At 25.3% G+C, this 134205-nt stretch overlaps 15 protein-coding genes and 1 non-coding gene across 26 annotated transcripts; 11 read left to right on the forward strand and 5 right to left on the reverse strand.

Moving 5' to 3' along the window:
• The first annotated feature begins 25377 nt into the window (after window positions 1-25377).
• On the forward strand, window positions 25378-32341 carry LOC122856310 (fatty acid synthase-like). The gene is made up of 10 exons (XM_044158004.1): window positions 25378-25513; window positions 25591-25823; window positions 25916-26150; window positions 26233-26945; window positions 27009-27603; window positions 27700-28629; window positions 28698-28862; window positions 28915-29094; window positions 29185-31199; window positions 31277-32341. Exons 1-10 carry the CDS (start codon window positions 25378-25380, stop codon window positions 32339-32341), a joined length of 6267 nt encoding a protein of 2088 aa, XP_044013939.1.
• Window positions 32342-32777: 436 nt separating this feature from the next.
• On the forward strand, window positions 32778-34575 carry LOC122857412 (cytoplasmic phosphatidylinositol transfer protein 1). Its single transcript, XM_044159568.1, has 7 exons — window positions 32778-33039; window positions 33112-33260; window positions 33399-33487; window positions 33569-33576; window positions 33677-33748; window positions 33817-34071; window positions 34166-34575. The coding sequence occupies exons 1-7, from the start codon at window positions 32989-32991 to the stop codon at window positions 34418-34420; spliced, it is 879 nt and encodes a 292-aa protein (XP_044015503.1). The 5' UTR covers window positions 32778-32988; the 3' UTR covers window positions 34421-34575.
• Window positions 34576-35721: 1146 nt separating this feature from the next.
• On the forward strand, window positions 35722-36372 carry LOC122857415. The gene is made up of 2 exons (XM_044159571.1): window positions 35722-35946; window positions 36027-36372. The coding sequence occupies exons 1-2, from the start codon at window positions 35785-35787 to the stop codon at window positions 36357-36359; spliced, it is 495 nt and encodes a 164-aa protein (XP_044015506.1). The 5' UTR covers window positions 35722-35784; the 3' UTR covers window positions 36360-36372.
• Window positions 36373-41016: 4644 nt separating this feature from the next.
• On the forward strand, window positions 41017-43176 carry LOC122856311. Its single transcript, XM_044158005.1, has 4 exons — window positions 41017-41100; window positions 41195-41536; window positions 41655-41789; window positions 43171-43176. The coding sequence occupies exons 1-4, from the start codon at window positions 41026-41028 to the stop codon at window positions 43174-43176; spliced, it is 558 nt and encodes a 185-aa protein (XP_044013940.1). The 5' UTR covers window positions 41017-41025.
• Window positions 43177-43449: 273 nt separating this feature from the next.
• On the forward strand, window positions 43450-47396 carry LOC122857409 (septin-2). 3 transcript variants are annotated; one of them, XM_044159564.1, is made up of 8 exons: window positions 43450-43542; window positions 43659-43835; window positions 43948-44040; window positions 44125-44290; window positions 44372-44522; window positions 45511-45833; window positions 45950-46031; window positions 46115-47396. In XM_044159564.1, exons 1-8 carry the CDS (start codon window positions 43533-43535, stop codon window positions 46262-46264), a joined length of 1152 nt encoding a protein of 383 aa, XP_044015499.1. In that variant the 5' UTR covers window positions 43450-43532; the 3' UTR covers window positions 46265-47396. The 3 variants fall into 3 exon arrangements, with proteins under 3 accessions (XP_044015499.1, XP_044015498.1, XP_044015500.1); XM_044159563.1 differs by having other exon boundaries at window positions 45511-45845; window positions 46115-46701; XM_044159565.1 differs by having other exon boundaries at window positions 43466-43542; window positions 43655-43835.
• On the reverse strand, window positions 47291-55306 carry LOC122857402 (carboxypeptidase M). Of its 3 annotated transcripts, none has more exons than XM_044159555.1 (9): window positions 55012-55304; window positions 52354-52608; window positions 52138-52271; window positions 51780-51916; window positions 51507-51694; window positions 49914-50209; window positions 49636-49812; window positions 49385-49477; window positions 47291-47506 (listed from the first exon to the last, which is right to left on the reverse strand). In XM_044159555.1, the coding sequence occupies exons 2-9, from the start codon at window positions 52598-52600 to the stop codon at window positions 47291-47293; spliced, it is 1488 nt and encodes a 495-aa protein (XP_044015490.1). In that variant the 5' UTR covers window positions 52601-52608; window positions 55012-55304. The 3 variants fall into 3 exon arrangements, with proteins under 3 accessions (XP_044015490.1, XP_044015492.1, XP_044015493.1); XM_044159557.1 differs by having other exon boundaries at window positions 52354-52610; window positions 55015-55291; XM_044159558.1 differs by lacking the exon at window positions 47291-47506 and adding an exon at window positions 48604-48924 and having other exon boundaries at window positions 55012-55306.
• Window positions 55307-55878: 572 nt separating this feature from the next.
• On the reverse strand, window positions 55879-58983 carry LOC122857416 (AH receptor-interacting protein). Its single transcript, XM_044159572.1, has 6 exons — window positions 58871-58983; window positions 58624-58797; window positions 58370-58538; window positions 58051-58237; window positions 57827-57969; window positions 55879-57755 (listed from the first exon to the last, which is right to left on the reverse strand). The coding sequence occupies exons 1-6, from the start codon at window positions 58946-58948 to the stop codon at window positions 57550-57552; spliced, it is 957 nt and encodes a 318-aa protein (XP_044015507.1). The 5' UTR covers window positions 58949-58983; the 3' UTR covers window positions 55879-57549.
• Window positions 58800-62073, forward strand: LOC122857417 (probable serine hydrolase). 6 transcript variants are annotated; one of them, XM_044159577.1, is made up of 6 exons: window positions 58800-59096; window positions 59444-59570; window positions 59639-59683; window positions 59791-60029; window positions 60678-61025; window positions 61242-62073. In XM_044159577.1, exons 2-6 carry the CDS (start codon window positions 59519-59521, stop codon window positions 61494-61496), a joined length of 939 nt encoding a protein of 312 aa, XP_044015512.1. In that variant the 5' UTR covers window positions 58800-59096; window positions 59444-59518; the 3' UTR covers window positions 61497-62073. The 6 variants fall into 6 exon arrangements, with proteins under 6 accessions (XP_044015512.1, XP_044015511.1, XP_044015508.1 ...); XM_044159576.1 differs by having other exon boundaries at window positions 59075-59173; window positions 61242-62036; XM_044159573.1 differs by lacking the exon at window positions 59791-60029 and adding an exon at window positions 60235-60479 and having other exon boundaries at window positions 59075-59173; window positions 61242-61850.
• A 1311-nt stretch (window positions 62074-63384) lies between these two features.
• On the reverse strand, window positions 63385-64015 carry LOC122857423. The gene is made up of 3 exons (XM_044159585.1): window positions 63908-64015; window positions 63729-63846; window positions 63385-63658 (listed from the first exon to the last, which is right to left on the reverse strand). Exons 1-3 carry the CDS (start codon window positions 63985-63987, stop codon window positions 63542-63544), a joined length of 315 nt encoding a protein of 104 aa, XP_044015520.1. The 5' UTR covers window positions 63988-64015; the 3' UTR covers window positions 63385-63541.
• A 98-nt stretch (window positions 64016-64113) lies between these two features.
• Window positions 64114-68301, reverse strand: LOC122857420 (trafficking protein particle complex subunit 11). Of its 2 annotated transcripts, XM_044159582.1 has the most exons (6): window positions 68135-68301; window positions 65622-67927; window positions 65143-65557; window positions 64630-65055; window positions 64479-64555; window positions 64179-64305 (listed from the first exon to the last, which is right to left on the reverse strand). In XM_044159582.1, the coding sequence occupies exons 2-6, from the start codon at window positions 67917-67919 to the stop codon at window positions 64279-64281; spliced, it is 3243 nt and encodes a 1080-aa protein (XP_044015517.1). In that variant the 5' UTR covers window positions 67920-67927; window positions 68135-68301; the 3' UTR covers window positions 64179-64278. The 2 variants fall into 2 exon arrangements, with proteins under 2 accessions (XP_044015516.1, XP_044015517.1); XM_044159581.1 differs by having other exon boundaries at window positions 64114-64305; window positions 64630-65557; window positions 68135-68300.
• A 53-nt stretch (window positions 68302-68354) lies between these two features.
• LOC122857422 (general transcription factor IIH subunit 2) lies at window positions 68355-70229 on the forward strand. Its single transcript, XM_044159584.1, has 7 exons — window positions 68355-68547; window positions 68624-68825; window positions 68904-69032; window positions 69099-69275; window positions 69349-69608; window positions 69686-69935; window positions 70092-70229. The coding sequence occupies exons 1-7, from the start codon at window positions 68489-68491 to the stop codon at window positions 70227-70229; spliced, it is 1215 nt and encodes a 404-aa protein (XP_044015519.1). The 5' UTR covers window positions 68355-68488.
• A 379-nt stretch (window positions 70230-70608) lies between these two features.
• Window positions 70609-76021, forward strand: LOC122857421 (cationic amino acid transporter 3). The gene is made up of 9 exons (XM_044159583.1): window positions 70609-70755; window positions 72607-72841; window positions 73125-73253; window positions 73320-73580; window positions 73840-73974; window positions 74050-74304; window positions 74395-74790; window positions 75514-75789; window positions 75915-76021. Exons 2-9 carry the CDS (start codon window positions 72613-72615, stop codon window positions 76019-76021), a joined length of 1788 nt encoding a protein of 595 aa, XP_044015518.1. The 5' UTR covers window positions 70609-70755; window positions 72607-72612.
• LOC122857419 (tectonin beta-propeller repeat-containing protein) lies at window positions 75513-81469 on the reverse strand. The gene is made up of 3 exons (XM_044159580.1): window positions 81254-81469; window positions 76733-80889; window positions 75513-76649 (listed from the first exon to the last, which is right to left on the reverse strand). Exons 2-3 carry the CDS (start codon window positions 80861-80863, stop codon window positions 76587-76589), a joined length of 4194 nt encoding a protein of 1397 aa, XP_044015515.1. The 5' UTR covers window positions 80864-80889; window positions 81254-81469; the 3' UTR covers window positions 75513-76586.
• A 647-nt stretch (window positions 81470-82116) lies between these two features.
• On the forward strand, window positions 82117-82237 carry LOC122858513. The gene has a single exon (XR_006374301.1). It is a non-coding gene; the product is annotated as a U5 spliceosomal RNA (small nuclear RNA).
• A 1075-nt stretch (window positions 82238-83312) lies between these two features.
• On the forward strand, window positions 83313-83924 carry LOC122856313. The gene is made up of 3 exons (XM_044158006.1): window positions 83313-83411; window positions 83503-83888; window positions 83921-83924. The coding sequence occupies exons 1-3, from the start codon at window positions 83352-83354 to the stop codon at window positions 83922-83924; spliced, it is 450 nt and encodes a 149-aa protein (XP_044013941.1). The 5' UTR covers window positions 83313-83351.
• Window positions 83925-92766: 8842 nt separating this feature from the next.
• On the forward strand, window positions 92767-94079 carry LOC122856314 (antichymotrypsin-2-like). Its single transcript, XM_044158007.1, has 5 exons — window positions 92767-92953; window positions 93035-93252; window positions 93341-93367; window positions 93716-93854; window positions 93949-94079. The coding sequence occupies exons 1-5, from the start codon at window positions 92767-92769 to the stop codon at window positions 94077-94079; spliced, it is 702 nt and encodes a 233-aa protein (XP_044013942.1).
• Window positions 94080-134205: the final 40126 nt, after the last annotated feature.

Below are 134205 nucleotides of genomic sequence, written 5' to 3' on the forward strand. Positions count from 1 at the left end.
ATAATTAGTCATTTTTTTTTGGAAAAATTGAAAATTGAAAAAGTTAGAAAAAAATTAAATAAATTCTGGAGAGGTTAGAGAAAGGGTGGAGAGATTTGTCGGCCATTTCTCCAACCGTGTGAAAAAATAATTTTATGTTACAAGGGCAGTGGGAATAATGTGTGAATTTCCAAAGCGTAAGAGGGGTAGTGCGCTTTTTAGAAATTCACACATTATTACCACTGTCCCTAGTAACATAAAATATACTATTACCGCGGAAAAATTCTTCCGAAATCGACGACGAGAAGGAAATTTTTCCACTCATTTCTCCGCATGGGTCAATTTGGGAGAAATTCGGAGTAACCGTGGAGAAATTCGGAAAAATTCGGAGAAATATTTTCACCAGGGTGCTTTTCCTTGGTACTTTAATTTATTAAGAAATAAGATTGATGTGATAAATGAGTTAAAAAGTTAACGTATATAAGATACGCCTCATTTTAGTCTCGTTTCGACGTCGAATCGCAAGGCTAAAAACCGGTTACGCCGAGTTAGCGTAAGAAAATACTATAAAATTCATGTATTTTGTTATCAAATGAATAATAATAATTATTTTTTTATAATTCATAATAAAACTATAATAAATTCAAAAAAAAAATTAGCGTGTTGCGAGTACGCGCGGGGAAAGTGAAACTTCTTTCGGAGTAGTTGCATGTCACGCTGAATAATAATAATAATAATAATAATATTAATACTGACAATAATATTCAAATTTAAATATTATTAGTATTTATATTTCGAATATTATTATTATAAATTTTATTATTTATATCATCACATTAATGGAAGAAGGGCGTAAGTGCCATTTTTGGGAATTTTTTTTTTTTTTTAAAAAAAAGGCGTAAGTGCAAATTTATAAATTTTCGGGCTTTGCATCTAATTTTAAGGCTTAAAGAAAAAAAACAAGGGCGTATGTTCAGGGACTTACGCCCTTTTTCCATTCTCAAAATCATTTTTAATAAAAGATGAAGATTTGTAATTATTTTTATGTTTTTCTTATTAATAATAAATTATTTATAATTATCAGTAAACAATCAATCATTCAAAAAATCCTGCCATTAAATAAATTTCAAATAAAATTGAAAATACGCCCTTCATCTTTTATTAAAAATTATATTGATAACGGAAAAAAGGCGTAAATCCGTGGATATACGCCCTTTATTCTTCATCAAAGGTTGTTACGCTCATTTTCCTTTTTTTTAAGTATTAAAATTAGATGAAAAACCCGAAAATTTATAAATTTGCACTTACGCCCTTTTTCTTTTAAAATTGACGTTTTTGGCACTTACGCCCTTCATCCTTTAATGCGACGATATATAATTAATACCATCGATATTATTACTAATATTATATTGATATTATTGGAGTTATTATTATTTATAATAATATTATTCATATATAACCATAGTATAAATAAAATAATAATTTCAAAAATATTAAATAAATATAATAATAATAACAATAATATTATAGATTTATAATAATATCAGTGATATTAATAATATCAATAATAATATTGACAATAACATTCATATATAAATATTGTTAATTATTAGTATTTATATTCAAAATATTATTATTATACATGAGAAAATAATTATACCGTTGTATTCAGAATGAAAAGATCTATTTGTGTACAAAATTTCAGAACATTCTCATTATATTTAAAAAAAAAAGAGTAATTTCTGCATAACCTCCTTAATCTTCTTGCGACCAAGCGTAGAGCGTATAACAGAAAGTATATACGCGAGAGTATAACAGAGAGTATAACAGAGAGTATTCGCGAGCGCGTGACGCTAGCGGGGCTTCGAATTTTGTTGCTACTCTCCGTAAAGAAGTTTCACTTCAAAAATAATTATAATTTTAGGTGTTGTTAAATTTTTTTTTCTCTACCTTGTTCTAGTCTCGTTTTAGTCTCGTTTCGACATCGAATCGACGCTAAAAAGCGGTTACGCTGAGTCAGAATATAAAAATACTTCAAAATTCATCTATTTTGTTATTTAATTAATAATAATCATTAGTATCGTCTTTATTTATAATAAAACTATTATAAACGAGTCGGCCGTGTTCGGCTTCGCCGAACTTGGTTGTATATCTATTTTTGATTTTTCAAAAAATTAAAATCAAAAGAAATAGGTATGTAGAAAAAATTCAATTTCGACATTCTTATAAACCGGACATTAGGAACTAATGCATTTTTTTATTTCTTTTCTTCTCGAAAAAATATATTGTTTCATCAAAAAAAACCCAGGAGATGATGAAAAAATTAAATATCTACATCCTGGTGAACTGAAAAACAACATTACAAACTAAAGCAATATTTTTAATCTCTTCTTTTTGAAAAAATATATTTAATAATAAGAAAAACCCTGAAGATAATTGGAAAAATCATTTTGACCTCCTGATGATCGTAAAAAGTAACCTGGATGATATTTTAGTGGAGATAAACCCTCCTGAGCACAAACTAAATATCTATGTTAAATTTCATGTAAATCGGACCAATAGTTTGCGTAAAACTGCGTTTCCAAGGATCCGGCCATTATGTCTTTTTATTATATAGATTAATGAAATAATAACAGTTTTTCGGTTTTTTTGTCTTTTTTTTTTTTAGCCTTGTTTTAGTCTCGTTTAGACGTCGAATCGAGGCTAAAAAGCGGTTACGCCGAAACTGAATAGGAAAGCACTTTTAAATTCAATAATTTCGTTGTTTTATTAATAATAATTATTTGTTTTTCCATAATTTATAATAAATGTAATTGAAACAATAAAAAATCAACATTTCATATGTTTTTTCACACTTTTTTCTTTTTTACCACGTTTCAGCCTCGTTTTAGTCTCGTTTCGACGTCGAATAGCGTAACATTTCGACATCGAATAGAGCTCGATGCCGACGTCGATCTGAGCGTAAAGCCTCGATCCCCGAGACTAATTTCTACCTAGGTATATACATACGTAAGTTATTCGTTATAAATCATGATTTATATTACAATCATATATCATTAGTTTTGCTTTTGTTGTTGTTCAGTTGTTCTAGCTGTCATTGAAAAACCAAATTGAAAAAAATTGGTGTACTCCATCAAAATTTTTATTATATTCATTTATTGTATTTTTCAGCCTTTAACATCTCTTATTATAGAAGGAAGGTAAATGCATTATCCAACAATCTTGGAAGCTTGAGTGATCTGAAGATAATGTATCGGAAAAATATTAAACTTTATCATCCTGATATAGAAATCTTCAAGATCCTAAGCAACTGGAAGGACTCAGTTTTTTTTTTACTATTTATCAACAATTCGAAAGACTTTTCTTAATTGAGGTTCCGGATGCAATAACATGCTAAGCGCTCGGAGGCCTATAAAACGTAACGTTGTTCAGGTTAAATTTACGAAAATTTCAAAATTCAGTCAAGGTTCAGTCAGGTTTGGCTAAGGCTAACCGGGTCCGGCTTTCCTCACTATTTCCTGATCCGAATCGGATCCAGGTTGCCAGACTTTAATCGGACTGTATTTTTTTTTCAAAGTTATCTCCGGGTTCAGTCAGGTTTGGCTAAGGCTAACCGGATCCGGTTTTCCTTACTCTATCCTGATCGTATAAAATTCCCTATATCGTCAGAGTTCGTTCTTAAAAAAAATTCAGTTGTAAATAATTTTTTTTTTTTTTGCAGTTTTTTACGGGTTTCATAAAGATAAATAATTGCCATTGATTAGTAATAATAATTGATTTAATTAGTAATAATACGAAAATTTATGAATCAATACTACCAATACTAGCTAGATATAGCTTGCAGAGTCTCTGTACACTCTCTGATAGGGATACACATTAGAGAGTCTTTCTACACTCTCTGACCGAGATATGAAATCTTTACTCTCTGAATTCTCTCTATGGAGGCACTCACAGAAACTATTTTCAGAGAAATAGATTTCTCTCTTGTTCAGAGGCTTGAAAATTTTATCTCGGGTTAAAACAATTGTTTAAATTTTTGTTAGAAAAATTGTTTTGAACATTTGAGGGTCTGGATCGTAGAACCTGCTTACCCGAGTGGAAATTGAATCCGGCTTGGCCGGATCCTGATCCTAATCGGACCCAGTATGGCTAAGGTAATCCAGATCCAGGTTTCCTGACACTTTTCGGATCCGTTATGGCTAAGGCTAACCGGATCCGGTTTTCTTTACTCTATCCTGATCCGAATCGGATCCGGATTGCCGGAGTTTAATCGGACCTTATTTTTTTTTTTCAAAGTTATCTCCGAGTTCAGTCAGGTTAGGCTAAGGCTAACCGGATCCGGCTTTCCTTACTATTTCCTGATCCGAATCGAATCCGGATTGCCGGAGTACATACATCAATTCACTTAAAGAACATCTTCATTATATATGTTAAATCAAAGTATAAATAAGCATTTTTTTTTAATTTAAACTTAATTTATTTATTATTAATTTATATTCATTTTATATATTTTTTTGTTTGTTGTTCAGTACAATCGATACATACTTTTTGAGTTAAAATAAATGCAACATTCATTGTTAATTAATAATTGAAAAAAAAACTAATAAGGTACTCATACGTTATAAAAAAATAAAAAATAAAAAAAAATATTTTATATGCATATATTACAAGAATGTATATATTTAAAAATGTTGTATTGATAATAAAAAAAAAAAGTTTACTTTTGTTCACTTTATATTTATACAGCCGAGACTAGACGAGACTGATTTTTTCAGGCGAGACGATACCGAGACGAGACTGTTGTTTTGGTCATTTTTCGAGACCGAGACGAGACTCGATCAAATCTCGTCTCGTCTCGTCTCGTGTGCATCTCTAAAATATATATTTTTTTTTTTAATCAAAATTTTTTTAAAACAAAATTCGGATCCGATTTAAATGCAATTTCGGATACATAATTTGGTATCCGATTTAGCCACGGTGTCTTTATTGTAACCGGATCTGGTCTACCGGATCCCATCCGGAGCCTAGCTGGCGTTACATTTTCAGTCCAAATCGGATCTGGCCAGCCTGATCCGATTCGGATATGTACTCAGGTAAACCGGATCCGACCTGGATCCGAATCTGACTGAAATTTCCACTCAGGTAGCGCTTGGAGCTGAAGAAAACGCGACGTTGTTTCGATGAAAAATACGAAAAATAAAAAAACAATAAAAAAAAATGATGAAACAGTTGCTGAAGCAACTGTGCCTGCCCTGCGGGGGGAATTTTAATTTCTTTATTAAAATTCGTGATTACAAATTTATTTTATTCTCTATTGATGTTGATCGGTTAAATTTTTTGTAATTAATTATTGAAAATAATATTTAACATTGGCTCTTATGGAGATTTCAACCATTTTTTTCGGATAGAAAAAATGATGAAAAAGTCTTGAAAAAAATCACACATATACTAGAAACCGAGTTTTATTAATTGCGCGAAAAATTTTCATATGTTGATCGGTCAATTAATGAGAAATTAATTATAAACTTTACAAAGATTAGATTAGATTTACACTTTATTATTTTACAGTGTAGCCAAGTTTCACTTGAGACTGTGACGTCAGAAGCTCCCCGCAACACCCGCAATGAATTTGTGTATAACCTCCTTAATAACCGTCCTGTCATTGCATATATAAATTCTACTTCATTTATTGCTATTATGACTGCGGTGATATCTATATAATAACATTATCAGCATTGAAAAATTTTTTTTTTTTTTTTTTGCTAAAATAATTCTACCTGCACATGAATTATTTGGTAGATGATTTCTTGTATTTTTTCAATTCGAAATTAATCTTTATTATATTTTCATTTTTCTTGTCTTCGAATTCTATATTAGCCTCTGTTTATTATCTTTTGTTTATTAACTTTTCTCACTAATCCTTCAGTGATCATATTTATTTTGTTCAACTTGAATATTTAATAATTTATCATATGTTAATAATTTTCCTTTTCGTTTCATACATTTTATTGATAACGGTACCTCAATTAATCCATGATCTTCATTTGCAGCTTCTCCAAAAAAAAAAAATACATCTTATTTTGTCACTCTCATCACATATATCCATCGTAAATTTTTTACCAGTTCCTCGTTCGTTTTTCCATTTCTTTATTTCACTTTTATTTATAATTCGTGCTCGAATCGCATCACTGTATTGAATTATTAATTTAATTTTTTACGTAAACTATATCCATTTCTGATTTTTGACGTACCATATTGTGTTTAATTTTAAATCTGTTATTTTTTTAATTTTCTTATTTATCAATGTATTTTTTGTTGTGTTTTTATCACTCAGTTTTATTTTTTTTTCTTCATTTTTGGATTGTTCCCTTCTTGTTTTCTTTTACCCATTTCGATTTTATTGGCTTATGATTTCAAAGATTTCGTTGTATCTGTTCTTAAATTGGTTAAAAATGATAGATGTTTTTTTTTTTTTCGATTGATGATGTGATGTTGTTGCATTAATTTTGTTTTTATTTTTATGTCATTAATTTTTGGTTATTATATGTTGTTTTTAATTTGACTGAAATGGGATTTGATTATTCTCCACATTATTATATCTTAGGTTACATATATTGTATTATTTTCTTCTGTTTTTTTTTAAACTTGTCATTTCATTTTTATTTTTTTTTTTGTGATTTATTTGATAATTTCTCTTAGATTTCCATTCGCATATTAAGAGGGGGTAACATAATTGTAATCATATTTTTTTAAATATATTTAGTGGTTTTTTTCTTTCATATTTTTCCATATTTATCATATTCAGTGATTTTTTCATGATATTTTGCTATATTTTTCTATATTTTCCTTTATGTTTACTGATGTTTCCCCGATATTTTCCCATTTCATCGTGTTTAGATTAATTAAGGGACTTTCAAGGGATCTACTATGGTTGGAGGGGGGGGGGAGAACTTAATTGATATGTTCCTATATTTATCGTAATTTTTCTTATATTTACTTATATTTCTTATTTTGATATTGACATATTTTTTTCTACATTTTCCTTTATATTTACTGATACTTTCCCATATATATCGTATTTTTTCTTTATATTCAGTGATTTTTCTTTCATATTTACTGATAATTTCCATAATTATCGTATTTTTCTTTATATTCAGCAATTTTCTCTTTATATTTAGTATTTTTTCCTCTATATATTTACTGATATTTCCCCATATTTATCGTTTTTTCTTTATATTCCCTGATTTTTCTTTGATATTTTTCTATTTTTTTCTACATTTTTCTTTACATTTACTGATATTTTCCCATATTTATCGTATTTTTCAAATAAAACAATAGGAAATTAAAATTCCCTAATAAAATTCCCTAAAAAATACAGTCATCTATAAAATCAAAAAATACATCTTCCTTTTCAGATAAATTTTTTTTTATGACTAGCTCAAACCCGCGTGCTTCGCACGCGTTTTTTTGTGGGTTTTTTTTTTTACTAAAAATTATAGTCAGAAATAATAGTAAAAATAATGTTACAGAAATTTAATTCAATTCATTGATATTAAAATAAATTGTAAAAATTAAAAAAACAACATCTGATGATAGCTAAATGGAGGCAGGGCCGAATGAAGGGTCTCTGGTAGCCTGGGCTTACTGATCACTATTCACTGAATTTTCGAAAATTTTAGATTTCATGATTTTCAATATGTACATTTGGATAGGTTTAGACTTGAACGCGGTTTTTTCGGGAATTTTCAAAGATATATTTTTTATTATCAAATCAAGGGCCGATTATATAAAAATATTTACAGGAGGTGCTTCAGAAATGAATGAAAATAATGTACAATTTTTAAAATAATTTTTTACGCGATCGGTCAGGGGTATAGATTGGGGTAGAATTATATAAATATAAACTTGGTTTTACTGAGAATTGTTAAGGAAATAATTTTTTTTCAGTTAGATAGAGGGCCGACTATATAAAAATAATTACGCGAGATGATTAAGGGAGGAATAAAGATAATGTTGGATTTTTTTCATAATTTTCTACGCAACCCGAGTGGAAATTTCAGTCCGATTCAGATCCAGGTCAGATCCGGTTTACCTGATTACATATCCGAATCGGATCAGGCTGGCCGGATCCGATTCGGACTGAAAATGTAACGCCGGCTAGGCTCCGGATCGGATCCGGTTACAATAAGGACACCGTGGCTAAATCGGATACCAAATTATGTATCCGAAATTACATTTAAATCGGATCCGATTTTACATTCAAAGCGGATCCGATTTTGCATCCAAATCGGATCTGATTTTATACTTAAACTGGATCCGAATTTATATTTAAACCGGATCCGAATTTTGTTTTAAAAAAATTTTGATTTAAAAAAAAAAAATATATTTGCTTTAAAAAAAAAAAAACCAATAAAATTTTTAATTAGAGAAAAAATGATTTTATGAATAATATTGGCGATGCCTAATAGAATGCTCTAGCCCAGCCCGCGGATACGAAATCCATTGAAAGCCTTTTGATTTGTAAATTTTTTGTCTAATTTTTAATAATGTCAACAATTATTTTATTTATACGTTATTGAAAGGTGGAGGACAGGTTAATTTTTTTTCAAATTGACTCGGAACATGAAAAAGTTGCTAATTGATCAGAATTATTTTGTATTAATTTGTGCTATTAACATCGGAATTATTCACCTGAAGAATAACCACAAAAAAAAAAAAAAGTTACTCCAAAAAATGTTTATATAATATACAGATGCATGGTGCTTTAAGGGATTATCATCACCAATCAAAAACGCAGATAGAGCTTTGAAATTTTTTAAGTAGATTAATGAAATAATAATACATACGCTCAAATTTTTTGATAATTTTCTTGTAGCTAATTACTTAGTAATTAATTACTAAAGTAGGCTACTTTTTTGGAGGTTATACATAGGTTTTTATGGAGAGTCCGGTTTAGTTTTTAGAAACCTGGTTAGCCATTTTATGGAAAACGCAGATAGTTTTATCAAAAACTAAAGATAGATAGAGGAAACAATAAGGAAACTTTTGATATAAAAATTAATAGAGCTTTGAGACCTTTTAATTTTACAATAAATGAAATTAAATTTTTGTCTTTGTCTAAATACTTAAGTGGAAGTGAGAAACAAGATTTTCTCCTTCTTTTTTATCTCGTTCGCACTCATAGAAATATTATGTTTCTAAATGCCATCCGCAACCCGAGTGGAAATTTAGTTAAGGTTCTGATCAGAACCGGATCAGGAATCCTGTTCAGGAACGGATCAGAATGTAACGCTCTTTTTTAGGATTCTGATCAGAACCGGATCAGGAAACCTGGCCAGATTTTAGGGTTAGAGCCAGGATACCTGAACAGGAATGGATCAGGATTCCTGACTAGAATATAACCAGGAATCCTGTTCAGGAACGGATCAGAATGTAACGCTTTTTTTTAGGATTCTGATCAGAATCGGATCAGGAAACCTGACCAGGATACCTGATCAGGAATGGAACAGGATTCCTGATCTGAAACGGATCAAGTAATTTTAAAAAAAAAATTGTTTTTTATTAATTGATGTTTTGTAACTAATTTACTATAGCAATGTTATTGATGACACAGATTGAACGATAAGATTGTATATACCTAACATAACTTAAATTACCTAACCACTAGCGGGACGCGAACTCGGAACTTTCAGATTACAACTACGGACCTTAACACGCGCGGCCATGCCGTCTATCGATGATCTGATGTGATTTTTTGCTTTCATAAATTACATCAGCTAAAAAAAACTTAAATTAGAATTTGCGACGTTAATTTAACGTAAAAATAAAATATAACAATTTGTTAAATTGTCCCTTGTCATTTTGTTTTAGAATTAAAATTATAATAATAAATAAATATTTATTATAATAATAAATATTTTTCCTGATAATATCCTGGTCAGAATCTGTTCAGGAAACCTTATTCAGGTAACGTTCAGGTTTCCTGTTCCTTTCCTGAACAGGAAAACTGAATAAAAAAAATTAAATTATTTGATAAATTTTTCCTGATAGTATCCTGGTCAGAATCTGTTCAGGAAACCTTATTCAGGATACGTTCAGGTTTCCTGTTCCTTTCCTGAACAGGAAAACTGAATAAAAAAAATTAATTTATTTGATAAATTTTTCCTGATAGTATCCTGGTCAGAATCTGTTCAGGAAACCTTATTCAGGTAACGTTCAGGTTTCCTGATCCTTTCCTGAACAGGAAAACTGAATAAAAAAAATTAAATTATTTGATAAATTTTTCCTGATAGTATCCTGGTCAGAATCTGTTCAGGAAACCTTATTCAGGATACGTTCAGGTTTCCTGTTCCTTTCCTGAACAGGAAAACTGAATAAAAAAAATTAATTTATTTGATAAATTTTTCCTGATAGTATCCTGGTCAGAATCTGTTCAGGAAACCTTATTCAGGTAACGTTCAGGTTTCCTGTTCCTTTCCTGAACAGGAAAACTGAATAAAAAAAATTAAATTATTTGATAAATTTTTCCTGATAGTATCCTGGTCAGAATCTGTTCAGGAAACCTTATTCAGGATACGTTCAGGTTTCCTGTTCCTTTCCTGAACAGGAAAACTGAATAAAAAAAATTAATTTATTTGATAAATTTTTCCTGATAGTATCCTGGTCAGAATCTGTTCAGGAAACCTTATTCAGGTAACGTTCAGGTTTCCTGTTCCTTTCCTGAACAGGAAAACTGAATAAAAAAAATTAAATTATTTGATAAATTTTTCCTGATAGTATCCCGTCAGAATCTGTTCAGGAAACCTTATTCAGGATACGTTCAGGTTTCCTGTTCCTTTCCTGAACAGGAAAACTGAATAAAAAAAATTAATTTATTTGATAAATTTTTCCTGATAGTATCCTGGTCAGAATCTGTTCAGGAAACCTTATTCAGGTAACGTTCAGGTTTCCTGTTCCTTTCCTGAACAGGAAAACTGAATAAAAAAAATTAATTTATTTGATAAATTTTTCCTGATAGTATCCTGGTCAGAATCTGTTCAGGAAACCTTATTCAGGTAACGTTCAGGTTTCCTGTTCCTTTCCTGAACAGGAAAACTGAATAAAAAAAATTAATTTATTTGATAAATTTTTCCTGATAGTATCCTGGTCAGAATCTGTTCAGGAAACCCATTCAGGTAACGTTCAGGTTTCCTGTTCCTTTCCTGAACAGGAAAACTGAATAAAAAAATTAATTTATTTGATAAATTTTTCCCTGATAGTATCCTGGTCATAATCTGTTCAGGAAACCTTATTCATTGGATAAGGTTACCTGACTTAAGGAAATCGTAAGGTGTCCTGACCAGGTTCGGGTCAGGAATGAGTCAGGTTCCCTGAATAAGGAATCCTGATCCGTTTCTGATCAGGGTTTGAGGTCAAATAGGGCATCCTGAAAATTTTTCCACTCGGGTATTCTGATTGTTTAACAAAGTATTGTAAATTTAAATTCTCGAGTAAATTATTTTTTTTTTTAATATTATTAAAGTACGAATCCTGCTTTCATTGATTCAAATAAGCTCATGACCTTTTTTTCGAGAATAAAGAAAAAAATTATCTATCATTATTTATTATCCGAGGTGCCATGCAATAATTGTTAATATAATCAATTTTCGTCAAAGAATTTTTTTCTATTCTTTTCCATTAAAGGACAAATTCTGTTATTATCCTTTTATAAAAAGTTGATGAATAACGCTGCTTCCAGTCATTTCATTGGTCGTTATTTACATACTCACACACTCAAAAAAAAAAAAAAAGAAAATCACTTTAAATATTTATTTTTTTGTTTTATATTTTTGCTGTATTAATGAAATCGAAATTTGTACATAATAAACAATAACAAAGTTTTGTTAATTTGTTAACTAAAATTTTGAAGTAACCAATTTTTTTTTTCAAATCATTATTGAAGTATGAACCCTGCAATCTGCATTTATTGGTTTAGATTAAGCTCACGACTTTCTTTTCAAAAATGAAAAATAAAATTATTCAACAATATTTATTAATAAATATTAACAGCTGTTCGAGGTGACATGGGATCATTAATAAACAATTTTTTATATTTTTTTCCCACTCTGCTATTATAAGCCCACGTTTTTTTCTTTAAATATAAAAAAATAATTATTTGTAAAGGATTATTGTCATATAATTGTTTATGGCACCTCGAAAAAAAATTTTATCAAATGATTTGTTTATTTTCTTAAAAGAAAAGTCGTAGGTTAATTTGTATTAATAATTCTTCTTCTCAAAAAGAAAGCCGTGAGCTCATTTGAATCAATAAAAGCAGAATTCGTACTTTAAGATTATTCAAAAAAAAATAGTTTACTCCAGAATTTAAATTTACAATTTGTTATTGTTATTTAGGATCAAATTCTGATTTTAGTAGTACAAAATATTCAATGTAAAAGGCATGCATCTGTATAAGATCATTTTTAAGTAATTTTTTTTTTTTTTTTTTTGTTTTTCTCGAGTTAAAATTTACTAAGTCTTATACCGGTAACACAAATTATTTTGAATCCTTTTTTTTTTTGTATAAAAAATTTCATTAATTGTTTTTTGTCATATCATTGACAGTTGATCAACGAAAACGGCCGCTTGCGGCCGTCAACAACACTAGTTAATTCAAATTAACCGATGACTTTTCCTTTAAGAGTAAAAACAAATCATTCAATAACATTTATTTTTTGAGGCACCATGGAATTGTTAATAAACAATTACATGACACCTCAAAATAATAGAATAATCCTTCCAAATAATTCTTTTTTTATCTTTGGAGAGAAATAAACGTTGGCTGATAATAGCAGAATTCAGCGTAGTTCAGTGGAAAATAATATGAAAAATTGTTAATATAATAATCACCTCGAACAATTTTAACATTTATTTATAAATATTGTTGAATAATTTTTTTTTTCTTCTTGAAGAGGATGTCGTAAGTTTATATAAACCAGTGAATGCAGGTTTCGTAATTCAATAACGATTAAATAAAAAAATCTGTTTACTCCAAAATTTTAATTAGCAATACTTTGTTATTGTTAATTAAAATGTACAAATCTTGATTTCATTCTTACAGGTCCGCGTGCCCTATTTAAAAATGAATCTATCTTTTTTTTTTGTGTTTGAATGTAGTTCTTTTTTTTGAATTTTTCGTTATTTTTTTATTACGTAGGCGAAGCCTATAGTATTGAATTCATACACGTTTTTTTTAAAATGATCATATCTTGTAAAGTAATAAAGTTAGAAGAATCGTATTAGGACCAAATTATTTGTCTATGAAAATACTAAAACCGGGGACTTACTAAAAGTAATTTCAATTGTTAGTTAATTTGTTATTAACAAAAAACGATCACCGTATAATTTTCAAAGTCAAATAATAAGAAAACTATAAGAACAAATCATGGATGCGATTTTTTGCCAGGATATTAAGAATGACGGAATTTATAACAATCGAGTTGAAAATTGTTTTTAATGTCGTTGGAAGATTGTTAATAAACAAAAAAACAAAATTGCTGTTTTTTTATATTTTGCATAACTCTTCAAAATTTTAACTTACAAGCTTTGTTTATAGCTCAAATTAATTGTCTTTTCGATACCGAGAGCCACCCTCTCTTGATAAAATTTGCTCTGATCATTTGTTAATTAGATATCAGCAATTGTTTATAACAATCACTATCATCCTCTATGTTACAGTTGAAAAATAGTAACGAAGGAGTGATTTTAGCGATTTTTATCAAGACCGGGTGGCTCTCAGGAATTTAATATCGAATTTTTTGAGCTCAAAAAAATTTTTTTATGTTAATTTGTTCAAAAGTTATCCAAAATATAAACAATTACCGATTTTTATTTTAAACATTTTTTCTTCAAAAAAGAGTTTAAAGCGCATGCGTAAAACTTTCTTTGCTGTGGTTATAATTTGCTTGATCGATAAGATAGTTATTTAAATTATCATGTTATTGAAAAGAAAAAAAAAAAACTATACCATGAACAAATTTTTATAAATAAAAGCAATAAACAAAATGGTTCTAAAAAAGATTTGTTTAGTTAAAAAAAAAGTAAATTGAACGATTTATTTTTTTTATATTTGTATTGATTTTTTTTTGAACGAATCTAATAAAATCATTAATTACAAGTGGTATAACCTCAAATTTTTTCCATCTGTATTTTGATTTATGTACATAATTTGACAGGTGAAAAACAGCGCGAAAAAAACAAAAAATATTTAATCATGTAATTTAAAATTATGAATAAAAAAAAAACTAAAATGAATTTGGAATAATCAAGAGGAACCACACGGGCTTTCGCCGGAGTTTTGAAAATTTTCAATTTTCAATAGAACGAGTCCGTTACTAAAAATTTTTTTTTAAATATCACATTAACTATTCTTTTATTTATATCAATTCAATTAAATATTGGTAAATCATTTGAAGGTTATGGGCATTAATATTTTTTGACAGATATAAAATGTTGTTATAATCACATATGTCAACACACACATACATACACATACATATAGGGGCATTTCCACAACTCATTTCCTCATCTCAGATTCGAAAACAAATATTTTTTGAGTTAGTCATCGACTCAGATGCCTTCGATTTTTACCATTTTTACCGCCGACCTCCTTAGCAAAAACACCTCCTTTGTTATTTTTTGCCTTTGATTCTTTTTTTACTGTAAATAGTAGAGCACAAGATTAGCTCAATTTCCAAATTTCATCATGGGATAACGATGGGTTCATTATAAAAAATTTTTTTTCCATGTAAAAATTACTAAAGTCAGGCAAGATCATATCCCAAACAACAGGTTTTTTTTTTGGTTTCTTATAGGAAATTTCCTCACGATTACGGGAAAAATACGAAACAAATTCCCACGCATGCGCAAAGTGGTTAAAAATCAAGTTGAATTATCGAAAAAACGGCTATTTATCATTTATATATCGTACAGCCATGAAAATAACGATTAATTCTAAAATTCAATAATGGCGATCAGTAAAACTCGTTAAAGAGAAAAAAATGTCCTAATAAAAATTTCGATATCTCGAATAGTTTTCGACTTATCAATATTTTTTCAAAACATGCATACGATTGACTTAGCCGTTAGATGTTTTACTATAGCTGTAATTATAGCTAAACAATCAATATTTATTCGAGATGTTAAATTTTTATTAGGACATTTTTTTTTCTTTGACGAGTTGTATCGATCATCATTATTGAATTTTAGAATCAATCGTTATTTTTATAGCTGTACGATAAATAACCGATAAATAGCCGTATTATCGATAATTCAACTTGATTTTTAACCACTTTGCCCATGCGTGGGAATTTTTTTCGTATTTTTCCTGTAATCGTGAGGAAATTCTCTATAAGAAACAAAAAAAAAAAACCTGTTTTTTGGGATATGATCTTGCCTGATTTTAGTAATTTTCACATGGAAAAAAAAATTTTTTATGATGAACCCATCGTTATCCCATGATAACATTTGGAAATTGAGCTAATCTTGTGCTCTACTATCTGCAGTAAAAAAAATCAGAATTTTAAAAAATGGCGAAATCGTAGTTTACTCTTGTGAAGGAGGCGTTTTTTGATTCTGGCTCGGCGGTGAATGATGGTAAAAATAAAAAAAAAATCAGAGGTACATCTGAGTCGATGACTAACTCAAAAAAAATATTTGTTTTCGAATCTGAGAGGGTGAGGGAAAAAACCCTGTGAGTTGACATGGAATGCCCCATATGCAATTAGCGCCACTTATATCAATTTATACGACATGCTCGTGACCTTCTAATACCTCAATCAGATTCCAGTAAATTCAAAAATGAGGCGCTAAGTTTGAAAAATCATTTGGAAAAAAGGCGGTATGTAAATCCCAAAGTAGGACGACTCTTTGGGGTGCGTTCCGTAGGGGGACCGCGGTCCTTTTTGACCATAATCAGAGTGGATCCATAAAAATTAAAAATCTCCCTAGGAATCCCTAAAAAATAACCAGTCTCATGTATACTTTTTTTTACACCTTTCTATGTATGTATTATTAATGTTGTGGATGTGGTGCTTACTGAATTTTGTACTGAATAAAATTATTAAAACAATAAATTTGTTAATAACAGTTAACAAAATGAAAAGAAAAATTCCACTTCAAACACATTATCTATTGACTGATGTCGGTAGTAATTGTTGTTTTTGTTGAAAATGAACAGCAACATCAGCCAGTTTAAGATCTTGGAAGATAACAAAAATATAAGTGCTGTCCTAACCTTACATTTGAGTTATGATAGGTTTTGAAGCATTAACTTCGAAAAGAAATACAATTTAGAGGCTAAATAATTGAGATAACAACAATATACACCGACTATTTTAATTGACAATTTTTTTTTTGATGCCAAATTATTTTTTTCTTTATAATACGTTAATCATATTTTTCGGTGTTTACGTTTGCTTATGTTTGTTTACGTTTTCTAATACATAGCAGTGCTGACACTACAACGAAATTAAATTCACCATGATAAACCACGCCTATTTTTGGTAGACCGCGGTCCTCTACGGAACGCACCCCTGGGTGCAAAGGGGCACTTTGATAAGTGATAACCATCAGTGTTGGGTAGGTAAGATACCTTGGTATCTTACATGTGTAAGATACCATGTAAAATACCGTATCTTACATCATTGGTTTCATACATCGAGGTATCTTACATTGCGTTCCCAGCGCTTTCTACGATAAAAGTGGAACCTTCGTGCTACAATTTTTTTTTATTCGATAAATACATGTAATTCATTTATAAAATAAATAAAAATTTTAAAAACAAGCAGTAGCTAAGGAAAAGATGTAGCTAAGGAATTAATGTTGCTTAAAAAAGAATTTCTTTGGCAACTGTAGCTCCATCTTTTCCTTAGCTACTATTTTTCCTTGGGATTTTTATTTATTTAAAAAATTAGTTATTTAAAATTAAAGCAACATTAATTCCTTAAAACATAATTTTTTGGCAACATTAATTTCTTAGCTACATCTTTTTCTTAGCTACTGCTTTTCCTTGGACATTGTAATTTATTTAATAAATAAAATCACATGCATTTTATTTTTTAAATAAATAAAAATCCCAAGGAAAAATAGTAGCTAAGGAAAAGTTGGAGCTAAGGAATTACAGTTGCCCAAGAAATTCTTTTATAAGCAACATTAATTCCTTAGCTACATCTTTCCCTTAGCTACTGCTTTTTCTTGGACATTTCCATCTTTTAAAAATAAAATGACATGTATATTATTTATTTAATAAATAGAAAATGTCCGAGGAAAAGCAGTAGCTAAGAAAAGGATGGAGCTAAGAAATTAATGTTGCCAAAAAATCATGTTTCAAGCAACATTAATTCCTTAAAACTGGTTTTCCTTGATATTTTTATATATATATTTATTTATATAACAAATAAATTACATGTACCAATATATATCGAGCAATAAGAACTAATTGTCGAGTCGACAGTCAATAAGAATGTTCAAAATGGCGTCAGAGGTATCTTACAGTTTCTTACAGTATCTTACAGTATCTTACTGTAAGTGTATGAAACCTCAAAAATCGACCATTTACCCATCACTGATAACCATAGTTCAAAAAAATAATAAGCGCCCCCTAATGTCTAAAATTTTTATACTTTACTGGGTAACATAACAAAATAAATTTCAAAAAATAAATCCGACAAAATAAATCCGGACAAAACAAATTTGGAAAAAATAAATCGCGACAAAATAAATCGCGAAAAAATAAATCGCGACAAAATAAATTTAAAAAAAATAAATTTAGACAAAATAAATTTAAAAGAAGAAAATTGTTACATGAATGAGGAGGTGATTTTCAGGTCACAAGGGGGGGGGGCGAAGCCCTCCCAACTGCGAAAATATCTACTGATTTATAATTTTAAAAGACAATTTTGATGAATTCTTGATAGATTTTTTAATTTTATTTATTTTTGTATTCAATATTATTTAAATTTATTTTGTCTAGATTTATTTTTTTCCAATTTATTTTTTCGCGATTTATTTTGTCGCGATATATTTTTTCGCGATTTATTTTGTCGCGATTTATTTTTTCGTGATTTATTTTGGGCGGATTTATTATGTCGGATATATTATGTCAAATTTATTATGTCGTGTAATCACTTTACTGCCGCGTCTTTAGAAGTATGAGTGAGGGCGGCTCGTATTTACACACACTAATCTACTTCAGCAGATTTTCAATGCTTCGCCCGGTACTTTTTGATCCTAAATTTTCGGCTTAAATAATGAATAACTTTCAAAATCCGTGGTAAAAATCAATGATTTTTTTTTATTATCTTCGTAATTTAAAAAAGTATAAGCTGTAGTAAAATGAAGATTTTCTGTGAGAGCGTTTTTTTAATAGAAGAGAAAACGTGCTGATGCTTTCTATACGTCTGTAAAAAGTGTTAATTGTCGTCAACTTTGACCCTAATTATCTCGGTCAAATCGTGGTAGAAAATTACAAAAAAAATTTGATAAAATGGATCTTTATTTCACTTAAAAAATAAGCCTTCTTTGATCAAAATCTGTGAGAGGGAATTTTTTTTCAATATTTTGACATACTGCCTTAACAATATTTTTATCTTAGAAAATTCAACCTAAACTCAACTAAAATTCCGGATTTTGCGGGGATCGATCTCTGGGCTATTCTGTTCAAAGTCGGCAACTCTATCCCATTGACCACGGTGGCGTACATGGAATCGATGAAATCAAAAGTCCTTTACAAGCGTAGAAAGTTATTTAAAAATTACAATAGAAAAACTTGATATGATTAATACTATATATATGCAACAATGTATTTAATATTATCAAAAAATAAAATGACATTCTGAAATTAATTTTTTTTTTTTTTTTTTCCAAATACTTTTAAGTTGGATCCGTTCCAAATCAGGGAAACCGAATCCGGCTTACCTTAGCCAAGCCTGACCGAATCCGGAGGTTAACTTTGAAAAAAAAAACAAACTTCTATTGAAGTCCGTTAATCTGGATCCGATTCGGATCAGGAAAGAGTAAGGAAAGCCGGATCCGGTTAGCCTTAGCCAAACCTGACTGAACCCGGAGATAACTTTGAAAAAAAAAATAAAGTCTGATTAAACTCCGGCAATCCGGATTCGATTCGGATCAGGAAATAGTAAGGAAAGCCGGATCCGGTTAGCCTTAGCCTAACCTGACTGAACTCGGAGATAACTTTGAAAAAAAAAAATAAGGTCCGATTAAACTCCGGCAATCCGGATCCGATTCGGATCAGGATAGAGTAAGGAAAACCGGATCCGGTTAGCCTTAGCCATAACGGATCCGAAAAGTGTCAGGAAACCTGGATCCGGATTACCTTAGCCATACTGGGTCCGATTCGGATCAGGATCCGGCCAAGCCGGATTCAATTTCCACTCGGGTAAGCAGGTTCTACGATCCAGACCCTCAAATGTTCAAAACAATTTTTCTAACAAAAATTTAAACAATTGTTTTAACCCGAGATAAAATTTTCAAGCCTCTGAACAAGAGAGAAATCTATTTCTCTCTGAAAATAGTCTCTGTGAGTGCCTCCATAGAGAGAATTCAGAGAGTAAAAATTTCATCTCTCGGTCAGAGAGTGTAGAGAGACTCTCTAATGTGTATCCCTATCAGAGAGTGTACAGAGACTCTACAAGCTATATCTAGCTAGTATTGGTAGTATTGATTTATAAATTTTCGTATTATTACTAATTAAATCAATTATTATTACTAATCAATGGCAATTATTTATCTTTATGAAACCCGTAAAAAACTGCAAAAAAAAAAAAAAATATTTACAACTGAATTTTTTTTAAGAACGAACTCTGACGATATAGGGAATTTTATACGCGTACTGTAATTTAATTAATATTACGTTGTGATGTTTACTACCGATAATATTTAAGGAGGTTATACACAAATTCATTGCGGGTGTTGCGGGGAGCTTCTGACGTCACAGTCTCAAGTGAAACTTGGCTACACTGTAAAATAATAAAGTGTAAAGCGCCTGCGCCCCGTATACAATATATGGGATTGCGGGTATGTGTGTGTGTTTGAACATGCCATACGTTGCCACATCTAATTTTTGTAAAGTTTATAATTAATTTCTCATTAATTGACCGATCAACATATGAAAATTTTTCGCGCAATTAATAAAACTCGGTTTCTAATATATGTGTGATTTTTTTCAAGACTTTTTCATCATTTTTTCTATCCGAAAAAAATGGTTGAAATCTCCATAAGAGCCAATGTTAAATATTATTTTCAATAATTAATTACAAAAAATTTAACCGATCAACATAAGAAAATAATTATACCGTTGTATTCAGAATGAAAAGATCTACTTGTATACAAAATTTCAGAACATTCTCATTATATTTATATATATTTTTAAAAAAAGAGTAATTTGTGTATAACCTCCTTAAGCGCAAATTCTTGACCCGTCCTGGACTCGAACCCGGGACCTACTACTGATTACAACCTGAGACACTACCCACTCAACCACAGCAGATATATTTGTAAATATAGAGTGAATTTGTTTATTTGAATTTTGATCTCTCGTTCAGAAATAGATTTCGTCTCTGAAATAGAGATGCTGCTTTTTTTCAAAGTACCTATCTCTCGTTCAGAGACGATTCGTCTCTGGGATAGAGACGCTCTTTTTTTTAAAGTTAGGATCTCTCGCTCAGAGATGATTCGTCTCTGGAACAGAGATGCCGCTTTTTTTTCAAGTATCTATCTCTTGTTCAGAGATGATTCGTCTCTCACAATTGTCGTAGAGATAGTGAGAGATCCTTCAGATATTGCTAGAGAGTGATAGAGAGGATTTAAATACTGGCCAGAGACTTAAGCTACGGTCTCCAAGGAGCGTCTGAGCGTGGCGTTCGATTGTTCTTTCTTTCTCTTACACTACGTTAGCCTATGTACTCTCTTAATTTCGCACGGCGGTTGCGGCTCCAAACTGCTCTTAAACGCGCCTTGGAGACCGTAGCTTTAGATAGAGTTCAGAGGCGAAAAATTTCATCTCGGGATAACAAAAATTAAAACACTTATTTGAACAAAAATTTGAATATTTATTCAAACAATAAATTCAACATTTCTTTCAACAAAAATTTAAACACCCTCTTATTATAAAAAGGACACTTGACCGCATATTATTCGTAGTCTGATTGGTCAAAATTTTTTAGCATTTGTTTATAATTACTCTTTTATTGTTTTCTCTCTCACATTGACACATTGCTATTTACATGTTGTGTGGTTGCTACTGAAATATCGTAACCGGATTACTTATTAGACAATCAGTATTGCCCTATAAAATAACCCAGTTAGATATGTATTTTTATTAACCCTGTTTATCCTGCCCAGTGAAGGAACATTAGAAAGGTAGGGAAATAATAAATTACGTAATGTAGGGAGGAGTAAAAAGGAACCTGAAAAGTACGCGAGAATAGTACACAAATTAAACACAAATAATTTATAAGAACTTGAGTCAAACACAAAACATATAATGTTAAATAAAATGGTAAATTTATTATGAAAATACCACAAGTTTACCAATAGTATTGATGTTGAGTATAACATATTTAGATTTGGACCGATGTGGACCTTGAGATAATTGACGCACTTGTGTAACACTGAATTTACAATAAAAATTATAACGAAGTTCACTTTTACGTTTGTTTGGTTTAATAATTACATGAAACGCTTTACGATACTTTACAGGTCGTAGTTAAGACCAAATTCATGACCACGAAGTCGTTGATTGTTATATTTAAAATAATTAAATATTTTTAACAAGCAAATTCTTGCTTAAATCGGCCAACTATAATTTACTTTATTCAATATTTATTTGATTAAATAATTTAACACAAAAAGTATGCACTTGAATTTAATTTAAAAGAACAAGACAACTTAGACCATGCGGTCTGAATTTATTACAAGTTATATCAAATATGATTTTAATGAGTTTAAATTAATAATTTGCGTAACCAAATATTACGTAAATATAATTAAAGATATTTAAGCAAAATAAATCAATGAAATATTGGATAAATACAACTTACAGTTTTCGGCTGGTGACTCTTAAAATTATTTTAAGATTTTGTAAAACACTATTTAAAGCAGTTAAAGCAGTTAGAGCTGGGGGGCTATTCTCGAATTCATACGAGTCGACTCGTTCACACGGATCGAGGTCCGTTGACGGATCTTGCCTTGAGTAGAGATGTGAGATCCGTTCACGGACCTCGGTCCGTGTGAACGAGTCGACTCGTATGAATTCGAGAATAGCCCCCCTGGTAGTCACAGGATCAGAGATCCCAGTGAACTGATCGATATCCTAGGTCAATGGCACAAGCTGACCGTAGGGTAGGTCGGGGATATTCGGGGGTATTCGGGGATGCGTTTACTCCCTTAAATGTTACCCTTATAATTCATAAGATGGAGCTAGGGGTATCCAATTGGACCCTGAATATATAATTTTATAAAATACAATTTATCTAAAATAAAAAAAAGTTCGGCGCTTACCGCAGGACATTACACTACGTTTGTTTATTTTCAGAAATTAATTGATTCGGGTTATAAAAATGAAAAATAAAAAAAGTGATTGATAAAAATTCTAATTATGATGAATAAAATGGTTACAATAAAGATACACAACAATATATACAATCACGCGCTGGTGGCGCGGGGTTGCTCTTCTTTATTTAAAAAATAAATTCAACATTTATTCCATTGATTTGTTGAAATAGATGTTGAATTTATTGTTTATTATACAGTTTGATTTAAGTTATTAATGTATTAAACAATCTATTTCATGATAATTTCCATTTTTTTTTTATGAAAATACATTTAACTCTGCCAATGAAAAATAAAAAGATAAAAAAATTGGTATACCAACTTGAATAGCTTGTAAAACCTACACCTCAATGACCTCAAAAAAAAAAAAAAAGAAAGTAAGATACCAAGGTGATGTATCGTTTCCATACGATAATCCATGATTACTATTTTTATTAATATCTTTGTTTTCATCTTTGGAACATATATAAAAAAAAAAAACAACATTTATTGTTTCATTTTCATTTCATGATCATATATATATATATTGTTTTTTTTTTTTACGATAGTTAATGAAGCAATTTAAAATTTAAAGAAAATATAAACGTAATATATGTTAAAAAAAAATATCATAAAAACATTGTGAATAACTCAAATGTATATTATGTAAATAAAATAAAATAAAAAATTCTATTATCTTATATGTTTAGAAATAGCAAAATAATGAGACTCGATAACATTGACCGAGGGAGACAATAATTGTCAGGGTTATAACGAGTGTATTGAGCTCTTAGTTGTGTATGTAAAATTTTAAGTTCAAGTTAACAATGTTGTAGGAGTATGCATGAATAAACAGAAGGGCAAGGTGTAGAAGAAAATATATATTCATAATAAAAAAAAAAAAGGATTTATTATATCCAAAAATTAATTACATTAGAGTGAATTAATAAATTTTTTTTTATCTTTGTACACAAAATTTGTACAAATAATTATATTTTAACTATATGTGGAATTCCATGCCACTTTTTACTGATCAAATTAAAAATAAACGGTAAAATTTATTTAAAAATTTTAATCAATTTTAAATTAACATGATTTAAAATAAATTTTGTTTGTAATAATTATTTGATAATGAATTTTATGAAATTGATAATATATATCATTATTATAATTAATGAAAAAAAAAATAATTATTTTAATTAAAAAAAGTATAGAGGAAAGCAGGGCAAAATGGAACACCCAAAAAAATATTTTGACTCACATTTTTTTTCATTTTTTCGTCACTTTTCGATTTAAAAAGCCGGAAGAAAATAGATGCAATAAAAAAAAAAATTTTTAGAAAATTTTTTGAGCATTTTTTTTAAGAACAAAGAAAATTATTTTTTATATGTTTTTTTTTGTTCGTCGAGAAAAACGGTGATAAATTAATTTAAAAGCAATCGTTCGTAATTATAAATGATGAGAAATAAAAAAAGTTAATTTTTGTGATTAATATCACATTTTATTAAACAACGATAAATAAATTTATAATAATAATTGTTTTTTTTAATTTTTAAAAATTATTTATGTTTTTTTTATTAATAAGTGAGAAAAACTAATCGGAAAATATACTATAATTGTCACACATCGATTTATATTTTTTCCTTAAGTATTCCATTTTGCCCCGCTTTCCCCTACAATGAAATTTTCAATGCATAAATGAAAAATGAGAGAGCAATGTGGTAGAAGTACGCATGATAATAAACAGAAGGACAAGGTGTAGAAGAAAATATATATTCATATATGATGTTTTTAATATAAAAAAAAAAAAAAAAAAAAAAAAGGATTTATTATATCCAAAAATTAATCACATTAGAGTGAATTAATAAATTTTTTTTTATCTTTGTACACAAAATTTGTACAAATAATTATATTTTAACTATATGTGGAATTTCATGCCACTTTTTACTGATGAAATTAAAAATAAACGGTGAAATTTATTTAAAAATTTTAATCAATTTTAAATTAACATGATTTAAAATAAATTTTGTTTGTAATAATTATTTGATAATGAATTTTATGAAATTGATAATATATATCATTATTATAATTAATGAAAAAAAAAATAAATATTTTAATTAAAAAAGTATACAATAAAATTTTGAATGCATAAATGAAAAATGAGAGAGCAATCGTTACATAAATTTAAATAATACAAAAGTTTTATTTTTCTCAAATTTATGACGTCTTTAATTATTTTTTCTTTTACGTTCATCACGTAATTTTTTATCAAGTCAATAAAAATAGTTTTATTGTTTTTTAAAAATCATCACTTAATGAATTATAAATTTATTTTGAAAATACCTTTTTTATTGGATAAATAAAAAAAATCGATAAATAAAAATTAAAAAAAAATTACCACTGTAATTTGTCATTTAATTTTTTTCAAAATATTAAGATATATCCCTGAAATATATTTTTTCAAATATAATACATTAATTAATTAAGGTTATTCAAATGATAATTGATTCGAAAAAAAAAAAATCTTAAATAATATAAAATTCATTTAGGCTATAAATATGTATGGCAAAGAAATAAAAAAAAGTCGTTAAATAATTAAAATTTAATTGTTTTATTTTTATCAATATGAGTTTTGTGAAAAACAATTTTATGTGTTTTTTTAATTTTTTAACTAAAACAATGATTAGAATTTATGAATGTCTATGAGCTTTGAATGTTAGATAAATAGACAAGCCCGACTGTCTAGTATCACAAAAAAAAAATATAACCGTTTAATTGTCAGTGTTTGCACAATTACTCAACAAGCCAACAATGAATTCTAAAGAAAATATTGTCATCTCTGGAGTTGCTGGAAGATTTCCAGAGTCAGATAATGTCAAAGAACTTGAAAAAAATCTTTTCAATAAAATTGACATGGTGACTGAAGATACACGTCGTTTTAAAAATGGTAATTTATTAATTAAATATTGTGTTAATTAATTTTATAAAGAAAAAAAAAATAATTATTTGTAAATTTATATTTAGATATTCCTGGGCTACCAAAAAGAATGGGAAAAATAAATAACATCAATAAATTTGATGCATTATTTTTTGGTATAAATCCAAATCAGGCTAATGCAATGGATCCAATATGCAGAATGTTGATGGAACATGCATACGAAGCAATTATTGATGCTGGTATTAATCCATCTACAATAAAAGGCAGTAAAACTGGTGTTTTTATTGGAGCATGTTTTTCAGAAACTGAAAAAATATGTGTCTATGAGAAAAAATGGGTTTGTAATATTATTATAAGAATATAATTAAATAATAATTAAATAGTAATAATAATTTATTTTATAAATTACAGGCTAACAATGGATATGGAATAACTGGTTGTAGCAAGGCTATGTATGCAAATCGTTTATCATATTGGCTTGGACTAACTGGTCCAAGTTATACAATTGATTCAGCATGTAGTTCAAGTATTGTTGCTATTGAAAATGCATATAGATCAATTCAAAGTGGTCAGTGTGATGCAGCATTAGTTGGTGCTGCTAATTTATGTCTTCATCCAAATTTATCATTTCAATATGCTAATTTAGGTAAATTATTTATTTGGGTAAAATAATGATATACAAATAGAAATATTTATAGTAATAATTATATATTGATTTTATTTTTTAGGTGCTCTTAGTCCTGATGGTTATTGTAGAACTTATGATGCTGATGCAAATGGCTTTGTTCGAGCTGAAGCAGTTGGCATTATTTATTTACAAAAATTAAAAAATGCAAAACGTGTTTATGGCACTGTTGTTAATTGCAAAACAAATTGTGATGGATATAAAGAACAAGGTATAACATTACCTTCAAGTTTAATGCACAGTAATCTTATTCGTGAATTGTATGATGAATGTAAAGTATCACCAAATGATGTTGGATATATGGAAGCACATGGAACAGGCACTAAAATTGGTGATCCTGAAGAAATTATGGCTATTGATATTGGATTATGTAGTAATAGAAAAGAACCACTTATTGTTGGTTCAATAAAAACAAATCTAGGACATGCTGAAGCTGCAAGTGGAATTGTATCAATTGTTAAAATTATAATTGCCAATGAAACTGGTAAAATACCACCAAATTTACATTTTAATAAAGCAAAAAAAGGCTTAAAAGCTATTGAAGAAGGTCGTATTAGAATTATTACTGAACCAGAAAATTGGAATGGTGGTTATGCAGGTGTAAGTGGTCTAGGATTTGGTGGATCAAATGCTCATTGTCTTATTAAATCAAATAATAAAGAAAAAATTAATAATGCTTTACCAAATGATAATCTTCCAAGACTTGTTATGGTATCTGGAAGAACTGAATATGCTGTTAAATATATACTTGATGATGTAAGTTATATACCTTCATCGACTGAGATGCCATTAATATACTTACATTTTCGTTTGTTTTAGATTGAAAATCGTCCAATTGATGTTGAATTTATTAAACTTCTTCATGACATTCATGCTAATCGTATTGATGGTCATTTATACGGTGGCTATACTATCTTGAATACAATAAATTCAGTAGAAAAAACACTCCAGTCAAATTGTGAAAAAGTTATTAAAAGAAAAGTTGACATTTTACCACAAAAAAAACGTTCTGTTTGGTTTGTTTTCTCGGGCATGGGATCTCAATGGCCAACAATGGGAAAAGCATTCCTTTGTTTTCCAATATTTGCTGAAGCAATACGTAAATGTGATGCTATTTTAAAACCAATGAATATTGATATTTATGATATTATCAATAATCCAGATAAATCAAAATTTAATAATATATTAAATGCATTTATTGGAATTGGTGCTGTTCAACTTGGTTTAGTTGATTTACTTAAATCATTGGAAATTTTACCAGATAAAATTATTGGTCATTCAATGGGTGAGGTGGGTTGTGCATATGCAGATAATACAATAACAGCTGAACAAATGATTTTAGCAATTTATTATCGAGGTATTGCATCAATTAACAATAGGATAATTGAAGGTTCAATGGCTGTAATTGGATTAGGTAATTATTATTATTATTAATAATATTATAATTAATAATTTAAAAAGACAATTTTTACTTGCGTAATATTAATTTATTTTTGATGTTAATAATTAGGTCATCAAGATGCTAAAAAATATTGTTCAAATGATGTTGAAATTGCTTGTCATAATGGAGCCAAAAGTACAACAATATCAGGTCCAGCAATTTCAATTAATAAAATTGTTACTGAGCTAAATGATTTGAATATTTTTGCCAGAGAAGTTGAATGTGGTAAAATTGCTTATCATAGTAGTTATGTTACTGAAGCATCATTAAAATTATTACAATATCTTAAAAAAATTATTCCTGAGCCAAAACAAAGAAGTTCCAAATGGCTAAGTACTTGTTTTCATCAAAATGAATGGTCTACACCAACAGCACAACTAGCATCTGCTGAATATTTTACTAAAAATTTTACGAGTCCAGTTTTATTTGAAGAAACATGTGCTTTAATTCCTGATGATGCAATTACCATTGAAATATCTCCACATGGTATTCTTCAGACAGTTTTACGTACGTCTCTTCATTCGAGTGTAATTAACATGTCACTTGCTCAACGAGGTCAAGATAATATTCAAGTATTTCTTGATTGTATTGGAAAACTATATTGTGCTGGTATACAATCAAAAATATCAAATTTATATCCAAGTGTTTCTTTACCAGTATCAAGAGGTACACCAATGTTATCACCATTAATAAAATGGCAACACGCTGATGATCATTTTGTTGTTTCATTTGACAATGAAAAAAGTATCATGTCACAAGAACGAACAATTGAAGTTTCTTTGAAAGATCAAGAGTTTAAATATATGACTGGACATGTTGTTGATGGTATTAATTCCATGCCTACAACTTTTTATTTTGTTTTTATTTGGCAAACTTTGTGTATGATGCAAGGAAAATCATTTTTTGATACGTCTATTGTATTTAAAGATATTAAATTTTTAAAAACAATTATATTGCCTGAAAGTAGACCTATAAAAATTACAATTTTCATCGACAAAGGTGAGAGAGAATGGTGATTCTTTTTCAATAAATAATAGTGTATATAAGTATCTTTTTTTTTTTTTCAGATAGTGGAAAATTTAAAATTATTAAAGAAGAAGATGAAATAGTTGCTACTGGTAAAGTTTACTCTACCACCATTGTTTCATCAAACAATAAAATTGTTACTTTAAATGATAAAAAATTTGATACTTTAACAAGGGAAGAAATTAATAAAGAATTACGATTAAGGGGTTACAACTTGAGTGGCTTTTTAGGGACTTGAAAATTATTCGTTTGAAAACTTGTGTGGTACAATTGAATGGGTCAATAATTGGGATACATTTTTGGCAAACATGATACAAGTTAAACTATTAAGTCTTGAAACAAGAAATTTATTTGTTCCAATTTCAATTAAAAAGTTGACTATTGATACCAAGATGCATTTAGATCAAATAAATTCAATGCCAAATGATGACAAAAAAGGTAAATTATTATAAAATATTTATTTTTAATCAATACTCAATACGGTGAGGCATTATAGGTTTAAATAAAATAATAATTTTCATTTTACAGAATTTCAAGTATTTTATGATGATATCTTAGACATTATAGTGTCTGGAGGTATTGAAATTAAAGGTATCAAATTAAATTCAATTGCAAGAAAAAGAATAACATGTAAACCAATTATTCAAAGTTATAAGTTTGTTTGTCATCAAGATGACAAAGATGAGCTTAATCTTGAGGATGCAATTAGAATGTCAGTACAATTGTCAGTAGAAAATTATTCAACAATGAAATGTAAAATATTAGAACTCGTACAAACAAATGATGATATTGAAAATTTATTGACTCCAATTATTTGGAAAGCTATTAGCGAAATTCCAACAATTGAAGTTGAATTTGTGACTGTATCCAAGATGAATCTTTATGACAATAATAATACTTCTGCGATTCCAGTTACGGTTATTGAACCAAATCAATTTTCATTGAAAACAAATGCACTGATATCAGCTGGACAAAATATTTTATCATCAATGATAGATTTTACAGTTTCACAATTTATTTTATCAATTGAAGATAATAATTTTTTACTTACAATTGAAAAAACAATTAATTTACAAAAACCAGAGCTACTAAAAGAGTCTCTTGAAAAACATTGTCTCAAGATAATTATCAAAAAAACAATTGGAAATTTGACAATTTTATTATTGAGAAAATGCATAGAGAGTGAAAAAAATTATTCAATAATTCATGTTAATAATGATAATACATATTTATGGATTGAAAAATTACAAAATGCCCTAAAATTGAGTACTATAAGTTCAAGAATTTTATTAATTACTGATAAAAAGTTTGAAAATGGTTTATCGGGATTAATGAAATGTCTTCAAAGTGAATCAGGAACTCAAGCTGCTATACGTGGATTTATTTTACAAGATGATAATGCACCTGATTTTAATATTGATAATCCATTTTATCAAGAACAATTGAGTTTGGATTTATTCTTAAATGTATTACGCATTGATTCAAATTCAACTTTACCTGTATGGGGCACATATCGTTATTTTATGTTGCCTGATACACAAAAATCGTATGATCATTATGATCATGCATATGTTAGACAATTAATAAAAGGTGACATGAATAGCTTCGAATGGCATCAAGGACCAAAAACATTAAATTCATTAACATCACCATCAAGCATGATTAAAGTTATTTTTAGCTCAATTAATGAACGTGATGTGATGCTGGCAAATGGAAAACTTAAACCAGAATCAATTACAAGCTCAAGACTTGATGAAGATTATATATTTGGATGTGAATATAGTGGTATTGATTTAATGAAAAATAAACGTATAATGGGACTTGTTAAAACAAATGCATTAACAAATTTAATTGAAAGTAATAATTCAATATTAACTTGGAATATTCCTGATAATTGGTCATTACAAGATGCAGCAACAGTTCCATTTGCTTATGTGACATCATATCTTGCTTTATATATTTATGGTAAAATAAAAAAAGGTGATAAAGTATTAATTCATCAAGCAACTAATGTTATTAGTCAGGCAGCAATAACATTGGCTCTCAATGAAGGATGTGAAGTATTTGTAACTGTAAAATCATCAGAAATGAAAAACTTTATTATCAATAAATTTCCACAAATAAAAGAAGATCATATTGGAAATTTAATTGATATGAATTTTCAAAATACGATTATTGAAATAACCAAAGGACAAGGTGTAAATGTTGTTTTAAATTTTGTTTCTGATAATAATCATAAAAATATCTCAATCGAATGTTTAAAAGAAGGAGGTAAATTTTTGGAAATCAAAGACGTTGATAATGAAATAAATAATACTATTGAGTTTGATTTATTAAAAAGTATACACTTTCAAGTTATTTCATTGATTGATGTACTCAAAACAAATAATAATGATGATGAAATATTATTAAAATTGAGAGATTTATTACAAAATGGTGTTAATGAAGGAATTGTCAAACCATTGAGTAGTATATTATTTAACAGAGATCAATTGAAGTTCGCATTTAAACATTTGATGAATAATAATGAAGTTACTGAAAAGGTAATGAAAAAAAAAAAAAAAAACCAAACAAATCCTTATTTTACATTATATTTATTATCTTTTTTATTTTGTTTCAGGTTGTTATTCAAATTCAAGATGAAAATAATGATGAATCAAACAGCAAGCAACTGATATCTTTACCAGTAATTCCACGTTTTTACTGTAATCCAAATTACAGTTATATTATTTATGGTGGACTTGGTGGTTTTGGTCTTGAGCTTGCAGATTGGTTATTCATTCGTGGAGCAAAATATTTGATACTAACTTCACGAAGTGGTATCAAAAATGGATATCAACAAATGAAAATTAATTATTGGAAAAAAAATGGTGTAAAAGTTGAAATAATTTCAGGAAAGTTGGCTCACATTGAAGCAGATTGTGTTGATATTTTAACAATTTCTTTAAACATTGCACCAGTTGGTGGAATTTTTAATCTTGCTGTAGAACTTGATGACAAGCTTTTTTGTGATCACACAGCTGAAACTTTTGATTATTCTTTTAAATCAAAAGCTTGGAGTACTAAAAATTTTGATAAATTATCAAGAAAAATGTGTCAAAATCTTGAAAATTTTGTTGTTTTTTCCTCAATAACATCCAGTTATGGTCGTCAAGGAATGACAAGTTATGGAATGACAAATTCTATCATGGAAAAAATTTGTGAAAAACGAATTGCCGATGGATTACCAGCATTGTCAATACAATGGGGAGCTATTGATAATGTTGGTATACTTGGAAATATACAAAAAAATAATGATAACTTTATATTTGCTGGTACTTTGAGACAAAAAATTTCATCATGTATAGATGCACTTGATAAATTTTTAATGCAATCACAACCAGTTGTATTGAGTATGATAATTCCGGAAAAACGAAGCAAAAAATCAGATATTATATCAAATATAGTTGATGCTGTTATGAAAATAATTGGTCTTAAAGATCTAAAAATGATTAATAAACATGTGCCACTTAGTCAGCTTGGAATGGACTCAATTTTGGTATTTGAAATTCAAAAAACTCTTGAACAAGAGTTTAATATTATTCTTAATACCCGTGATATTTGGACTCTCAATTTTGAAAAATTGGAAAATATGCAAAAGCACCAAGATAATAATAAAAAAAACGACACTTTAATGAAAGATTAAAAAATTTCATTTCCATATTAATATTAAATAACTTTATGATAAACTTTTTTTATTTATATGGTATATGGGTACATATATATATATGTTTTTTGTCTTGTTAAAAAATTATTTAAATGTTCATATAATTTAAATGGCTATATATATTTTTAAGAAAATAATGGGATAAAAATATTTTAAAATAGTTACTTGTTTATGTGGGTTAATGGTTTTATGTATTAAAATTTATTATAATTGTTTTCAAATAAATAAATAAACGTAATAAACTTTTAGATATAAGTATGTTGTTGTAAATAACACCTTCAAACACTCAGTTGATAGAAGTGCGCATATGCAGCCGCGCATATAAATATGTTTAGGGAATTTTAAGGAATGTTGTTGGTTTACATGTTCATTGATTTACACCAACATATTTTGACAACTTCAGAGAGTGCATTAATTGTGTTTTTCTTTCCATAATTTATCTGTGTTTTTCTGTCTAAAATATATATTTTTTATGGCATCTTTCATTTGATAGATTTGTCCAACTTTTAAAATAATACTATATATTGTTAATTCGATCAATAATTAACTTATTATTAATTATTTTGTGATTATTTAAATATTTTATTTAACAGTAATTCAACTATAATCAATTTTTTTTTTCCATAATGGTTTTAACAAGAGAATATCGTATTCCAATGCCACTGACCGTTGAAGAGGTAATCAAATTGTTTATGTTTTTTTGTTAAACTAAAAATTTAAATAATCAATATTTTTTTTTTTTTTTCTAGTATCGAGTTGGTCAATTGTACATGATTGCACGACATAGTAATGAACAATCAGAAGCAAACGATGGTGTTGAAGTTGTTGAAAATAATGAGTGTGATGATCCAGTTTATGGCAAGGGTCAGTTTACTGAAAAAAGAATTCATTTATCAAGGTAAATATATAATTTTGCTTCATCTTTATGTTATATTATCATCATATATTTACATAATCAATTATAGTAATAATAATTATGAAATTAAATTAGTTCAATGTCGATTAAAAATTATTTTCTTGTTTTTTTTTTATTCAGCAAACTGCCATACTGGATTCAAGCAATTACACCAAGAGTATTTTACATTACTGAAAAAGCATGGAATTATTATCCATTCACAATAACTGGTAAATTAATTAATTATTAAAATTAATTAATAGTAATACTTTTAAAAATTCTAATAATTACTTTTATTTTTTTTTTTTTAGAATACACTGTGAGTACGAATTATCTAAAAATAAGTTGGTATTATTTAATTTAATTTTTTTTTTTCTTTTAAATCAACTTGGTTTAATGAAATAATAAATATTTTTTAGTGTTCATTTTTACCAAAAATACAAATATCAATTAAAACGAGATATGAGGATAATAATGGTTCAACAGAAAATGTAAGTTTTTTAAATTTTTTGCACAACAAAAGATCAATAGTAAATAAAACTTTTTTTTTTTGTTATAGTGTTTAGGTTTAAAACCAATTGAATTGATACAACGTGAAGTTGATTTTATTGATATTGCATATGATGAATTGTCAGCAAAACATTATAAAGAAGAAGAAGATCCAAAATTTTTTCAATCTAAAAAAACTGGTCGTGGACCACTTGTTGAAGGTTGGAAGACAACAACAAAACCAATTATGTGCTCTTATAAATTAGTTGATGCATCATTTGAAGTTTGGGGTATGCAAACAAGAGCTGAAGATTTTATTCATAAGGTATAAATATTTTTTAATTCATTGATAAGACACTTTGTTTATCTATCAACTTGTTTGATCTTAATTGTTTTTTTTTTTTTTTATTGTTTATCAGTGTATACGTGATATTTTACTGCTTGGACATCGACAAGCATTCACATGGATCGATGAATGGTACGACATGAGTATTGATGATGTACGTAAATATGAAAAAAAAATGCATGCTGAAACAAATGAAAAAATGTTATTGAAAAATGATAATGAATCAGTTCCATCATCACCAAAATTATCAACACCAACTGGTTCAATTCCATCATCACCTAAAAGTCCAAATGATTCAGTTAATAAATCATGGTTCACTTGGTCATAACTAGAATTATTTAATTAATTCCAGAATTAATAATTAACCTCATGTTAATGTCACATGGATTTGAAGATTTATATTTTTATCCACCATTACAAATAATAATAAATCTAAAATTTACAGTAAAAATTAAATTTAATTGTATTTTAAATACAAGTAATCCATATAATTAGCTGTTTTTTTTTTTTTTTTTTTTAAGTTTTAAAAATTACTTTATTATTACTTTTCTTTTTTTTAAAATTTTGTCCGTTTGTATTTTTTCGAATTTTTGAAAATAGAAAATATAGTTTTCATAGAAAAAAAAAAAAATTAAAAAAAAAAACACAGCTTTGTTGATCAACGTAGATAATTACTTGAAAAATAAAAATTTTAAAATCACAATAAATTTGTATTTATTTTATTGATAATTAATCATTTTTAAAAAATATCAATATCAAATATTTTTAATTTTTTTTATTGATATAATAGAGGTTTAATTAATTACATAATTATTTAAAAAATAAATAAAAACATGAAGAACTTTATGGAGTAACTTTTCAATTTACCAGTAATTTATTTTGTTATATTTATTGACAAATAAAAAAAATAATAACTCATAGTATTTAGCAAATAAAATATTTGGAAATTTGTTTGTAAAAATATGTGTCAATTTGAGCAGGTGATGAAAATCCTTGACGTCATATTATGATACTTCCGGCTGTATAAACTCGAAATAATATACTTTTTATATTTTATAGAAAAAACTAGCAAGCGGCTTAGTTAAAGATTGAAAAAAAAACTGTTGGATTCAATCTAAAAAAAAGTATAATAATAGTTTGAATGAAATAAAAAAAAACATGATGAAAAAACAATTGTTAATAATTGTTTGTGTTTTACAACAATTTGCTTTTGCCCAGGTTAGTAATTTTTTAGATTTAATTAATAGACAACTATTAGACAATAAAAAATTCCATTGATAAAGAATTTGATTAAGAATAATGTAAATAAAGTTGTTCGGATAGATCATCCTTAAATAAAATTTAATGTTATTATAATATAAATGAAATATTTTGTTATTAATTTTGGATAAATAAGTAATTTATTTTTTGATTACTCAGTACTTACTGAGTGAATATTTATGTTGTGAAATAATTTCTATCGTTTTGTAATATTTCTACGAAAAAATGTTTCTTATTTATTATTGTTTCTTTTTATAGGTATTTAATTTTTACTTGAACTTTGATGACTGTTACCGAGATGTAAAAACATGTAATAATAATTTTAAAAAATTAATAACAAGTATATATATGGAATTAAATCAAATGGAACATTATCAAAAATCTACAGTCAATAATAGTTACTTAAACGATGCCTTGATTGACATTGAAAATATGGGTGTTGCAATTAAAATTGAAGGTAGAAATGCAACAGAATGTGTAAAAACTGGACAAGAGATGTGTTACGAAGCACAAAAAAATTATGAAAGTACAATTGAATTATGTTACAGTGTTCAACGTGAATATTTAAATGCTAACTTGTTACTAAAATATCATGTAAGAATTGTTTTGTTTTTAATATTATTAATATAAAAAAATATTCGTCATTATTAATTGATTTATTTTTGTTTTATTAGAAGGGTGTAAATTTGGAAGAGTTATTAAATCAAGCTGCAAGTAAATGTTCAATCAATAATTTTAAAATTTTTAAAAGTGGTCAAAGTGCAACTTGTACATTCGGTGAATTATATTATATATCACCTGAAGTTAGAAAATATTTGAGAGATGTCAAAACTGTAATAAATAGTAAAAAAGAAATTATAAAACAAACGACAAATAATTTGAACATGTGTTACAAAAAAGCCTGGCTGATGTTCTTGAAATTTTTGGATAATTCAGCTAGAAATTTTACTGAAGAGTGCATTGCTCATCAAACTGGTGAGAGGCCTATGAAAATCAAACTTAATTGAATAAAAAAAAACATTTTTAAAAGTCCATTTGATATGAAAAATAGTATATACAAAAGAATAATAGAAAAAATAAAATTAATGATTGAAAAACATTTTTATCTGTGCTTATTTATTGATAAAGAATTATTGATTTTCACATTACACTTATCACACGTATATATTATAAATTTCAGTGTTGAATAAATCAATTACATTTTAAAATCTTAACTTTCTTTTCAAATTTCGAAAAAAGTATCTAATTGACATTTGTGAAATTAAATATCTCGTTTCTTCATTGATAAACAATTCAATAATAAAAATAATAAACGAAAAGGTCAATCCTGTTGCCAAAAATTTAAATGCAAAATCAAAATGCTGACGCTTGAGAGGCCTTGGATTGTCTGATGATGTGGAATTTTTTTTCTTCTGTGTATCACCATCTGTGGTGATGTGTGTTTAAGAAGCTGATGTTCACAATTTTGATTGAAAATTGTATTGATACGTTTTGCCAGATACCAATTTTTTCGCATCGGTAAAATTGCATAGATTTTCATAAATGGTACTTTAGTCAAATACAAATTTGGATACATCAAAGCCTGATTTTTCAAAATCAACATTCCATGAGCACAAACACTTGATGAATCATTGACAATATGCTTTACACAAGATTCGATACTTTTTACAGGAATAGACCGTTTAATTAATTCTTCATCCAACAAATTAATCACAGTTTTGGATCCATAAATTTTGTAATTTTTAAATTCCACAAGTAGATCATTCATGGTGTCTATGTTTTTTTCTGGATTTGGATTTAATTGAAAACCAAGAATTTTACCTTGAAAAACTGAGCACAAAATGAGCGCTAATAAAAGGATACCAAATAAATAAATTCTTGATGGTAAATCTGTTGGCTTTTTTAAGAAACTAGCATTTCCCCACATTCTAATAATTTCTAAAATTGCAAGATCAGTGTCCATACTCATTGATATTTTAAACATTATAATAGTCGTTATGGAAAAAAATGCCATTATTAACATTAATCTCCAGCCAAATAATTCGTAAATTTGATCAAACATGCTCTTTTTTCCTCGATCTTGACTTAAGAAAGTAAAACCACCTTGAAAAATGATGTCCGAAAATGCAATGTCTTCTGTGTAGAGCATTGGCTCTAACGCCAGCGATATGTCGATTGATCCATTCGATATCAACTTCCCTAAATAAGAAATTGCTGTTCTTTGATCATTAAGAGTCAAAGAATCGTCCATTTTTTCATATGATAATGTTACATTAAGTTGTTCAAACATAAAACGGATAATTTCTTCGTGTCCCTCAAACCTGTATTTGCCACTAAAACCTGCTACTATTCCTCGATATCCATCCAAATGAAGAGTCTTGTCGTAATCAAAAGTTGTACAAAGCAATGAGTCTAAAAAAAATGCGTACATTCAAAAATTGTGCCATAATTTAAAAAAAATAAATAAAAATATTAATAATAAGAGGTTTATCTTTTTTTTCTACATATTAACTCATCATTTCTAAATAATCTCTTTGGTGATTTTATGATTAGTTTTTTACTAAAATAATCAAGTCTAAAAAAAAGAAACAAATTAAAATTTAATACTGAAAAAAATATACTATTTTATAGAATTTTATATATAAATTATGTCAATCACATATTAGATTGAAAACAAATATTTTTTTGAGCTAGTCATACTCAGATGTACCTCTGATTTTTTTATTTTTAACATCGTTAACCGATTTCAGAATCGAAAAACATTCACCGAGTAAACTACGATTTCACATTTTTAAAATTCTGATTTTTGACTGTAAATAGTAGAGCACAAATTAATTTCTAAATTTCATCATGATAACGATGATCATTATAAAAATTTTTTTTTCCATTGAAAATTACTAAAATCAAGATATATCAAACAACACTTTTTTGTTTATAGAAAATTTTCACGATTGAAAAATGAAAAAATTCCTAATGCATCAAAGTGGTTAAAAATCGAGTTGAATTATCTATTTATCGGTTATTTATCGTACAGCCATGAAAATAACGATCAATTCTAAATTCAATAATGATCGTAAATCGTCAGAGAGAAAAAATGTCCTAATCAAAATTTCTTGATATCTCGAATAGTTTTCGACCTATCGATATTTTTCAAAACTTGCATACGACCATTTACGTTATATGTTTTACCATAGCTGTAATTATAGCTAAACTATCAATATTTATTCGAGATGTCAAATTTTTATTAGGACATTTTTTTTTCCTTGACGAGTTTTGTCGATCACCATTATTGAATTTTAGAATAAATCGTAATTTTAATAGCTGTACGATAAATAACCGATAAATACGTTTTTCGATAATTCAACGCGATTTAAACCACTTTGCGCATGCGTGGGAATTTTTTCGTATTTTCCCGTATCTGAGGAAATTTATAAGAAACAAAAAAAACTGTTGTTTATATGATCTTGCCTATTTAGTAATTTTACATGAAAAAATTTTTATAATGATCCCATCATTATCCCATGTTGAAATTTGAAATTAGCTAATTTTGTGCTCTACTATTTACAGTCAAAAATCAGAATTTTAAAATCGAAATTAGTTTACTTTTGTGAAATTTTGTTTCTGGCTCGGCGGTTAATGATGTTAAAAAATAAAAAATCAGAGGTACATCTGATCGATAGCTCAAAAAAATATTTGTTTTCGAATCTATGAAAACCAAGTTACGAGTTCCCATATATATATATACCAAGAGTAATAGTTACTTACTGTGATTGTAACGTTGACGGTAGAGTGTCCATGGGTCACCAGATTTCTTATTGATATGTTTGACTCTTTCCCAAGAAATGAGTGAACGACTTGTAAATGGATTAAATGTGTAAAACATCACTTGACCATTTGAGCCATCAGTACAAATAAATATTACCCGCAAAATATCCATCTTCCAAGCTATCTGCAAAACATCTCCAGCATCTTTGCACTTTTGACTTTTTGAGAGACCATTATCGATAATTATATAAAACCCATCATGATTCCACCATGGTGATTTCTTCAAACGTTTAATATTAGCTTCAAGATCAAGGTCAATTGTCACGATGAAAATTTGCAATTTGTAATTATTATCTGATTCGCCAACTACTGACTTGTCAAGTTCAATCACTGGCCCATAATCCATCAGCAACTGAATGTCAATATCCTTGGAATCACCAACCAAAACTATTCCATATTTTGCCTCATCAGAAAAACAGAAATTAATTGTATCAATGGTAGCATGAAAACGCACTTGTAAATCAATTGACTCTTGTACATTGTCAAAAATTAAATTTGCAGAAATCAATGATACAAAAGTTATGAATACAAATATCTGTATTTGTAATTTCAATGTCATGTTGACCAAGTGTTTTCTCTTTCAACTTCGACAGACGACTGACATTGTTCTCATAGCAATATGTCAATTTACGTCAGTAAAATTGCGAATGTATAATATATTTTTGTATACATTTGTGTACACAAATGTAACCAACCATTTTTTAGATTACATCAATAATAGGAAAATGCACTTTGTATTATGTCTTTTATGTAAGGAAATGCATTAGCATTGGACATAAATAATTTTTGACCCTTTCAATTCAAATAGAAAAAAAATTTTAACTTTCGACTGTCACGTTTTATTGACTTTCATCCTTATTAATATACAAACTAAATTACAATTAAATAATTAAGAATTTTTAAATTCTATTTTATTTTAAAATCTTTGTACTCCAATAATTTTATATTTTTTAAAATAAATAATAAACATGATGATTTATTACATGATAAAAATCTGCGGTATTAATATAAACTTAAAAAAAATATTATACTCATTAATTAAATATAAATTTTAGATTAAAAAAAAAAAATTCTTGGTATTAAAAAATAATAAATTTATTACATAATAAATGTATTTGTTTTTTAAATATTTTTTCAATTTTTAAATCATCAAAATTAACAATTAAGAAATATAATTTAAATTTTAATTTATGCGTGAATAATTTTTATCATTTTATTATTTACTTTTTTTTTTTACTACTCTCATTTTTTTTTTATTTTTCAATGAATATCTATTTGCCATGCAATGTACGCCTATATCTATTTGGTGATTTTCCATTCAGAAAAATTATTAATAAAAAAAAAAAAAAGAATCATCATCCGAAAATTTTAAGACACATCATTGTCAATATTTGTTTTTGCATTACACGTCTTTATCAAAGATTTCAAGTTTTGCGGTTTTTTAAACCAATCCGAAATACAAATATTTAAATAAAAAAAAAAACGATATAACAAAACTTTTTTTTTTTTTAATTTTTATATTATTGACATTAATTAACTGTCGGGTTATTTTTTTTTCCTTTTATCATTAATTTTATATTTTTATCTCATTATAATAATAATGATTATTATTTAGTTTATTTTCAAGAAACTTGAACGTTAGTCGTCTCTTAAACTTGGTTGAGACAAGTTGAAAAACAAAAATTAAAACAAAAGTTTAATAATTGAAATTTATTTTTTTTTGTTATAATCAACAAGATTTTTTTTTATATTCTTATCATTTTATAACTATCTTGAATAGAATAAAATAATTCTAAATATTTTTAAAAAGTTAATTAATAATTTTCCAAAGTGAAATATTTAAAAATCATGAAAAAAATAATAATACTTTACATTTTATTCAGAACAGTTGTTTCTCAATTATCTTCATCTGTCATTTCAAAGGTATAATATTATTATTTATTAAAAAATAAATTTATATTTATTTAATTAAATTTTCAATTTATTAATTCAATGAAATCACAATTATTTTTAATAGCCAGGCTTTGGTTTATGTCCAGGAATTCTTGAACAATTATATTTAAAAACTCTAGGTATAGTTGATATTATTGGAAAATATAATGACAATACAACCTTATTATTTAAAAATATACAAGATGAACAATTAAAATTATTATTATCTCATACCGATATGGGTAAAGAACTTATTGAAAAAATGATTAAAACAGCACGAACTAAAGAGAAAAAAAATTTTACAAATTGTCTTAAAAATGGAACACAAATTATTATCGATGCCTCGGAAAAAATTAAATATGAAATTGAAGAATGTTTTGATAATGCTGTTGTTAATTACGAACAATCTGTAGCTATTATTTCTGATGTAAGATTTTTTATTTACAATTTAAACTCTAAAAATGAAAAAAAAAATATTCAATTTAAATTATGTTTTTATTTTTATGTTAATAATAAATTAATTTTTTCATATTTTATTTTTTTAGATGGGAAAAAATGTAACTAATATGTTTAAAGAATTATCAATAATTGGAAAATGTCATAATTTAAATATACCAAATGTGTGTAGGGAATGGATTGGTCCCAGTGCTAAAAATACTGTTTCAGAATTTGAAAAAAATGTAAATAATTTAATTAATTCAAATGGATTATTAATTATTGAATTAAAAAAAAAAATGACTGATTGTTGTGGTAAATTAATTGATACAATAACATTATCAATTAATGATGCAAAAATTAAAACTGAAGCTTGTATTCAAAAACGTATTAATAAAGATTTAAAATTATTGGTAAAAGATAAAAAACGTCATGGATAAAAATATAAATAAATAATTTTTTATTCATAGGAGAATAGAAAAATGTACAAATATATACATGTATTATTTTTTTTTTTGACTGATTTTACATAAAATAATTGTCCAGTTTAAAAATTGAATAAAAAATATCATTTACTGTATCATTGTATTTTTTTTTTTAAATTTAAATAAATACCTATTAATAATATTTGGTTATAAATTTTAAATATTAATATAAATAATTTATTTTAAAAATTATTATTGTGAATTTTTATTGTGATTTATTATGAATTCATCTTTAAAAATTAGATTTTATAATTAGTAAAAAAATACCATCTTTTCAAATGATCTATAGAGATCATTTTACTCTTTTTTTTATTTGAATCTATTTATCTTTGTGTAAACGTTACACATGTAATCTTTTATACAAGAAAACTGCGTAATTTTCAACACGTGCCAGTAGAAAAAAATTAATCAAATTTTCATTTATTACGCTTGTTCTTCAGCATTCAATATTAACTATTATAAAACAAAGAATCGAAATCTTATTTCTTATAAACTGTTGGATAAACAGTAAAGAGATTATATTGTCAACAAAAGTCAATACTGTTAGTTGTGATAGATTTAAAACTCAAATAAAGATAACAGACACTATAAAATTTTTCTATATACGTAATAACCACATAGAATTAATTTTAAAAATTTCGAAAGATAAAAGACGCGGAAAAAATATGTATTTCAGGTGTTTAAAAAATAAAAAAAAACCATCATCGATGTCTATAGAAACTATTATTATTTCATTGAAATAGATTGTTAAATGCAATATTCATTTATTTATCATATGATACATACTATTGTTCATAATATTATTTAAGACAAATTCGAAATTGTCATGCATCATAAATAATTATACATCAACTATTATTTATTTATATTTAATCAATTTATTGTTATTCAAATTTTTTAATTCGTCTTATTTTTCAATTAAAAAAAATAAAATAAAAGCTACGTGATTGTTAGCACGTAAGCCTTCATTCATTATTATTATAGACATTTTTGTAGACGTTTTCTTCGTCATTAAAGAAACAATAATAAAAAATAAACCATCTCAATTTTGATAACTGGCTTATCACAAAAAAATAAAAAACAATTTAAATATAAAATCTCCAATTAAATTATTTTTTTGTTTTTTTTTTTTTGTATTTAGAAATAGAGCCATAAACAATATTATTTATATGAGCTATTTTTAAAATTTTTTATTATATTTAAAAATTATATTATTGTTGTTTTTTTTTTGTCATCAATATTTATTCTCACGTTCGATGGAACATCACTACACATATATAAAACCATGAATGAGGGGAATTCATACAAACGGGGGTGTGTTACAATCTAGACTTAAAATTTGTTAGCATATAGGGTGTTAGGGGGGGTGGGATTTATTGATCCATCGAGGGTGCGCGGGCGCAAATGTCTGACATTCGTTATGTACCCCTAGACATCTGCAGACGAAAGTGATCGACATTACAACCGGCTATTTGTTGTGTTTTTTTTTTTAATTTTTACACCATGTCTGGCGGTAAGTTTACATATTTATAATACAACTATTATCAACATAAATAATTGTTATAAAAACAATTGCAATATTTATCTACAGCACATATTTTAAATACCGTTCAAATTTGTTTCAGCAAGATAGGGACTATATTGGTTTTGCAACATTACCAGAACAAGTACACAGAAAATCAGTAAAAAGAGGCTTCGAATTTACATTAATGGTTTTAGGTGAAACTGGTCTTGGTAAATCAACATTAATTAATAGTTTATTTCTTGGTGATTTGTATAAAGATCGACGAATACCAGATGCTTTTGGTGAGAATAAAAATAATAGATTTTAGCAGTGGTGTATAATTTATTTTTTTATTTATATAAAATATATTGAATATAATTTTAATATTATTTTAAATTTATTTGTTAATTCAAGAACGTGTTGATAAAACAACAACAATTGAAAAGAAAACAATGGACATTGAGGAACAAGGTGTTAGGCTTAGATTGACAATTGTCGACACTCCAGGTATATTTTATTAATTAAATAGAACCAAAAAAAATTTATGATAATTTTAAAACTATTTTAACAGGTGAAATTATTGTTTTACAGGATTTGGTGATGCTGTTAATTGTGAAGATACGTGGAAGGCATGTTCAGCTTATATTGATGAACAATTTCGACAATATTTTACGGATGAAAGTGGATTAAATAGAAAAAATATACAAGATAATCGAGTGCATTGTTGTCTGTATTTTATTCCACCTTACGGTCATGGGTAAATTATATAATTTCTTATTTTAGTTGATTTATATTCTTAAATTTTAGTGTTACTATGACAAAATAAAAATTGTTTTAGATTGAGACAAATGGATTTAGAAGTTCTTAGACGCCTTCACAGAAAGGTTAATGTTGTTCCAGTTATTGCAAAGGCTGATACACTAACAACTCAAGAAGTTAAAAAATTAAAAGAACGAATATTAAATGATATTGATGAGCATGAAATTCAGGTAAATTTTATTGATAACTTAATTGATTTTTAATTGAAATTATATTGATAAACATTTTATTTTTTTTGTTTAAAAAAATAGAAAAAGGTAATTTAAAAGTTTCGTTTTAATTTCTTGGAAAGAAAAATATTAAAATGACTAATTCCATGAAAACAGGAATATTTATATTGAGAATAAAAATAGAACTTTATCAAGTTTGCAAAAAATAAAAGCATCAATAAATATATACTTCAATTAAATTATTTTTACATTTTTTTTTTGAATTTATAAAACTGGGAATATTATTTGTAAAAGGAAAATAGATATTCTCATTTTGAAATTGCTTACATTAATTTTAAATTCAAAAGACATTTTGGTGTAAATAATATTAATCGTACTTAATTTCTTTTGAAATAGAAAAATTTATCAGTTTAATCTTGAACGTTTTGAATTTGCCAGATTATCGCAAGAAATTATAATAAAATCTGACAAATATTATTTACATGATGGCCTCCAAGTTTGTAATCAATACAATGCCATTTATAATAGAAATATTTTTGTTTCAATTAAAAACAAACGTAAAGATAATTTAATTGAAATATAAATCAATTTCTAGTTTATTATTTCGACAGCCTTGACAGAACAAAAAGACTTTTTCCACCGAAATAAGAAGAGTATACAGATTTAAATTTATGATGAAAAAATTAATTGGCTAATATTAATTTAATCAGGTAGAGCTGACATCACTTTCTGGGTATTATGTGTTGATAAATTCATAAATTTCTTTACGTGGAAAACATTTGTGATAAAGTTTTCTTTTGTGCTTGATCTTTTTGCTTAATAGCAAGTAAAAATGTTTGTAATTCTTTTTCAATAGTTGATGATAATGACGAATCTAATTCAGCAGCTTTTCGTAAATCTTTAATTGCTTCTGTTTCATTCCAAGCACCAATATAAGCATTACCTCTTCGATAAAATGCTTTCACATTATCTATGTATTTATTTACAGATTTATCAATTTCCGGATTGTGATAGTGATGAAGATGAAGATTTTAAACAACAAGATAAAGAACTAAAAGCAACAGTACCATTCGCTGTTGTTGGAAGTTCGACAGTACTTGAAGTTGCTGGTAGAAAAGTACGTGGTCGTCAATATCCATGGGGTGTTGTTGAAGTTGAGAATCCAAAACACAGTGATTTTGTTAAATTGCGAACAATGCTTATATCAACCCATATGCAAGATCTCAAAGATGTTACACAAGATGTACATTATGAAAATTTTCGAGCACAGTGTATTTCACAAATATCACAACAAGCCATTCGAGAAAGGAGGTACTGCAGCATGTAAATAATTTCTCATAATTAAAAAAACAACATTATTAATTATTTTTCATAGAGCTTATAATCAAACTTGTTTATTTTTATATATGTTTTTTTTTTTTCTTTAGCAAACTAAAAAGAGACTCTGGGCCACATTTTGAAAACAGCATCTCTGATACTGATAGATTATTGCTCCAGAAAGATGAAGAGGTAACCAAATTATTTCAATTTAAATAAATACAAAACAATGTCGTACAATGCCATCATTATAATATTTTTTTTTTCATTTCAAGATTCGAAGAATGCAGGATATTTTAGCTCAAATGCAGGAAAAATTAAAAGCAACAGGACAAACTGGTCTTCGAGGGCGTGTTGGTAGTCTTGGAAACGATCTTGACTCAGTTGACATGGAGAAAAAACGCAACAGTATTATTGACGTTTAATTATATTCATTTTATCGAAAAAAAAAAAATTGTAAAGTTGTTTTTTAAATCGAAACAAGTAGATGATTTTTAAAGACATGATAGAAAAAACAAACAACAATAATATTATTTTTACAGTATTATTTTTTAAACAATATTTAATTATTATAATTCAACTTTTTTTTTTTTTTTTTATATCACATTGATAATAATAATATTTAAAAAAATTGTATTAATTAATTTATTTAAAACAGAGCATTAAGCACAATTTTTTTGTTTTTTTTTTTTTTTAATAATTCTAATGCATATAGAAAAAAAATCCAATGTGATGTAATACCTAGTATAATTTTTAATGTCAAATATAATCATTACAGTTAATTAATAAATTATAATAATAAATTTATAAATACTATCGATGAAAGACACCAAAGAAATAAATAAAAAAAAGAAGCAAAAAACTTTTTAAATGAAAAATTAAATTATTATCCTATAACAGGTGTACAATGTATATATTTTTTTTAATGCAGATTAACAAATTTCTTCAATTTATTAGTAAATAAATATTAAATATATTGAATAATTTAAAAATATCATAGTTTTTTTTTAAACGACTTACTAATGTTTTAAATAAATAAAAAAAAAGCTCAAATATATTTTTTTTAATTTTACATAATTTATTAAAAGCTATATATCACTGTTTAAATATTTTTTTTTTATTCAATTTATATACAGTCTCAATGAAATTAGAGTGTAATAATATTTTTTATTGATATTATTATTTTTGAAATGTATATATATTTCTGTATCGATTACTAAAATATTGTAAAATATGAGCTTTTTTTTTTTATCATTAATAGATATTTAATTTTAGTTGCAATTTTTTAATTTTTTTTTCATTTATTGTTTATTGTTATTTATTTATTCAAAGGTATATACTTTTTTTGTTGACCAGTGTCACGTTGTTGTAAAAATAGTAAATTGAATAATTTCATAAATACCAATGACACGTAATAATGAAAAAAAAATTATAATAAATGCAATAGATGATCAGCCAAATAAATTTGTTACAAATGAATTAAAACCACTGCTTATTGATGATAATATACCATTTGAATTATCACTTATTTGTCCATTATTTGTTGCACCATTTGGATGATAATGGATTGAATAATCACGATGTGGATATGGACGAACTCCTTGATTATTAATACCATGGCCATATTGTTGTTGTTGTTGGTTTTGTTCACCATTTTCACCCACTCTCTAATTATTAAAAAATCAATAAATTATTTAGTAATTAATATACAATAATTAGTGGATTAAAATAATTCATAATATTTAAATTATATTAGCTTGTTTGATAAATAAAAAATTAAGTACATTTTTTTTTTCTTTGCTGTGTTTAACAATGATGATATATCATGTAAATTTATCTGGTCTGACGTACATCGGTTATTATTTTTTTGAAATTTATTTATAAAGTAATATGACAAGATTATTTTTAATACTATTAATTTTTTTTTACATATCGATTTTATTATATCTTGACTGAAATATTTTTATTTTTATTCTATAAATAAAAAATACATACCGAGTTTTTTTTTTTTTTTTTGCTATTAATGTATATATACATTTTTTGATGCTTAATAAATTGATACTAATACTATACAGCTGTAGTAAATATTTTTTAATAATTTAATAAATGTAAAACAAAAAAAATACACAAAAAAAATTTGTCCAGCTCTAAATTAAATTCACCAACAAAAAATATATTTTCACTTTAAAAAAAAAAAACTAGTTATAATCCCGTTTAATAATAATAATAAAATAATAGTAATAATAGTAATTTAAATTAAAAAATAGAAGTATGACTATTATTTAAATATAAGCAAAAAAAAAAATAAAATAAAAGGTACCGTTAAAAAAGCTGGTTCCTGTGTAACGGTTATGGAAATTATAAAAGATTAAATTATTATCATTTTATCTTATTATTATATTTTTTTAAAATAATTGTTATAATTATTATTTTTTAAATAAATACTATTTATTTTATTTATTTATTTACAGTCCCAGTAGAAATACTTTATTCACAGGGAACAGAAATACAGATTCTTGTAACAATCATTATTTATAACAATAATTAGTGTTATTTAAATAATATATAGTAAAAAGGAAGTAAATTAAAAATATTTTACTCAATAATTAGCTGTTTAACCAGAGATGCATTATGATCTTGAAGATATTAATTTTAAAAACTGAAAAACTTAATGTTATTAAAAATATTAAAATAATTTAGACAATCACCACAGAAATTATAATAAACTATTAAAAAAAAAAAAAGAGGAAGAAAAAAAACCATGCAATAATATTGTGTACAAAAATTTAGTTTGTTAATTTTTTTTTCTTTTTATTTTTTATTCTTGGAGATAAATATAATGTCAATCAGAGAATTTAAATAACTCATATTATTTAGATTCTACTAGTTTTTTTGAATTATAAATAAACAAAAAAAAAAAAAGTGTTATTTTTTAGGATGAGGGAAACACAATGGAGTCGGTGTCGATGGAATCCTGTTTGGGATGTCCCAGTATGATTCCATGATGACCTGTGTTTATTGACACTTGTGTCCCAATGAGAGTATCACTCGGTCCACAATTATCACCACGATTTACTAATGATCTCTGAAACCACACATACTCATTCCCCTCAACATGCTATTTACAGTTTTTTTTTTTGATCCAGTATAAAATATTATCATTTTTCTACTGGCAATATTAAAAATTAATATTGTTATTAATAAAAATTATTAAAATATCATAGTCAGAATATTCCAAACACAAATTTCTCTGTCAAATAAAAATGAAATTCATGTTTATTAATATAAAAAACATTAAGTGTTTTAAAGAAAAATTGGATTCGAATTATTATACTCGTTTGGGATATTGTGACTAGGATATTATCATGAAAAAAAAATAAAAAACAAGTTAATTTTCCTCAATTCCATCCCTTAAATTATTGCCAAATTAAACAAATTATTTTTTGATTAGGTTTTTTAGATTTTGAAAAATTTACGTTTGTAAAAAATATTATAATTATTAAATTTTTAAACTATATATAATTATATTTTTTTTTCAATCTTACCTTTGTGCTGTGTAGTGTAACATTTAAAAGTGTTGGATGTTGTTTAATGACTGTAAAATCAATTTCACTTGGACTGTATCCTTCTGCAGAAACCTAGAAAAAATGAAAATAAAATTTTCATTTTATATAAACTATAATTCAAATGTACTGTAAATAAATTATATAGACTAATTTTTGTTAAATACTTTATTAAGCTGAGATGAAGAAAAAAAATTTAAAATACAAATTATATTTGATGGAAAAAAACTTACCTCAAGTTTGTAGTTACCAGGCAAAAGAATTCTCCAAAATTCACCATACTTTGTTGTTGAAAATTTTATATCACGACCCTTGACAATGACTGAAGCTCTCTCAATTGGATTTCCAAATTCATCAATGACAAATCCTTGAACACCTCTGTGTGCTTCAGCCAAATAATTAACAAGTGCCTAAAAATATTTTCAAATAATAATGAATTAATCAACAATATAAATAAAAGTATTTCAGGTTTTTAATTTTTTCAATTTTAATAACAATAGCAACAGCTTACAACACGATTTTCCTCCCAGAATTTTTCTAGCTCATTTGCTGGTGGATATTTACAACATGATATTTCAAATGTTATTTCCATACAGCCATTCCAAATATAATTAAAATCTTGCATACCACCAGTTAATGGATACCATTCAGCACCATTTGTTATACCATTTTTAAAACCAGGCTGTGTTCTTGAGCATGATTCACCACGATGCATTTTTGTATGACTTGTTGAATAAACCATTGATAAATGTTCAAATACATCATTATCAGGTGATATACTTGGTTGTGATCTGTAACTCTGAAACACTGAAAAAATATTTTTGATTAATTAAATATATGTAATAAATTATACATAAATGTAAATATGTAATAAATTATTCATGATGCAACTAAATTAATCCATGTTATGTTCATACTTGCGCACAATGGTGCAGACCGACAAATTCCTGATAGCATGAAAAATATCAAATAAAAAAAAAAAAGTGTTTTTTGTTATATCCAAAATTATAAATATATTTTTTAAAAAATAACAATAATAACTATTATTATAGTAGCTCAAAAAAAAAAAAATTAAATATAATTTATAAAAATAGTTGTAAACCAATTTTATAAAAAAGTCAAGTGTAAATCCTGGTTAAACAAATAAAAAAAAAAAATATATACATAAAATAAAAAGTGAATAGATTTGTAAAGGAGAAAAAAAAAGTGAAATCTAGACAAGAGCAACAAATTATCACATCCGTTTTGGTCAAGGCTCCTGGGGGAATTCCTAACAGATGAACAATGTTGTACATATTAAAAACAAATAAACAACAAACAAGAAATATAAAGCCAACGTGCATCTATTATTTCTAAATAATCTCGCTTTCTACTTATACTAATGACTAAAATTTTTATTTAACTTGATAAATAAACATAATTTGTAGTTAACAAAAAGGTAAGTACTTTAAGCAAGAGGGTAGACACTGATAAAGTCAATTAGTCACTTTCACATTAAAAATAATTTACATGCATTGTAAGAGATCATCAAGAGATGACTCTTAATTTTATAAATTCATTTGAAACACGTTTAAAATCAGTTGAAATAATAAAATTTAAAAATTAATAATACATTTTTTTTTAGTAATAATGATTATAATTATTAAATTTTTTTATAACAATTTCGATGTCTTCAGTTACAAATGATGGATTTGTACTTGAAGATAGTATTTATAAAAAAATAAAATTTCATTTTAAATTAAATAAATTTTTTTATATATTCATCAAAACACCTTATTGATTATTTAAAATAATTTATTCAAATTATTAAAAATTATTATTTCATTAGTATAAATTTTTTTATATAAAAATAAATATTAAAAAAAAAAAATTCATCTTATATTATTATTAAATAAATAAATATAATTAATAATTAGTTAATTTTATATTATTAAATAAATTTAATTATCAATAGATTTATATTTATTTAAAAATTTAGGAAATTCATTCGAATTATTTTGAATCACTTGTAAGTGACATAAATCATTTTCAATCTTGAAACATTACAATACTCAAAAACAAATGTCTTTTTTTTTAATATAAAAATTAATTATTTATGACTTACGTGTATTTGGAGTATTATCAAATGGATAACTTGCAACTAGCGCACCACCATGAAAAGAACCAGATAAAACAAACTGAATTTTCGATATCCATTGTTTAACAGCTTCAGTTTCTGGTTGAACTTTTTTATTATTTTGCTTAAAGTAATCCGGAAAATTTCTATTGAGATCATAACCACGGGAGTTATACCTGCAACAAAGTAAAAAAATAAAAGTTTAATATTATTATAGATAAATATTGATAATTTATAAATTTATAAGAAAAATATATTTACCGTCCCATACCACCTTCACAATTTCCCTCTTTTGAAATTTCAAAACCATCGGGATTCATTGATGGTAAAATATGAATTCTTGTATTATCTAACAGCCAAGTTATGTAATCATCTGTGCCATATTGAGTGACTAGTAACTGTCATGTAAGAAAAACAAAAAAAAAAAAAACAATAACAATTTAAAATAAAAAAAACAATCCAACAACAAAATTTAAAAAAATAATTAAAAAAAATTACTGAAAAAATCTTGTTAATAAATCAAACTTTGGATCCAATAAAAAATTGACGCATTTAGTTGATAAAAATTATTGATATTTCAAGGAAATAAAAAAAAAAATTGTTTTAAAAATTAACTTACGTGAATTAAATGAAGCATGAGTTCACGTCCAACAGCTTCATTACCATGAATATTAGCAACATATTTAATATCAGGTTTTCCAATCATGTGTTCATATGGCGACGATGAAACGACCATCACCCACAAATCACGTTCTTTAATTTGAAGAAAAAATAAATTATTTTATATAATTTTTCAATAATTTTGAGTACAAGTTAATAATAAATTGATAATTACTCTGAGCAGATTGTCCAATTGAATATAGAGCTGTTAAATTTGGATAACGTGATGATGTTTTACGAAGAAAGTTGTGCATTTCTGTATGATTATGATATCGAAAATCAACTTTATATGATTCATCATATATTGAATAACGAGAATTGTAATGTCTCGCTGTATCATCGTCATTAAATGATCCTGATGATACTGCTATGGCCTCAATTTTCATCACCAACATCAACAATGGCACAATTATACCCAACATTCTGATATCTATAGAAAAAAAATAATAAAACAAAGAAATGAATTTGAGTTTTTTATACATTAAAAAGAATTATTATACACTTTTTATTCATCATATTTGTGATAATAATTATCAATCAATTAAGAGAACATTTCATATAATTATTATCAAAACAATAAATTCATTTATATTCATCAAACACAAGTAATTGTTTATTTAAATTTCATTATTATATAAATTAATTTAATGAATTTTTAATTAAGTTTATGTATAAATTAAATATTAATTAATTGGAGCTCTAAAATATTTATAAATCAAGGTTGATAAGTTGAGTACCGCTGTCGTTAAACCGTTAGGCACAGAAACCTCAGATATATAATACCGTTTGTGGATCATTGGATCATCACTTTCAAATAATCATTCGAAACATTTAAAAATAAAAATTATTATAATTTTTTTTTCATTACATAACGTAAATAATAATATTATTTTGATTAATAATATAATCAATTTGACCTCAAAAATTAATTAAACAACAATATATTTATTTTTTTATAATTATTTTAAATTTTTAATAAGTAAAAAATAATAAATAAATATTATTTTACATGGTTATTCAGTGCAACTTTATGAAATTCAAACTTGTTTTACTACTTTTATGCTCACAAAGGAGTTTTGAAAATTTGAATTTTCGTCAGCTGTGATTTTTAAAATTTATTTTCTGTTAGAAATTGTAGAAAAAAGACAAAACAATTACTCTAAAAAAATTATTATAAATTTTATTTATGTAAAAATATAAATATTAAATTTTTCAGATGAAAAAAAATTATTGCAATACCTATTTAATATTTGTAATAATCAAATAATATTTCAATTTGAAATAAAGCAAATCAATTTTTTTTCGAAAATCATTATTTTTTTAAATAAATTTTACAAAAGTAGGTCATTTATGTTATTATTATTTTTTTTGTTTCAACAATAAAATATATATATTTATTTATTTTTATGATATTCAATGTGAAAAATTTACCAACAAATTGATACGATGTTTTTTCAAGATACCGTATGTTTTTTTTTTTTGTCGAAACTACCCTATAAAATTTTACCTCATGTTCCCTTGAGACTTTTTATATATCAACTAGGATAAATTGTCTTGTTCTTGAGAGATTGATGAAACCACAAAAAAACTCGACAAAACAAACTACATAAAAATTGAGAACAGAAATAAATAATTTTGTGAATAAAACTGACAAAGTAAAATTGAATAAATATAAATTTTATGTTGTTTTTATTCGTTACTTTTTAAGTAACCTAATTTCCTTTGTTTATATTTAATAAATAATTTTTTAAAATACCAAAACAACTGACAATAATTTAATCTCAATGAATGAGTTTGATTTTGTGAAAGTTGTCCTCAACTTTCAACGGTATTTTTATTTTGCTTTTTACACATATAGGTAGGTCATCTTCAACTTTTCACTAATATCTTTCTTGAAAGGAAAAATCATTACAGATTTTTTTTTTACCCATTTAAAATCAATTAAAAGAAATTTTAAAAAAAGAAAATATCTGTCAAGAATGATTTTCAAAAATTACATATTATAAATAAATATTTTTCTTTGTCATTTGACCTACAATTATTTTATTATATATTTTAAAAATAATAAACTTATATTGTTAGTAACAAATAATCAAAATAGTATTAGTATTATTTTTTATTAATAAATAATTAGGTCATGCATTTCGATTTTGTAATTAAATAATGTATAAAAAATTTTTACTGTCAATAAAAAATATAAATAAATAAATAATAATAATAGTATGAAACTAATTTATATTTTTTATAATTATTATTAAAAATGAATATTTTGTTATATAATAAAAAAAAAAAACTCATTTTCTAGCAGATTAAACAGTACCACATTCCCTCGTAATCTTGAGGCCAATAAGAAATATCCTGATATCAGTATTTCTCTCGGTAAACCTTGTCCTTGACTTTGTGCCAACGGAATTTCATAATAAATTTTCTTTTTTTAATTTTTAATAACTTTATAAATCTACATTTATTATCTTTTTTTAATAACAATTTATATATTTAATTAAATTATAATAAGTAAAAATTAATAAAAAAAATTGATTATATTAAAAACTACTTAATTGCAAGTTAAAAAAAATTTTCAATTTATTAAATATCTACTGAATTAAAAAACAAGTAGAAAAATAAATAATAATTAATTTATAAAACTTGAATTTAATCAAAAATAAAATTAAATAAAATTTATTTAAAAAGTACGAATTCCAGCTGTTTAAAAAATTCTTGTTTTTTGAGTTTTTCTTTTAAATTAATAAATCGAAAAAAGTATTTAAAAAATAAATAATAATTATAATAATTAAAAAATATATAATTAAAATTATATTGAATAAAAAATTACCTTTTTTTTTTTGAATATTTACTCAGGATTTCGCGACGCGCTTTTTTTTTTTTTACGTCAACGCGTCCGAGATTTAATTTTTTTAATTGGAAATATCTTACTTAGCACATTTAATTGATATGTTTTTTATTTTTTTATTTATATAAATAAAGTTTTTTATTAACTAACACAAATATTTAAAATTAAATAATTTATTTATATGATCGGATAAACATGCAAACTTGTGGAGAACACAACGCGATATGGACGGATGCAATTCGACGATGAGATTGAGACTGAAGAGAATTTTTTTGATAGTGCGCGCGTCGACACGAATATAATTTTTATATATATATATTTATATACGATATATTATAATATATAGTTAGCTGGACATAAGAGAGAGATGAACAAAAGCAGGAAAGTCCCGACACCTCCACAATCCTTTCCCACCTTTATACTCCTTCTTTTTAGTCCACCTTTTTTTATCCTAAAAATAGCGAAAAAAAAAATTTCTTAAATTATTGACTTATTTTTTATCTTATCGAATTTTATATCTATAAATCTATAAAGTTATTCATCCTTCAATTTATTTTATTTTTTTGCTATAAATTAAAAAAAAAAAATTTATATTTTTTTTTCTACAAATATTTCGATATTTTTAAGATAAATTTTCAATAAATAAAATAATAATAATAGCTTAATTTGATTAATTGATATTATTGAAAATTTTGGAGTAATTATTTATACTATATATAGTTTTTATAAAATTATTTTTTTATCGATAAAAATAGCAAAGAAATCTAGATATTTTAACGATCTAAATTTCACATTTAAGAAACTTAAAAAAAAATAAATAAATACAAAATAATAAAAATAATATATATTTTTTATTTCAATTTTACTTGAAGAGTTTTCTTCGTTATAAAAAATTTGTTTTTGGATGTTCTTTGATGTTTTTGTAAGAATAAAAATGGAAGTTATAAAGAGGTCATTTTTCAAAAGTCTTATAGAAAATGTCAAATGAATAATAAAATGTGCCGGTCGAAAAAAAAAAGATAAAGCTTTTTGTTATTATATTTTTTGATATTATATATATATTTTTTTTTTTAAAGGTATTAGATGGTTATGAATGACGATATAATCTAAAAGTAGAAAAAGGAAGTTATTCTGAACTTTGAAATATGTGAAGTATGAAAATGGGGAAAACCCTCAACACGTCTATTATTCTCTTCACGCTCATCGACATCAAGCTTTTGTTGTGTCATGACAAAGAGACTTTACATTTGCTATTTTTATATTTTCAATTATTTCAATGGTGTCTGTATACGATAAGAAAAAAAAAAAAACATTCAAATTAACGACAAAAAAAAAAAACAAAGTGAGATCGAAAAAAAATAATTATAAAATTAATATCAGCGAGTGTATAATACTACAACGAAAATCATTAATTCAAATGAAAAAAAAAAAAAAAAAAAAGAGCCAGTCTTGACAGAATAAAAAATTTATTGTTCATTGTGAAAATGTATTTATTGTATTGTTATTATTTATTGACGTCATCCAACGACTAGAATAAATCAATATTATTACTCCTGAATTCAAATCTAATCTTGAAATTTTTTCGAGTATTTATAATTTTCTAATAAAAAAAAAATAATCCAGCGGCTAATATCCACGAATTAAGATAAGTCATAAGTTAATAACTGGAATGTTAATATTGTTTTGGTTATTGCGAAATCAAATACAACTAAAAGAATGAATATTGAATGATATTGATGACCATAAAATTCAGGTAAATTTTATTGATAACTTAATTGATTTTTAATTGAAATTATATTGATAAACATTTTATTTTTTTTTGTTTAAAATAATAAAAAAAAGTTAATTTAAAAGTTTTGGTTTTATTTCTTGGAGAGAAAAAAATATTAAAATGACTAATTCCATGAAAACAGGAATATTTATATTGACAATAAAAATAGAACTTTATCAAGTTTGCAAAAAATAAAAGCATGAATAAATATATATTTCAATTAAAGTATTCTTACATTTTTTTTTGAATTTATAAAACTGGGAATATTATTTTAAAAGGAAAATAGATATTCTCATTTTGAAATTGCTTATATTAATTTTAAATTCAAAAGACATTTTGGTGTAAATAATATTAATCGTACTTAATTTCTTTTGAAATAAAAATATTTATCAGTTTAATCTTGAACGTTTTGAATTTGCCAGATTATCGCAAGAAATTATAATGAAATCTGACAAATATTATTTACCATGATGGCCTTCAAGTTTGTAATCAATGCAATGCCATTTATAATAGAAATATTTTTGTTTCAATTAAAAACAAACGTAAAGATAATTTAATTGAAATATAAATCAATTTCTAGTTTATTATTTCGACAGCCTTGACAGAACAAAAAGACTTTTTCCACCGAAATTAGAAGAGTATACAGATTTAAATTTAGGATGAAAAAATTAATTGGCTAATATTAATTTAATCAGGTAGAGCTGACATCACTTTCTGGGTATTATGTGTTGATAAATTCATAAATTTCTTTACGTGGAAAACATTTGTGATAAAGTTTTCTTTTGTGCTTGATCTTTTTGTTTAATAGCAAGTAAAAATGTTTGTAATTCTTTTTCAATAATTGATGATAATGACGGATCTAATTCAGCAGCTTTTCGTAAATCTTTAATTGCTTCTGTTTCATTCCAAGCACCAATATGAGCTTTACCTCTTCGATAAAATGCCTTCACATTATCTGTGTATTCAAAAAAATAAATTAAGTAAGTAATTTTTCATAAAAAGATAAATTGACATGTTATATTTTACCTGGTTCATTATTTAAAACTGTTGTACAGTGTTCAATTGCTTGATAATATTCTTTATTCAATAATTTACACTGTGCATAATTTAACAACAATGGCATTTTCATTTTTTCTAATTCTAACCATGCTTCATCTCTTGGTTTTTCACTAAAAAAATTTTAATAAATTAATTATTAAATAATAATAACAATTAATTACATTTATTTATATTTTTTTAATGAAACTTACGCCAACATAAGTTGTTCTAAAATTCCAATAGCAACAGCATAATTACTAGCAGCTTCATCAATTTTTTTATCTTTAAATAATTTATTACCTTTTTCTCTTAATATTGGTATATTTTTTAATTTTTCATCTTCAGTCATTTGCCATGATTCTTTTTCATATTCACTTGGTTGTATGACTTTTGTTAATTCTGTTAAATAAATTTTAAAATATACTAATCAACAATATAAAATAAACTTAATTGAGTCAAGAAAATAAGTGAATCATATAATGATTTATAAATAACATAATTAGTTAATAAATAATTTTTAAAATTACAAACCAATTGTAAATTCAAGATCCTGAGGATTTTTAATCAAATCATTTAAATCTGCATATCCAATACCTTCATTTTGTAATGTAACACCACAACAATGTTTATTAACTTTTTTACTTGCTGGTGTACCAACTTCTCTCAGTGTTTTAGCAATATATGGATATGATGATACTAACTAAAAATTAAAAGAATTACAATATTATATTAATTTTAATAATAAATATAGGAGTATTATTTAAAATTAAAAATAATAAACCAACACTTTTATCAACTCTAAAACAACTTATTTCATTTAATGCCATTTTTTGTACAATTGTTTCCCAAACTTCAAGTTTAAATTGTTTACCAAGTACTAATTCCATTGGTGATTTCATTTTTTTACTATCATCAATAACTGTACCATCACATTTTGATGTTTTAAAATTAAAAAATACCTGAAAAACAAAAATCAATAAATCATTATGTTTTTTTGTTGAATCATAATATACTTATTTAAAAATTTTTTACTTTTGTTCCAGGAACAAAGTCCACACATTTTGTTCCAGTATGAATAACATTTTTAACAATTAAATTTGTATCTGTCATTATAAATTATATAATTATTTTTCTTTTTGGAGTAATATATCAACAATATTCTTTGGTTTTGTTTTTGTTGTTTGACACTTGACGTCCAGCAGCTGTCAAACTTATAACCTCTGTCGTCATCATAATATTATATTCACCTTCTCAATCGGTAAGACAGATTGTTTTTTTGTTCAATAAATTAACAAGCACGTAAAATTATTATGCATCTTTGAATTCATCATACAGGTAAATACATCATAATTTTTATTCATTAACATTCATCAATACATAGTTTATTAACAAATTACTAATTAAAATTAAAGTATAACACGATATTTCATGTTGTTTTGTTTACATTTTATAATGACGTTTTGTAGTTGAGGTTATACCTAGATCAAATTGATAAAAATCATGCTTGATCATACATTAAATATTTATTTATTTTTTTTAAATAAAAAGAACAAAAGAAAATGTTAATTAAACGACAATGACGCAGTAATTTTTTTACTTTTTCAGGTAGTAAATTTGAAATATTTAAGTGACACAGATAATTTCGATATATAAAATTATTTTATAAAATTCAACAAAAAAATGAGTAATTCAAGTAACCAAGCTGTGGCAAAAAATGGATCTGAAAATATAGGTAAATAAATGAATATTTGATGAACTAAATGAGCTTTTATTTAAGATTTAATTAAATAATTTTTTTAGAACCTGAAGAAGTCAGTATTCCAGTTCCCTGGGGTCACATTAGTGGTGAGTCAATAAAAATGTTTCTATTAAATTAAATGAAAAATTTTTTTGTCCATTAAAACTAATATAATTATTGTAAATATATTAATATTAAATTAAAATTAAAAAAGGAAAATGGTGGGGCCCAAAGGACATACAGCCAATATTATCAATTCATGGCTGGCAAGATAATGCTGGAACATTTGATAATATTGCAAATAAATTAAACAACAATAAAATATCATTGTTGTGTATTGATTTACCTGGTCATGGATTATCATCTCATATTCCTGATGGAACATTTTACTATGTTTGTTGGGATGGGATTATTATTCTACGTAGAATTGTTAAATATTACAAATGGGACAAGGTTAGCAGCTTTAAAAAAAAAAAAAACAAAAGAAAAATTTTTAAATAAAATAAACAGTGTTAATGGGTTCCTCAATGTTTGAACAAAAAATATTTTTCCTGATAATTTTATGAATATGATAGATTAGACAAATGATATTTCGAAATTTTAGATAATTTTTTCGTCGTAGTAAAAATGTATACATATTTAAAATTAATTGTCACAGGGAAATGGTGGGGATCGAGGAGTATACAACCGATAATAACATTACATGGTCGACAGGATAATTCCGGGAGTTTTGATCCACTGATGAAATTATTAATCAGTAATAATAAAAATCATTCATATTTATGTTTGGATTTACCTGGTCATGGTTATTCATCACATCTACGAGAAGGACAGTACTATTTTATGCACTGGGACTGTCTTATCTTGCTTCGTAGAATTATAAAATATTATCAGTGGAACAAGGTCAGCGATTATAAATGCATGTATATTCATTTTTTTTTTTTTTTTCCTAATCTAAAAATAATGATAGAAATTTATTCAATAATTTTAACGCACATTTAAATTTTAATATATATATTTTATTTAAATACTGAGGTACCCATTATGCACTTGGTTTGATTGAAAACAAATATATGATATAATAAAATATTATTTATATAGATTAAAATACTTGGACATTCATTGGGTGGTGCAATTGGATTTTTATATGCTGCAACATATCCAGATGAAATTGATTTATTAATAAGTCTTGATATTGCTAGTCCATCAGTTAAAAAAATTCCTAATTTAGTAACATCAACTGGCAATCAAATTGATAAATATTTAAAATATGAAAAATTAACACTTGATAATGTACCATGTTATGAGTATGATGAAATGTTGGGTATTGTTTTGGATGCTTATAATGGTAATATAACACGTAAAAGTGCTGAAATTTTAATGATACGTGGTATGCAACCAGCATCTTTACCAGGAAAATATTATTTCTCCAGAGATCCAAGATTGAAGGTAACATCTATTCTTGTTTTTATATTAAAAATTCATTAAAAGTTATTAAAAGAAAAATTAAAACTATAAAATTTGATTTAAAATTAAATTTATTTGATCATTTATACATTGAGCTTTTTTTTCAATGAATATTTGTAAATTATTTATTGACGATTGCATGTTTATCTAATAATGATGTTGAAATTATTTTAAACAATTTTTTTTTGTCGTTTTTAGGTTTCAATGTTGGGATTTTTGACAGCTGATTTGTCAAAACAATATGCTGAACAAATAAAATGTCCATACTTGAATATACGAGCACTTCAAGGTCTTAAAAATGAAATATCTGGACATTATGAAGAAATATTAGATATTATTAAAAAAAAATCTTCAAAATTTGAATATCAAGAAGTTGAGGGAACTCATCATGTACATTTAAATGATCCAGAAAAAGTTGCACCACTTATAGAAAATTTTTTAAACTCAATTTAATTATTCCAATAATAAAAAAATTATTTAAATTTATTTATTTTTAATTATTACAAATATTATAAATAAATAGCATAATAATCAAGAAGAAAGGAAAAATAAATAATTACTACATGTATTTTCGCTGATAAAAAAAAAATTATATTATCAACTTGGTGAATGATTATCTGAAATATAATTGTCGACATGTTGAGGTCAATATGATTCCATGCTCTACTTAAACTTGTTCTAAATTTTTAGTAAATACTCTGAAAATTGTTGAAAATAAACATTTATTATTTCGGGTTTACAATAATATACTAAATTATGTCAAAATATTTTATCAAAAAAACAATAAAAAATATTGATAAAATAATTGTATTTAAATTGACCAAGTTATTTTTTTTTTTCCATGAATACAATTTATTAAATATTTTTTTTTTTTCCATAAAATTATTATTGTTGAAATGTTATTTTTCTTTCAATTTAAAAAAAACTAGAAAAATTTTATTTTAATACAAGGCTAAAAGAATAAAATTTTTATCTAACAAAACAAACATAAACTGACTTTATTATTTAAAATAAAAAATACATATAAATAATATTTTTTTAAAAAATGTTTATTTTAAAATGAAATTGAAAATATTTTTTTTTTTGTATAAAATAATAAGTAAACCATCAATTTTTTGAGTTATAAATTAAAAAATTTGAGTGATCGAGTTTTCATATTTTTTACAGTTACAAGCTATGAAGATTAATTTGATAAAAAAAAAAAAAAGAATAATAATAGTCAAGAAATGCGTTTCGACCGGTTCCTACTCTTATGCAATTCAAACAAACAGTCGACCTAAAAACACACAAGATAAAAATGAATAAAACAATTTTATTTATATTTTTTTTCCCCTTAAATACTGGTATCATTCACATTCAACAACTTGTTCTATTAAATTCAAACTTAAAGAACTTTAAATAGGTACAAAAAAAAATATATAATAATTATAGATTCACCATAAAAAAAAGTTTAAAATCATGTTAAGTAATAAAATATATTTAAAGTATTTGTACAGATGTAAATATTCAAAATGATAATCATTATATATTTTTCCCTTATTTTATATTTATTTCATTATTTGATCAAGTGTAGATATTGCTGGATTGAGCCACGTTTTAAGTAAAAGGGGGAAATGATTTTTTTTTTTTAATTCTTAAATTAAAATTTTTTTTCATATTCATAACGATTAATAATTTCGTGGTGTCAGTTTGTCTTCATATTTAACATCAAAACCTTCGAAAAAAAAAAAAACTTATATTTTTATCAATAAACTGATAAATGTATATGTATATTTTTGAATCTTACTTTTTACATATCATAAAATAGTTATTAAAATTAATGTCGTTGTTTAAGATAATGTTTTTTATTTTTAATATCCGATAAATAAATATATTAAAATATTTAAAATAAAAACAGGCGTGAAAACGTGGTCACCCGTATCTTTGAGACACGTAGGTGAAAAAAAAAAAATAAATAAAATAGACAAACGGTGGGTATAATAATTGGTCGCGATAGGGACGTTGAAATATAGACGCAGGGAAGGTTTAATCATTTGCACTTTGAGTCTACTTCAACTCGTTTACTTCCTCAACAACACATCGGTAAGTTTAAATAATGAAAAAATATTATTTTTAAAATTTACTACTAACAATTGAAAAGAATTTCAACACAATAATAAAATACAAATATATTTTTAAAAATAAAATAAACTCAGCTTAAAAATAATTAAATATTTAATTTTTAAATATTTTTAAAAATATTAAAAGATAATTTAAATTTTAAATTTCAAAAATATTTATAATTACAGTATCAAGTATTTAATTAAAAATATTTTAAAATAATTTCTTTTTTTTTTTTTTTTGTTGCTAGGCAAAAGAAGTGCAAATTAATTAAGTCAATTTTATTCGATCTGATTTATCGATCCTGACGTTCAACAAACTTTATATTATTTGTTAGTTTGTTCGTTCGGCTCGAGTTATCAGATTGATATAATAAATCATCATTTGATAATTTTAATTTATGGATCATTATGAATCATGCAAGTACGATAAGTGATGATACGATCATAAAGTTCCCGATCAGTTGGTGAAAATGAAGTAAGTGTTCGTAAACGTGCTCGTGATATTTCTAAATCCTAAAAATAAACGATTTTTTTTTTTTTTTTAAATAATTATTATATGATTTATTTATAAAATAAAATTTACCTTTAATAATTTTTCATTTCTAATTATTGCAGCCTCTTTGGAAATTACAAACTTTGAATTGTTATAATTTTTATAATTTAATTTATTTTCAGATCTCATGTTGGCTCTTTGTTCTTCACTAAAAAATATAAAATGTTATTTAATAAAAAATAAATTAATATTTATAAAATATAATTTACCATTTTTTAAGCTTTTCAATGAGTAATTTTTCTTCTTTTAGATATTTTATTTCAAATTCACGAGCAATTGAGTCTTCCATGATGTAAAAAAAATCAACAGCTGTGTAAAATTATATTTTTGTTTTAGTTTCAAGTAACACATAGCAACGCTATCGATTTTTATTTTCTCATCAAATTCAAATAAAAAAAATTTATTAATGCATATATGTAACAATATAAAAATAAATAAACACGATAATAATTTTTCTTTGTTTTATTATTATTAATAAAAATTTAATTTGAAATAATTACGTGGAAGCCCACGTATTATAATACTATAAATATATATATATATTTTTTTGTTAATTGTCTATTATTTTCTGACTGGTTCTTCATGCTTCAACAACCTGAGATTTTGGCTGAAAAAAAAAACAAAACAAAACATTATTTTATTAATAAAAAACAAAAATAAAAGTGTCTTATTGTTGTAATATTTTATCAGAGTTTTTTTGTTGTTCAACAATCTTTGTAATATAAATTTTTGACTGATAATTATATGGATAACTTGTTGAATTAATTTTATTGTGTTTACCATAATGTAAATGTGGGTTGGTAATGAACGTTCCATAACTTCAGCAAGACGTACTTTATTAACTTTATGTTCTTCATCTGTAAATAAATAATTAAAATTTTAAAAATATGTAACTAATATTGACAAATAAATGAATGAAAAAAAAACATACCAATTGGAACAGCAAGTGACAATGTTGGTAATGCAACAAAACCAGCAACAAGTGGTCTAAGTATCCAATCAATTTTTTTTTTATTTTTAGGTCTAATACAAATATCAATTTGTTTTTGTCCAGCAAACATAAATGCATCACTTGCTTCCATTGTAAGTCTAAGTGTAAATAATAAATCTGAATGATTTTTAATAATATATGTTATACATAATGGTGTTCTAACAAATCCATGAGCTGGTATATTAGCATCAATACCAACAACAACATCTTCAACCCACAATGGTGCCAATGTAACACTTGTACTTGTTTCAATAATATCATTAATATCATTATTATTATTATTTCTTTGCCATTTAATTGTATAAACACCAGTTGATGTTGGTTGTTCACTACCAATTTTTGGTACAATACAAAATGCATCTGTTGCTGTTTCACCATCCGTCAATATTATATTTTTTAATAAACTTTTATTATCACAATTATTATTATCATTTAATTTAACAATTGAATTACCTAATTCAACTGATGAATCAATTATTTTTAATGGCCATGGTGATGTACAAACAATATGTGGCATCATTATAAATTGTTCATTAACAAATGCTTTTGTTAATGGTTCAAATAATTTTGTATAAAATTGTGTTGTTACATCAAATGGTTTAACTATTTTTAATGAATATGATAATTCTTTATTACGTTTTATATCATCATTATTACCTTGATATTCAACACGAAATATAAAATTTCTTATTCCAATTTGATGACATCTTACAAATATTATTTTTTCAATTTTTTTATCATTAATATTTTCATTATCAATATTAATTATTATTGAATTTTGATTATTTTCATGTAATTTTTTATTATCTGTTGTTAAACTCAATTCAACTGCTGGATCATTACTATTTTCAGCTAATATTTGTTTAACCTGTAACAAAATTAATAATGTATTATTTTTAAAATATTATTACTTGTATTTTTTTATGATTTACCTGAATAATGACATTTGAAATATCTTGATTTGATGATATTAATATTTTTATTGGCATCCATTCACTTAATAAAGCTGGTACTTTTGCATCAATATCAAGTTTAAAATTTTTATCTTCATGTTTAATTTCAGCAACAATTACAGATTTTATTTTATCAAAATAAGTACCACGTAATTGTTGAATTTCTGAATATGTACGTTCTAATAATGTACAATCACCAAACAAAGATGTATATTTCATAATAATTGAAAAATTTTTATCATTACCAAAATATAATGATACATTATTTATTTGTATTTCTGTACCATCATTAAAATTTGGTGTATCAAATTGACAATTAAATTTTTTAATTTCATTATTATTAAATTTAAAATTACCATTATCATTAGAATTTTCATCAATAAATAATTCAATATTTTTACCAGGTAATTTAATTGATATTGATATTTTTGAAAATTCAATATTATCATCATATAAATTACGTATAAATAATTCAATATTAATAAATTGACCAATATAAAATTTATTGCTTGTAAATTTAATTTTTAATTGAATAAAATTTATAATATTCATATCATCAATTGTAAATGCTAATTTATCAATATTATTAATTTCATTATTCCATTTATTAATAGATATTAATTTATCATCATCTGGTAAATCTGGTTCTTCAATTGGTATTGTTTTTTTTAATATATTATATATATTATTACGTATTATTAATTTATGTTGTTTATTTAATAATATTTTTGGACCAAGTGCTTCAATACATAGTGTTAAATATTCTTGTATTGATACAGATAAAAATGCTGCTTTAAGTGCATTTTTTAATATATCTGTTAATAATATTGGCCAACATTCACTACGAAAATCCCATAACATATGCATTAATAATGTCAATACTTTACCATAATCTTTAACATTAAAATATTCACTAGCCATTTGTACAACTAATAATCTTCTCATTCTTGGACAACGATAAATTTTAAATTGTGATATTGCATTACCTAATAAACCAATAATAATCATTGAATGATTAATTTTTTTTTCACGTAATTGTAATAATTTAATTGTCATATTATTTAAATTATTATTTTTTTGTTCAAATTTAATAAATGATCTTTGTCCATAATATTCAATTTTATTATCATCATCTTCAATATTATTATCATCAGCATTATTATCATCATCATTAATAATAATATTATTAATTGATTTTTGTCGTAAAGTAGCATAATGTGCAGCAAGTTGATAATAATAACCAGGATGTTGTGTTTGTACTGCTGGTAAACCTTGTCTAATAGCATCATCAAATAATTCAGCAAATGTTGAATATTGATTTGTCATCCATCCATAATGTTCAAATATAATATTATCATTACCAATTAAATTACGATAACGTTCAGTATGACAACGAAATTGTGATATTGCATCTCTTGGTTGATTTAATAAAAACATTAATTTACATATTTTATAATTAACAAAACTTGTTATTAATTTAATTTCATATATATTTGTATCAATAATACGTATGTCATTTAAATCTTTATAACATTGTTGATAATGACGTAATGATATACTTTTATCATTTTTTAATTCATTATAAAATGCCATTTTATATTGATGACGTATTATAATATATTGATGTGAATTTTTATTAAGTTGATCACGATGATTTTTAACAATTCTATATTCATGATGATAATAATTTTGTGATAAATCATAAAATGCATTTTCAAGACGTGTTATATAACCCATTAAATGATCACCATGTGGTAATATGTATAATAATTTACCTTGTAATTCACATGATGTACATAATGATGTTGCTCTATCACTTGTTAATGTATCTTCATTATCTGTTGGTGATGATGATACTGATGATGATTTTTGTATTAATACAACAGCAATTTTTGTATTACGTCCATCAAGTGATGAACGTAATGATTGTACTTTTGATGAACAATCAATTTTTTTTTCATTCCATTGTGGATCATTCCAATCAAGATCATAAAAAAATACAACAACTGATGGTATTTCATTGAGATATTTTGTCATCCAATTACGTTTTAATATACCTTTTGGTGTATACCATTCATATGAATTTTTTTTTTGTTTTGATACTGGAAATACATGTGATTGTTGAAGTAATTTAAATTGTATTGGATGTGAATCTGGACGACGATTATTACTAAATGCATCCCAAATTGAACGATGTACTGTATTTGATATATCAAGACCTGTCAAAGCAATTAATGCCAATGGTTTTGCCACTAATTCTGGTGGTAAATCAAACATTTTATTACCTAAAAAATATAAAAAATTATTACTTATTTATTTATTACGATATTATTATCATTATAAATATATTTTTTGTTTTGTTTATCATACAACTGTTATTATTGTTTGTAAAATTGTTGATATTTTATTTTTTGATACAAGTGTTTACTAGATAGTCAAATTTTTTATTAAATATGTTAAATAAATAATTAAAAATTAGAAAACAAATTTACCTTTTTTTGAATAATATTTTAAACTAGTTTATTTGTTTTATTAGAAAAAATTTGTTATTTTAATTGGTGGTCTACATTTGACATATGACATACATTTGACAGCAGCTGTGATAACAAGTCTAGGTTATGTGACATCTGTTTTATCTACTGCAGATTTAATATGCTCAAAAAAAAATAAATAAAAATAAATAAATAATTTTTCTCTCTCTCTCTCTCTCACCGGCATAACCTCAAAAAATTGACAAGTCTGTTGACAAGTAAATAGCACAAGGATCAACACAACAAAATTGCAATCAGTTGCAATAAAGAGATTATTATTTATTAGATAATTAATTAAATAAATAAAAATAAACAATGGGAGACGATGATAATCCAAAAGAATATCGTTGGGAAACTGGCTATGAAAAAACATGGTATAAAATTATTATTTTATAGAAAAATTTATAACAAAATAATTATAACTAAACATTGGAATATAATTTTTTTAAGGGAGGCAATTAAAGAAGATGAATCTGGTGGTTTGGAAGCATCAGTTGCTGATATTATTCATAAAGCTAAAAGAAAAAGACAATTAGAAAAAACAGGTACAGCTAGACTTGGAATGATGAGACATCTTTTTATTGTTTTGGATGGTTCTGAGGCAATGTCAATTCAAGATTTAAAACCAACACGACTCATCTGTTCAATAAAAGTAAATTATAGTTTACTATTTTTAATAAAACATTAATTTACTAGTTTATGTTAGTAATTTTATTTAAATATTATATAGCTTCTTGAGGGATTTATTGATGAATTTTTCTATCAAAATCCAATAAGTCAATTGGGATTAATAGTTACCAAAAATAAAAGAGCTGAAAAGATCAGTGATTTATCTGGTAATACAAAGAAACACTTAAAGGTATGTTATTTTATAATTTATCTATAATTTTTTATTATAATTATAATGTATATTAATTTCGAATAGGAAATTAAAGGACTACTTGGTTCAACTCCATTAGCTGGTGAGCCATCATTACAAAATTCATTAGAACTAGCATTAAAATCATTAAAAAATTTACCATCACATGCTAGCCGTGAAATATTAGTAATAATGGGATCATTAACAACTTGTGATCCTGGTAATATATCTGACTCTATTCAGGTAATTTGAAAAAAAAAAAAAAAAAAAAGAAAACTCTTTAAATAATTAAATAATGAAACAATTTTCATTACAGAATTTAAAAACAGAAGGTGTAAGATGTAGTGTTATTAATCTTGCTGCTGAATTACATATTTGTAAAAAAATAGCAACAAGTACTGGTGGTGAACATGGTGTTGTACTTGATGATAAACATTTTAAAGATCAATTGTATATGCATATTGATCCACCACCAGCAGCAACACGACTTGAAGCAGCACTTGTTAAAATGGGATTTCCTCATCATTCATTAGCATCATTGGGAACAGATCCAACACCAATAAGTGTTTGCATGTGGTAAATAAACATCTTACAAATTTAAATTATATAGCATTTAAATTATAATAAGTAATAATTTCTTTATTGTTTTACAGTCATGCTGATAGTAAAGATGAGCTAGTAAAATTAACAAGTGCTGGTTATTTATGTCCTCAATGTTTATCAAAACATTGTGATTTACCAGTTGAATGTAGATCATGTGGACTTACCCTTGTTTCTGCACCACATCTTGCACGTTCATATCACTATTTATTTCCAGTTAAACATTTTACTGAAGTTGAATTTGACGAAACATTAAAAAATTGTTTTGGCTGTCAAAAAACTCTAACGTCACTTGACAAAAAGGTATACATACATATAAAAAAATAATCAATATTATCGTAGTATCCTATTGGATAATATTTTATTACGTTTTATTTTTTAATTTTGTTTCTTTTATCGACACTTGATTTATGATTGTGATGACGTCTTACTTTATCAAATATAATTTATTGATTACAGGTTTATGTTTGTGAAAAGTGTTCACATAGTTTTTGTCTTGATTGTGAAATATTCATTCACGAATCACTTCACACGTGTCCTGGATGTGCAACAAATCAAAATTCATTCAAACAACCAACTGGAAATAACAACACGTGATAAAAAACCAAATATGCTGGAAAGAAATATTTAATTTGAGTATTTTTTACTTTTTTTAAAAATATATCATTTTATATTTTTTAAAAAAACGAAAAAATATTCATTGATGATTTTATTTTTCATTATTAACTTGTTAATAATTACTCATTAGTTAGTTGTAAATTAATTAAATAATAATTAATTAAATAAATTAAATAATAATGATAATTAAAAAAATTTTAATCTTTTTTTTTTTTCGGTAGAATAAGTACTACTGTTAATGTTAAAAAAAAAAAATATGTTAATTGAGATTTATCATTAAAATGATATTATAAATAATAGAATCTGGGAGAAAAAGACTAAACGTTGACTTTGTGTTTTCAAACAATGTTTCCTCCTCAGTCGTGTGAGAACCATCGATACGACAAGTTCGAAATAGACAGTCGAAAAAATTAATAAACTTATATCGCTCAAAAATAATCAGATAAACTCATGGATATATCAAAGGATTAATTAATTAAAAAATAATTTGATATCAACAAATTTGGTAAGTTTTATTTTGAAATTATTTTTTTATTTTTTTAATAGTAACAGCTTGTATTTATATTTTTTTTTCTTTATCATATCTATCAATAATTGTTGTGACGAAGATTTGAATTATACTTCAATTTTTATGTGATTAGTCTAAAGTAATAATATCTTTTTTTTTTCTTCATAATATTTATCATCTTTTTATGTCTAGAATTTTGTCGAAAATTTATAACAATTTTGTCTTAAATAATAATAATAATTTCAACGTAAATGTTCTGTTTTTATAAAAAACAAAATTATGTTAAAAAATTGTGTTTTTTCACATTCAAGTATGATTTATATATTTGTTTTCATCAGAATTTATGGATAATCGTATTTTGAATTATTATTTAAAAATAAAAAATTTATATTAATGACAATAATAATAATTTTAACTTATCGTTATTTTATCATTCATTGCACTCGATATTTCAAATAGGTCGTTTGAATTTCTTGTAACTGAATTACTTATTTATATTCAAAAAATATATTTTTTTTTCTATTAAATAATTTTTTCACAACCCACTATCATTGAATTAATTAACCATTAATTATTAATTTAAATAATTTTTATCAAAATAAATAAACATAAAATTTAATTAAGAAAAAAACTTTTGAATATAAAAATTTAAATTACTTTCATTTATTAATTATTATTAGACACAAAGTAAGTTTTCAAATTAAGTACTAAGCATGTAGCTAAATATTTTTTTTATACATTAACAAATACAAATGTAGATAAGACCGTCTCAGACAATCATATGGACAGAAAAACTTATTTTTTTTTTTTTTTTGTTTTAAATTTTATTTATTCATTTTATTAATACATTTTATTAACACATTGCACTTAAAAAAAAAAAGATAACAACATTGAGTTCATTGGAATATAAACTAAATAAATTTTATTTATTTATAATTTTTTTAATTAAAATGTCACGCATTACTCGTGTGCAATGGTGAATATCTAATTTATGCAAGAAAAAGAAATAATGTCATTGATTTGAATTTCGTATAATTGAAATATACTAAATGTTTGATGATTTTTCCGTCTATTTATTTTTCCTCATTCATACATATGCCATTTTTTTTTTCTCAATTATTTACGTAACGAGGAAAATTATCTGTGACAATTTAGATGATTACTTCTTGCATAAAAATGTAAAAATTAAAATTACATTCTGTTCAATGAATATCATTATTATTTATATTTAAATGGAAATAATTATCATAATGCATGTGAATTATTTTTATTAAAATGAATTTTTTTATTTTACATAATTTGTTTGTTTATTTTTAATCCATTTACTATATCAATTTTAAATATAAAAAAAAACTAAGTGTTTCAAGGATAATAGAATAATTTTTTTTGTTACATCGGATCCTTGAATAATATCCTTGAGTTTGTTCCAAGTGTCATTAACATTTTGTCATAATAAAATTGTTTTTTTTTGTGCATTATTTTCGAAAAACCTATACTTGTTCTGAATAAATTTTTATATATATTTTTTTATTATTAAAATCAATTACAGAAACAAATTTCTTATAAAAAACACAAATAGAAAAATCATTAAATATTTGATGAAATTAATAAAATAATTTATTAATAATATTTATTTCGATGACAAATTAAAAAAAATATATATTTTCGATTGTAAATATGATGTATATTTAATATAAAAATTACTTAATCAATAGTAGAATTTTATTTCTCTATTTACACATTTTTAACTTTTATTTTCCTCAAAATTTCTAAAGCTTACAGTTAGTTATTTCGATTAATTAATTTAATAATAATGTTTATATATATTTTAATTATTGAAATTTACAGTTTAAAATGTCATTCAAACTTTGGCAAGCATTATCAAGACGTCGTGTTACTGAAGATGATGAAAATAAAAGTGAATTGGCACGTGTCTTGGGATTGTTTGATTTAATCGCATTAGGAGTTGGTGCAACTCTTGGTCTTGGTGTATATATACTTGCTGGAAAAGTAGCCAAAGAAACAGCTGGACCAGCAGTTTGTATATCATTTCTAATTGCAGCTTTTGCATCGGCACTTGCAGGTAAATTTAATATACATATAAATAAACTTTTTATCTGTTCCTTATTTACGAAAAATGAACGCACACAAAAAAAAAAGAAACATTTTATTGTTTTTTGTCTTATTGATTTTATTTAATTTGTTTGTCATGTAGATAAATATTTTATCAAAATCGAATGTGTCCATGGCCTAAAAAAAAAAATATATATTGAAAAATTATTGTTTATTTTGATATTATCACATAAATTAAAAAACAATTTTTACTTTAATTATTTAAGCGTAAAATTGTAATTCATAAATTACAGGTATGTGTTATGCTGAGTTTGCTTCAAGGGTACCAAAAGCAGGATCAGCTTATATATACAGTTACGTAACTGTTGGTGAATTTATTGCATTTGTTATTGGATGGAATCTTATATTGGAATATGTCATTGGTAAATTATCACCTGGACAAATCATTAAATTTAACTATTGACATTAAACTTGATAAACTTTTTTAGGTACGGCAAGTGTTGCAAGAGGTCTGAGTGAATATGTTGATGCTATGATTAATAATACAATGAAAGATAATCTTCATTCATTAATGCCGATAAATGTACCATATCTTGCTGATTATCCAGATTTTTTTGCATTTGGTGTTATAATATTATTGAGTATTTTACTATGTATTGGTGCTCGTGAATCATCAAATTTAAATATGATATTTACAGTTGTTAATTTAGCAACAATTCTCATTGTTATCATCGCTGGTTCCATTAAAGGTAAACAATATTTTTAATATCCAGATAAACAGAAAATAATAAAACAATTATCTTTATTAAATTTATCAAACTTTTATTTATTTTTTTTAATGCAGTTTGATAATAATCAGTTGAATAAACTGATTAGATATAATTTCATTTCAAAACCAATACCAATTAATTTCCTTCTATTAATGAAAATGAAACAATAAAATATGAATGAATAAATTTTCTTGATAATAAATTATACAAAGATAAAATAATTATAAAAAAATTGCAGCTGTACCAGCGTATTGGAATATATCACCAACTGATGTTGGTTTTCCAGCAGAAGGTGCTGGAACAGGTGGTTTTATGCCATTTGGAATTCGTGGAGTTATGGCTGGTGCTGCAACATGTTTTTATGGTTTTGTGGGTATGTAATAATTTCTTATTAATAATATAAATATCAAAAATTAATATTAAAGTAGTTTTTTAAATTATTTTTTAGGTTTTGATTGTGTTGCATCTTGTGGTGAAGAAGCTAAAAATCCACAAAAATCAATACCCATAAGTATTTGTGTTAGTTTATTTATAATATTTATAACTTATTTTTCAATATCAACAGTATTAACAATGATGTTACCATATTATGCACAAAATCCAAGCTCACCATTTCCATATGCATTCGAACAAGTTGGCTGGCCAACAATTAAATGGGTTGTTAATATTGGTGCTGTATTTGCACTGTGTACAAGTTTGTTAGGTAGATAAATAAATTTATTGGTATTATTATTAACATTTTAATTTGATTTTGATATTAATAAATATAATTTTATTATTGTTTTAATTAAAGGTGCTATGTTTCCTTTGCCACGAATTTTATACGTGATGGGTGGTGATGGTATTATATTTAAATCACTTGCTAAGATTAATGAAAAAACTCATACACCAATTATTGGTACAATTATATCTGGTGGATTAACTGGTTTAATGACATTGATATTTAATTTGGAACAACTTATTGATATGATGTCGATTGGTACATTATTGGCATACACTATTGTTGCTATATCAGTTATTATTCTGAGATATAAAAAAACAAGTCAAAGTATTAAAATACCAGTCAATACAATTATCGATAGTGAACCATCATTGATGAATTATTTTGCTCGTTTATTTAATATTAGAAATCAAAAAGTTACAACTACATTTACCAGTGAAGTTGCTAGTTGGGGTGTTGTTGTTTTTGGTGAGTTATTTTTAATATTACTTGAAATATTTCTTAAAAAATTATATTGTGATATGATTTATATTTTCTTTTTGAATTTCAACTTTTTTTTAATATTAATTTTTCATTTTAAATTCAAAACTTTTACTATATCGAGGCTGTCGAAATAATAAACTAGAAATTGATTTATATTTCAATTAAATTATCTTTACGTTTGTTTTTAATTGAAACAAAAATATTTCTATTATAAATGGCATTGTATTAATTTCAAACTTGAAGGCCATCATGGTAAATAATATTTGTCAGATTTCATTATAATTTCTTGCGATAATTTGGCAAATTCAAAACGTTCAAGATTAAACTGATAAATATTTTTATTTCAAAAGAAATTAAGTACGATTAATATTATTTACACCAAAATGTCTTTTAAATTTAAAATTAATGTAAGCAATTTTAAAATGAGAATATCTATTTTCCTTTTAAAATAATATTCCCAGTTTTATAAATTCAAAAAAAAAATGTAAAAATAATTTAATTGAAATATATATTTATTCATGCTTTTATTTTTTGTAAACTTGATAATGTAAAAATTGTTATTTTTTATTTTCAACTTAAATAGGATTTGACAACTAAACATGTGCTTTAAAAAATAATCTTTTCTTGATAATTTTATTCTTTTATTAAGTCGTATTATTAAAGTAATTAACACATGTTAATTTTTGTTATTTTAATTTTTCTTTACAGCTGTCTTAGTTATTATTTTTGGATTGATATTGAATTTTACTGAATTCGATGGAAATAATACAAATTTATTGAAATATACATCATTGACAATACTTGGAATACTATTGATACTCTGTGTTATTGCAATTGGTAGACAACCAGTTGACAGACTTCATTTGTCATTCAAAGTACCATTTGTTCCATTCGTACCTTGTTGTAGTATTTTTATAAATCTATTGTTGATGCTACAATTGGATTTTTTTACTTGGATGCGATTCATTGTTTGGATGATTATAGGTGAATTTGAAAACAATACATTATTATTATTATTTAACTATTATTCAATCATTATTAATCATATTATTAACACAATAAAACAATGTACAACTTAATTTTCATTTCATTATATTTTTTTCTTTTAGGTTTTGGAATTTATTTTTTTTATGGTATTAAAAACAGTACACAAGGACGTAAAAATGAATTATCACGAATTTACGCAGAATCATCAAGAACAAATACAAAATTATAAATAAAATAAATTATTAAATTTACTTCCATTATTACATTTGAAGAAGACAAAAAAAAAACATCTATATATTTTTCATTGCTCTTTTTTTGTTTTTATTAAGCATATTGTTTACACATTGAGCATAATTTATTTTATAAATTACTTTTTTTTTTCTTTGACAATCGCCTGTACATATTTATCGTACAAACATTATCAATCATCATCAGCTGATAATATATTTTTTTTTTTTTTGTTAATAAGTATTTCAAACGCCCAAGTAATTATGTTAAAAATAATTCTTATAGTTTTATATAGTTATAATATAAAAATAGTTATAAATTTTAAAAAATAAAAACATAATAAATTTTAATATTAACAAAAAACAAAATAATAAAAATTCATTAGATGCCTTATTAGCATTTTATTTTTAAATAATTGAAAATGACTAGTATACCTAATTAGACCGAATAACAAAAAAATAAAATAAAAATTTTTTCATCAGCTAAATAAAGCTGCAGTATGAATTTTTAGTACTCGTTACAATAAAAATACTGTGTGCAATTGATATATATATATATTTTAAATATTAATGTGAACTTTTAGTAGTTCCATTTGTAAGACTTGAAACACTGATGCTCTGCCAATTTGCCTGAAATAAATGACAATAAAAAAGCATTATATTATAAGTAAAATGAAGGAAAAAAAATTGATCAATAATAATGAATATATTACCCCAATTCCAGTTGTCCAATAGTGTCCAGCTGGATTATCATTTGTAATACCAATTCTACGACAAACAATACCAGCACCAGATATAGCCCAAACTTGTCCATTGTCTGGACTAACAGATACACTACGAAATCCTTGTTTAGCTGTTGTAACAGACATGTCAATATGTATTGGATCATTTGGCATTGATGGTAGTGTTTGCCAATGTGTACCCTCAGGAAATATTTTTGGTTGTATTTCTTTTCTAACATATAATTTACCATTATAATCAATAGCCCAAACAACATTACAACCAACAGATAATTGTTTTAATTTTGCACCAGATGGTGGTTCAACATTTGTCCATAAATCACCAATTGGTTTATTTTGTGTTATACCAAATCTCCAATATGATGTACCATTTTTACCAACAGCCCATACTTGTCCATGTGGACCACATGAAATACTTATTAATGGTTGATCAGATGGTATATGTTCCCATGTTATACCAAATGGTGATGATTCAGATACACCATGACGATAAAGTGCTTCACCATTAACAGCAATTGCCCAAACATCAATTGGTCCATCAATACCATTATCAAATGATGAATATAATGATAAATCAATAATTTTTGTATTACCTAATTCTTTCCATGGTCCAGATGTTGTTAATAAACATTTACGAAACCATCTTCTACGTCTAACATAATCAGTAAATTGTTTTTTTGAATGATATTGAGATGGAAAATCAGTAGCATATTGCCAACCATCACGATCAACACCACCAGGTGTATGAAAATCAATAATCCAATCAGATAACCAACGCCAATGCATTGATAATAATTTTGTATGTTCTTTTGTTCTTTTATATTTACCAGTAACATCACTCCACATTGGACGATCAGTTGGTAAACCATGATTTGTATAACCAGTTACTGGATTCCATCTTTGATTTTCATAAACATAATAATTATGTGTATCAGTCATTGTATTAATATCATTTTGTGAATCATTAAATTTTAAATATAAACCACCCCAACCACCAGTATAAACCCACGGTGTATTATCATATCCAATACCCCATGTAACACCACTTTGACATGTTAATACTTTACGTAAATGACCACCAATTTGACGCCAAAACATTGTTATTGGTTCAATAATAATATTATTTGATTTATATAATATTTTATTAATTGTCATAAAACCTTTTATTTTTAAATGTGTTATATTATCTGGTATAATACGATGATTATAATATGTATATTCAGTATTATTGATAAATATACGATAACCATTTTTTTCACAATTAATTATAATATTAATATTTGTTGATTTTTTAAATAACACATTATCATCTCTTTCTTCATCACCCCATTTATTATTTTTATATGTATTACGTACAATTATATTTTCATTTAAACGTGGATTAAAATGTAATGCAACATCATGTGTATCATTATTTTTATTTTTATTATTTATTGTTGACATATGACATACTAAATTAAATGATAATCTATCAGCATCATCATGTATATATGCTGTTATATTTAATGATGAATTAATTGAAAAACCATTTTGTAATAAACATTCAAATGGTATATTTTTATTATTATAATTATTAATATCTAATAATTCTTTGGTATATGTATTATCATTATTTAATTGATTTGATTCATCAATTATTGGATCATAAACATAAATATCACCAAGTGATGTTGTTGTCCATATTGAATTTTTACCAGGACGTCCATAAACATTATTTATTTTACATGTTACTAATGTTATATGACCAATCCAATCTTCCATTTCGGTGTCTGTTGAAAATTGTAAATATAATACTTTTAATTTTTTTAATTTTGGTGTATGTATTGATATACGTGGTATACCTGGTTCACTACAACATACAACACATTTAATATCTGTTACTGAAAATTGTGTTATTGTTGTTGCACCATTTGAATTTAATATTGTCAATGTACCAGTATCATATTTATCAGAATTTGAACTAATCCATTCTAATTCAATAATACAATCATCATAATTATTTGTTGTACATTTTAATTTATAACGTGCATCACCATTTTTAATCCATGATGAATGTTCAATTGCATTAACATAATTATTAGTATCATAATTAATATTTGATAAACGTTTTTTTAATTTATTTAATATTGTTAATCTCCATAATTCATTAATTTCATTATTAATATTATTATTATTATTAGTTATCATTGTTGTTGTATTATTATTGCTATTGTTATTGTTATTATTATTGTTGTTATTATCATTTAACCATTTTGGTAAATTTATTGTATCAATAATACATGCACCAGCTTCAATATTACACCATAATACATCATTATCTGTCCAATAAATACCATTTGTATGTTCATCATCACCATAAATACCAGAATTACCACTTAAATCTGGATCAAATATTGAATCATCAGTTTCTGGATGTGCTTCAACACCAACCATTGAACCAACTGAATGTACTGGACTCCATGCTGCTGGATTAACTTTAATTGTTGAATCCATACCTTTACCAATGACAATTGTTGATTCACAACTATGTGATAATGATTCATTTGATATTTTAATATTACCAACAATATCAGATAATAATTCATCACATGATGCAATTTTTTTATTGCTATTATCATTATCATTTTTTTGCCATAATTTTAATGATGTAGGTGTTGGTGCACTTCTTGATTGTTCATTAATATTATTTATTGTTGTTTTAATATTATCATTATCATTACTATTACCACCAACACTACCAACATTACTATTATTACTACTACCAATACCATGTGCACCACCACCACCACCACCACTACTACTACTACAACTAATATTATTTGGTGATTTATTTAATGATGAATTCCAATTTTGATAATAATCATTTATTAATTTTGGTGTACCACATAAACTATGACGATTTGATGATGATAAACTAGCATTACTACTAGCTCTACTTAATTGTAATGGTACATTAATTAAACGCCATTTTTTACCAGTTAATTCAGTTTTATTAATACCAGTACGATAATATAAATAACGATCATCATAACCAATACCAAATACATAATCATTTGATGTTACTGATATAACAGCCATTTTATTTGACATTTCAATCCAACCATTACCAGTTGCACATTGTACATCAACACCAGACATATCACCATTAATACCTTTACGAAACCATACTGTATAATCATTTGTAATAGCCCATACAGAATTATAACCAACAGATATTTGTATTAATTTAATATTTTTTTTTGGTATATCAATTATTGACCAATCATCACCAATTGGATTTTGTCGTGTTATACCAGTACGTGTTATTGCTCTACCATCATTTAATATTGCCCATACAAGACCAGTTGTACCAACACTAACTTGTATAACTTCATGTCCATTTATTAATTTTATTGAATTCCAACGTATACCTTCTGGTGATGTTGTTGTAACACCATAACGATACATTAATCTACCATGTGCTGTTACAGCCCATACAGATAATTGTCCATTTGATGTACCTGGTATTTGATAACCACCAATTGATACATCAATAAATGGTTCTTTTGTTGGATCTTTATGTAATGGTGCTATTGCACACCATGAATTCATTGCACTATAACGACGATAACGTACCCATTTACGTCTACGTACACATGATTTCCATTTTTTAATTGGTGTATATTTTGCTGGAAAATCAACAGCATATGTCCAACCATCATGATCAAGTGGTTGTCCATCAAGTGTTGTTTCAATTGTCCAATCACCTTCCCATTGCCATGCCATTGATGGTAATTTTACTTTATCACGTGATCTATCAATTGTACCATCAATATTTGAAAAATGATAACGATCTGTTGGTAATAATCTATCACCAAAACCTTCAATTGGTAACCATCTTTCATTTTCCCATGTTTCTTCTTTAATACGTATTGGTATATCTAGACCATGTACATGAACATATACTTGTCTATCACCACCAATTGCCCACATAAAATGTGATACTGCTGATAAACGTTTAAATTCAAGACCAAGATATATAAATTCACGCCACATATTTCCAGTTGTTGATAGACCAAATATTCTTCCTTCATTATTTATACCATATAAATATGTACTTGGCATTTTTATGACTTTTATTATTTATTTTTCTGTGAAACAATCATCAAAATGTTATTAATTTATTAATTATTATATAATTTTAAAAAAGACAATAGAATATATCTAATTGCTGGGAAAAGAATACATGGAATAAAATTATATAGTATTAATTTAATTTACTCCCAAGAAATATTGTTTTTCTTTTTCTTATTTATTCATTATTGCAAAAAAAAAAAATGGACGATAAGAAATGAGTCATTGTAAGTATTTATTTTTTTATATACACAAGATAAAGAAGTATAACAATAATAATTGAATTGTTGATAACAATTAAATGGTTATTTTATATTTTTAAGTATAAATTTTAAAAAGTATCATTGATTTTGTTTATGAAATAATATTGATTAAACGTACCTTGTTTTAATTAACAGATGTGGTTGAATAATATTTTTTTTACCTTGAATTGTCACTTTATTGTATTCATCATTTTGTAACACTTGATCAATAATATGTGTCTTGAGTTATTGGAAAATAGAAATATAATATTTATTATTTATTTTTAAGTCACAACAATGATTAACTACTGGAGTGTAACTGTCAGATGAGACAGCTGATATGCCACCGGGCAACGAAATTTTTATTTTCTTTTTTTATTATTGTTTTCTTTTTTTTTTTCGAAGGGGGAGAGAAAGGGTTGTAATATTTGATGGTAATGTAGATTTTCTTTGCAATGACAATCAATCAAGTAAAAATCTGTAAAGTTTAAATTTTAACTTACGTATGTTTGTTTGAAGCTTAGAAAAAAAAAAGCATTTATTTTTTAATCTGAGAAATTTCTACAAAGAAATTGAATAAATACCTGTGTAGGTATATAAATAATAATATGTATATAAAGATAAAATAATACAATTAATTTGCGTTTGTGTATTAAAAAAAAAAATATAAACGAAATCGAAATGACACTTTTAGTATCCATCGTACATTCAAGTATGCAATGAAGTTTTAAATTTGGATTTTTAAAACGTATAGACATAAAAATATTGTTAAAATTTTATCAACTGTATTTATAATAATTGGATAAATATATGTATTCAAATAAATTACAAATGTATACGTACTTCTTGATCTTATAATTCTAAAATTTATCATTATAAAAATACATTTGAATATTGCAGTTACTCAGAAAAAACCGCCAGGTGGATAGTCTCTCAGGTAATTTTCATACTTGAATATTTATTTTGAAAGATAGAGATACCTCCCAAAAAATTTTACCAGTCACACTCTGTTCCCCTTCAAAACACGAATAAATCTTTCGCCTTTTACTAAAGATTTCCGTGGCGGGGAACACCGATGAGTATTTTACTCAATTTTTTTTAGAAGCCTAGCGAAAGCTGGGTTTATTTATTAATTAACCAAAAATCCTGACCTTATCGAATGTATTGCTAATTTTGGTGTAATAAAATTTAAATGATTAATCATGTGGCAATCACTGGAGAAAAATTTTATTATGAATGAATTTTTCAATTAAAATTTTATTTTTATTACAGATCAATATTTGAGCAATAAACATTTTTATGTACGCCATGTACGCTATTAATAATTTATAAATGAATAATCATAAATTTTTTTTTAACAAACTTTAATAAATTTATTGGAAGCTTTTCTTATTTATCAAGACAATTATGAAATGTTTAAAATATTATGATGAGTAAATAAATAATTAAATAAATAGCATTAATTTTTGTTTTTTTTTTCATTCCATACATTGTTTATTCATTCGCTATTAATTATTATGATTAGCTGTATTTAATAATATACAGCGATAATTTTCTTTTTTATACATCTGGGTTTATTTATTTTTATTCAATGGGGTCATTTCTACGAAAGTTATCCTCTTCGCAGCTCGTATCAATGATCCAAGGCTTGATTAAAATATATATAGAATGTTCAAGTGGAGGACTAAAATGAAATAAAATTAAAAAAGTTGTTAATTCATCAAGTAAATTATTATTAGTTATGATTTATTCATCTAATCATTTTTAAAACAATTACATTAAATTATAAGAAAGTAAACAAATAGTTGTTGAAAATTTAATTCGGTTATTACTTATATTAGTAAAAATTACTTTAACATGTTTTAACGTTTAATAATGTTTCTCTTTTTTTTATTAATTGTTTTAACTTTTTTTTATTTTAACATAAATAACAACAACTGCTTGCTAATTTTTTATATTCCCAACACACAAAACGATCATTCAAAAAAAAAAATAAATAATAATTAGGATTATGTCCACAAAAGAATAAGGAGTCAGCGCACAAATTACACGTTACAATTTTTTATTGGATTTTTTATTCATTATCAGGCAGCCAATAAAAATAACTTGAAAGTGGAATTAAAAAATGTGGGTTATGTAAACGTATTGACACAATAAGTATGTCAATTGTCAACAAGTATGTTCTATTTATCGTAGAACTCTAATTAAATAAGAACGTGTCATATTATACATGAACAATGGAAGAACAAAGTCAAAATGGAACGATAAACGAATCGACACATAATGTACCAGAAGAGGTAATTGTAACAGTTGCACGTTTAGCATGTTTTGTGTATATTTTAAATGTATTTTTAAATTATTCTTTTTAATAATTTTATAACGTTTTAGATTGATGAACAAATACCATCTTGTTCAACAAATTTGGATAACCCTGGCTATCCTGGTTTCATCGAGGCAATAAGACAGGCGAAAAGAAAAAAAAAATCACATGATGTATCATTTCAACAACATGATATTCATCTTAATGAATGGTGGAATTATTGTTTAATTGAGAAAAAAGATCCACTAGAAACTAATTTATCAGTGTTCATTGGTTATCTTGAAAAAAAAAAGAATGCTGGTGCATCACTTGATGATTTAAAATCAATTGTATCATCAGTTTATCTTATTTCATCAGATATGATGGCAGATCAAATTCGAACATTTAGTTTTATATTTTTAGAATATGCTAAATATTTATTTGTAAATACAAATAGTTACCCAACACCAGAATTGTTATGTCAAAATAAACCAAAAATATCATCAGATGATGATTCAGGTACTGGAGTTAGTGACAATAATAGAATAGTACCAATAACTGAAACTATTGATGATCAGCAGATTGATGTGCATGCAAATAATCCACCTACAGAAATGGTAAAAATTGTTAATTTAATTTCCAAGTTAAATCAAGTTGTTAACAAAAAAAAATAAATAATTATACTCTTCAATTTTTCAGCCAACTTGTAGTTCAGAATCATTAGTATCAACATCTCCAGTATTATCACCTGCAGTATCATCAAAATTACAAACATCATCAACAAAAACACCAGCACCAAAATCACCAACAGCAACACCAACATTAATTAATAATAAACATGAATATAAAAGTGCTACAAGTAATACGGTAAATCAGTTAACCCTTGATGGTATACAATGTACAATTGAACCTGTTCAACAAATCTGCACATCTCATGAACAAAATTATCAACTATTAATGTCTGAAGTAGACAACAATGTTAATGGTAAACAATACATTACGTATACAACACAACAAAGTAGTGATACACCAGTCCTTCAACAACAAGTCTCTATTGAAGGACAATTTCAACAAGGTTCATTAGATCGAAGGTAATTCATTTCGTATCAATAACACAAAAAAAAACATTGATTAAACAAAACAAAAAAATTATATATGTATATTTAAAGACTTTATTATGCTTTCTTTCTTCATTTAGAAATAAATAAGTTGGACAATTTTAACTATCATATTTCCTGCTATCATATTAATCTACTTCATGAAAGCTTTTAAAAAAAGATAAAAAATAATCTAGAATTTATTTCAACTGAAAAAATTAGTTTTATTTTTTGAATAATTTTAAATGTAATTTATTTTGTAGCTAAATAGTATAATTTTTTTTTATGTTACAGTCAAAAAGTATATTATAACAAGGCTGAGGATAATACTGTGGTACCTGCAGAAGAATATCAAACTACAAAAGAAGTTATCAAAAATATACAATTGATCAATGTGCCTACAAATAATACAAAACAATTAACGATGAAAAATCCACCGACACAATCGATAGTAAGAATTGTTAATTTAATTTATTTACAAAAAAAAAAAAAGAAACTATTATACTTTTTTTATTTTTTAGCCATTGAAAAAGAGAATAAAGCATGTTGTCGATGATGATGATGAGCCAGGTTCATCATATAAAAAATATTTAACAACACTCATACCAGTAACAATTCAAAAACAAAAAAAAGCTTTGCAACAGCAGCAATCAACACTACCATCAGCAAATAATGTTGCACCATCAACCGCAGCTGAAGATTTATCTGATACATCAATACATTCCGATAATTTATCAGATAAAATTAGGCTAATAAATAAAACTAAAATTTATGCATATGTACAAAAAGCCATTGATAATCCACAAACAGTAATTGTACAAGATCAAGTAGAGGGAAATGTTGTTAAAATGTTGGTTGTTATGCCAGATGATGAACAAAAATTAATAACATTTGATATACCAAAGGAGAAATGTACTCTTAACGATTTACTTGAACAGGTTGGTATACTATTTAATGAAACAACAACAGTAACACTTGTTAAAGATACAATATTAAAAATAAATTATATTGTTGAAATTTCAATTGTTAATTCAACAGAAACTAGTGATGTTAATGATGAATTATCAAATGACGATAATGAATTGTCTGACGAAAAATGTTTACAAGATGATGATGATAATAATATACATGCAACATCAACTGTTAATATTGAAGAACCAAAATACATTGATGGAAAACTTGCAGTGTGTGTTAAATGTGGCTTACCATCAATAGATTTTAATCGTTGTTATCATTGCCAGAAAAAAATTCAAAATAATCCAAAAACAGTTTCTCATACATTTCAACTGGCTCAAAAAAAAGATATGATGGTGTCAATTGATAATTATTATAAAAATGTCAAAGTAAATAATGACATTAAGAATAATAGTACAAAATTAAATCTACATACAACATCAATAGATCCAAATAATTCATCATCAAATCTCAACAAGAAACAACCAACAATTGGCAATACTAATTCAAATGATATAAATGAAAATATGACTATTTATCCAGCCAAGGAATCAATTAAAAAATCGAACTGTGTAAAATTATCATCTAATAATCAAGATACAAATGCGAATAATCAAAAAAATAGAAAATCGAATGATGGAATTTATAAATTCATAGATAATAATAGCACACAAGTATCAACAATTATTTCCATTGAAAAACCAAAATATATTGATGGAAAATTAGCTGTTTGTGATAATTGTGGTTCTTCGTCAATTGATTTTAATCGTTGTTATTATTGTAAAAAAAAAATTAAAATTAATACAAAAACAAAGTTAGATAAAAGTCAACCATCGCAAAAAAAAACTATGATTTACAAAATTGATAAGTTTTACAAAAAGTTATCAAATAATGATACTGGTGATGTTGAAAATGAACTATCAAAGGACGGTAGTGTATTCCCTGATAAAAAATATTTACAAGCTGCTGATGATGATTTGTTTAATAATGATAAAGAAAATACTCGTCAAAATCAAAAAGTGCAGTCAGTATTAATGTGTCATACTGTTCAAATTGGATCATATAAATATACACCACAATATCGTGTTATCATAAATACATCTGGTTTAATATTATCAGTACCATTGCTTGAGGATAAAACTAAAATAGTTGAAGTACGTGTTAAACATCGACATATTGTTAAAGTATTAATACACTCTGGTAACCCAGTCTCAAAATTATTTTTCTATACAAATACAAAATCTGCTTCAAAAATACGTAAAATATTAGGTATGAACAATCCAAAAGGCCCATATTATGATCCAGCTGGTGAAAATCAAACTCAAAAAAGAATAACATTATTCCCAAAATTATTGAAAAGGAGTTCAATTGACATATTAATAAAACTATTTTCATCAAATGCTTATATTATAGATTAGATAAAAAAAAAATTGCACTGGAAAAATCATGTACATTTATAAAAACCAATTATTGACTAATTTACATTTTTTTAAATTAATTTTTCTAATCATTTTCGAAATATAAGAGAAATAGTTCGTGATCTACTGGGACGACTCTTTTTTTTTTTTTCTTTTTTTTCTTTCGAAATTTATTAAGTGTTCATATCATAATATATTTTTTTATCTTACTGAAAAGTTTATTATAATCAATTTAGTACTGACAATTTATTAACGTTTTGAAGAATTAAAATGCAAACATTATGTTTTTATTTCAACAATTTTTGTGTGTTGTTTTATAATATTTTCAGTGACTTATTTTTTTTACATGACTATACAAAATTATGACTGAACTCCATAAAATATTAAAAAAATATTTTTATTATATAAAAATGCATGTTAATATAACATTAAAGTTAACAAAATGTTGTTATCGATAAGATCAATAATAAAATAAATATTCGGTTATTTAAACTAAGCAAAAAAAAAAAAAATTAAACTAAGCTGTTTATGTAAATAAACAATTGTTAAAAATATAAGTGATAAAAATAAACTTTAGTTATCAGCACAAATTATTTTGCCTTCTTTTGTATAAATACCAACCATTGATTTATCCGATTTTTTTTTCCTTTTTTGTTCTTCTCTCGTCAGTGGAGCTCCAACAGCAATACTTACTAAAGCTCCCAGAGTAATGAATCGAAACATTTTCAACTGAAACAAGAATAATTAAAATAAATACATACACATTCAGTATATAAAAAATATTATTGTTACAAAAATGAAAACGTTAATTTCGGTAATGTTGATATTATAAAAATTATTTTAAAATGTTTATATTTAGTATAAATTTATACTTACATATGATGTGTTTTTAGACAGCAATTTAAAACAATGTTAACTTTGATTATTATATTAATATAATAAATTGACTTTTTTATTAGCTTTAATAAACCGTGACCAGGGTTGGTAGTTTATTGAAGTTAGAATGAATTTTAGTAAAATAAAACAAGCCTACATATATATTTATATATTTATTTTGAAGGTAAATGACGCACATGCGATTCAGTGAATAGTCGTTATTTAAAAAGTTTAATTGTTTATTATTATTAGTTAAAAATAATAGAATTAACGTAGTTTTGATTTTTGCGGTTTCTTTATCAAACTTACTTATTATATTTGACGTCAATTAAGACGTGGACATATTAATACATGAGGTGTGTTGTAGTTCTTAAAATTGTTAGCCCCCAGGCACTTGTGCATTTTACTGGACATTGAACTACTATAATAAATTTTATATTAATAATTAAAATATGTTATATACAAACTCATAATTAGTGAGTTTGATACATTTATGTTTTATAAATATTTCTAAATTTGCCTAAATTTTTTTTTTTTTTTTTCAATTAATAAACAATTATTTTCCTTATTTATACAACTTTATAAAAATTTATATATCAACTCAAATATACTATATGAAAGTTATTCATGAGTATTATCATTATAACTCATAAAGAATTACAAAAAAAAAAAACAATAAAATAAATTTATAAATCGAAAATTTCTTATGATAAATTGAGCATCAAATCAAATTTAGCGTCAAATTTATCGGATTTATCAACGACATCAACATCATAATCATCATAATTTTTATTAACAGAGCATTTTTATTAATTTTAGTATTGTTTTCTAAAAAGTTTCAATTTAATCAGTAATAAATAATAGAGTTGACGTCTACGGTTTTTTGAGGTTTCTCTATCAAACTAACTTATTATATTTTGACGTCAATTGAGACGTGGACATATTAATACATGACGTGTGTGTTGTAGTTCTTAAAATTGTTAGCCCCAGCCACTTTAACATTTTACCTATGATAATTATATAAATATAAAATTTAAAAATAAACTTATCAATATATTATGAAGATTGAAATATTAATTTTAATAATATACATGCTTGGTATATAGAAACCAATGAAAATTTTGAAAAAAAAAAAAAAAAAAAAAATTTTATCATACATAATTTATATAAAATTAATTGCTTATACATATGGATGGTTTTTTTCTTCTTTCTAATTATCAAACATATATCTGTATTTATAATAATTTAATAAGTATAGGTATTCAATTATTATAAAGAAACATAAACAGTTGACTCCCGTGCTTGTTCGTTGTACATATATACACATGTTTCAAATAAATTACAAATTTTTATGGTTTATCCAGCATAGAAAGACCGCTAGGTAGATAGTCTCTCAGGTAATTTTCATACTTATATTTGTTTTACAAGATATAGATGCTTCGTAAATATAAAAAATGCGATCTCACTCCTTAGTGGTGGCAAACACTACTGAGTATTTAACTCTATTTTTTCAAAGCCTAGCAAAAGCTGGGTTTGTTAATCCGTTTCAACAAAATAATAGTAAATCAAATCCACAAGTATCGAGTTTAAAATCTGATTCTTAATGAATAAAATTTATTTTAATTTTACTAAAAATGATTAATCATTATCAATAGCAATCAATGGAGAAAAATTTCATTATGAATGAATTTTTTAATTAAAATTTTATTTGTATTACAGATCAATATTTCAGCAATAAACTTTTTTATGTACGCTATATTAATATTCTTTAAATAAATAATTATAAATTTTTTTTTAACAAACTTTAATAAATTTATTGGAAGCTTTTCTTATTTATCAAGACAATATTGAAATGTTTGAAATATTATGATGAGTAAATAAATAATTTAATTAATAGTATTAATTTTTTTTTTTTTATTTGATATATTGTTTATTCATTCGTTATTATGATTGGCTGTATATAATGTATATACAGCGATAATTTTATTTTTTTATACATCGTTCAATGGGGTCATATCGTCTTTTCATCGAAATTTTTTTTTTATACACCAAAGAATGAGACCTATCTATGTAAACAAATAATTTAGAAATACTTGTACAAGAACCAGCTGATGTATTAGAAAATTGCTCAATACGAATGCGAAATATTTATCATTCGTTGTAATAAAACAAACTGACACCATTTATGTGGATTCAACAGTTTACTATATAAGCGATATATATTTTTCCACTACACATTTTGTAAAATAATTTTATTATATTATTTAGAAATTAAGTGTCAATTATTTCAAATGGTTTTTATCATCACAAAGTTAGCCATATTTGCGGCAATATGCTGCTCTAGTAAGTTTATGATTAATTTTTTTGTTAATAGAATTTATATGTTAGTATTAAAAAATACTAACATAGTAAAAATACTAAATTTAGAATTAATAAATTAAAATTTTTTCTATATTTTTATTTCAGTTGGATATGCAAAACCACCAAAAAAAATAAGTTCTGGTATTGAAGTGCTTAAAAATGAAATACCTTACATAGTTTCACTCCAAAATAAATCCGGGCATCTATGTGCAGGTGTTATTATTGATCCATTATTCATTCTCACAGCAGCACATTGTGTTTTAGAATTTGAAATAGAAACACAAAAAAAAATTCCACGAAAAGATTTGGTAATATTGAGTAATACAAAAAATCAAGAAGATCAATCATCTGGAGAAATTTATCATCCAATAATTGCCTTGTATCCTTCAAGTTATCATTTTACTTTAAGGGATGACATTGGTCTTATAGCGGTGAGTATAAAACATAAAAAAAAAATTTTTAATTATTTTTAAACTGTCTTCGAATATCATTGAATTAAAAGTTAAAAGTGTAGAATTTTTAAAAGTTTTCTCTTCCTAACAATAAATCAAAAAGCAATAATAAATTTCTGCTAACTTTTGTTATTGATATAAAATTAATGGCAATATAATTTTATTTTTATTAATTAGTATTTTCATTTTTTTGTATAACAATTAATATAAAAATTTATAACAATTACTTTGCAGTTGGATAGACCAATGAAATTTGGCAAACATCAAAACAGAATTGAAATGGCTGATGATAATTTTGTGGTACCTTCTGAAGCACCAGTAACAATAACCGGCTGGGGAAGAAAAAATAAAAATACACCATATTTAAAAAATTTACATATACTTAAAACCAATCTTTATAATGTAAATAAATGCTTTGATTTTTTCGAACCATCTGAAGATAAATCAATCATCCCATCTATTTTGTGTACCCTTGATGAGCCTGGCAAAAGTTTGTGCTATGTAAGTTATTACAATTAATTAATTAATATACAAAAAAAATTATTTATTATTATTTTTTATTGTCATTTGAATTAACAGAGTTACAAATTTAATTTATATTTTATTTTTTTTTTCAAAGGGTGATAGCGGTGGACCTGTTGTTCATAAAGATAAACTTGTAGGAATTATTTCATCAGGATTTGATGATAATTGTAATCAATATCCTGAAGTTTTGACGAGAGTATCATATTTTCAAAATTGGATTGAATCATCAATGAATTTTTATAGAGATATATTAAGCAAAGAAGATATAGATTTTACAATTGATTATGATGGTTCTTATATTCTTCAACCAATTGATTTACCATAAATAAATATCTCTCTTGATAATTTTATTCACCATTTGATTTTAATTTAAATTTAAATATTTAAATGTATTTCCAGATGGGACAAAATTTTTAAAATTATATTAATTAATATAAATTTAAGCAGCCCAAGTATTTTTTTTATTTTTTGTAATGCATCAGAAAAAGAAAAATTATATTTTAATTCCAAAATTAAATTATGCTAACTTGTATTGTGATTTTCATGAAAAAATTATTTATTGCTTTTTGTATAATGTAGTTATAAATTAAAACGTGTAATTTTTTTTCAAACAGAAATATAATATTAAATTTATTATCAGGGAAAAATGACAATTAAATTTCAAGGATATTTTGGCTGTTCATATACAGGAATGTATGTTTGATTATTATGTATTTTAGAAACAATAAAATTTATTTTTTAAAGCAGATGGTTGTTATTGACGTATATACATAAAAAATGAATAAAATAAATATATAAAATAGATGATAAAAGTTTATGTTGACCATGTTATCAGCGCATTTTTTTTTTACTGACGTAAATATTATTTTTAATAACGATTTCTATTGGTTAATACATTACGTGATGTTTAATGACGTGGGTTTTATATAAAAAAATTATTATTGTATTTGCAATTTTTTTTCAATCTCATTTAAAAATTATCCAGTTTCAAGTTAATTTGCTATCAATCTTTGACTATTAAAAATGAAAACATGTAAGTAAAATTATTCAAGTACATAAACTATTAAATATACTTTAAAATTGAATAAACAAAAACTTGATTTATAATTCACAAAAAATATTGTATTATCTTGTCAATTAAAATTAATTATTAATTATTTTTTTTTGTTATAATTTTTTAGTGATTTTATTTTTTGTCATTGTTGCGATATGTTTCGATTTATTTGGCTGTATCAATGCAACCAAATCTGGAGTCATGGAATCCATAAACCATATGTCATTGGATTTATTTAAAGTAATATTTCATTTTGTCAATTAAAAATTAAAAAAAATTTCTTCAAATGAAATATAATATTAAGTAAGAAAAAAAAATACATGTATAATTGATCGGTGAATAATTTTTCAGCTTGCTCTTGAAAATGAACCAGCCAATTTCATCTGCTCACCAATCAGTATCTCACAAATGTTAGCAATGGCTTCTGTTGGAGCAAGAGGTACAACAATTCTTGAATTACAAAGAATTTTACATTTTGAAAATTTAAAAATACAAAAGGATTCTTTTGAAATTTCAAAGGTAATATTGATTATTAATTTCAAGAAATTATTAAAATATAAAGAAAATTAGTTTTTAAATTTTTATTTATGTATAGTTTATTGGAAAAGACACCACAATGATAAGTCAGATGTACGTTGATAAAAAAGTTAAAGTTGATCGTACATATCAATGGCAAATTGGTCGAATGTTTAACTCGGAAATAAAAAAATTAAATTTTAAAAATGTTGGAGATACAGTTAAAACTATTAACAATTGGGTTGAGAATAAAACAAACAACCATATAACAAATCTTATCACAAATGGTAGGTTTTTCTAAAATGAATTTTCATGATGCCATAATGATTCCTGTCATTGTTTATATTTATATTGAATATTTGTTACAGATGACGTTGTAGATAATAATGGGATTTTCTGGGTCAATGTTATTTATTTTGAAGCAATATGGTACAACAAATTCGCCAAGCCATTGACCAAAAATAAACCATTTTTTCTCAATAAAAAAAATAAAATAAGTGTTCCAACTATGACCCTACTAGAAACAAAATTGAAATATAAAAAAATTGATAATCTTGACGCTCATATTGTTGAGCTTCCTTTCAAGGTAAAATTTATATTTTCAGTAAAGTTGAACAAATTTATTTTATCATGGCTCTATATAAATATATATACATTTATAATTTGTTCAATAGATTCCAGGTGAAAAAGATACAGATGAGGTAAAGTAAAAATTATTAAATGTATAAACTTTGTATACAATTATTTCATAAACAATTCTTGCAATATAGCCACCAATTGAATCTGACGAACGAGTCTCTATGTTTATTATTTACTCCGAAAAAAATGACGGATTAAAAAGGATTGAAGAGCATATTGATCAGATAAATCTTACATCTTTGTTTGATGCAGAAAGGAGACTCATAGTTTTAATTCTACCAAAATTTAAGCTTGAAACAAAAATAGATGTTAGAAATTACATGAAAAAAGTATATAAATTTATTTATTTTTTTTTTGCTTATTATTTTGTTGAATTGTTTTTTAAAGATTATCTGTTGGTTTTACTGCAGATGGGAGTGGTTGATACATTTTCAGATAATGCTGATTTTAGTGGTATTGCTAAGGATACACCACTTCACATTGGTAAAATTTCACAAAAAGCATTTATCGAAGTGAAAGAGGATGGCACTGTGGCTACTGCTGCAACTAGTAAGATTTTTTTATTATATAATATTTTTAAACAATATAGTATATTTATACATATGCAAATTTTGATGATAATATACTTTAATAATTATTTTAGCAATGCAAATGGTTTTGAGAAATAATGAAGGACCGTTGAAGCTTGAAGTAAATCGTCCTTTTCTTGTTTTATTGGCGACTAAGAAAGTTGTCCTCTTCACAGCTCGTATCAATGATCCAAGGCTTATTTAAAATATTTATAAGTGTATTAGAATGTTGTTTAAATAAAGGACTAAAATAAAATAAAGTAAAAAGAGTTGTTAATTCATCAAGTAAATTATTATTAGTACTAACTCATTTATCTACTCATTTTTGAAAAAATTAATTTAAGTTATAAGCAAGTAAATGAATAATTGTTAAAAATTGTTGAAAATTTAATTTGGTTATTATATAAGTAAAAATTACTGTATGTTTCAATATTTTATGATGTTTTTTTTTTTTTTTTATTAATTGTTTTCATTTTTTTTCATTCTAACAAGTAAAAATATCAACGGCTTGCTAATTTTTTATATTCCCAAATACACAAGTCGATCATTCAAACAGAAAAAAAAAAATAATTAGAATTATGTCCACAATAGAATTGTACCCACTCTACAATAGAATAAGAAATCAGCGCACAAATTGTACGTTACAATTATTTTAATTGGCGCTTTTTTATTTTTTATTAGGCAGCCAATAAAACCACTTGAAAGTGAAAATAAAAAACATGTGGGTTATGTAACCTGCTGGCAACTTGACAATAGTGCTGTAACTCTCTAAATGATTGCATGAACCTAAATATAAATAATATAATAATCAATAATTGCAATTAAATTATTACAATTTTTTGTAAAAAATAGAACGTGTCGTATTATATATAAACAATGGAAGAACAAGGTCGAAATGAAACGACACCAGTAGAAATCAAAGAAGGTATTGTTGTATAAACAATTGATAATTTTTCTTTCATATTATTTATTATATTATTTTCTTATTAGTAGCATAAGTTATGATGATTCCCTTGTTCATTGAGTGTTTTTTAAATATTTTGTAGAATTTGATGACGATATTACTATTAAACTGGAATCCATAAAAGAAGAAGTGTTGGATGAAGGTGAAAAAAATTGTGAAATTTCGAGAGGTCAACAACCAACAATAATTGAACAACAACAAAATCAACCAACAATAGTTGAAAATCAACAACAAGATCAACAACAACAAATCAATAATAATGAACCAGAAAATGTGGTTAGCATGCTTTGTATATTTTAAATATATAATGAATTTATTCTTTTCAATAATTTTATAATTTTATGACGTTTCAGATTGCTGAACAAATACCATCTTGGTCAACAAGTTTCGATAATTCTGGTTATCCTGGTTTTATCGAGGCAATAAGACAGGCGAGAAATAAAAAGCAATCCCATGATGTATCATTTGAAATACTTTTTTCATATTTACCTGAATCAGCCATAAAACAGCATGATTTAAATCTAAATGAATGGTGGAATTATTGTTTATTTGAAAATAAAGATCCTTTGGAAACTGATTTATCAGTTGTAAATAGTTATTTTGACAAAAAAATAGATGCTGGTGCATCACCTGATGAATTAGAATCAATTTCATCTACAATTCGTCTCATTGCATCAGATACAATGGAAAAGCAAATGAATTCATTGAGATTTTTGTTTATAAATAAGACAGATTGTTTGAAAACGCCAAAATCATCATGTCAAAATAATTCAGAAATATTGTCATTGAATAGTGAAATAAAAAAAAAAGATGAATCACAAATAGCATCAGTACAAATTGAAAACGTACAAAAAGCCAAATTATCTGAGGTGATTGATACATCAGATGATGATTTAGATACTGGATCGCCAACGACATTGCTCAAAAAGTCAAGAGATCTATTGAATAACAATGAGCCTACTAACTTAAAAAAAAATAGTGTGTTTTTACAAAAAACAATTGATAGTTCTCAGTTGATAACTCCATTAAAAAAACCGAAATCAACAAAACCACCAGCAATATTACTATGCCCAGCATCAAAGAAAAAAGTGCTTGAAAATATTATAGAAAATCAGCAGATAACAATTAAAAATACATCTTCACAAGTGGTAAGAATTTTTCATTAAATCATAAAACCATATGTAAATTGTGTTAGAAACAAAAAAAAACATTATAATATTTTTATTTTTCAGCCATCAATAAGTAATGTGGTTGCTGATGAATCGGATTTAACAAATGGAAAGTATCCAACATTAATAATGCCAATTCTAAAACAACAAGGTAAAGTTATACAACAGCAACAGTCAATACTATCTGAATCGGACAGTAAATCAATATCAGATTTATCTGATACATCAATATATTCCGATAATTCATTAGATGAAATTGGACCAACAAATAAAACTGAAAGTTATGCATATTTGGAAAAAGCCATTCTTAATCCACAAACAGCAATTGTACAAAATCAAGTAGAGGGAAATTTTGTTAAAATGTTAATTGTTATGCCACATGGTGAACAAAGATTAATAACATTTGGTATACCAAATGAAAAAATTACTGTTAACGATTTACTCGAACAGGTTAGTATATCATTTAATGGCACAACAACAGTATCACTTGTTAAAGATCCAATATTGAAAATAAATTATATTGTTGAAAGTGAAACTGGTACAATTGTTGATTCAACAGAAACTAGTGATGATAATGATGAATTATCAAAAGACGATAATGAATTGTCTGACGAAAAATGTTTACAAGATGATGATGATAATAATATACATGCAACATCAACTGTTAATATTGAAGAACCAAAATACATTGATGGAAAACTTGCAGTGTGTGATAAATGTGGCTTAACATCAATAGATTTTAATCGTTGCTATTATTGTAAGAAAAAAATTCAAAATACAAAAACAAAGTTAGATAAAAGTCAACCATCACAAAAAAGACATATGATGTTGTCAATTGATAGGTTTTATAAAAGTTTATTAAATAATTATACTGGTGATGTTAATGGTAAACTATCAAATGACGGTAGTGTATTCCCAGATAAAAAATATTTACAAGCTGATGATAATGATGATAATAATGAGAAAATTACTCGTACAAGCTTAAAACTGCAGTCAGTATTGAAGTGTCGTACTGTTGAAATTGGTTCTTACAAATATACACCAATGAATAATGTCATCATAAATACATTTGGTTTAACAATATTATCAGTACCATCACTTGAGGATGAAACTGAAACAGTTAAAGTACATGTTCAATATCAAGATATTTATGAAGTCTTGATACATTCTACTTCATCGAGGCCAATATTATTTTTTTACACAAATGCAATATCTGGCTCTAAAATACGTAAATTACTAGGTATGAACAATCCAAAAGGACCATATTTTGATCCAGCTGGTGAAGATCAAACTCACAAAAGAATAATATTATTCCCAAAATTATTAAAAAGCGATTCAATTAACATATTGAAAAAATTATTTTCATCAAATACTTTCGTCAAAGAATTAGATGTAAAAGAAGCTAATGCTATATTATTAAAAAGTGAATCACTAAAACGACCAAATAATTCATCATTAAACATCGGTAAAAGACAAACAACAATTGTCAACACCAATAATGATGTTGAAAATTCTACTATTCATCCAGCAGCACCAACAGAAGATACAAATAAATCAATCACAAAATTCAAATGTGCAAAGTTATCATCTATCAATAAAAATACAAATGCTTATGATAAAAACAATGAAAAATCAAATACTGGAAATGATAAATTGGTTAAAAAACGAAAGTTAGGTAGATAAAAGTCAACCAGCACAAAAAATGATGAGTTTGATAAAAGGATAGAAACCAATAATAACATCAAAATTATTACCAATTCTGATAATAATTTTCGGCATGTAATTTACTCAATACGGAAAAGTAAAAACTTAATATTACGTAATAAAAATAATACAACTGATTCTGATAATAATAGTCAGGGCAGTACTGAAAATAAAACCAATGATAATAAACGTGAACGTTCACAGATAGAAGTACCAGCTTAGGAAAAAAATTCAAATGAAATTTTACCCTCTCAGAAAGAAAATTTTAAAAATGATGTTTTCTTCTTTTTTCATAAATAAATAAATTAAACGTTGACAATTTATATTATAAACAAACAAAATTAAAGGACAGAAAATATAATCTAGTTATTAATATGTTTGAAAATTACTTTAGCATTTTTAACATTGATTAATATTTTTTCATTTATTAATAAAGATTTCACGTAAATTATTAATTAATAATTGTTGAAATTGTTTTTTATTTCAACATAAATATTAATTCTGGATATCTCATTGCTAATTTTATATTTTCGATAACAAAAAAACAAGTTGAATTAAACAAAAAAGTTGCACTGGAAAAGCCATGTACATTTATAAAAAACAATTAAGTATTGATGAATTTACATTTTTTTTAAATTTATTTTTCCTATTATTTCTGAAAGCATAAATTCAAATATAAGGCATATAGCTCGTGATATACTTGGATGGATTTTTTTTTCTTTTTCTTCTTTTTCTTTCAAAATTTATTCAACATAATATATTTAAACATTTTGCAAACATTTTGTTTCTATTTTAAAAATTGTTATGTATTTTATAATATTTTCAGTGACTTATTATTTTTATATGACTATACAAAATTATCAATAAACTTCATAAAATATTTAAAAAATATTTTTTTTTATATGAAAACACATGTTAATATATCAATAAACTGAATAACATTAAAGTTAACAAAATGTTGTTATCGATAGGAACAATAATAAAACAAATATTTAAACTGGGCAAAAAAAAAATTAAACTTTAATTATATTAATTATAAAACATGTAAGTACAATAATTATTCAAACTACTGAATATTAATAATTTAAAATTAAATGAAAAAAAACTTGATTTATAATTTATTGAAAATATCATATTATTTTGTCAATTAAAAATTAAAAAAAATTTCTTCAAATGAAATATAATATTAAGTAAGAAAAAAAAATACATGTATAATTGATCGGTGATCTGCCTGTCAATTTTTTATATTCCCAAATACCCAAATCGATCATTCAAAAAAGAAAAAAAAAATAAATAGGATTAAGTATGTCCATAATAGAATAACATAAGGAGTCAGCGCACAAATAGTCCATTGCAATTTTTCCAATGGATTTTTTTTTTTCTATCAGGCAGCCAGTCCAAGCCAGTCAAACCACGTGAAAGTAAAAGTATAAAACACGTGGGTTAATGGTTATGTATAAATATATGTTTACACAATAATTAAGTCTTAATAAAAATAATATTATATTCAATAATTATAATTAAATTTTTTGTAAAAAATAGAACGTGTCATATTATATATAAACAATGGAAGAACAAAGTCAAAAAAAAACGACACCAGTAGAAATCAAAAAAGGTATTATTGTATAAACAATTGATAATTTTTCTTCATATTATTTATTATATTATTTTTCTATTAGTAGAATAATAAGTTATGAATCATAATTCATAACTTATGATGATTCTATTATTCACTGAGTGTTTTTTAAATTCTTTATAGATTTTGATAAAGATATTACTACTGAACTGGAATCCATGAAAGAAAAAGTGTTGAATGAAGGTGAAAAAAATTGTAAAATTTCGAGAGGTCAACAACCAACAATAGTTGAAAATCAACAACAAGATCAACAACAACAAATCAATAATAATAAACCAGAAAATGAGGTTAGCATGCTTTGATATTTTAAATGTATAATGAATTTATTCTTTTCATTAATTTTATAATTTTATAACGTTTTAGATTGCTGAACAGCTACCATCTTGTTCAAGAAATTTCAATAATCCTGGTTATCCTGGTTTCATCGAGGCAATAAGACAGGCAAGAAAAAAAAAACAATCCTATGATGTATCATTTGAAATACTTTTTTCATGTTTACCTGAATCAGTTATAAAACAGCATGATTTTAATTTGAATGGATGGTGGAAATATTGTTTATATGAAAATAAAGATCCACTGGAAACTGATTTATCAGTTGTAAATAGTTATCTTGAAAAAAAATTAGATGCTGGTGCATCACTTGATGACTTAGAATCAATTTCATGTACAGTTCGTCTCATTGCATCAGATAAAATGGAAAAGCAAATGAATTCATCGAGGTTTTTGTATATAAATAAGACAGATTGTTTTAAAACACCAAAATCATCATGTCGAAATGATTCAATAACATCGTCATTACATATTGGAACAAAAAAGCAAGATGGATCCAAAATATCATCAGTACAAATTGATAACGTACAAAAAGCCAAATTATCTGAGGTGATTGATGAATTAGATACTGAATCGCCAACAACATTGCTCAAAAAGTCAAAAGATCTATTGAATAACAATGAGCTTACTAATTTAAAAAACAATAGTGTGTTTTTAAAAAAAGCAATTGATAGTTCTCATTTGATAACACCATTAATGAAACCAACATCAACAATACCACCGGCAATATTACTATGCCCAGCATCAAAGAAAAAAGTCAATAAAAATAATGAAATAAAAAAATTAATCAAAGTGCTTGAAAATAATAAAGAAAATCAGCAGATAACAATTGAAAATACATCTTCACAAGTGGTAAGAATTTTTTATTAAATCATAAAACAATATGTAAATTGTGTTAGAAATAAAAAATAAATAATATAATTATAATTTTTTTATTTTTCAGCCATCAATAAGTAATGTGGTTGTTGATGATGAATCGGACAGTAAATCTGTACCAGATTTTTCTGAGATTCCTGCTTATAAACAAAAAGACATTGATAATCCAAAAACAGCAATTGTACAAGATCAAGTAGAGGGAAATGTTGTTAAAATGTTGGTTGTCATGCCAGATGATGAACAAAGAATGATAACATTTGATATACCAGATGAAAAATGTACTGTTCACGATTTACTCGAACAGGCTAGTATACCATATAATGGCACAACAACAGTATCACTTGTTAAAGATCCAATATTAAAAATAAATTATATTGTTGAAAGGGAAGCTGATACAATTGTTGATTTAACACAAACTAGTGATAATGACGATGATGAAGTTTCAGTAAATAATGATACAAAAACAAAGTTAATTAATTCAGTTGAAAAAAAGCAACAACAACAACAGAAACCATTAGCAAATAATAATGAAGCAATTGATCCTCCTACAAAAACAATGACTTCAGCAATAAAACCTTCAACACCAGCAAAATTACCAGTACATCATAATACCAGTCCATCAACACCATGTGAAATAAAATCAAGTGAATCAGATCACTTGAGTAAAGGAGTAAAACAAAATATTGTTGAAAAATCTGCTGATTTACAAACTGAATTACAATTGAGTAATGCAGCTCCAAAAAATCAACAACAAGTTGAAAGTGAAGTGGATGCAATTGTTGATTTAACACAAACTAGTGATAATGATGATGATGATGATTCTTCAGTGAATAATGATAAGGAAAATATTCGTAAAAGCTTAAAACTGCAGTCGGCATTAAAGTGTCGTACTGTTAAAATTGGATCATATAAATATACACCAAAAGAACATGTTATTATAAATACAACTGGTTTAATATTGTCAGTACCATTACTTATGGATGAAACTGAAACAGTTAAAGTACATGTTCAATATCAAGATATTTATAAAGTCTTGATACATTCCAATTCATCAAAGTCAATATTATTTTTCTACACAAATACAATATCTGGCTCTAAAATACGTAAATTACTAGGTATGAACAATCCAAAAGGACCATTTTATGATCCAGCTGGTAAAGATCAAGCTAACAAAAGAATAATATTATTTCCAATATCATTAAAAAGCAATTCGATTATGATATTAAAAAAATTATTTTCATCAAACACTTTTGTCAAAGAATTAAATGCAAAAGAAGCTGATGCTATATTATCCAAAGGTGGATCACTAAAAAAAACAAATAATTCATCATCAAAAGTCGATAAAAGACAAACAACAATCGTTAATACCAATAATATTGTTGAAAATTCTAATCATCCAGCAGCATCAACAAAAGGTAAAGATACAAATAAATCAATTACAAAAGCAAAAAGTGACAGACATAGCAATAAAGACACAAATGCTAATGATAAAAATAATGAAAAATCAAATAATGGAAATGATAAATTAGAAAATAGTGATAGCAGAAAAAAAACATCATCTGTTATTATTAAAAAACGAAAGTTAGGTAGATAAAAGTCAACCAGCACAAAAAATTATGAGCGTGTAATTTGCTCAGTACGAAGATGTCATAAACCTTTGCCTTTTAACCGACGTTCACCGCTAAAACCAACAGCTGAGGAAAAAAATTCAAATGAAATTTTACCTTCTCAGAAAGAAAATTTTTAAAATGATGTTTTCTTCCTTTTTTTTATAAATAAATAAATAAATTAAACATTGACAATTTATACAAATAAACAAACAAAATTAAGTGACAAAAAATATAATTTAGTTATTATATGTTTAAAAATTTCTTTAGCATGCTTTAACATTTAATAATGTTTTTCTATTTAATAATGAAGATTTCACGTAAATTATTCATTAATAATTAAAACAATTAAAAACAATTAAAACAATTATTCATTAATAATTGTTTTAATTGTTTTTAATTATAACATCAATATCAATTTTGGATACCTCATTGCTAATTTTATATTTCCAATAACAAAAAAACAAGTTGAATCACAAATAGTTGAATCAAAAAAAAAAAGTTGCACTGGAAACTCATGTACATTTATAAAAAAAAATTATTGACGAATTTACATTTTTTATAAATTCAAATGTAAAGTATATAATTCGTGATCTACTGGGACGACTATTTTTTTTTTTTCTTCTTTTTCTTTCGAAATTCATTAACTGTCCATCATAATATATTTTCTTATCTTATTGAATAGTTTATTTATAATAAATTTAGTACTGCCAACTTATGAACCTATTGAAGCATTAAAATGCAAACATTATGTTTTTATTTTAACAATTGTTGTGTGCTTTATAATATTTTCAGTGACCCACTATTTTTATGACTATACGAAATTATGAATTAACTCCATAAAATATTTAAAAAATATTTTTTTTATATATAAATGCTTGTTAATATATCAATAAGCTGGATAAAATTAAAGTTAACAAAATGTTGTTATCGATATGAACAATAATAAAATAAATATTCGGTTTTAAACTAAGCAAAAAAAAAAAATTAAACTATAAGCTATGTAATGTTAAGGGCATTATATTAATAAATAAATAAATAAATAAATAAATAAGCTGTTTATGTAAATAAATAATTGTTAAAAATTAAGTGATAAAAATTAACATGTTTTAATATTTCCTCTATTTTTACTTTTTATTAATAAAGATTGAGATAAAATATGAATTTTAGATCCTTCAATTGTTTCTCATTTTAACATAAATATCAACTCTGGATATACTTCCTTGCTAATAAATTAATTTAACATGTTTCAATATTTACTCCATTTTTATTAATAAAGATTGAGATACAATATGAATTTTGGGTCCATTAATTGTTTCTCATAAATATTAACTCTAGACGTACCTTTTTGCTAATTTTTTATATTCCCAATACAAATCAACCATTTAAAAAAGAAAAAAAAATTATTAAGAATAAATCCACAAAAAAATAAGGAGTCAGCGCACAATTGTACGTTACAATTATTTTTGTTGGAATTTTTTTTTTTTTTTTTATCAGGCAGCCAATCAAACCACTTGAGAGTGAAAAAATAAAAAACATGTGGGTTATGTAAATATGTTGACACAATAAGTATGTAATCGGAGCACTCTCATTATTGAGCATAAATATAAATAATATAGTTATAAATATAACTAAATTATTACAATTTTTGTAAATATTAGAACGTGTCATATTATATATAAACAATGGAAGGACAAGGTCAAAATAAAACAACACCAACAGAAATTAAAAAAGGTATTATTGTATAAACAATTGATTAATTTTCCAACATACTCTTATTATATTATTTTCCTGTTAGTATAATAAGTTATAATAATTCACTGGGTGCTTTAAAAATATTTTATAGAACCCAATAAAGATATGACTATTCAACTGGAGTCCATAAAAAAACAAGTGTTAAATGAAAGTAAAAAAAATTGTGAAAATTCACGAGATAAACAATCAACAATAGTTGAACAACAACAAAAACAAGATCAACAACATCAACAACAACCCGAATTAATTAAAATAAAGTCAGCAATGATAATTGATCATCAAATCAATAGTAATGAACCAGAAAAGGTAATTTTAATAGTTGTGGCTATCATGCTTTGTCAACATCCATATTGTAAATGTACTAAATTATTGTTCAAATAATTTTGTGATGTTTTAGATTGCTGAACAAATACAATATTGTTCAACAAATTTGGATAATCCTGGTTATCCTGGTTTCGTCGAGGCAATAAGACAGGCAAAAGGGAAAAAAAAATCCTATGATGTATCATTTCAAGTTCTTTTTTCATGTTTTCCTGAATCAGTCATAAAACAGCATGATACTCATCTAAATAAATGGTGGAATTATTGTTTAAATGCGAAAAAAGATCCACTTGAAACTAATTTATCAGTGTTCATTGGTTATCTTGAAGAGAAATTAGATGCCGGTGCATCATGTGATGATATAAAATCAATTTCATCGACAATTTGTATCATTGCATCTGAGAAGATGGCAAGGCAAATTCACTCATTGACTTTTTTATTTTTAGAATTTGCTAAATATTCATTTGTAAATACAAATAGTTACCCAACACCTGAATTGTCATGTCAAAATGAATCGAAAATATCGTCAAAAATGCAAGAACAATCAAAAATATCATCAGTAGAAATTGAGAGTGTAAAAAAATCAAAATTACCTGAATTTATTGATATATCAGATGATGATTCAGGTACTGGAGTTAGTGAAAAAAATAGAATAGTACCAATAACTGGAATTATTGATGATCAGCAGATCAATGTGCCTACAAATAATACGAAACAATTAAAGAAGAAAAATCTACCTCCAGGAATCGTAAGAATTATTAATTTAATTTAAATACAAATTTATATATATAAATCAAGTTATCAATGAAAAAAATAAATCATTATACTCTTTTATTTTTCAGCCATTGAAAAAAATAATGAATCATGTTGTCGTTGGTAATGAATCAGGTTCATCAAACAAAAAAAATCTACCAACCCCAATACCAATTCGAAAACAAAAACAAGCTATGCAACCACAACAATTAACATTACAATCAGCAAATAATAATCGTCCTACAACTAATGTTGCACTACCAACTTGTCGTTCAGATCAATCATTAGTATCAACACCTGCAGTATCATCAAAATTAAAAACATCATTAACAAAAACATCAACACCAGCAGCAAAACCACCAACAGCAACACTACCAATACATCATAATACACCACAATTAATTAATAATAAATATGAATGTAATAGTGCTACAAGTAATACGGCATATCCTTTAACCCCTGATGGTATACAACGTACAATTGGACCTGTTCAACAAATCAGCACATCTCATGAACAAAATTATCAACTATTAATGTCTGAAGTGGACGACGGTGTTAATGGTAAACAATATAATACGTATACAACACAACAAAGTAGTGATACACCAGTCCTTCAGCAACAACAACTATCTATTGAAGGACAATAACAACAAGGTTCATTAGATCAAAGGTAATTCGTTTCGTATCAATAACAAAAAAAAAAACATTGATTAAACAGAACAATAAAATCATACATATTTTTAAGGACTTTTATGCTTTCTTTCTTCATTTAGAAATAAACAAGTTGGACAATTTAACTATCATATTAATCAACTATTAATATGATAGCTTTTTTAAAAAAAACAAGATAAAAAATAATCTAGAATAATAATATTAATAATTCAAACTGAAAAATTAATTTTATTCTTTAATATATTTGAATGTAATTTATTTCGTAATTGAAGAGTATAGTTTTTTTTTTTTTTTATTATTATAAATATTGACATTTATTTATTTTTTTTTATATTACAGTCAAAATGTATCTTATACCAAGGCTGATGAAAATAATATAATACCTGAAGAATATCTAGCTACAGAAGAAAATACACATCAAATTAAATCACAAGAAGTTTTATCACTTAGAAAAAATATTGAAGAGCCAATAACTGGAATTATTAATGATCAAGAAATACAATTGATTGATATGACTGCAAATAACACACTTTCACAAATAGTAAGAATTGTTAATTTAATTTAATTACATAAACAAAAACAGTTATTAAAATATTTTTCATTTTTCAGCCATACGAAAAGATAATAGAGTATGTTGTCGTTGATGACGAGTCAGATTCATCATGTAAAAAATATCCAACAACACCAATAGCAGTACCAATTCAAAAACAAAAAGAAGCTATGCAACAGCAGCAATCAACACTGCCAACAGCAAATGAATTATCAAATGACAATAATGTATTGTCTAATGAAAAATGTTTACAAGATGATTATGATGATAATAATATACATAAAACATCAACTGTTAATATTAACGAACCAAAATATAATGATGAAAGACTTGCAGTGTGTGATAATTGTGGTATGACATCGTTGGATTTTAATCATTGCTATTATTGTAAAGAAAAAATTCGAAGTAATCCAAAAACAGTCGCCTATAAATCTCGACATGCAATGAAAAAAGATATGATAGTGGCAATTGAGAAGTTTTATCAAAGAGGAAAAGTAAATAATGATATCATGAATGACCATAAAAAATTAAATTTACATACAACATTAATTTGTCGTACTGTTAAAATTGGATCATATAAATATACACCAAAAGAACCTGTTATAATAAATACATCTGGTTTAATATTATCGGTACCGTTACTTAAAGATGAAACTCAAACAGTTAAAGTACATGTTAAAGATCATGATATTGTTAAAGTATTGATACAGTTTGATGATCCAATACCAGTATTATCTTTTCATACAAATACTGAATCTGGTTTGAAAATACGTAAATTATTAGGTATGCACAATCCAAAAAAACCATACTATGATCCTACTAGTAAAAATCAAACACAGAAGAGACTAATGTTATTACCAGAATCATTAAATGATAAGGCAAAAATAATATTGAAAAAATTATTTTCATCAAATAATTTAATTAAAGAATTAGCTAGAGAACAAGATGATGATATATTACTAAAATCATCACCAAAAGATCTAAATAATTCATCATTAAATATCAACAAAAGACAATCAACAATTGGCAATACTAATTCAAGTAATATTGTTGAAAATATGACACTTCATGCAGCGAAAGAATCAATTGTAATTGACTCTGTAGAGTCGAGCTTTGTGAAATTATCATCTAATAGCACACAAGTAATTACAATTATGACTATTGAAAAACCAAAGTATGTTGATGGCAAATTAGCTGTTTGCAATCATTGTGGTTTTTCGTCAATCGATTTTAATCGATGTTATTATTGTGAAAATAAAATTCCAAATAATCCAAAAACAAAATTAGATACAAGTCAACCAGAACAAAAAAAACAAATGATGTTGTCAATTGATAAGTTTTATAAAAGTTTAGCAACTAATAATATCAAAATTAATCGTTTCGATAATAATATTTCACCACATACAATTTGCTCAACATCAAAAAGTAAAAACTTATTATCACCTGATGAAGATAAAACAACTGATTCTGATAATAACAGTCAGGGCAGTGCTGAAAATAAACTCAATAATAATAAACGTAAACGTTCACAGCTAGAGGAAGAAAATTCAAATTAAATTTTACTCTCTGAAAATGCCTTCGATTAGACAAACAAAAATTGCACTAGAAAAATCATGTACATTTATAAAAATCAATTATTGACTAATTTATTTTTTTTTTAATTAATTTCTTCAATCATTGTCGAAAGTGTAAATTCAAATATAAGGCATATAGTTTGTGATCTACTGGAACGACTATTTTTTTTTTTTCTTCTTTTTCTTTCAAAATTCATCAAGTGTCTATCAATATATTTTCTTATCTTATTGAAAAGTTTATTATAATAAATTTAATACTGACAATTAATTAATCTTTTGAAGCATTTTTATATAACAATTTTTGTGTGTTTCATAAAAATCTCAGTGACTTATTATATTTTTATATGATTTTTCATACAGAATTATTAATTAACTCCATAAAATATTTAAATAATATTTTTTTTTTATATAAAAATACATTTTGATATTTTTCTTTGTGAAAAATAATATTGAAGTTAACAAAATGTTGTTATCGATAAGGTCAATAATAAAACGAATATTAAGTTTTAAACTAAGCAAAAAAAACAAAAAAAAAAACAATTAAACTATGAGCTGTTTATTATGCGAGTAAATAAACAATTGTTAAAAATTAAATGATGAGAAATAAACTTTAGTTATCAATTGTGTGAAAATTACTTTAACTTATTTTAATATTTACTAATGTTTCTTTTTTTAATAAAGATTGAGATAAAATATGAATTTTAGGTACATTAATTGTTTCTCATAAATATCGATTATGGGCATACCTCCTTGGTAATTTTTTATATTCCCAATACAAATCAACCATTCAAAATTCAAAAAAGAAAAAAAAAATTATTAAGAATAAATCCGCAAAAGAATAAGGAGTCAGCGCACAATTGCACATTACGATTATTTTTGTTGGAATTTTTTTTTTTTTATCAGGCAGCCAATCAAACCACTTGAAAAAACATGTGGGTTATGTAACTATGTAAGTGTGTTGACACTGGTTGACACAATAAGTAGAACTTTCTCTATATAAACAATATAATATTTAATAATTATAATTGAATTATTACAGTTTTTCGTAAAAAATAGAACGTATCATATTATATATGAACAATGGAAGAACAAAGTCAAAATAAAACAATACCAATAGAAATCAAAGAAGGTATTGTTGTATAAACAATTAATTGATTTTTCTTAATATTATTATTATTATATACATATTATTATTTTTTTACTATTAGTTATGATAATTCCCTCACTGTATTGTATTGTGTATTTTATAGAATTTGATGAAGATATTACTATTCAACCGGAATCAATAAAAGAAGAAGTGTTGGATGAAGGTGAAAAAAATTGTGAAATTTCAAAAGATCAACAACCAACAATAATTGAACAACAACAAAAGCTACCAACAATAGTTGACAATCAACAACAACTTGAAATAAAATCAGAATTATTCATTGATCATCAAATCAACAATAATGAACCAGAAAATAGTCGCGTGGTTAGCAAGCATTGTATATTTTAAATGTATAATAAATCTATTCTTTTCAATAATTTTATAATTTTTATGACGTTTTAGAATGCTGAAGAGATACTATCTTGGTCAACAAATTTGGATAATTCTGGTTACCCTGGTTTCATCGAGGCAATAAGACAGGCGAGAAATAAAAAGCAATCCCATGATGTATCATTTGAAATACTTTTTTCATATTTACCTGAATCAGTCATAAAACAGCATGATTTAAACTTAAATGAATGGTGGAACTATTGTTTATTTGAAAATAAAGATCCTCTGGAAACTGATTTATCAGTTGTAAATAGTTATCTTGAAAAAAAATTAGATGCTGGTGCATCACCTGATGACTTAGAATCAATTTCATCTACAGTTCGTCTCATTGCATCAGATAAAATGGAAAAGCAAATGAGTTCATCGAGGTTTTTGTTTATAAATAAGACAGATTGTTTTAAAACACCAAAATCATCATGTCAAAATAATTCAAAAACATTGTCATTGAATATTGAAATAAAAAAAAAAGATGAATCACAAATAGCATCAGTACAAATTGAAAAAGCAAAAAAAACAAAATTACCTGAGGTGATTGATATATCAGATAATGATTTATATACTGAATCGCCAACGACATTGCTCGAAAAGTCAAAAGATCTATTGAATAACAATGAGCCTACTAATTTAAAAAACAATAGTGTGTTTTTAACAAAAGCAATTGATAGTTCTCATTTGATAACACCATTAATGAAACCAACATCAACAAAACCACCAGCAATATTACTATGCCCAGCATCAAAGAAAAAAGTCAGTAAAAATAATGCAATAAAGAAATTAATACCTGGATCTATTAACGGTCAACAAACACAGGTAATCAAAGTGTTTGAAAATATCATAGAAAATCAGCAGATAACAATTAAAAATACATCTTCACAAGTGGTAAGAATTTTTCATTAAATCATAAAACAATATGTAAATTGTGTTAGAAACAAAAAAAACATTATAATTTTTTTATTTTTCAGTCATCAATGAGTAATGTGGTTGTTGGTGATAAATCGGATTTAACAAATGAAAAATATCCAACAGTAATAATGCCAATTCTAAAACGACAACAAGATGAAGTTATACAACAACATCAGTCAACATTATCAACCGCAAATGATAATCAAGAAAATAATCTTCTGAAAAATAATGTTGCACTATCCCCACTAACACCATGTCAATTGAATAAATATGCTTTAGAGTGCTCAAGTACAGCACTGGATCAAGGCAAGGTTGAAACAGGTGGTAATTTACAAAGTGGATCATTATTAGTTAATGCAGTTGTAAATGAGCAACAACAAAAACCATTAGCAAATAATAATCAAGCAATTGATCCTCCTACAAAAACAATGACACCAGCATTAAAACCTTCAACATCAGCAAAATTACTAGTACATCCTAATATACAACCATCAACACCATGTGAAATAAAAACAAGTCTATCAGAGTGCTCGAGTAAAGGAAAAAAACAAAAAAGAGTTGAGAAAACTGCCGACTTACAAACTGAATTACAATTAAGTAATGCAGCTCCAAAAAATCAACAACAACTAGAAAAAGCTGAATTAATAAATATCGATAAATCGGACAGAAAGTTAATATCAGATTTATCTGATACATCAATACATTCCGATAATTCATTAGATGAAATAGAATTGACAAATAATACCGAAAGTTATGCATATTTACAAAAAGCCATTGATAATCCACAAACAGAAATTGTACAAGATCAAGTAGAGGGAAATGTTGTTAAAATGTTGGTTGTTATGCCAAAAAATGAACAAAGATTAATAATATTTGATTTACCAAATGAAAAATGTACTGTTCACGATTTACTTGAACAGGCTAGTATACCATTTAATGGCACAACAACAGTATCACTTGTTAAAGATCCAATATTCAAAATAAATTATATTGTTGAAACAGAAGCTGGTACAGTTGTTGATTCAACTGAAACTGATGATGTTAATGATGAATTATCAAATGATGATAATGTATTGTCTGATGAAAAATGTTTACAAGATGATAATGATGATAATAATATACATGCAACATCAACTGTTAATATTGAAGAACCAAAATATATTGATGGGAAACTTGCAGTGTGTGATAAATGTGGCTTACCATCAATGGATTTTAATCGTTGTTATTATTGTAGGAAAAAAATTCAAGATAATCCAAAAACCATGCCTTATGCATGTCAACCAGCACAAAAAAAAGACATGATGTTGTCAATTGATAAGTATTATAAAAGTGAAAAAGTAAATAATGATATCAAGAATGATAATACAAAATTAAATCTACATACAACATCAATAGATCCAAATAATTTATCATCAAATATCAACAAAAGACAACCATCAATTGGCAATACTAATTCAAATGATATTATTGAAAATATGACTATTTATCCAGCTAGGAAATCAATTAATAAATTGGATTGTCCAAAATTATCATCTAATAATCAAGCTACAAATACGAATAATCAACAAAATAAAAAATTGAATGATGGAATTGGAGAATTCATAAATAATAATAGTACACAAGTATCAACAATTATTAGCATTGAAAAACCAAAGTATATTGATGGCAAATTAGCTGTTTGTGATAATTGTGGTTCTTCGTCAATTGATTTTAATCGTTGTTATTATTGTAAAAAAAAAATTAAAATTAATACAAAAACAAAGTTAGATAAAAGTCAACCATCGCAAAAAAAAAATATGATTTACAAAATTGATAAGTTTTACAAAAAGTTATCAAATAATGATACTGGTGATGTTAAAAATGAACTATCAAACGACGGTAGTGTATTCCCTGATAAAAAATATTTACAAGCTAATACTTTTCGGAATATAATTGGCTCAGTAAGGAAACGTTTTAAACCTTTGTCTAAACCTAAATTTACAGCTAAAAGTAACAGCTGAGGAAAAAATTTCAAATGAAATTTTACCCTCTCAGAATGAAAATTTTTAAAATGATGTTTACTTTTTTTTTTTCATAAATAAATAAATTAATTAAACATTGACAATTTATATTAAAAACAAACAAAATTAAGCGACAAAAAATATAATTTAGTTATTATATGGATAAAAATTACTTTAGCATGTTTTAACATTTAATAATGTTTTCTTTCAAAATTCATTAACTGTCCATCATAATATATTTTCTTATATTATTGAATAGTTTATTTATAATAAATTTAGTACTGTCAACTTATGAACCTATTGAAGCATTAAAATGCAAACATTATGTTTTTATTTTAACAACTGTTGGATGTTCTATAATGTTTTCAGTGACTTACTATTTTTATATACCCAGCTATAGTTATAACTACACAAAATTATTAATCAACTCCATAAAATATTTAAAAAATATTTTTTTTATATTAAAATGCATGTTAATATATCGATAAGCTAGATAAAATTAAAGTTAACAAAATGTTGTTATCGATAAGAACAATAATAATTTTTAATAAATTTTTAATTAATTTAATAAATATTCGGTTTGAAACTAAGCAAAAAAAAAAATTAAACTATAAGCTGTTTATGTAAATAAACAATTGTTAAAAATTAAGTGATAAACTTCAAGTGATGAAAATTAACATGTTTTAATATTTACTCCATTTTCATTTTTTATTAATAAAGATTGAGATAAAGTATGAATTGTACGTACATTAATTGTTTCTCATAAATATCAACTCTGGACATACCTCCTTGCTATTTTTTTATATGTATTCCCAATACAAATCAACCCTTCAAAAAAGAAAAAAAAAAATATTAAAATTATGTAACAAAAGAATTAGGAGTCAGCGCACATATTGTACGTTACAATTATTTTGTTGGAATTTTTTTTTTTTTTATCAGGCAGCCAATCAAACCACTTGAAAGTGAAAAAATAAAAAACATGTGGGTTATGTAAATATGTTGATACAATAAGTATATGCAATCGGAGCACTCTCATTATTAAGCATAAATATAAACAATATAGTATTTATTAATGATAACTGAATTATCACAATTTTTGTAAACATTAGAACGTGTCATATTATATATGAACAATGGAAGGACAAAGTCAAAATAAAACAACACCAACAGAAATTAAAAAAGGTATTATTGTGTAAACAATTGATTAATTTTCCTACATACTCTTGATACTCTTATTATATTATTCTCCTGTTAGTATAATAAGTTATGATTCCTTTCTTGTGTTTTTCACCGGGTGCTTTTTTGAATATTTCATAGCATTCAATAAAGATATGACAATTCAACTGGAGTCCATAAAAGAACAAGTGTTAGAGGAAGGTAAAAAAAATGGTGAAAATTCAAGAGATAAACAACCAACAATAGTTGAACAACAACAAAAACAATATCAACAACACCAACAACAACGCAAATTAATTGAGATAGAATCAGCAATAATAATTGATCATCAAACCAATAATAATGAACCAGAAAAGGTAATTGTGATAGTTGTAGCTAACATGCTTTGTCAACATCCATATTGTAAATGTACTAATTTATTGTTTAAATAATTTTATGATGTTTTAGATTGGTGAACAGGTACCATCATTTTCAACAAATAACATTGATGTTTATCCTGGCTTTATCGAGGCAATAAAACAGGCAAAAAGAAAAAACAAATCACATGATGTATCATTTCAAATGCTTTTTTCATGTTTATCTGAATCAGTTATAAAACAGCATGATATTCATCTGAATGAATGGTGGAATTATTGTTTGATTGGGAAAAAAGATCCACTAGAAACTGATTTATCAGTGTTCATTGGTTATCTTGAAAAAAAATTAAATGCTGGTACATCACGTGATGATTTTAAATCAATTGCATCGTCAGTTTGTCTTATTGCATCTGATAAGATGGCAAAGCAAATTCACTCATTGACTTTTTTATTTTTAGAATTTGCTAAATATTCATTTTCAGATAGTTACCAAACACCAGAATTGCCACTTCAAAATAATTCAAAAAAGCAAGATGAATCAAAAATATCATCAGTACAAATTGAGAATGTAAAAAAATCAAAATTACCTGAATTAATTGATTTATCAGATGATAATTTAGATATTGAGTCGCCATCAACATTATTAAAAAAGTCAAAAGATTTATTAAATAAAAATAAGCCTACTAATTGTATAAAAAAAAGTGTGTTTTTGCAAAAAACAATTAATAGTTCCCAGTTGATAACACCATTACTGAAACCGACATCACCAAAACCACCAGCAATTTTTTTACGCAAAAGAAAAAGAAATGAAGTAGACAATAATATGAAAGGACCAATAACCGAACCTAATAATGATCAACAAATAACATTGATCAATGTGTCTGAAAATAATTCAAAAAAGCAACAATCAACATTAGAAAATATACCTCTGAGAATGGTAAATTTTTTTTATTTAATTTCTTAATATAAATGAAGTAATTATAAAAAATAAATAATATAATGATTTTATTTTTCAGGTAACTAAACCGAGAATGAATAATGTTGTCGTTGATAATGAATCAGATACACCAAATGAAAAAGATCCAACAATACCAATTCCCAAAGAAAAACAAAATGAAGATAAAGAACAGCCACAATCAACACTACCAGCAACAAATAATGAAATTGATCTAAAAGAACAACAACAAAAAGACCAACTACCACCAGCAAATACCAATCAAGCAATTGATACTTCTACAAAAACATTGGCACTAGCAATGAAACCTGCATTACCAGTAAAATCACTAGTAAATCATAGTCCATCACCATTAATACCATGTCAATTAAATACTAATGTATTAGAGTGTTCGAGTGAAAAACTAAAACAAAATAAAGCTGAAACAACTGATAATTTACAAAGTAAATTATCATCAGGTAATACAGTTCAGAATGAACAGCAACAGCAACAATTACCGTCAGCAATTGATATTCTTTCAAATGATGTTGTACCATCAACATGTTGTTTAAAATCATCAGCATCAACATCAGTAACATTAAAATTACAAACATCATCAACAGAAACATTGATACCAGCAATACAATCACCAACACTATCAGCAAACTTATCAGCACATCATGATACACAGCCATTGCTACCATGTCCATTAAATAAAGCACTGGAACAAAACAAAGTTGAACCAGGTGCTAATTTACAAAGTGGAATATTATTAGCTGATACAGTTCAAGAAGAACAACAACAACAATCATCAGAAAATAATAATCATGCAGTTGATGCTCCTACTAAAATATTGACACCAGTAAACGATGATACATCACTATTAACACAATGTCAAAAAAATAGTGGTCCATTAGAGTGCTCAAGTCAAGAACAAAAAGAATATGAACTTCAAACAACTGAAAATTTACAAAGTAAAGTATTATTAGATAATGCAGTTGAAAAAAAGCAACATCAACCACCATCAGCAATTATTAATGATGAATTATCAAATGACGATAATGTATTGTCTGATAAAAAACATTTACAAGATGATTATGATGATAATAATATACATGAAACATCAACTGTTAATAATAACGAACCAAAATATATTGATGGAAAACTTGCAGTGTGTAATAAATGTGGCTTAACATCATTGGATTTTAATCATTGTTATTATTGTAAAGAAAAAATTCAAAGTAATCCGAGAACAGTCGCTTATAAATCTCGACAAGCAAAAAAAAGAGACATGTTAGTGGCAATTGATGAGTTTTATCGAAGTGTAAACGTAAATAATAATCGTATAAAATATGACCTTAAAAAATCAAAGTTACGTACAAAATTAATGTGTCGTACTGTTAAAATTGGATCATACGAATATACACCAAAAAGTCATGTTATTATAAATAAATCTGGTTTAATATTATCAGTACCATTACTTAAAGATAAAACTCAAACAGTTGAAGTACATGTTAAATATCAAGATATTGTTGAAGTATTAATACATTTTGGTAAATCAATGCCAGTGATATTTTTCCATACAAATACAAATTCCGGTTTAAAAATACGTAAATTATTAGGTATGTACAATCAAAAAAAACCATATTACGATCCTACTAGTACAGATCAAACACAGAAGAGAATAATATTATTACCAGAATCATTAAATGACAAGGCAAAACTAATATTGAAAAAATTATTTTCATCGAAAAATTTACTTCAAAAATTAACTGCAGAAAAAGCTGATAATATATTATCAAGAGCATCACTAGAAAATCCAAATAATTCATCATTAAATATCAACAAAAGACAATCAACAATTGGCAAAACTAATTCAAATGATATTGTTGAAAATATGACTATTTATCCAGCTGGAGAATTAATTAAAAAATCGAACTGTGCGAAATTATCATCTAATAGCACACAAGTAATAACAATTATGACTATTGAAAAACCAAAGTATGTTGATGGCAAATTAGCTGTTTGTGATCATTGTGGATTTTCGTCAATCGATTTTAATCGATGTTATTATTGTGAGAGTAAAATTCAAAATGATCCAAAAACAAAGTTAGATACAAGTCAACCAGAACAAAAGAGACATATGATGTTGTCAATTGATAAGTTTTATAAAAGTTTAGCAACTAATAATATCAAAACTAATCATTTTGATGATAGTATTTTACCGCATACAATTTGCTCAACATCAGAAAGTAAAAACTTATTATCACCTGATAAAAATAACACAACTGATTCTGATAATAATAGTCAGAGCAGTATTGAAAATAAACTTAATAATAATAAACGTAAACGTTCACAGCTAGAAGTAACTGACGAGGAAGAAAATTCAAATGAAATTGATTAGATAAAAAAAAAGTTGCACTGGCAAAATCATGGACATTTACAAAAATCAATTATTGACTAATTTATATTTCTTTAAAAGTTCGTTATCTATTGAGATGACTATTTTTTTTTTTTTTTTTCTTTCAAAATTCATTAAGTGTCTATCATACTATATTTTCTTATTTTATTGAAAAGTTTATTATAATCAATTTATAGTACTGACAATTTATCTTTTGAAACATTAAAATACAAACATTATGTTTTTATTTCAACAATTGTTGTGTGTTTCATAATATTTTTAGTGACTTATTATTTTTATATAACTATACAAAATTATTAATCAACTCCATAAAATATTTAAAAAATATTTTATTTATATAAAAATACATGTTAATATATGTATGACTAACCCTGTATGAATAAGCTAAATAATATTAAAGTTAAAATGTTGTTATTGATAAGATCACTCATAAAAAAAATATTGAGTTATTTAAACTGAGCAAAAAAAAATAAAAAAATTATGCCAGTAAATAAACATTTGTTAAAAATTAAATGATAAGAAATAAAATTTGCTTATTATATGAGTGAAACTTACTTCAACATGTTCAATATTTAATTAAGTTTTTTTTTTTTTGTTAATAATAAAGATTGAGATAAAATATGAATTTTAATTGCTTCTAACAATAGTTTGTATATCTTACAAATTCAAAATTAATAATTAATAATTATAGAACTTATTAATATCAATTAAGACAATAAATAAATTGATACATATGTAAAGAGTTATTTTTGAAATATTACTTATTATTAACCTACTCATTTATTCATTTACTTATTTATTTGAATATCCTAATTAATAAATTTTTAATATATAAATAAAAATCTTTTATTAATTAGTAGATATTCACACTAAAGATGAAATGATATATTTGAAATCACCTGCGGTTTAGCTAGTAAGCCCCACCTTTTTTGCTTATAAATTATTAAATGGATTTATTTTTATTTTAAAACAATATCTCTTAAATTTTTTTCATTAGTAATGAACGAATCATTACTCAATAGACAATAATAAATGCCTAAAAGTCATTAAATAAATACAAATAAATTAATTAATTTCGTCAGACTATACTAATATATTTATTTGATTTTCATTTATTTATTTATTTAAACATTATTCAATAAATTAATATCGTCGCAAAAAAAAGATAAAAAAAGCGTATGTTTAAATTTTTTTTCTTTTTATTTTTTACTTGCCAGGTATTTTTTTTTTTTTATTATTTGGTATTATTTATATTTTAAAGCAATTTTTTTCATAAAATATTGACAGCAAATTATTTATTCATTGGCACTATTACACTAATTCTAATTAAGTCTAAAATTTACCATTAGTTATAAATTTATTAGGCAAATTTGAGAAACTTTTTTTATATATTTATAATTAAAGTAAAAAATTGCAAGAAAAAAAAATTTCGAAAATATTTTTATAATTTTTTTTATACACTAGAAAAGTTTTATATTTTATAATTTTTTTTTAATAAAAATAATCAAAATAAATTCATTTATTAGCACTAGTACACTAATTAAAATTAAATTTAAATTAACTATTAACTCAAGCTAAAAATTTGTCAAATAATTATATGAAAAAATTTAAAAACTATTTAAATTATGACTGATAACATACGCCTTTTAAAAATGCAATAATATTTTTTGTACGTGTTAATATCATACACACACGCATTTTTTTATATATGCCACGAATGAATATGTAATGAGGATGATGAATGGTCATAGGATCCTCCGACTAGTCTTCAGACCCAACAATGTTACCCCCTGGGCCACTGTTTTCCGACCGTTTACATACCTTTGGATGTGTATCTAATCACATCTGGTGAATCTGAATTTACCGTTTCCCATACCGTTTTCCTCGTATTTTCTTTATTTTGTCTCATTCTTTTCCATCAAAGGACACACATCAAAACATGTCTTGAAAATTTTTTTATCAAATATATATTATACTGTTCTTTTATATATTATAAAAAACTTTTACTTTTTTATATTTTATTTTTTATTCAGCTTGATAATAACAGACACCATGAATTTTGTATGATCGATTCTTGGGAGCATGTCGATCAATGCTCGAGATTTCATTAGATCGATTAGGCCAATCTCAAGAATTTATAGCAAAAAAGAAAGAATCAAGTAACTTGATCTTATACTGATCTACAATTAAATAGTACATGCAATTATTTGACCCAATAATTAATTAAGAGTATTCTTTATTTTACAATATGCAATTGTTAATAAAAAAAAAATATTCACAAGATAAATAATCATAACTTTATTATCTGTATGAGAAAAAAAAAACAACCGTTATGTATAATGTAAAAATCTCGTTTTCTGGAAATGGAGATAAAAGTGAATGAAAATAAAAAAATTAAAGCGTTAATTATTTTTCTTATTTTCAAGCGTGTTAAAATGAAAGTCAGACAATATATAAATTAGGGCTTGTGGAGAATGACCTCTGAGAAAGGGACCTCTCAACAGCTTTTATCACTTTTTCTTAAAACTACCCATTTACAATGAATGATTAATTGTTACGAGTACAATATTTATTTAAAAGATTTTTTTTTTTATTTTTTTTGGCAATATTTTGACTTTGACCAGTGTTCTGTTGTCCAGGTTCCCCAGGGTTTTTGTCTCAAAGGTTTTGAAAGATGTTGAGTGATGTAAGTATCACTTTATCTCAAGCCACTTTGAATAGAAAGCCAGCTAACTTCAACTACAAAACCTTTTTTCACAGCATGACTAATTTACAAAACTAAAAGAAAAAAAAAAAAAAAATAGCATCGATAGGCATTTTCCTGAGCCTTGAAAATTAAATTATTAACAATATAATTTTTTCATTTATTTATTTTAAATTTGAAACAATTAAGGGCTGATTTTTTTTCTACTTGAAAAATGAAAATACCCGGACGAAAAAGCCAACAGTAAAATATTTATTGAAAGGACTATTCGATCGAGCAATTTCGGAGAAAAGCAGAGAAATATTATTTCTACAGAAGATTATCTTTTCTTTTTTTTGCAATGAATTTTTTTATTTTTTATAATAATTTTCATTTTGTTCTTGATCATATTTCTTCATGAACACAAATATAGTCAATTTTTTTTAAATTTATTTTTATTCATTTTCAATTCATTATATATTCTTCATCGTAAATAAAACATAAAAAAAAAAAAAATTGAATATATTGTGTAACCATTAATTCATATTGGCAAGATTGAATATACATTTATGTTGGAAACTATGCAAAAAGGAAAATTAGAATTGCAATATTGCTAAAGGGATTAGTGTACTTTCTATCCTTGACCATCTATTGTTCCTTTTTATCTTAGCCCTTAGGCGGCTCATAGAGACATTTGGGAAAATATGACATTGATGGTAATAGGCAATTTTACAAATACATTTTTTTTTTATTTACATTTTGAAAGTTTGTTTTACAATACATTTCAACAATTTATTTATTTAATTTTTTTTTAACGTATATAAAAAATATTTGCCTTTATTAAAAAAAAATATTGAATATTTTCTATTTAGTTGGTTGGAATTGTCTTGAAAATATACTGAATTTTCGTTGAAAGTGGTTACCATACATTGAGGTACAAGGCATAGGCATATAATAAAGTTGATTTACCTCTACTTTCGCTTACGAAACTTTAATACACATTTTATAACACCCTAACCCATTCACTGCTACATTTTTAAAAAAATCATCTTTTACACATTTAGAGCTTGCTTATTAGTTATAATTATACAAATATGAATGTTGATAAAAATCTATACACATTATCTATAGATATACCTACAAAATTTCAATAATATCCACTTTTAATAATGATAAAAAACATTATGATATTTGTCTAGAAAAATCAAACGAATAACTTTCAATGTTATTTTTAACTACAATATCTAATAATCACAATTGTTTAAATAATTAAATTAAAAATTTTAACCAAATGAATTTAATAAATTTACTATTAAAATTTTTAAATAAATTAACAATTAAATTATTTTTTGTCAATTTTGAGTCAAATAATTTACAGAAAAATTATCCACGATGTTATAATATGAGTAATACTTTAAAACAATTAATAAATTGCATTGATAATGAAAGAAAAACAATAAAAAATGATTGTTCTGAAAAAAGTTATCAAAATGCATTAACACTATTGAAAAGAAAATATATAAAAAAATTGTTAAATCATTGTCCATTGAACAGTTGTATAGCCGATAATGTAACAACTATTTCAAATAATTCATTAAAAAATTATCTAATATTTCAAAATAATAAATAAATATTAAATAATGAAATAAAACAAATAAATATTGAATTATTCTAATTAATATTTTATATCAATAAAATTAATAAATTAAATCATACAAAATTATAACATGAATAATTTTTAGAATTTTTAAAATAATTTTTCCGAAAAAATATAAAAACAAAAAATGTTCAAAGTTGAAACTTTAAATTTCAAAAATCAATGAAGTAATTGGACAAAAGTCTTCAGAAATTCCATTAACAAATAATAGGTATTTTTTTTTTTTCTCTTCATTGATATATATTTTTCCCTTTTCAAGGATTTTCATACAGGTACATGAGGCTTGTAGATATCATGTTGTGACTGTGGCGTCAGTGTCTTACTGTGCAGTGTCTTACTGCATAACAGTTCTTTTTTTCAATGCGATTCGTTACGAGAAAAAAAAAAAAAAATTCGATCCCGAAAAAAGTCCCGCATGAAACCCTATTAAAAAATAAAAAAAAAGAATTTAATACTTGTATAAATAAAAAAATAAATACAGAAGATAAAATAATCACAAAAAAAAAGAAAGTTAAGAAATTAAATAAACAGTACAACAATCAAATCTTTTTAAAACAAATATATTTTTTTATATTGTAGATAAATAGCAATGTAACAATAAAAAATTCATCCAGCAAAAATAAAATATTATTAACATTGTTTGACAATCAATTGTTGTAATTGAAAGTAAATTTTCAGAAGAAAAATTTAACGTCAATCAGAAAAGTTCAGATACAAAAACTCAACAATTTATTTTAATCAAGTTAATTAAAACTATTTTTAGTAAAAATAATACTTGTTGTTTAAATTTACCACAAGAAAATATTAACAGAGCTGCTAAAATTGCAATAGATATTCAATAAATGCTATATAAAAATGAAACGTTTCATTACAAAGAATCTATTATTTTTCATATTAAGGTAATGATAATTTATTAATTAATAAAAATATAATTTTTTAGTTATTGTTTTTATATTTTAGATTTTTAGACAGTAAAAATTTTCAAAATAATAATTCATCATTAATATTAAAATGAATTTAAAATTTTTAATGAATACGTGAAGAATTATTTAAATAGTAAATTTGATTCTGTGATTTTATCATTAACAAATTGTTCTGAAAAAGCAACAATTAATTTTAACTCATTGTTGTAATTGTCACTGTAAAATTAAATTATAAAATTTAAATTTTAGAGTAATGCGGGGGCTGAGCGGTATGGGGATTACAGAGTGGCGCGAGAATAATAGAGTGGTGGGGAGTTGGCAGTCAGCTTGGAGTGGCTTGGAGTTTATATTAGAAAAGGAAAACTATAGAGAAAAAAAAGATAAAAAACTCCCCACCACTCTATTATTTTCGCACCCCTCTGTAATCCCTGGTAGTCGCCATCATCCCCATAACGCTCAGGCCAGCTCAGGCCAAGAGCTGGATGAGCGTCTTGGACACTTTTTGTTAGTTGCATTCAGTTGCATTCGCAATCTTGTGACCTATGTACACAGCTCTCTGCCTCTCGTCACTCGTTTTGCTAACTCGTTAGACTTGAATTTAATACATAACCATTTGTTAAAACTAATAAATAAAATATCAATTTGACAAATAAATTAAATCAAGCAATATTACCATTAAACAATTTAAAAATAAAAATAAAAAAGTGTTAATTATTAATTATCAAAATCATTCTACCATACATTATCAGATATAAGTCCCTTAACAGGCAATATATGAAACAATATTATATATAAACAATGGGAGAACCAAGTCAAAATGGAACGATAAACGAATCAACACATAATGAACCAGAAGAGGTAATTAGCATGCTTCGTATATATTTTAAATGTGTAATAAAATAATTCTTTTCAATAATTTTATAATTTTATGATGTTTTAGATTGATGAACAAATACCATCTTGTTCAACAAATTTGGATAATCCTGGTTATCCTGGTTTCATCGAGGCAGTAAGACAAGCAAAAAGAAAAAAAAAATCACGTGATGCATCATTTGAAATACTTTTTCCATATTTACCTGAATCAGTCAAAAAACAGCATGATTTCAATTTAAATGAATGGTGGAATTATTGTTTAGGTGAAAATAAAGATCCACTGGAAACTGATTTATCAGCTGTAATTGGTTATCTTGGAAAAAAATTAGATGTTGGTACATCACGTGATGATTTTGAATCAATTACATCGTCAGTTTGTCTTATTGCATCTGATAAAATGGAAAAGCAAATTAATGAATCGAGCTTTATACTTTCAGTACTTGCTAAATATTTATCTGTAGATAATACAGATTACTATAAAACACCAGAATCATCATGTCAAAATGATTCAAAAATGCAATATGCAACAAAAACATCATCAATACAAATTGAAAATGTAAGAAAATCTAAATTACCTGAGCTAATTCATTTATCAGATAATGATTTAGATGCTGAGTCACCATCAACATCACTACAAAAGTCAAAAAATTCATCGAATAATAGGCCTACAAACTGTAAAAGCAGTCGTGTGTTTTCACCAAGAGTAGTTGGTAATCCACAGCTGACACTATCAATGGATTCACTAACACCAACATCAAAATCACCACGACAAGAATCGAAGAAAAAAGTTAGTGATAATAATATGACAAACAAACTAATAACTCGATCTATCAACGGTCAACAAACACAAGTAGTTAAGATGCCCGAAAGAAATACGAAAAATCAGAAGACAACAATTGAAAATACTCCTCAAGTGGTAAGAATTTTTTATTAAACTTTAAAATATGTAAATTGTGTTATAAACAAAAAAATCATTAAATTTATTTTATTTTTCAGCCATCAAATAATGTCGTTGTTGATGATGAATCGGATTTAATGAATCCAACAATGCCAATACTATCAATAAAACAAGAACCAGATGAATATATACAACAGCAAGAATCAACACTACCAGCTGCAAATAATACTCATACAATTAATCCTTTTACAAAAACAATAACACAAGCAAGAAGACCATCAACACCAGCAAAATTACCAGTGCATCATAATATACAAACATTAACACCATGTCAAATAAATACAAATGTATGGAGGCGCTTCAGTAAAGAAATAAGACAAAAAAGAGTTTGGAACACTGTTAATTTACAAACTAAATTACTATTAGGTAATGCGGCTCTAAAAAATCAACAACCACAAAAAGCTCGATCATATTTACAAAACAAATCACCAGTACAATCAGTTTATACAAATCAATCACCAGAAAGACCTGAACAATCAATGAATTTTGATAATTCAGAAACTAATTCAATACCACCAGAGTTATCTCATAGATCAAGAAATTCTGGTTATTCATATAATGAAATAGAAGTATCACGTAATACTGATGGTTATGCATTTTTACAAGAAGCCATTGATAATCCACAAACAGCAATTGTACAATATCAAGTTGAAGGTAATACTGTTAACATTTTGGTTTTTGAGCCAAATGGTGAACAAAGTTTAACAACATCTGATATACCAAATGAAGAATGTACTATTACTGATTTACTTGAGCAAGCTGGTGTACCATTTAATGAAACAACAATAGTAACACTTGTTAAAGATCCAACATTAAAAATAAATTATATTGTTGAAAGTGAAGCTGGAACAAGTGATGAATCAAATAATGCAAATGATGAATCAACAAATAACGATAACACACAATTAACATTACCTGTTATTATTGAAAAACCCAAATTTATTGATGGGAAAGTTGCAGTTTGTGATAATTGTGACTTAAAATCAATGGATTTTAATCGTTGTTATCCATGTAAGGAAAAAATTTCAAGTAATCCAAAAACACAGTTAGATACAAGGAATCCAGTACAAAAAAGGATCAATATGATGTCAATTAATGAGTTTTACAGAAGTTTAGCAAACACCAATCTCAGAATTAATAATTTTGTTGATAATATTTCACCTCATACAATTTGCTCAACATCGAAAAGTGGAAACTCATTATCATCTGATAAAAATAATACAACTAGCTCCAATTATAATAGTGAAAGCAGCATTCAAATGAATACTAATAATAATAAACGTAAACGTTCACAGCTACAAGTAACAGCTGAGCAAGAAAATTCAAATGAAAATTTACCCTCTATAAGTGGCTGGAATCAAATGAAAAAAAAATTTTCACCTGAAAAATAATGTACATCTAATAATGTTAATTGTGAACTAATTACATGATCATTTTTTTAAATTTTAAATCAGGGTTTTTAAAGAATAAATAAAAAATAAGGCATACTTTGTAATTTACTAGGAAATTTAATGTTCCAATCTTAGGAGCATTAGTATAAAAAAATTATATGTTTGTGTTTTTTAACATTTGCAGTGACTTATTATTTTTACTTACCATACAAAATTATGAATGAACTCCATAAAATATTTTGTTAATAAAGATTTCCTATAAATAATTAATTTTTTAATTGTTTTTTTTTTGTTTTCTTTTTAACGCAAGTATCAACTCGAGATACATATAATACTTACTAATAATTTTAAATTCCTCAGCCATTAAAAAATTTTTTATCGGGCAGCCAATCAAATCACTTCAAAGTAAAAATAAAAAAAACATATGGGTTATGTAATATCTCATGTTGACACAATTGGACACAATAAATAATCGTAGAACATTCTCTATTCTCAAGTCTAAATATCAATAATACCTATAATATTTAATAATTATAATTGATTTAGTACAATTTTTCTAAAAATTAAAACGTGTCATATTATATTTAAATAATGGAAAAACAAGGTCAAAATGTAACAACAACAGCAATCAAAGAAGGTAAAACAATTAATTAATTTCCCTACATATTGTTATTATAATTTTCTGTTCGTCGAATGGGTTGTTATAATTCTCTTACTGTATTATTCACTGAGTTGTTTTCTTAATATTTTAAAGAATTCAGTGGAGATATGGCAATTCAACTAGATTCTATAAAAGAAGAAGTGTTGGATAAAGATGAAAAAAATGGTGAAATTTTAAGGGATACACAATCAACAATAGTTGAACATCTGAAACAGCAAAATCAACAACAACAACAACAACAAAAATCCGAAATAATTGAAATAAAATCAGCAATAATAATTGATCATCAAATGAATAATTATGAACCAAAAAAGGTAAATGTAATAGTTGTTATTAGCATGCATTTTTTAAATGTATAATTAAATTATTATTTTCAATAATTTTATAATTTTATGACGTTTTAGATTGCTGAACAGGGACTATCTTGTTCACCGAATTTCGATTATCCTGGCTATCCTGGTTTCTTCGAGGCAATTAGACAGGCGAAAAGAAAAAAAAAATCCCATGATGTATCATTTGAAATACTTTTTTCATATTTACCTGAATCAGTCATAAAACAGCATGATCTCAATCTGAATGAATGGTGGAATTATTGTTTATTTGAAAATAAAGATCCACTAGAAACTGATTTATCAGTGTTCATTGGTTATCTTGAAAAAAAATTCGATGTTGGTGCATTATCTGATGATTTAAAATCAATTTCATCGACAATTTGTCTAATTGCATCTGATAAGATGGAAAGGCAAATTTATTCATCGAGCTTTTTATTCTCAGAGTTTGCTAAATATTCAGCTGTAAATAATACAGATTGTTATAAAACACCAAAATCATCATGTCAAAATGATTCAATAACATTGTCATTAGATTCTAACACAAAAAAGCAAGATGATATTTTACCTGAGGTGATTGATATATCAGATGATGAATTAGATACTGAATCACCAACGAAATTGCTCAAAAAGTCAAAAGATCTATTGAATAACAATGAGCCTACTAATTTAAAAAAAAATAGTGTGTTTTTACAAAAAACAATTAATAGTTCTCAGTTGACAACTCCATTAAAAAAGCCGAAATCAACAAAACCACCAGCAATATTTTTACGCAAAAGAAGAAGAAATAAAGAAGAAAATATTATAAAAGGACCAATAACTGGAACTATTAACGATCAAAACAAAAATGAAACAAGTGGTAATTTACAAAGTGGAATATTATTAGTTGATACAGTTCAAAAAGAACAACAACAACAACCACCAGCAAATAATAATCATGCAGTTGATTCTTCTACAAAAACATTGACACCAGCAATAAAACCTGACACACCAGTGAAAACACCAGTACATCATAGTCCATCACCATTAATACCATGTCAATTAAATACTAATGTATTAGAGTGTTCGAGTGAAAAACTAAAACAAAATAAAGCTGAAACAACTGATAATTTACAAAGTAAATTATTATTGGGTAATACAGTTAAGAAAAAGCAAAAACAACATCAACTACCATCAGTAAATAATGATAAAGCAATTGATTTTCCTAGAAAAACATTGACACCAGCAATAAAACCTGCAACACCAGTACATCATATTACACCACCATTAATACCATGTCAATCAAACACAAGTGCATTAGAGTGTTTGAGTCAAGAACTAAAAAAAACTAAAACTGAAACAACTGAAAATTTACAAAGTGAATTATTATTAGGTGATAAAGTTGAAAAACAGCAACAACTACCATTAAAAAATAATAATCAAGCAATTGATCTTCCTTCAAATGATGTTGCAATATCAATAACATCATCAGTATCAACGTCATTACCATTAAAATTACAAACATCACTGAGAAAAACGTTAACACCAGCAATAAAACATCAACTGCCATCAGCAAATAATGATACAACAAATATTATTGCCACAAATTGTGTTTTACTCTCAACATGCTATTTCAACTCATCAGTATCAACACCAGTACGATTCAAATTACAAAAATTGTTACCAGCAATAAAACCACTAACACCATCAGAAAATTTACCAATACATCATAATACATCACCATTAGTACCATGTCAATTAAATGCACCTGTATTAGAGTGTTTAAGTGAAAGACTGAAACAAAATAAAGTTAAAAGAGTTGTTGATTTACCAAGTAAATTATTATTAAGTAATACAGTTCAAAAAAGTCTACAACAATCATCAGCAAATAAGAAACAAGCAATTAATATTTATTCAAATAATGTCGTACCAAAAACATTACGAGTAGCCTCACCATCAGTACCATCAAAATTAAAAGCTCCAGTTAAAAAAACTGGTAATTTACCACTATTACCACCATGTCAATCGAATACAAGTGTATTTGAGTCATCGAGTGAAGTACTCAAACAAAATAACGTCAAAACAACTGGTAATTTACAAAGCTATGCAGCTCCAAACTCAATATCAGCCGATAAAAATAATACAACTAATTCCGATAATAATAGCGAGGACAGTATTAAAAATAAAAACAATAATAACAAACGTAAACATCTAGAAGTATTGGTTGAGAAAGAAAATTCACATGAAATTATGCAAAATGATGAACATAAAAAATTAGTATTATCATCAAATGATAAACCAACAAAAAAAAAACAAAGTTATTATAACTTTTACAATTTTAAATTATCATTATTATGTCGTGCAATAAGAATTGGATCATATAAGTATGTTAGTGATAATAATAATGTTGTTATAAATAGAAGTGGTTTTATATTGACAATAGAAACACTTCAAAATGAAAAATCAATTGTTAAATTTAAAATTCATTATGATGATATTATTAAAGCAAAATTTTATTTTACAAAACATCCAAAATTAAATGTATTATATTTGCATACAAACAAAGCTGTTGGTTTGGGCATTAGAAAATTATTGGGTATACAATTTATGACAGAACCAATATATGATCCAAAAAGTAATGATCCATCACCAAACGTGATAACATTGGTGGTTGATATTTTATCTCATGAGGTAAAAGATTCATTAACAGATCAATTAAAAATGGGAATTCGAAAAGTTGTTAAATTGGGTATTGCACATGATATGTTGGTAAAAACATCAGATGGATTACAATTATAATAATATTTTCGTTTGATATTTATTAATTTTGTTTGTTCTAATAAATTAGTCTGGATTAATTTATGTAACAGTTAATATTTTTTATATCAAAGTACTCGTTGATACATCAATAAGCTCAATATTAATGAAATCATTTAAAATAAATATATTGAATTTTAAATCTAGATTATGAGCTGTTTATTATCGAATTAAATAAAGAATTAATTACATTGTTAAAAATGAAATAATAAAAAATTGAGTTTTTTGTATTGTAGTAAGTTATATTGTATGTGTGAAAATAATTTTAACATGTTTATTGAAAATTTAATGGTTTTCTTTTTAGTAATATAAAAATTTTATATAAAATATTAATTGTTTTAATTGTTTTTTATTTTAATATAAATATCAACTCGACAGCTGTATATTTCTTACATAAGTCCATGTTTAAAATAAAATATCCCAAATTTCATGGGGGTATATATAATATACAAAAAAGTATATTAGGATTTAAGAGTCGAGACGGGTCTGTCATAAATATTGGCCATAAAAATATTTTATTTGAATTCTTTTTATTGTCAGCAGCGAGCTGCCAATCAAAGTCGCTGAATACTCTAAGAGAAGAGAGAGAAGTAAAAAAGGGCGTTGTTTAAGATATGCTTTATACTTTAATATTTTCTCAGTGTTAGTAATATGCTAAATTGCTAAAAAATATTTGTAAAAAAATAAAAGCTGGTTTTTTCTATAGGGAATTTAACGAGAGAAGTGTGTATTTTTTCTTGTTGGCCTTGGTCTCACACAGTAGTGCACAGTAGTAAAACTGAGTGAAACCCATCCGCAGCAACACGTAGTTTTTTGATAAAATTAAATAATATCATTATCACCAATATTAACAAATGATAAAAAATTTTCTTTAATTACTCCACCTTACTGTTGAAGTTAAAACGTGTAATAATAGTGTTAGTGTAATATTTATCAATATTTATTATACTATTTATAAAAAAAAGTATAATATATATGTGTAAGCAATGGAAAAACCAAATCGAAATGAAACAATAGTGATAGAAATTAAAGAAGGTATTTAAAATTAAATAAATAAATAAATAAATAAATACATTTTTTTGGTCGTAGCCCACGGACTATATGAGATTTGTTAACTGGCCTTGAAAAAAAATTTGAGATAAAAAATAAATTTAAAATGATGATGTCACGAATCACCAACCCAAGTTTTATTACCCGGTAAATTCGCGCGCTTTCCAAAAAATTGGAGCAAGACCGGATTCTCTGATAAGTTATCAGTGATAGTCCGTGGGCTACGACCAAAAAAATGTATTTATTTATTTTTTCAATTTAGTAGCCAAGCGGTGACTAGCCATGTATAAAAAAATTCAAAACCAATGTTTGTTTAATTGATAGTATTTGAGACTATAGTAACGTGTTGACACATACGGCTGTTGTTAATTTTATCATGTAATAACTCCCAGGGGCTATTCAAGTTTAAAGTCATGGTGTCACTCTCGTGTGTAGTATTTAATAAGTCGCACTTGACGATGGTTTTTTTGATTGCTAAAATTATAAATAAACAGAATATTATATTATATAATATTATATTTGTAGAATAATGTTATTATTATAATTCTCTTATTGTATTTTTCACTGGGTATTTTTTTAACTTCTTCTTAGAATTCAATGAAGATATGACAATGCAACTGGAATCCATAAAAGAAGAAGTGTTGGATAAAGTTGAAAACAATTGTGAAATTTCAAGAGATACACAATCAACAATAGTTGAACATCAGCAACAACAAGATCATCAGCAGCAACCTGAAACGATTGAAATAAAAAGAGAATTGATAATTGATTATGAAATTAGTAATAATAACATAGAAAAGGTAAATGTATTAGTTGTTGATAGCATGCATTTTTTAAATGTATAATTAAATTATTCTTTTCAATAATGTTATAATTTCCTGACGTTTTAGGTTGCTGAACAAATACCATCTTGTTCAACGAATTTCGATTATCCTGGTTATCCTGGTTTCATCGAGGCAGTAAGACAAGCAAAAGGAAAAAAAAAATCCTATGATGTATCATTTCAAATGCTTTTTTCATGTTTTCCTGAATCAGTCATAACGCAGCATGATATTCATCTAAATGAATGGTGGAATTATTGTGTAATTAGAAAAAAAGATCCACTAGAAACTGGTTTATCAGTGTTCATTGGTTATCTTGAGAAAAAATTAGATGCTGGTGTATCATGTGATGATTTAAAATCAATTGCATCCTCAGTTTGTCTTATTGCATCTGATAAGATGGCAAGTCAAATTCACTCATTGAGTTTTTTATTTTTAGAATATGCTAAATATTCACCTACAAATAATACAAATGGTTATAAAACACCAAAATTATCATGTCAAAATAATTCAAACAAATTGTCATTACATTCTAAAACAAAAAAGCAAGATGGATCAAAAATATCATCAGTACAAATTGAAAATGTACAAAAAGCCAAATTATCTGAGGTGATCGATATATCAGACGATCATTCAAATAGTCAATCACCATCAACGTTAATGAAAAAACAAACAGATGTATTAAATAATAATGTGCCTACTACCTCTAAAAACAAAAGTGTGTTGTTACAAAAAGCAATGGATAATTCACAGGTGACAACACCATTAATGGAATCATCATCAACAAAACCACCAGGAGTAAAAAAATCCATATTACCAGAGATAATTGATTTATCAGATAATGATTCAGATACTGAATCACCATCCACATCACTACAAAAAGATGTATTGAATAATAATGATCAGTCTAATTATAAAAAACATTGTGTATTTTTAGAAAAAGGGATTGATAAATCACAGTTAACAACACCATTAATGGGATCATCGAAACCAACAACAAAACCACCAGCAATACGACTGCACAGCCAAAAAAAAGGCTGGGAAAATAATGTAAATGAAAAACCAATAACTGGAACTATTAATGGTCCGGAACTATTAATGCAACAAGCACAATTGATTATTAAGCCTGAAAATGATAAAATAAATCAACAAATAACAATTGAAACTACAAATCCACAAGCGGTAAGTATTTTTTATTAAATAAAATTGAAAAAATATTATAATTATACTATTTTTCAGCCATCAATAATGAGAATAAATAATGTCGTTGTTGATGAATCGGATTTAATAAATCAAAAACATCAAACAATGCCAAAACTATCAATAAAGCAAGAACCAGATGAATATATACAACATCAAGAATCAACACTACCATTAGCAAATAATAATCAAGCAATTGATCGTCTTACACGAACCATAACACCAGCAATAAAACTTTCAACACCAGCAAAATTACCAGTACATCTATTAACACGACGTAAAATAAATGCAAGGGTAGAATTGGAGCCCTTTAGGAAAGGAATAAAACGAAAAAGAATTAAGAAAACTGCTAATTTACAAACTGAATTAGGTAATGCAGCCCCAAAAAATCAACAACAACAACAACAATCAGAAATAAAACCTGCAACACCAGCAACATCACTGGTATTATCACAGTGTCAAATAAATAAAGGGGCATTAGAGTGTTTGAGTCAAGAACTACAAGAAATTAAAATTGAAACAACTGAAAATTTACAAAGTAAATTATTATTAGGTGATACAGTTGAAAAACAACAAGAGCAACATCAACTACCATCAGCGACTAATAATCAAGAAATTGATCTTGATCTTTTAAATGATGTTGCACCATCAATAACATCATCAGCATCAGCGTCATTACCATTAAAATTACAAATATCATCAAGAAAAATGGTAACACCAGCAATACAATCACCAGTACATTATAATACGTCACTATTAGCAAATACAAGTACATTAGAGTGCTCTAGTCAAGAAGTAAAACAAAATAACGTTGAAACAACTGATAACACAGTTAAAAAAAGACAACAAGAACAACTACAAAAAGCTCAATCATATTTAAAAAGAAAATCTTCAGTACAATCAGTTTATATAAATCAATCACCAAAAAAACTTAAACAATTAATGAATTTAGATGAAATAGACAGTAAATCAATACCAGATTTATCTGATAGACTAATACATTCGAATAACTCATCAAATGAAATTGAACTAAGAACTAATACTGAAGGTTCTTTACAGCTCAAAGACATTGATCCACAAACAACAATTGTACAAGATCAAATTGAAGGTGATGTTGTTCGATTTTTGCTTGTTATGTCAGATGGTAAACAAACGGTAATACCATTTAATATACCAGGTGAAGAATGTACTGTTAATGACTTACTTGAACAGGCTGGTATATTATTTAACAGCACAACAAAAGTATCAGTTATTAAAGATCCAATATTGAAAGTTGATCATACTGTTAAAAGTAAAATTGGTACAGTTGCTGATTCAACAGAAACTAGTGAAGTCAATAATGAATTATCAAATGACGATAATGTATTGTCTGATAAAAAATTTTTACAAGATGATAATGATCATGATGAGAATGATGATGAGGATGATGATGATGATGATGATGATAGTGATGATGGGAGTGATGATGATTGGGTTGAAAACTTAAACCTGCGGTCAAAATTAATGTGTCATCTTGTTAAAATTGGATCATACAAATATACACCAAATACAAACAATTGTGTTGAAATAAAAAAATCTGGTTTAGAATTATCAGTACCATTAGATGTCAATGAAATTCATATCTTAAAAATAAATGTTGAATATCGAGACATTGTTAAAGTATTAATACATACCGGTAAACCAGCCCCAATATTATTTTTCTACACAAATACCAAATCCGCTTCAAAAATACGTAAATTATTAGGTATGA

Source organism: Aphidius gifuensis, linkage group LG5 (assembly GCF_014905175.1).
Source record: "Aphidius gifuensis isolate YNYX2018 linkage group LG5, ASM1490517v1, whole genome shotgun sequence".
Taxonomy (NCBI): Eukaryota; Metazoa; Arthropoda; class Insecta; order Hymenoptera; family Braconidae; genus Aphidius; species Aphidius gifuensis.

Excerpts from the sequence above, each read along its gene's own strand:
- LOC122856310 (XM_044158004.1), top strand. The coding sequence starts at position 25,378 with ATGAATTCTAAAGAAAATATTGTCATCTCTGGAGTTGCTGGAAGATTT. Across the intron at positions 26,151-26,232 it reads ATTTCAATATGCTAATTTAG|GTGCTCTTAGTCCTGATGGT; the intron begins GTAAATTATTTA and ends TTTATTTTTTAG. Across the intron at positions 26,946-27,008 it reads TTAAATATATACTTGATGAT|ATTGAAAATCGTCCAATTGA; the intron begins GTAAGTTATATA and ends CGTTTGTTTTAG.
- LOC122857412 (XM_044159568.1), top strand. The coding sequence starts at position 32,989 with ATGGTTTTAACAAGAGAATATCGTATTCCAATGCCACTGACCGTTGAA. Across the intron at positions 33,040-33,111 it reads TGCCACTGACCGTTGAAGAG|TATCGAGTTGGTCAATTGTA; the intron begins GTAATCAAATTG and ends TTTTTTTTCTAG. Across the intron at positions 34,072-34,165 it reads CTGAAGATTTTATTCATAAG|TGTATACGTGATATTTTACT; the intron begins GTATAAATATTT and ends ATTGTTTATCAG.
- LOC122857415 (XM_044159571.1), top strand. The coding sequence starts at position 35,785 with ATGGGTGTTGCAATTAAAATTGAAGGTAGAAATGCAACAGAATGTGTA. Across the intron at positions 35,947-36,026 it reads ACTTGTTACTAAAATATCAT|AAGGGTGTAAATTTGGAAGA; the intron begins GTAAGAATTGTT and ends TTGTTTTATTAG.
- LOC122856311 (XM_044158005.1), top strand. The coding sequence starts at position 41,026 with ATGAAAAAAATAATAATACTTTACATTTTATTCAGAACAGTTGTTTCT. Across the intron at positions 41,101-41,194 it reads CTTCATCTGTCATTTCAAAG|CCAGGCTTTGGTTTATGTCC; the intron begins GTATAATATTAT and ends TATTTTTAATAG. Across the intron at positions 41,537-41,654 it reads CTGTAGCTATTATTTCTGAT|ATGGGAAAAAATGTAACTAA; the intron begins GTAAGATTTTTT and ends TTATTTTTTTAG.
- LOC122857409 (XM_044159563.1), top strand. Across the intron at positions 43,836-43,947 it reads ACGAATACCAGATGCTTTTG|AACGTGTTGATAAAACAACA; the intron begins GTGAGAATAAAA and ends TGTTAATTCAAG. Across the intron at positions 44,041-44,124 it reads GACAATTGTCGACACTCCAG|GATTTGGTGATGCTGTTAAT; the intron begins GTATATTTTATT and ends ATTGTTTTACAG.
- LOC122857402 (XM_044159555.1), bottom strand. The coding sequence starts at position 52,600 with ATGTTGGGTATAATTGTGCCATTGTTGATGTTGGTGATGAAAATTGAG. Across the intron at positions 52,272-52,353 it reads AATTGGACAATCTGCTCAGA|AACGTGATTTGTGGGTGATG; the intron begins GTAATTATCAAT and ends TTCAAATTAAAG. Across the intron at positions 50,210-51,506 it reads TGATAATACTCCAAATACAC|TGTTTCAGAGTTACAGATCA; the intron begins GTAAGTCATAAA and ends ATATTTTTTCAG.
- LOC122857416 (XM_044159572.1), bottom strand. The coding sequence starts at position 58,948 with ATGACAGATACAAATTTAATTGTTAAAAATGTTATTCATACTGGAACA. Across the intron at positions 58,798-58,870 it reads ACTTTGTTCCTGGAACAAAA|GTATTTTTTAATTTTAAAAC; the intron begins GTAAAAAATTTT and ends TTTGTTTTTCAG. Across the intron at positions 57,756-57,826 it reads AGTTTTAAATAATGAACCAG|ATAATGTGAAGGCATTTTAT; the intron begins GTAAAATATAAC and ends TTGAATACACAG.
- LOC122857417 (XM_044159573.1), top strand. The coding sequence starts at position 59,519 with ATGAGTAATTCAAGTAACCAAGCTGTGGCAAAAAATGGATCTGAAAAT. Across the intron at positions 59,571-59,638 it reads AAATGGATCTGAAAATATAG|AACCTGAAGAAGTCAGTATT; the intron begins GTAAATAAATGA and ends TAATTTTTTTAG. Across the intron at positions 61,026-61,241 it reads CCAGAGATCCAAGATTGAAG|GTTTCAATGTTGGGATTTTT; the intron begins GTAACATCTATT and ends TGTCGTTTTTAG.
- LOC122857423 (XM_044159585.1), bottom strand. The coding sequence starts at position 63,987 with ATGGAAGACTCAATTGCTCGTGAATTTGAAATAAAATATCTAAAAGAA. Across the intron at positions 63,847-63,907 it reads ATTGAAAAGCTTAAAAAATG|TGAAGAACAAAGAGCCAACA; the intron begins GTAAATTATATT and ends TATATTTTTTAG. Across the intron at positions 63,659-63,728 it reads GAAATGAAAAATTATTAAAG|GATTTAGAAATATCACGAGC; the intron begins GTAAATTTTATT and ends GTTTATTTTTAG.
- LOC122857420 (XM_044159581.1), bottom strand. The coding sequence starts at position 67,919 with ATGTTTGATTTACCACCAGAATTAGTGGCAAAACCATTGGCATTAATT. Across the intron at positions 64,556-64,629 it reads GTCACTTGCTGTTCCAATTG|ATGAAGAACATAAAGTTAAT; the intron begins GTATGTTTTTTT and ends ATTTATTTACAG. Across the intron at positions 64,306-64,478 it reads CAACCCACATTTACATTATG|CCAAAATCTCAGGTTGTTGA; the intron begins GTAAACACAATA and ends TTTTTTTTTCAG.
- LOC122857422 (XM_044159584.1), top strand. The coding sequence starts at position 68,489 with ATGGGAGACGATGATAATCCAAAAGAATATCGTTGGGAAACTGGCTAT. Across the intron at positions 68,548-68,623 it reads ACTGGCTATGAAAAAACATG|GGAGGCAATTAAAGAAGATG; the intron begins GTATAAAATTAT and ends AATTTTTTTAAG. Across the intron at positions 68,826-68,903 it reads GACTCATCTGTTCAATAAAA|CTTCTTGAGGGATTTATTGA; the intron begins GTAAATTATAGT and ends AATATTATATAG.
- LOC122857421 (XM_044159583.1), top strand. The coding sequence starts at position 72,613 with ATGTCATTCAAACTTTGGCAAGCATTATCAAGACGTCGTGTTACTGAA. Across the intron at positions 73,581-73,839 it reads CATCGCTGGTTCCATTAAAG|CTGTACCAGCGTATTGGAAT; the intron begins GTAAACAATATT and ends AAAAAATTGCAG. Across the intron at positions 74,791-75,513 it reads TTGGGGTGTTGTTGTTTTTG|CTGTCTTAGTTATTATTTTT; the intron begins GTGAGTTATTTT and ends TTTTCTTTACAG.
- LOC122857419 (XM_044159580.1), bottom strand. The coding sequence starts at position 80,863 with ATGCCAAGTACATATTTATATGGTATAAATAATGAAGGAAGAATATTT. Across the intron at positions 76,650-76,732 it reads ATTGGACAACTGGAATTGGG|GCAAATTGGCAGAGCATCAG; the intron begins GTAATATATTCA and ends CATTTATTTCAG.
- LOC122856313 (XM_044158006.1), top strand. The coding sequence starts at position 83,352 with ATGGAAGAACAAAGTCAAAATGGAACGATAAACGAATCGACACATAAT. Across the intron at positions 83,412-83,502 it reads CACATAATGTACCAGAAGAG|ATTGATGAACAAATACCATC; the intron begins GTAATTGTAACA and ends ATAACGTTTTAG.
- LOC122856314 (XM_044158007.1), top strand. The coding sequence starts at position 92,767 with ATGATAAGTCAGATGTACGTTGATAAAAAAGTTAAAGTTGATCGTACA. Across the intron at positions 92,954-93,034 it reads AACAAATCTTATCACAAATG|ATGACGTTGTAGATAATAAT; the intron begins GTAGGTTTTTCT and ends TATTTGTTACAG. Across the intron at positions 93,368-93,715 it reads GTGAAAAAGATACAGATGAG|ATGGGAGTGGTTGATACATT; the intron begins GTAAAGTAAAAA and ends GTTTTACTGCAG.